Genomic DNA, 144,179 nt, shown 5'->3' with positions numbered 1-144,179 from the left:
CCTGACTCAGTGCCTCTCGATGAGGCAGGCTGCTCTGCCTCTGAACGTCGCATCCACCCACCTGCCTCGCCCCAGAGGTGGATGATGAGCGGCCGAATCGACCCAGTTCTGGAACACAAAAATAACAAGCAATGTTCATACACCTGTCTATAGCCACAAATCAATAATGGTTATTGTGCTGTTCATGTTGCCAGGGAGAACAGCTGTGCATATAGAAGGCAGTGCATTTTACATGTGTCTATGTACAACCACTGGTACATGTGGGGGAGGTATTGTGTGCATAAGTATGTGTATATGTGTGTATAAATAGCTCTGGTACTACACATGCTGCCACTGATGATCTTAACCCATAACACCATGATCATGTGACTGTGGATGGAAGAAATCCACCTAATGGGATCTTCAGAGGCATCTGCTGATGTTATCTCTTTTCTAAATAACTTTGTGTGCTAGTGAAATCCTTGACATACTTTAGAGCACTTTCCCTCAGAAAGATTCTGCTAGAAGGATTGTGTCTAGTGTCTAGGTGCTTACCTCCATTGCGATAGGCTGGGAAGGTTTGACAGGGGAGAGGGAGACCCCCTCTAGGCAGGGCTCGGAACCCCAAGAACCCCTCCTCCATCCCGGCCAGGGACTCACTGTGGCCCAGCCCCCTCCCTCCAGTGAAGCGTACTGGGATCCCAGAGTGGCCTCCTCCACCTCCTCTTCCTCGATGCCCTGGGACCAGTTCCTCCTTGTCCACCCTCAGGAGGGCATCGGCACTACCATTCCATGCACGTCCTTCATCCTCTGAGAGGGGAATGACAGAAGGGAATTGTTGAGTTAACATACAATGATTGTCGATTGACAGTATAGTAACAGATGACACTCAATTTACAGTCTAATAGTCTGACTATCCCTCAAAGGGATGAGAGGAACTTCTGATAAAATTAAATATTTAATTTTAACCCATGATGCTCCCCCAGCACATGTTAACTTACTTTCTCTTGCTGTCTCTCGGCTGCCATGGCTGAAGGAGAGTTTCCTCTGCACGGGCCAGTAGGACCCGTCGTCTCCAAAGCCACTGCTGTCCCAGGGCATGAACCCAGCCTTCCCCTGGACGGGCCCAGGCACCGTGCTGCTTTTAGAGGCCACATCACCGTGACCCTGGTGGTGCAAGGAGGGCAGATGAGACCCTCCTCGCAGGCTGTCGTACGCCGGGGGTCTCCGGAAGCCCACCGAGGGGTAGGTCCAGAGCAGGGGGCTGTCTGAGGAGGGGGGCTTGTAGGCAGGCAGGCCATGGGGGGTGTGGGAGCGTTGGAGGTGGGAACGAGAGTGAGGGCGAGAGTGGGAGGAGGTGGAGGAGGACTGGTTTGGGTTTGAACTGGTGCTGGTCTGGGATGAATGGCTGTTGGTGGTGGGAGTGCTCTCAGCCTGAGAGGAGGTAGAGTGGGACCCTGTTTCTCTGTCTCTGTCACGGTCTCGCTCTCTGTCTCTCTCCCTGTGTCTCTCTCTGTCACTGTCCCTGTCTCTGTCTCTGTGATTGTCCCTGTGACCGTCTCTTTCCCTCTCTCTGTCCCTCTCTCTGTCTCTGTCCCTGTCTCCTTTGTCTGACTTCAAGCAGAAGCTCACAGACTTGCTCTCCTTGCCAGAGCCCTGGGTCTGGGTCTGGGCAGTGGACTTGGAGGAGGTTTCTGAGCCATTCTTGTTGTTGGTGTTGGGGTTGGGCGAGTCTCCTCTATCTGGCTTGCGGTAGTGGTGGTAGTGTGAGGGGCGGTGGTGGGGGTGGTGGTGCTGGTGGGAGTAAGGGGAGGTGGACTTGGAGGAAGGGGGCAGCGGTGTGGAGTGGCTCCTGGCCCTTAGACCCGGTGCAGGGTCGAGCTGGCTGTCTCTGTCTCTGTCTCTGTCTCTGTCTTTGTCTTTGTCTCTGCTCTGCTTGTCTCTTTCCTTAGACTCCTTACAGCCTGACAGGAGCATGGGGAGATTGGAGGAGGGGGTGGTAGAGGCAGAGGAGGTGCTGGATGGCGTTGTCATACTGGAGGAGGTCTGGATGCTGATGGTTCCCAGTTTGGCAGCAACAGCTTTGTGTTGGACCCCTACCCCGCTGGAGGCAGCAGCTGGCTGGGGGAAGGCGAGCAGCGGAGGCCGGTGCTGCAGCAGGTTGGGGAAGGGGGCTGGGATCTTACTGGTGGACTCTGTCTCTGATTTGTTCCCCTGGAGGAGATAGGGAGTAGGGGCCCGTGGGGGTTGCGGGCTGGAGGAGAGTGGCTGGGGGACAGGGGTGGTGGAGGTGGAGGTGGGGAGGGGCGAGGAGTGGGAAATGGACACTGTGGCTTTAGGTTTGGAACATGAGGGGGAGGAGGAGGGGCGAGGTAGAGGGGCAGAGATGCCAGAGGAGTGGTGTTTGGAGGATTTGAGTCTCTCGTGTTTGAGAGGGATGCGTTTGTGTCCCTCTCTGTCCTCTGGCAACGGGTACTTCATCTCCTCATAGATGGCCTCGTTTTGGTCTGAGTCTGAGTCGGGTGTGGTGGCGACGGGAGTGACAGGGTGAGGGGTGGCAGTCTGGCTCTCCCTTGTGAACACCTGGCCCACCATCTCTATGTAGACAGGCTCATCATCCCCCTCCTCACCCTGGGGCTTACCCTCACCCCCCTGGAAAGGCAGGGGTGTGGCAGGAGGGGGCACGCGGGCCGGTGGGGGGTCAAACGAGAGCTGAGTGCTGGGACTTCGTTTGGGCTTCAGAGGCGGCATCTTCTTGGACATGTCCCCCGAGTCTGACTTCTTCATTGCTGGAGGGGAAAGAGACAGAGCAATGAACTAGTGATATTTCAATCATCACAACAGGGACAATAATAATAACCCACATTTCCTAATTTCCCCACTTCACTGCCCTCATTACTGTTGCAGTAGCCTACCATTCTTCTTCTCTGAGTGTTTGGCCTGCGAGTGAGTGGGTAGGGGCGGTGGAGGGGTGTCCGGGAGGACGTGAGGTGCTCTGGGGTCTGAGGAGCTGAGGCGGGTGCTGGGGTGTCGTTTGGGTTTGGTAGGGGGGCAGCGCCCGCCGTGCTGTGACTGGGTGTCAGAGTAATCCTCCCCATTCTCCAGACCTGTGTCTCTAGCGCCCACGGCATGGCAGGACTGGGAGCGGGGGGCCATGGCAGAGGCACAGGAGTGAGGGGACAGATCCTGGGAGGCAGGCATGGTCATGAAGCCCATGCGGAAGTGGCGTCGGAAGGACGCCAGGTCACGGACCTTGCCCACCGTGGCTGAGGAGGGGTCTTTCTGGCTGGAGCTGGAGAACACAGGAAGCACAGCATTCCATCATTCAGCAGTTAATCACGTCTCAGTCAAGGACCTTAATTTATTTCCCCATTGTGTTGCCCCTCCCCTTTTCTGCCTCGCTCCCTTTTTCTTTTTCTCTTCAGAAACGTTCTTTAAATAGCTTCAGTCCTTTACTCCTCTTCCTCTCCCCCTGTCTGTCACACACACACTGCTGCTCATACATGGATGGCACAGAGAGACTAGCTTCCCGTTGAAGAGTGAGTGATGAGAGATTGGGCGAGGCAGTGCAGCAGCTGTACATGCCAGTATTGTGTGTAGGGGGGACTCTTCCATCCTTCCATTTCCCTCCACATCTGCTCCCCAAGCTCACAAACACATTCAATTAGGAAATTACTTCCCCTAAAATCAAACTCCCCAAAATCTAGCAACTCCTCTCTGACTGTAATCTCCCTGTTATGTACATCACTGTGTCACTGGGTATCTCTAACTAATTCTTTATCTGTTTTATTACGTTGTCTCTTCACTACACTCATCATGACCTCTGCCAAGCATTTGATCTGTTTCCATGGCAACTGGCTTGCCTGTTTATTGGTTTAGTGGTTTGTCTTAAAACCCATGAAATTTCACATGGTATTGCTTGCCAATGTACAGTACTAAACATACTGCAAACAAGCACACAAAGGAACTGCATTTTTTGGGGGCCTGAAAAGAATGTGTGGCAGTGCAGCATAAAAATTAAAACTGGAGTTTTCTTCAATGAAAATATATTGGAGTTGAATGTATAAAGTACTGTGCTGTTCCTTTGATTAAACAGATCACTCAATTCTTATTCACTCTCTAAAGCCAATTTTACTTTCAAAAACTTCATATGGATAATCCCTGAAGGTCTTTTGAAGGTCATCATGACCACATCCAAACTACCATCATGCATGAACACCAAAGATTCAGAACATCTTTGGTTTCCTAACAGGTGAAACCAAAATCTATATCTCTACAATAAAGCTACGGGTTGATTAAATTGGAGCAGAATCCATACAACAGTGTATCTTGATGAGCAACAAAATGGGACAGGGAGTTGCAGCTGACATGGTCCAAATCTGGAGTTATTGCATATAAAATATACAGTATAGGTCTGTAAACGAACCTTTATGAAGGGGACTCAGCTGTAACAACAGTGGCTGAAGTCATTAGAAAAGAAACTGTGCACAACAACTACCGTGAAAAGAGCTGAAATGATACCGCTACAACCATATAGAAGGAAATGATTGGCTTTCTGGCACAGAACAGAAAGTCTCCACTGAGTGTCAGCTATGGCTTGTGTCCTTTTCAACCTGTTTCTCCGATTCTGTTCCACCGTGGCGACGAGAGGAGAGGTAGCCATTGTAAGGAAGGAAAGAGGGGATGAATGGGTGGGATTTGACTTCCCTAGCAGGACCAGAGGAATGGTGCTGGATGAATGGTGCTGGAGAAATGGTGCTGGAGGAATGGTGCTGGAGAAATGGTGCTGGAGGAATGCTGCCGGGGGCAACAACCGCTTTTTTGTTTCCCTGCTGGGAATGAGTGAGGGCTGAGTGCGTGGGTGCACACATCTGTGTATGTCTGGTATGTGTGTGTGTTGGTGAGAAAGAGAGAGAGAGAGAGAGAGAGAGAGAGAGAGAGAGAGAGAGAGAGAGAGAGAGAGAGAGAGAGAGAGAGAGAGAGAGAGAGAGAGAGAGAGAGAGAGAGAGAGAGAGAGAGAGAGAGAGAGAGAGAGAGAGAGAGAGAGAGAGAGAGAGAGAGAGAGAGAGAGAGAGAGAGAGAGAGAGAAAGAGCAAGTCTAGGTAACTGGGTCTTTACGTGTGTGAGAAGAGGAGGAGGAGATGTTGAGCTTCCGAGCATGCAATCAAAGACCTCATTTAGGAGGTTATCGCAGGTGAGTGAACCCTAAGTGCATGTTGCCGTGTTTGTTTGAGCTAGAGGAAGCAAGAGTGATCAAACATAACAAACTACACATCAAATGTAGGCCTCATTTTGAGGTCACAATGTGTCCTGTACTACTGATGAGCCTTAATTCTGCCATCATTCCTTATGAAGCGGTGAAGCAGCAGGGAGACAATGTGAGCTTTGCACCTTCCTTTTGAGAGGAGGGAAGCTGGCGCAGGGAGAGGAAACAGCACTGAGCATGTTCATCATGGAGAACTGAGATGTAACTGTTTTCTGTCTCATTGCATTATGTGAAGAAAAGCCAAGAGCAGAGCTCTCTCTCTGTGTGTGTGTGTGTGTGTGTCTTTAAGTGTGCCTGTGTGTATATGTGTGTGTGTGCGCCTGTGGGTGTGGAAGTGTGTGTGCGTGCCATAATCTAGATAGACACCAATGGGCCACATTGGCCCTGTAATGAAGGCCATAAAGCTCCTCTCTTCCCATTTTCTGTTCCTCTCATCTGGTTTCTTATCTTCCTTTCTACATGCCCCCACTCCCCCTAGGATGACAATTAAGAGGTTGCACATAAAATATGAACAACAAAACTCTTCCACTTCAGTTCAGAAATGTACAATTGAACTGAACTGAATAATCTTCATTCCATCTCTCCAGTGCAGCATGCAGCTGTGAGTTGAGATCAGTTCACCTCTCCTCACCTCTTCTTATTGCCTTCCTGGTCCTTGTGCCTCCAGTCCAGCCGGCTCTTACGATACAGCAGGTTCATGTCGCCGCGGGGACACTGCTCCTCCTCGCAGCCAATCACAGCGCAATGTAGCCGCTTGCCCCTCCTCTCTATGTCACGCAAGAAATGTTCCACCGCCACATCCTGGGCGGAGCCAGAGCTCATGGTATAGAAGACCAATAGGGTGAAGGGGATGAATGTCACTGCAGACCAAGCTTGAGTCACCTAGACATGGAGAAGATGGGGACATTGTCATTGTTAATAGTCATTTATTATATGTTGAGCTGACATGACAGAGCCCTGTCCAGTTGTCCTCTTATACAGCTCCCCTACACAGCTCTCATGTCGACATGCTGTATGTAGGACAGTAGCAATTACAACATGGTTATAGTACCTGGCTCCTTCTCTTCATTACAGGTGAACAGGGCAGGAGGGATTCCTCCAGACATAATGAGGTGCTCAGAGACAGGGTAGGACGTACCAGAAGTGAAAGTTAAAAACCAGTGAGGTCGCATTATAAACCATGTCTGACACAATATCTGACCAAAATATGTGAAAACATCCAAATAGATGGACAGGCAGGAAACGTAACTAATAAGGCTCCTTGTGTCATGGACATCCTTTCCTACAGGGTAAAACACACTGGGCATTGGACCAGGTAGCCAGGTAGCCAGGTAGCCAGGGAGCCAGGGAGCCAAGCAGCCAGGGAGCCAAGCAGCCAGGGAGCCAAGCAGCCAGGTAGTGAGGTAGCAAGGTATTGTATGTTTACCCAGTCCACTGTGTTGTTTACCCCAACGCCCAACCTACAGTGGATCACATGAAAACACTATTTATATTTTCATTATCCAATTATGACTATCTGAGTAAGCATGGTAACTCAGCTGCAGTGTTTCTCTCTGGCTGGGGGCCTTGGGGTGGCCTAACTAGGGCTGTTTGCTACCCAGGCAGTAATGTGGTTTGTCATATGTAGCGCACGCAGGGCTTCCTGCACACGCTATTCACCCCATGAAGAGTCAGGCTTGTTGTGGGGCAGATATTTGAGGGCCCAACAGTGTTGTGTGCATTGGAGTATGTATGCGAGCGCGGCGCTGCGATTGGCTAAGAAAAGCGCAGCTGTCAGCTGGTGTGCGAGGGTTCCCAGTATTTTTCCATCTTAAATGTAAAAAAAATGGAGTGTTCAAGTGCTTTTGGTGGTTAACTTATACTGCATGGGACACTCCTTGCAATTGGTTTTAGTTTGAACATAATCACGCAAACACTGGATGAAACGCACACCAACATACAATGTAGACTAATTCATTTAGAGGCCTACTGCTACTACACATTCAAGAATGCACTCAATGAACCCACCCATACATAGCCTTCTTAACCCTTTTCCAACAGCACGGGGAATTCTCTAAACTGATTCCATTAGGTTACACATCAATTATTATCTCTGTACTTTGTTGTTCTGTTGAACTATCTATTTTTACTGATTGGCATTCTATAAGTAAGAGACCAATTTAATATCTATAACCAATACAAACCTAAACCTGAATCTGATTCCAGTGGAAGAGTGCAGGCTGCAGAGTCATGGACGATATGGCTCTGAGAACACAGGGTTCTCTACAGTGAGAGATTACATCATACAGAGAGCAGTGTCATCCCATCATGATTCTGACATGGCCCTGTGTGTCACCCTGTGTACCATCGTAGCTCCCGCTAATTCCTATTGTCCAGTGCCCTGGCCTCCCTACACACAATGCCCTGCTGCATTGCTGTGGCCTGGCTGCCCTGCGTGGCGTGGCGTGGCGTGGCGTGGCGTGTTGTATGACTCCGTGTTAATTAGGTTAGGGAGTTGAGACGGTGTAGGTTGGGCTTCTGTTAACAGGGCCGCTGATTTGGGCTTCCAGGATCTGGCAGCTGAGTAGGCAGCCGTACAATTGTCGCATTACAGCTGTGGGGAAGTGTGCAATTACACAGGCTGCTGAGGAAAAGGCCACCGCTTGGGAGACGGTGCGTCAGGTTCACTAGTCCACTATACAGCACACTTCCTCTACTCCTAGAGCATGTCTTATCCATAGCCAAGGGCCATACAACATCTTTCCCCCAAAATGATATTACTCCTGTCTGAACAGACATAAATCAAATATTTCTAAATACTACACCAGAGAGCATCATTTAGCTACAGAGGATCAATAGCTTCAAAGAAGAGCTGTGGATTAAGTTTTATCACAAGTCACAATTTGGGCAGAATATGTGCCAAATATAGAACAGCTTGTAGCATTGTGGCCATAGATATCAGCGAGAAAGCGTAGGCCTACCATTTGGAAAGCAAATGCCTACTGCTGAAAATAGAAGACTAATCTGTCTGTAGAAGCGAACAATTGTTTTATCAACAACTGTTGAGGGTTTCTGAGTGAACAGCATTGTTTTTCAAAGTATCTTATCACTGGCGAGTAGCCTATGCTTCATCTTCATCATTGGGCAAGTCAGTGTCACTGGACACACATATATACAGTACCAGTCAAAAGTTTGGACTTACCTACTCATTCAAGTGTTTTGTTTTGTTTTTACTATTTTCTACATTGTAGAATAATAGTGAAGACATCAAAACTATGAAATAACACATATGGAATCACGTAGTAACCAAAAAAGTGTTAAACAAATCAAAATATATTTGAGATTTTAGATTCCTCAAAGTAGCCACCCTTTGCCTTGATGACAGATTTGCACATTCTTGGAATTTTCTCAACCAGCTACACGAGGAATGCTTTTCCAACAGTCTTGATGGAGTTCCCACATATGCTGAGCACTTGTTGGCTGCTTTTCCAACACTCTGTGGTCCAACTCATCCCAAACCATCTCAATTTGGTTGTGGTCGGGTGATTGTTGAGGCCAGGTCATCTGATGCAGCACGCCATCACTCTCTTTCCTGGTCAAATAGCCCTTACACAGCCTGGAGGTGTGATAGTCTAAATGATAGTCCCACTATGCGCAAACCAGATTGTGTATTGCTGCAGAATGCTGTGGTAGCCATGCTGGTTAAGTGTGCCTTGAATTTTAAATAATTCAGACAGTGTCACCAGCAAAGCACCCCGACACCATCACACCTCCTCCTCCATACTTCAAGGTGGGAACCACACATGTGAAGATCATCCATTCACAAAGACACGGCAGTTGGAACCAAAAATCTCTAATTTGGACTCTTCAGGCCAAAGGACAGACTTCCACTGGTCTAATATCCATTGCTCGTATTTCTTTCTTTGCGACAATTCGACCATGAAGGCCTGATTCACGCAGTCTCTGAACAGTTGATGTGGAGATGTGTCTATTACTTGAACTCTGTGAAGTCTTTATTTAGGCTGCAATTTCAGATGCTGGTAACTCTAATGATCTTATCCTCTGCAGCAGAGGTAACCCTGGGTCCTTATGAGAGCCAGTTTCATCATAGTGCTTGATGGTTTTTGCGACTTCAAGTGCAGTCGCACAAATTTTTCCATATTGACAGACCTTAATGTCTTAAAGTAATGGTGGACTGTCATTTCTCTTTTCTTACTTGAGCTGTTCTTGCCATAATATGGACTTGGTCTTTTACCAAAATAGGGCTATCTTCTATATACCACCCCTACCTTCTCACGACACAATTGACTGGCTCAAATGCATTAAGGAAATAAATTCCCCAAATTAACTTATTTTACAAGATACACCTTTTAATTGAAATGCATTCCAGACGACTACCTCGTGAAGCTGGTTGAGAGAATGCCAAGCGTGTGCAAAGCTGTTATCAAGGCAAATGGTGGATACTTTGAAGAATTTCAAAAATATTTTATTTGTTTAATACTTTCTTGGTTACTACACGATTCCATATGTGTTATTTCCTCGTCATGTCTTTACTAAATCCATCAGGGCATTGCATGCATTGTGACGGTCGTCATAACGAGGAGACCAAGGCGCAGCGTGATATGAATACATTCTTCTTTATTAAACGAAGAACACTAAGCAAACTAACAAAAACGACCGTGACGCTATAATACGAGTGCTGACGTGCAACTACACATAGACAATAACCCACAAAACCAAGATGGAAAATGGCAACCTAAATAGGATCCCCAATCAGAGACAACAATAAACAGCTGTCTCTGATTGGGAACCAATTCAGGCCACCATAGACCTACACATACCTAGACATACCAAAACCCCATATATATATAAAAACACCTAGACAATACAAAAACTAAACCAACCACACTTGTCACACCCTGACCTAACCAAAATAATAAAGAAAACAAAGATAACTAAGGTCAGGGTGTGACCCCCCCCAAAGGTGCGGACTCCCGGCCGCAAATCTAAACCTATATGGGATGGTCTGGGTGGGCATCTAACCTCGGTGGGGGCTCTGGTTCTGGACACCGCCCCCCTTCTTTACACTGAGTCCGCTCTTGTATCACTGACCCGTGGATCATCGTCTGAGGCTTTGGACTGCGGATCCTCGCCGATCCCCGCTGTGTGGATCGTTGCGGGATGTTCTGGACTGGGGACCCGTCGTTGGACCCGTTGACTGGCCCGTCGTTGGAGGCCCCGGACTGTGCCCGTTGTTGGAGGCCCCAGACTGTGGCCCGTCGTTGGAGGTTCCGGTCTGTGAACTGTCGCCGGACGCTCTGGACTGGGTACTGTCGCCAGACGCTCTGGACTGGGTACTGTCGCCGGATGCTCTGGAATGCCGAGGCGCACTGTATGCCTGGTGCGTGGTGCCGACACTGGTGGTACCAGGCTGGGGACACGCATCTCAGGGTGAGTGCGGGGAGGAGGAACAGGGCGTACTGGACCCTAGAGGCGCACTGGAGGCCTGGTGCCAGAACTGGTGGTACTGGGCTGGTGACACGCACCTCAGGGCGAGTACGGGGAGGAGGCACAGGATACACTGGATAGGGTCCTGCTCCACCTAATATCTCCTCCCAGGTCCATCTCCCCATTCAGCGCTGTTCCTCCTTTTCACGCTGCCTGGTCCTTGTTGGTGAATTATTCTGTCACGTTCGTAATAACAAGGAGACCAAGGCGCAGCGTGATATGAATACATTCTTCCTTATTAAACGAACAACACGAAACAAAATTAATGTGACACTATAACACGAGTGCTGACGTGCAACTACACATAGACAATAACCCACAAAACCAAAACCTGAATTGGCCTGAACCAATTCAGGCCACCATAGACCTACATATACCTAGACATACTAAAAACCCATAGATATACAAAAACCCTAGACAGGTAAAAAACACCTAGACAATACAAAACTAAACCAACCACCCTTGTCACACCCTGACCTAACCAAAATAATAACGAAAACAAAGATAACTGAGGTCAGGGTGTGACATGCATATAGGCTTATAGGCCTAGGCTTCCACTGTATGATATGAATAGAAGCCTATGATATGTATGATATGAAGAGAAGCCTCAGCCTCGACACAGAGAAAGAGAGAGTGAGAGATATGATTTATCGTTGTCGGATAGGCTACTGCTGTCTGCTATAAAGATATAGGCATACAGAAGAAGGCAAATGTTTTATTTTTTCGATCAGAATATTTTTTTATAAAGATAAGCATTATATTGTTAGATTATAGGAGTAACTCTGGTAGGCCTAAAACATTCATCCTCACCTCAAGTTCAACTGTCGGAGTCAGTTGGAGCGCCAAGTCAAGCCATTGTTTATAGGGAAAATACCAGCAGGATATTATATCATGGCAAACACAACATTACAGTTGGAAACTTAATTTGGCCAAAGAAAATAGCTAAACAGAATTAAACAAAACACTTGCTAAGTGGTTTAAACCTTCATAAAAGTTTTGAAAAGGCTATATTGCCGAAATTACCAAGAAAGGCTAGTGCCTGCTGTACCCAACAAATGACAGCAATAGGCTAATGATATTGAAAGGCTTACGGATAACCTATCTTAAACCAAATAAGGAACACACAACTAAAAAAACAGATCAAACTTCATTCAGCCAACAAAACTGTCTCAACAGAATGAAACAAAACATCATTTGCATATTTAAAGAACTGGTTTAGATGAATAAATAGGCCTACAAAAATAACAATGATTTAAAATAATAATAATGATAGAACAAAAAACAATAAAAAATAAAGTAAAAAAATTGCATCCTACCTGAATAGTGAGTTGCCTGCATTTGGCCATTTGTGTGGTATAAAAACATATTCTACTAATGTCTTCTAGCATATAAATGATGTAGAATTGCATGAAATGCGTTTATAAAAGGCAACTAAAAACAAGTCTGCTCAACTGTATGTGTTATAGATGCATGCAATGCTTTACTTTAAAGGTGTATGTTTTAACCCTCCACCCTCCAGCACCCACAAATCAAAACAAATTCTGCAGCTACTGTAGGTCCTTAACGGAGCCTAAATGAATATGGAGGCAACAGCATCGCTCACATAGACGTCCCAGTTTTAATCAGGTCTTACATGTGCTATAAGCATACACACGCACACACGCACACACACGCGCACGCACACACACACATGCGCACGCACGCACACGCGCACACGCACACACACACACGTGCACACGCACGCACACACACACACACGTGCACATACTACATAGGCTATACTGTATATGCAGCCCACAATGCAGATATGCAACCAAAGCCCCCACACTGACACATTAAATCAGCAATTCAGGGATTGTAAAAGAAGCTTAAGAGGCATTTACAGGGTCAGAAGTCATTTAAATCCACCTCGTTAGAGCTAGGAGGCAGATGGAGGCAGATGGAGGCGTGATTCACATTCCTGGATCTGCATGCAAGGCTGCAGAAAATGTAGCCATTCAGCACTTAAACAAACACAGACACACACACACAGACACACACACTGTGACACATGAACAAACAAAACACACAAACACAGACATACACACTGTGTCATATAAACAAACACAACACACACAGACACACACACAAACAAAACACACTGTGACACAAAGACACAAACACACACACTGTGACACATGGACACAAACAAACACATTGTGACACATGGACAACAAACACACACACACTGTGACACATGGACAACAAACACACACTGTGACACATGAACACAAACACACACATTGTGACACATTGACAACAAACACACACACTGTGACACATGGACACAAACACACACATTGTGACACAACAACAACAATTACACACATTGTGACACATGGACACAAACAAAACCCTTGGAGCTACAACCCCAAATGCTCCCAGAATTAGAATGTAGAGGCTTGAGACAGTATTAGAATGTAGAGGCTTGCCACAGAATTAGAATGTAGAGGCTTGCCACGGTATTCGAATGTAGAGGCTTGCCACGGTATTCGAATGTAGAGGCTTGCCACGGTATTAGAATGTAGACTTTCCACAGAATTAGAATGTAGAGCCTTGTCACGGTATTAGAATATAGAGGATTGCCACAGAATTAGAATGTAGAGGCTTGCCACAGAATTAGAATGTAGAAGCTTGCCACGGTATTAGAGTGTAGAGGCTTGCCACGGTATTAGAATGTAGAGGTTTGCCACGGTATTAGAATGTAGAGGTTTGCCACAGTATTAGAATGTAGAGGCTTGCCACAGTATTAGAATGTAGAGGCTTGCCACGGTATTAGAATGTAGAGGCTTGCCACAGAATTAGAATGTAGAGGCTTGCCACAGAATTAGAATGTAGAGGCGTGTCACGGTATTGGAATGTAGAGGCTTGTCACAGTATTAGAATGTAGAGGCTTGCTACGGTATTAGAATGTAGAGTCTTGCCACAGTATTAGAATGTAGAGTCTTGCCACAGTATTATAATGTAGAGTCTTGCCACAGTATTAGAATGTAGAGGCTTGCCACAGAATTAGAATGTAGAGGCTTGCCACGGTATTCGAATGTAGAGGCTTGCCACGGTATTCGAATGTAGAGGCTTGCCACGGTATTAGAATGTAGACTTTCCACAGAATGAGAATGTAGAGCCTTGTCACGGTATTAGAATATAGAGGATTGCCACAGAATTAGAATGTAGAGGCTTGCCACAGAATTAGAATGTAGAAGCTTGCCACGGTATTAGAGTGTAGAGGCTTGCCACGGTATTAGAATGTAGAGGTTTGCCACGGTATTAGAATGTAGAGGTTTGCCACAGTATTAGAATGTAGAGGCTTGCCACGGTATTAGAATGTAGAGGCTTGCCACGGTATTAGAATGTAGAGGTTTGCCACAGTATTAGAATGTAGAGGTTTACCACGGTTTAGCCTTGCCACGGTATTAGAATGTAGAGTCTTGCCACAGTATTAGAATGTAAAGCTTGCCACAGTATTAGAATGTAGAGGCTTGCCACAGAATTACGGTATTAGAATGTAGAGGCTTGAATGTAGAGGCTTGCCACAGAATTAGAATGTAGAGGCTTGCCACAGGTATTAAATGTAGAGTCTTGCCACAGTATTAGAATGTAGAGGCCACAGTATTAGAATGTAGAGTCTTGCCACAGTATTAGAATGTAGAGTCTTGCCACAGTATTAGAATGTAGAGTCTTGCCACGGTATAAGAATGTAGAGGCTTGCCACAGTATTAGAATGTAGAGTCTTGCCACAGTATTAGAATGTAGAGTCTTGCCACAGTATTAGAAAGTAGAGGCTCGCCACGGTATTAGAATGTAGAGGCTTGCCACGGTATTAGAATATAGAGGCTTGCCACGGTATTAGAATGTAGATGCTTGCCATAGTAAATTATGTGGGAAAAGATGTGAAAATGAGATATGCCCACAATTTAAACTAATCAAACAATAATTACTGTGAGAAGTATCTCTGGTTATAAAAAAAGGGAAGGGAGTGGCTAACCATTATAGGCCTACAGCATATTGAGGATCTGGGGTGTCAAAGGACTGTGGCTGTTTCTACATTTCCTATTTAAACTCAACCTTGGATGACTTCTGGATGCAGGCTTTGCATTCACAGCCATCTGGATTGTTTGTGGGAGACAGTGGTCCCGAGCCCAACATCAGCAACCCCTTCTCCCCCTTCTACTGTCTCCCTCATTTCTGTCTCCCCACCCGTCTCCCATGTCTCCCCCCGTCCCTTCCTCTCTCCCTGCCTCTCTGTCTGTCTCCCTCCTCCCTCCCTGCCTCCACCTGCATCTCCCTCCCTCCTCCCCCATCCTGCCTCCCAGTGGTGGCAGAGAGAGCACCTAGCTGTCAGGTCGTCTGCTCTATTGGGCTGTGGGGCAGCTGTCTGTCACTCCACATTGCTGGCCTGTTACAGGGCTCCACCACACCGCCACACCGTCACAGCATACAGCACAGATCCACATGGCGTGTTATTATGGCCTGACCCCTGTGGCCGTGTTGTGCCGCACGCATTCACAATGTCACTATCACCACACTCTGACACGCCCGGCTATACGCCGTGGCAGTCCAACACACTGCAGCCAATCAGTCAGGGAGAGAAGGACCGAGAGGAAGCGAGAGAGATAGCGATTGAAAGAGATACAGAGAGTGAGAAAGAGAGCGAAAAGGGTGAGGGAAAGGTAGAGAGGGGAGGATTGGGTGAGGGAGAGAGAGAGACAGGGAGGAGTGGGGAGGAGGGGAGAAATAAATGGTCCTCTAGAGTAGGATGGGTAGAGATGCATAGACAAGGAGAGAGAAAAGAAGAGGAAGGGAGAGGAAGGAAGACAGCTCAGGCAGGAGCTTGACGGAGAGAGGAGAGGAGGTATGGGGAAGAGAGGGAGGTAGAAGGAGGGAGGTATGGGGAAGAGGAGAGAGAGGGGAAGGTATGGGGGAGAGAGAGTAGAGGGGGAGTTATGGGGAAGAGAGGAGAGGAGGTATGGGGGAGAGAGGAGAGTGGGTATGGGGAAGAGAGGAGAGGAGGTATGGGGGAGAGAGGAGAGTAGGTATGGGGAAGAGAGGAGAGGAGGTGTGGGGGAGAGAGGAGAGAGAGTTATGGGGAAGAGAGGAGAGGAGGTATGGGGGAGAGATGGAGAGGGAGGTATGGGGGGGTATGGGGAAGAGAGGAGAGGAGGTGTGGGGGAGAGAGGAGAGGAGTTATGGGGAAGAGAGGAGAGGAGGTATGGGGAAGAGAGGAGAGGAGGTATGGGGGAGAGAGGAGAGGAGGTATGGGGAAGAGAGGAGAGGAGGTATGGGGAAGGATGAGGGAATCCGATAAATAGAGACAGAGAGAGAGATCAAGGTAGAGATAAACAAGAAAACGAAATGGGGACAGATTGATAGAGAGAAATAGAGATGGAGAAAGAGAGCAAGGGGGTGAGTAAATGGAGAAAAAAGGAGGCAATAGATAAACAGTGAAAGAGAAAAGGAGCTGGACTGTAAGAATGGGGAGGGCTGCATGTGAAACCAACAAGTCTTTCACACCAGTCAATGCGTGTGTGGTCTCCTAGCAACACTGTCTGCTACTTGTCTCTCTCCAACCGCTAAATATTCACAAAGGGGGATGTTAGCGCTGTCGTTCGTGATTATCTGAATGGGAACGTTAACATGCTAGGGATCCAATTCTACCCTGCTTAATTAGCCTTTCTGTGTACATCTACATTGTATCTTAATTTCCATAGTATATCTATAATATAGATACCATGCATTGTGTAGAGTGCCATTTTCACATGTTCTCCAAATGATACACAGTCATCTCTAAGGCTACCAGTCGATTCCACATATATGTATTACGAAAATCCATACAGGCCTACTATGAAATTAAATTGGACGCAACTTTTCCAATGGTGTGATGATGTTATCACGCTGTATTTGGTGTATATTGTTGTGGTAGTTAAGATAATACAGTGTGTTGAGTCACTGTGATGTAATGTATGGTCAGAAAGGAACCCCACTGGGACACTCCATGGGATCACTGCCAACCACTGGGCTCCTCACACTAAAACAAATGAATACAAAGACCTTCATTCTTACAATGCATGAGAAATAGAGCAGTATTGGGTGTCAAATGACTGCATGTGACCGGCAGCACTTCAGAATGAAGATAATTGAATAATGCAATGTATGGAATATAGATTGAGTACAAGACAAGTACAATACAATTCTGAAGGTCAGTGAAGGGCAAATTAGATGGGGTGGGGACCAGAAAAATCTCAACTCATCATTAGGGGTCGCATTGGCTCAAGAGTCTGCTTACCCACATCCATACCCACACATGGAGTCAGTCGGTCGGCCCTAGACTTTTGGGGACCCTAAGTGACATTTCGTTGCAGTTTTTAACCTGACATCCGAGTGATAGAGACTAACAAAATCCTTGGGGGCACCCCGTTCTGTAATTCGACCATGATTAATACAAGTTTAGATAGGTGGCTAGACTAATTTACCAATCTGCAAAATGTTAGCTGACATGAGCTAATTGAGTGACTGTCAAGTGTCTGACATAGCAAGAGAAAAACTGCTGATGCACAACCACATTTCGAAATTGCACCTTGTGTATTATACTATTCTAACTCTCAACAGTAAGTTGAGACCCCATTGAGTCCGTCCCCCCCCCCAAAAAAATAAAAATAAATGAATAGATTCTCTGGCATTCCACAGGTGTATTCCCGAGAATACTGGGGGAGGAGGAGCAATGAAAATCTACTGTTAAAATGCATGAGGACTTAAAAATACAATTGACTAAGCTGACTAAAACTGATATAGTAGGCAGTATAATCTTCAATTTCTGTGTGATACTTATGACAGACTCAATTTTACCAGATCAATAAAATTAGAATATAAAAGACAAAGACACTGAAACAAGTTAAACTGAGAGAGTATACTTTGAAATAAAAACATTGGATGCTGACCCAAACAAAGAGCACTGGGTATAGTCACCTAGTTCAACGAACATACAGACTCGTACACACACACGCGCATGCACGCACACCACATACACACACGCACAAACACACTGTATATAAACACACTACACCCTCAATGGTTGGCATACACTAAGCAAGGGGCACCACCAAGCAAGCAGCACCATGAAGACCAAGGAGCTCTCCAAACAAGTCAGGGACCCAGTTGTGGAGAAGTACAGATCAGGGTTGGGTTATAAAAAAAGATACAAAACTTTGAACATCCCATGGAGCACCGTTAAATCCATTATTAAAAACTGGAAATAATAACCACAACTGTCACGACTTCCGCTGAAGTCGGCTCCCCTCATTGTTCGGGCGGCGTTCGGCGGCCTGGCCTTCTAGCCATCGCCGTTCCATTTTTCATTGTTCCATTTATTTTGTCTTGTTCCCCGCACACCTGGTTTACATTCCCTAATCACACTGCATATATATATATATTCCTCTGTTCCCCCCATGTCTTTGTGTGGAATGGTTTTGTTTTGTGTTTGTTGTTTGTTGTATCGCGCCAGTCTGGTTTTTCACCATGGGCATTGCCTGTTCCCCATTTGAGGAATTATTGACAAACCTTATTGTTATACGGTATTTTGGGCTTGTCACTTTTGCCAGTTGGCTTGAGTTGTAGCTGTTTGCACCCGTCTGTTTGTTGCTCTTGGCTAATAAAGTCGCCTGATCACCTATTCGCTGCTGTCCTGCACTTGACTCGAATGACCAGCAGCGAAAACCCTGACAACAACAAAACTGCCAAGAGAGGGCCACCCACCAAAACTCACGGACCAGGCAAGGAGGGCATTCATCAGAGAGGCAATAAAGAAACCAAAGATAACCCTGAAGGAGCTGCAAAGCTCCATGGCAGAGATTAGAGTATCTGTCCATAGGACCACTTTAAGCCATACACCCCACAGAGTTAGGCTTTACGGAGGAGTGGGCAGAAAAAAGCCATTGCTTACAGAAAAAAATAAGCAAAAACGTTTGGTGTTCGCCAAAAGGCATGTGGGAGACTCCTCAAACATATGGAAGAATGTACTCTGGAAGCAGTGTTGCCTTGAAGAATGGGCAAAATACCAGTGGCTAGATGTGCCAAGCTTATAGAGACATACCCCAAGAGACTTGCAGCTGTATTTGCTGCAAAAGGTGGATCTTTAAAGTTTTGACTTTGGGCAGGTGAATAGTTATGCACGCTCAAGTTTTCCGTTTTTTTGTCTTATTTCTTGTTTGTTTCACCCAAAAATATATTTTGCATCTTCAAAGTGGTAGGCATGTTGTGTAAATTAAATGATACAAACCTCCCAAAAAATCTATTTTAATTCCAGGTTGTAAGGCAACAAAATAGGAAATTGCCAAGGGGGGTGAATACTTTCCCAATCCACCGTACACTTGTGTACATAGTGAATTAGTGTAACTTTTTTTGAGTATGTTTCTAAGGCCAAACCCATACTGTATATTACCTTATGATTCTTTCCTATTTTTGCAAGCAAATTAAAATTACAGTAAACTAGTCGTGCTCTCTCTTTCTCTCTCCCTCTCTCTCTCTCTCGCTCTCCCACCAACATACAAAGGCACTCAATGACCTCCCTCTCCCCCTCCCTCCCTCCTGCCCCCCATTCCCTACCCCAACCTGCCGTTGGCTTCATCATCTCTGGCTGGTATCTGCAGTAACCAAGGTGACTCAGTGCACTCAGATACACATGAACATTCACTGGCCACACGCACACGCACACGCACGCACGCACGCACACGCACACACACTGTGCTCAAGAAAATTACAAATGGAAGAGAAGCTAAAACAACCCCAGAGCTCCAGACACACACAACCACCTCTACTGTCTCAGACAATACCTTAGTGCTGCTCTGGGGGGACGGGGGGGGGAGGGGAGAGAAAGACAGAGAGTGAGAGATAGAGAGGGGGAGGAAGAGAGAGAGAGAAGGGGGGACGAAGAGAGTGGAAGTGAGAGAGAGAGAGAAAAAGAAAGTTGAGAGATAGAGGAGGCAGAGAAGAAGAGAGAGAGAAAGAGAATGAGAGAGAAGGGTGGAGAGGAAGAGAAAGAAAGAGAGAGAGGAAGAGACAGAGTATATACTGCCACTGAAAGCTCAGCATGTGTGGTACAGTATGTGCATAATGAGAGGCTTGGCACAACAGCACATCACACTCCTCAGTGACACCAATGGGTTGCTGCTGAGTCTCTCATACAACAGGATAGCTTGCCCTTGAGACACAGACACACTCTGCCTCAGCTGCCTCTGTGAGCCGAAATTTACACACTCTAAATGACCAGGCCAGCTTGACCTGCTGCTGGTGTCCTGCGTTGCCATGGGAAATTTGGTATCCACCATCATATCATACACACACAGACAGGAACACACACACACACAAACACTCACTTACTCATGCACACACAAAAAACCAGCACGTCATGCAAACAAACACACACTGATATCCCTCCCATCTCGAAATCTCTGGGGAGCATCTTGGATAGTTGAGGGTACTTCCTGTGACTACTTCCTGTCATGTGCTGTCTGTGCTACTGGGTTCATCCCTCCCCTCTGGGTAGCTAAGGTATAGAGAAGGCATGTGAGTGTGGAAAGAGGAAGGCGTGTGTGTGTGTGCGTGTGTGTGTGTGTGTGTGTGTGTGTGTGTGTGTGTGTGTGTGTGTGTGTGTGTGTGTGTGTGTGTGCATATGAAAGAGAGACAGAGAGAGAGAGAGAATGAAAGAGAGAGAGGAGTGAGAAAGAGAGAGAGAGGGTTGGTATCAGTAATGAAAATGGTAAAAATGCAGTTCCTCAGTTGAGTACGGGGCGCCCCGTCTGCTGAAGCCTAAAGACATACACTCCTGAACACTAAGCCAGCATTCTTTCCGAAACAGGATCTGACTATCCTATTGTCTGATGCCAATTTCCCTGCAACATTGCCCTGCGCCCCTCCTTGGTACTCTGAAATCTTTTGTATAATTCAGAGCATTTGTTTGTTTCTTGACCAATCAAAAAATTATGAAAATATATGAAACATTGAAAAACATGGATGCAAATTTGTTTTTAGGCAAACCTCTGACATCATTAAAAATGTAGTAGCATCATGAGGCAATGAATCAGGACTATGTGAAATACATACAACATGATCCACAGTCATGTACCAACCCCTTTCATTTCTACCATCTCCCAAAATTGTCATCATATTCTGTCTGAGAAGACACCAATGTCTAAGAGTGTGTCTGTCTGTCTACTGTAGTTGAGGTCTATTTCTGAGTTAAATATATTTGCATACTGTGTGGCAAACCCAGATGAGATGAGATCCATGACAATTAACACAGTATTTGGAGAAGATAGAGCCCTACCCCTGGGGGTGTGTACCCTTTGACCTCTTCTGAAGTGGAGCGAGCAGCAAGGAGCAATGTTTCTGTAATGTTTACCTGTTTCTGGGCCAGCCAGCGAAAGAGAGGAGAAAGGGATGCTACTGGAAGGAGGTCTGCTGCTCTGCACTGCCTTGCATGCCTGTTTCGCTCCCTCGCTGTTGTGTATGATTCATGTTCCAATAAACCACTTCTTTGAAACATTTATGTGGTTTATTTGTTTTTATACTATCGCTGCCCTCTTTTGTTCCTTTCAACTGCCTCTTTTCCCCCCAAATAATTCTGCACTGTTACTGAGCAGGAATCATATTCTAAATCTACCTCTCTCTCCCTCTCTCTCTTGTTCACTACAGTCTAAATAGTCTAACCCTTTCCCCTTTATTCATCTTCATTTATACTGTATGTCAGCTTTGTGCAGTTCAGTGGGTGAATGGCTTTTATTGCTGGCTCCAACAAAATGGACTTAATCAACACAACACTAACACTAATCACATTACGGTCATTTCAACCAGCATTCTACTGTAAGGCATATTGTACTGTGCCTCCAATTTGCAAGGTCAACTCGACCAGATCACAAATAGAGGTTGGACTAGTCTCGCTGCCAGACTCATGATACAGCGACTGATGTTGGAAGATACTAATGTTGGACTAATGTCTGTGCAGAAAAATATAGTGTTTAATAAATTCATATCTGGGTTTCGATCAGACGGAGAGGAGCTCATCCACACAAGCTGAGTTCTCAAAGAGGAGAGGAGAGAAGAGGAGAGGAGAGGTGAGGGCTGTTGTTATGAGAGACATACACATCACAATATCTCATTGAAACCCTCATCTCTGTCAAGTTTATTGCCATATAAAGACAGTTATGATTGATCTAGACTTCCATGTGACTCAGAACGTTACATCATTTGGGGATATTCTGTGTAGGGGAACTTTTATTTTATTATAATGTATATGTTTTTAGGGGTTAGATCAGCTTTAATATTGCAGATAGATTGTAGCTTCCATCAATGAAATGTTCTGCATAATTTCCAATCCCCCATATATATTGTATATATATATATACCCCATAATGACGAAGCGAAAACAGGTTTTTAGAAATTATAACAACTTTATTAAAAATAGAAATACTTTATTTAAATAAGTATTCAGACCCTTTGATATCCTGTTTCCATTGATCCTCCTTGAGAGGTTTCTACAACTTGATTGGAGTCCACCTGTGGTAAATTTAATTGATTGGACATGATTTGGAAAGGCACACACCTGTCTATATAAGGTCCCACGGTTGACAGTGCATATCAGTACAACCAAGAAATGAGGTCAAAGGGAATTGTCCATTGACCTCTGAGACAGGATTGTGTTTAGATAAAAATCTGGGGAAGGGTATGAAAAAATGTCTGCAGCATTGAAGGCATTCAATTCTTTCTTTGGCCGCCTCTCCTTCCAGTTCTCTGCTGCCAATGACTGGAACGAACTACAAAAATCTATGAAACTGGAAACACTTATCTCCCTCACTAGCTTTAAGCACCAACTGTCAGAGCAGCTCACAGATTACTGCACCTGTACATAGCCCACCTATAATTTAGCCAAAACAACTACCTCTTTCCCTACTGTATTTTATTTATTTAGCTCCTTTGCACCCCATTATTTTTATTTCTACTTTGCAGATTATTCCATTGCAAATCTACCATTCCAGTGTTTTACTTGCTATATTGTATTTACTTTGCCACCATGGCCTTTTGTCTTTACCTCCCTTATCTCACCTCACTTGCTCACATCGTATATAGACTTGTTTATACTGTATTATTGACTGTATGTTTGTTTTACTCCATGTGTAACTCTGTGTCATTGTATGTGTCGAACTGCTTTGCTTTATCTTGGCCAGGTCGCAATTGTAAATGTGAACATGTTGTCAACTTGCCTACCTGGTTAAATAAAGGTGAAATAAAATAAACTGAGGAAAGGATCTGAATAACTATGTAAAAGTGATATTTACATGTTTTTGCTTTGTCATTATATGTACTGTATATTGATGAGGGAAAACATTTTTTAATCAATTTTAGAATAACCTGTAACATAACAACATTTTGAAAATGTCAATGCTACCTGCCGTCCCACATATACAGTGCCTTGCGAAAGTATTCGGCCCCCTTGAACTTTGCGACCTTTTGCCACATTTCAGGCTTCAAACATAAAGATATAAAACTGTATTTTTTTGTGAAGAATCAACAACAAGTGGGACACAATCATGAAGTGGAACGACATTTATTGGATATTTCAAACTTTTTTAACAAATCAAAAACGGAAAAATTGGGCATGCAAAATTATTCAGCCCCCTTAAGTTAATACTTTGTAGCGCCACCTTTTGCTGCGATTACAGCTGTAAGTCGCTTGGGGTATGTCTCTATCAGTTTTGCACATCGAGAGACTGAAATTTTCTCTTTTCTTTTTTTCAAACTTTAAACGACACTTTTTATGGATATCTTTAAGAAATGGCTTTCTTGCCACTCTTCCATAAAGGCTAGATTTGTGCAATATACGACTGATTGTTGTCCTATGGACAGAGTCTCCCACCTCAGCTGTAGATCTCTGCAGTTCATCCAGAGTGATCATGGGCCTCTTGGCTGCATCTCTGATCAGTCTTCTCCTTGTATGAGCTGAAAGTTTAGAGGGACGGCCAGGTCTTGGTAGATTTGCAGTGGTCTGATACTCCTTCCATTTCAATATTATCGCTTGCACATTGCTCCTTGGGATGTTTAAAGCTTCGGAAATCTTTTTGTATCCAAATCCGGCTTTAAACTTCTTCACAGCAGTATCTCGGACCTGCCTGGTGTGTCCTTGTTCTTCATGATGCTCTCTGCGCTTTTAACGGACCTGTGAGACTATCACAGTGCAGGTGCATTTATACGGAGACTTGATTACACACAGGTGGATTGTATTTATCATCATTAGTCATTTAGGTCAACATTGGATCATTCAGAGATCCTCACTGAACTTCTGGAGAGAGTTTGCTGCACTGAAAGTAAAGGGGCTGAATAATTTTGCACGCCCAATTTTTCAGTTTTTGATTTGTTAAAAAAGTTTGAAATATCCAATAAATGTCGTTCCACTTCATGATTTTGTCCCACTTGTTGTTGATTCTTCACAAAAAAATACAGTTGTATATCTTTATGTTTGAAGCCTGAAATGTGGCAAAAGGTCGCAAAGTTCAAGGGGGCCGAATACTTTCGCAAGGCACTGTATATATATATATATATATATATATATATACAGTATCAGTCAAAAGTTTGGACATGGAATAATAGTGAAGACATCAAAATAGATTTTAGATTTTTCAAGGTAGCCACCCTTTGCCTTGATAACAACTCTGCACACTCTTGGAATTCTCTCAACCAGCTTCACCTGAAATGCTTTTCCAACAGTCTTGAAGGAGTTCCCACATATGCTGAACAGTTATTGGCTGCTTTTCCTTGCTCGTGTTTCTTGGCCCAAACAAGTCTCTTTTTCTTATTGGTGTCCTTTAGTAGTGGTTTCTTTGCAGCAATTAGACCACAAAGGCCTAATTCAAGCAGTCTCCTCTGAACAGTTGATGTTGTGATGTGTCTGTTACTTTAACTCTGTGAAGCATTTATTTGGGCTGCAATCTGAGGTGTAGTTAACTCTAATGAACTTAACCTCTGCAGCAGAGGTAACTCTGGTTCTTCCTTTCCTGTGGCGGTCCTCATGAGAGCCAGTTTCATCATAGCGCTTGATGGGTTTTGCGACTGCACTTGAAGAAACTTTCAAAGTTCTTAAAAATTTCCGAATTGACTGACCTTCATGTTTTAAAGTAATGATGGACTGATGGTTTCTCTTTGCTTATTTGAGCTGTTCTTGCCATAATATGAACTTGGTATTTTACCAAATAGAGCTATCTTCTGTATAGCACCCCTACCTTGTCATATATATACTGTACTCTATATGTCATGACGTTGGCCGGTAGGTAAGGTTTATGGCCCCCCATAAATACCTTTCTCCCTTCCCTCTCTCTTGACTCTACAGAGGGACTCTTGAATAGCCTTTGTTAAACATGGAGAGTCTGGGAATATCAAACAAGTGGAGGGAAAGGAACCATATTTCTGTAATAGAACCAGTTGAAAATATGCGTTGGTACTTAATGAATATGTTGTCAGTTCTGTTGTCATCTGAGACATTATGACTGATGACAGGACGACCTACACTGTATCTGGGAAAGTCTACACATTATAGTTATCAGATTCACATGGAATTGTTGTGCAATTCAAATGTTTAAATATAAAATTATTTGTGAAAATATTAAATGTAATTTTAGCTTCCAAATGAGAGATTTGGGTTTTCATAAGGTTAGGGCTCTGCTCAATCAGTGGCCCGCCCCTGTGAAGAGACATGGGTTATAAACTATGAAACACACCCTTCTCTCCCTCCACTATATAAGCCTGAGACGAAAATGTACCCTCCTGTTCTGAGGACGATAGGAAGACGGTCCATACGTTGAAAAGGACTAACATGTCAACTACAGAACTAAGCCAACCTCAGCGTGAGCTTTGGTTGTGAATGGTATGAACTTTGATCTCTTATTCACTAAAGAAGTGAGAAATCCTAGCCATTGAGTTAGCAACAGCAGCTGTAAATGTGGGCTAGGAAAGGACGGACAGAGTATCCCATCTACCACACAACGACGACACTACAGCGTAACCCGTTCACCACCAGAGACACTCTTCAAAGGACAAAGGACTCTGTTGGGCAACACGGCCTTCCATCTACCACCAACCTATTCAAGCGCAGCTCAGAGTAAATATTTATTGCATTTTCCTTTTCCAAATGGGCAGTAATTTAGAATGCATAAGATACTGTATTTACGATAGCATGGCTTCTACCTTTGTTCCTCAAGTCTTCCCGCTCTTTCACTCAAACCCAACCCCCGTTCTTTGTGTAACCAGCTGTCATATCTGTTCCGCCCACTCGGGACGTTTTCCTTTATGACATCATTTGTAATCAATGTATGATTCGTTCTGTGTATATGTAATTCTGTGTGATTAGTTAGGTATTTAAGTAAATAAATAATTAAACCCAATTTTGTATTGCTGATTCAACTTGTTAGCCAGGGTTCGTGAAGATAACCAAGAATTTACAGCTTTCAGACGAGACTGAAACAATGGTACGATTAATGTTGACTGCTATTGATGTCAAATATTACGAGGTCTTTAAGAGTTTATTTGGAAGATAACAGCTCCATAAATATTATTTTGTAATTACATTTACATGATTAGCTCAATCAGGTAATATTAATTACAGAGAAAGGATTTTATAGCATGTCATATCACTTCATCCGGCAAAGCCAAAGACACGACACATACTATCTATTGCATCTTAGCCTATGCCACTCTGACATTGCTCATCCATATATTTCTTTGTTCATATTCCATTCCTTTACTTCGATTTGTGCGTATTGGGTATCTGTTGTGGAATTGTTAGATATTACTTGTTAGATATTGCTGCACTGTCATAACTAGAAGCACAAGCATTTCACTACACTCACAATAACATCTGCTAATCACGTGTATGTGACCAATTACATTTGATTTGATTTGACAATACAACTGATTGGCTCAAACGCATTAAGAAGGAAAGAAATTATGCAAATGAAATTTTAACAAGGTACACCTGTTAATTGATATCCATTCCAGGTGACTACCTCATGAAGCTGGTTGAGAGAATGCCAAGAGTGTGCAAAGCTGTCATCAAGGCAAAGGGAGGCTACTTTGAAGAATCTCAAATATAAAATATGAGTATATTTAAATATAATATGAATATATGTATTGATTACTACATGATTCCATATGTGTTATTCTATAGTTTTGATGTCTTCACTATTATTCTACAATGTAGAAAATAGTAAAAAATAAAGAAAAGCCCCTTGATTGAATAGGTGTGTACAAACTTTTGACTGGTACTGTATATTTTCAAAGAAGAGTCGATCCTCATTATTTGGACCGTATAGGTGAATGAGCCATATATGTTATGGGCCAATAACATATTTAAAATCATCCATCTACCTTGAGGATCTGTTTTGAAAATTTGCACATTCGGATCAAAATTACTATTAATTAATATCATCACCACTTTTGAATTTCTTTGCCCATGGGAGAAGTATATTCCCCATTACAATTATAACTGGCTGTACTTATTTCACCATTTACCATAATGAGACACAAGTTTCAAATCTGTTTATCATAATATATGTTTGTAAACTCATCATTAAAAAGTACCATAGTGAAGCAGATCAACAGCCAAAAGCATTTCCATCGCCCTCACCTCAATTTGCATTATATTATATACAGTATAGCTAATAAAATATATATATAAAAATCCTGCTTATCTTAATTTCCATAATTAACAAATAATATTTGTAATAATGTAGGGGGATTGTTACCTCCCACCAGGATTGTTACCTCTAACCAGGATTGTTACCTCCCACCAGGATTGTTACCTCTAACCAGGATTGTTACCTCCCACCAGGATTGTTACCTCCCACCAGGATTGTTACCTCTAACCAGGATTGTTACCTCTTGTTACCTCCCACCAGGATTGTTACCTTACCTCCCATCAGGATTGTTACCTCACCAGGATTGTTACCTCCCACCAGGATTGTTACCTCTAACCAGGATTGTTACCTCTAACCAGGATTGTTACCTCCCACCAGGATTGTTACCTCCCACCAGGATTGTTACCTCCCACCAGGATTGTTACCTCTAACCAGGATTGTTACCTCCCACCAGGATTGTTACCTCTAACCAGGATTGTTACCTCTAACCAGGATTGTTACCTCTAACCAGGATTGTTACCTCCCACCAGGATTGTTACCTCCCACCAGGATTGTTACCTCCCACCAGGATTGTTACCTCTAACCAGGATTGTTACCTCCCACCAGGATTGTTACCTCTAACCAGGATTGTTACCTCCCACCAGGATTGTTACCTCTAACCAGGATTGTTACCTCCCACCCTCTAACCAGGATTGTTACCTCCCACCAGGATTGGATTACCTCTAACCAGGATTGTTACCTCCCACCAGGATTGTTACCTCTAACCAGGATTGTTACCTCCCACCAGGATTGTTACCTCTAACCAGGATTGTTACCTCTAACCAGGATTGTTACCTCCCACCAGGATTGTTACCTCTAACCAGGATTGTTACCTCTAACCAGGATTGTTACCTCTAACCAGGATTGTTACCTCTAACCAGGATTGTTACCTCTAACCAGGATTGTTACCTCCCACCAGGATTGTTACCTCCCACCAGGATTGTTACCTCTAAGCCAGGATTGTTACCTCCCACCAGGATTGTTACCTCCCACCAGGATTGTTACTCTCTAACCAGGATTGTTACCTCCCACCAGGATTGTTACCTCTAACCAGGATTGTTACCTCTAACCAGGATTGTTACCTCTAACCAGGATTGTTACCTCCCACCAGGATTGTTACCTCCCACCAGGATTGTTACCTCTAACCAGGATTGTTACCTCTAACCAGGATTGTTACCTCCCACCAGGATTGTTACCTCCCACCAGGATTGTTACCTCTAACCAGGATTGTTACCCTCCCACCAGGATTGTTACCTCCCACCAGGATTGTTACCTCTAACCAGGATTGTTACCTCTAACCAGGATTGTTACCTCTAACCAGGATTGTTACCTCCCACCAGGATTGTTACCTCCCACCAGGATTGTTACCTCCTACCAGGATTGTTACCTCCCACCAGGATTGTTACCTCCCACCAGGATTGTTACCTCCCACCAGGATTGTTACCTCCTACCAGGATTGTTACCTCTAACCAGGATTGTTACCTCCCACCAGGATTGTTACCTCCTACCAGGATTGTTACCTCCCACCAGGATTGTTACCTCCCACCAGGATTGTTACCTCCCACCAGGATTGTTACCTCCTACCAGGATTGTTACCTCTAACCAGGATTGTTACCTCTAACCAGGATTGTTACCTCCAACCAGGATTGTTACCTCTAACCAGGATTGTTACCTCCCACCAGGATTGTTACCTCTAACCAGGATTGTTACCTCTAACCAGGATTGTTACCTCCCACCAGGATTGTTACCTCTAACCAGGATTGTTACCTCTAACCAGGATTGTTACCTCTAACCAGGATTGTTACCTCCTACCAGGATTGTTACCTCCTACCAGGATTGTTACCTCTAACCAGGATTGTTACCTCTAACTAGGATTGTTACCTCCCACCAGGATTGTTACCTCTAACCTCTAACTAGGATTGTTGCCTCCCACCAGGATTGTTACCTCTAACTAGGATTGTTACCTCCCACCAGGATTGTTACCTCTAACCAGGATTGTTACCTCTAACCAGGATTGTTGCCTCTAACTAGCATTGTTACCTCTAACCAGGATTGTTGCTTCTAACTAGGATTGTTACCTCCCACCAGGATTGTTACCTCTAACTAGGATTGTTACCTCTAACTAGGATTGTTACCTCTAACCAGGATTGCAATTACAAAAATTACATTTTTAGCAAGCAATTATTATTTTAGCAAACAATTATTGTAATTCATCCTATATTGTCCTTAACATCTTTACTCCCTATCCCACAGTTGTGGGATACACACACACACACACACACACACATACACACACACACACACACACACACACACACACACACACACACACACACACACACACACACTCAACCCCTTTCCCCACAACCAACCACAGTCTAAGATTCTCAACAGTTGCACCATCCCAGAGCCCAACTCAAGAAACGTCTTGGTTTACAAATGCATATACAGTTGCAGCTGTTTGAGAAGGCAGGGAAAACTGAGCAAAAAAGGCAAAACATTTGTAGATTTGATTAACCATTGTCACGTCCTAGGTGATAGAGGTCAGATCCACCCTGTTCCCCTGAAACACCCACACATGGTCTCCCGTTGTGACCATATTCTCAAGCATCTCCGTGCAATCAGACCTTTGATTATTTTGTACCACCAGGGCCACAACAATATGCCCCCTCAACGAGTGTGACCCCTTCCCCATGGGTTACTGCAGCTAGTGTTGCCAGCACTACCTGGGTGGGGGCACCCTACCGGAATCACTACCGGCTAGGTCAAGGTTCTCTTTAGCAGTTTTGAGAATTTCCTTAAATTATGCTCTCCCATCAGGGAGTTTTGGCTTTGTAGGACCAGCCCTGCCAGGCAGGCTCAGAATCTTAAAACAAAAAAACAAGAATATAACCCCCTTTTTCTCCCCAATTTCATGGTATCCAATTGTTAGTAGTTACTGTCTTGTCTCATCGCTTCAACTCCCGTACGGCTCGGGAGAGACAAAGGTCGAGAGCCATGCGTCCTCCATAACACAACCCAACCAAGCCGCACTGCTTCTTAGCACAGCGCACATCCAAACTGGAAGCCAGCCGCACCAATGTGTCAGAGGAAACACTGTACACCTAGCGACCTAGTCAGCATGCACTGCGCCTGGCCCGCCACAGGAGTAGCTAGTGCCCGATGAGACAAGGAAATCCCTACCGGCCAAACCCTCCCTAACCCAGACGACGTTAGGCCAATTGTGTGTCGCCCCATGGACCTCCCGGTTGCGGCCGGCTGCAACAGAGCCTGGGCTCGAACCCAGAGACTCTGTTGGCACAGCTCGTGCTGCCATGCAGTGCCTCGGACCACTGTGCCACCCGGGAGGCCCCACAGGATCCGAATCTTGAGGGGGTGGTGCTGCTCTAGTAGGTCTCTGACCACATTCATCTTTCTGATTTGGCTGCATATAGGCTACTTACAGTAGGCCCATAAACAGATAAGGACTTCTCCTTAGTGTATGGGTCTCTCAGGTGGGTGTCTAGGGTATAGGGTTGGGGAGTGTTCCATCATGATAGGACAATAAATAAATCAACTATATTTCTCATTTATTTTCAAATGTATATCCCATATCTGCACAAAAAAGCTCTTGCTTACAAACCCTGCTCGCAAACACACACAGGCTCTGGGATTTGCAACCGTTATCCTTTTACACTCACTTAACTCCACACTTTTCCAAACACAAAAACACACACCCCACCCACCCCATCACAATACATCTGTACATACCCACATACTGAGCCTTCTATGTCCTCTGTGTTTTATCTCTACCATGTTGATTCAGTACTTTTGTGTTCCAGTTCCTTATATTTGAAAATGTATTATTTCGTTAATGATCTTTTCTTCTAATGCTGTCTTATCAATTCATGAAATAATATAAATGGAAAGTCTAATACTAATGATTTTACAACATTCCCCATCTAGAATGGTATAGTGTAGTTGTAGTTTCTTTCTTTAACAATTGTTTTTTTCATTACAATCCCTAACATGGCTCGTATTGGGTTTTCCATTATTCAACTCCTCCATGGGAACTTTGTAATATTTAGAATAGCCAATGAGTCATGTTTGTGTCTCAGAACATTTGTATCAATATAGAGTTTATTGACTATGAGAGCCTCACGCTTCCCTTTTATTATTAGGAACAAAACTTTGCGCCATTCTTCATTTTCCTTCGGGAACTGATCATTCATGCCTATTTTTGTGTTAGCAAGTATTTTACCCAGACTTTAACCATTATTTTATCTTTAAATAGCAAATTTGGCAACGATTGGGCGCTCATATCTCAGTCCTCTCTGTCCAAAACGGTGTACACATTCTATCTGGATGTTGTTGACAGCTTTGCGTGGGATCTGAAGCGCTGTAAGGAGGAACTTCCTCACTACACCCTCAGGAACATCTCCTTCTTTCTCTTGGATACCAGTAATACAGGATGTTCTCTCCTACGTCTGGTCTGCATGTCAATTAAGGCTTCTCTCAGAAAGATGTTTCCTTTTTAAGTTCATTAACGTCCGTTTCAATCTTATTGACTGTCCCTTTTAGCTTGTTTGTTTCTTGCTCCATTGTCACAGCTTTTTCATCACTCATCTCAAGGCTCGCTTTCAACTCCTTAATACCTTCACTAACTAATTCAAGTATGCCCAGTTTGTGATTTATCAATTTTAACAGATCGGTTATCCACCCTTACCATTCCTGGAGATCGGTTCTCCATCATGTTTGGGTGTTGCTTGTTTTTGTCATATTTGTCGATACATTTCTCTACCCTTATGATTTGTTTTGTGTTGTTATCCAGGTTATTACCTATCAGTATGTGAAGTGCTAATATTTAGACTAACTTACAAATATTGAATATTAAGTTTTTATATTGAGGTGAACTGCACTGCTGTGTTCAGTCCGCCACCTTGTTCCTCTTATTCCTTAACTTAATCGACTAACAAATCTGGGAATTATCCTGATCCCGTGAGCTCCCCACTCCTCCTCCCATCAGTCCTCAGCTTTAGAGAGGACTCCAGCTGGACTCCACAGTCACACTACAGTCTGTGCTACTCCTACACCTGCTCTGGTTCCTTTACCCACACTCACAGACTCTCTCTCTCTCTCTCTCTCTCTCTCCTCTCTCTCTCTCTCTCTCTCTCTCTCTCTCTCTCTCTCTCTCTCTACCCCTCTCTCCCGCTCTCTCTTTCTCTCCCCCCCTCCCCACAAACAGGGCTCTAAATCACACTGAATATAATCATACTGCTCACACTCTGGTCCAGTCAAATTAAATTTTGCGCTTCCAGGACATCTGCAGTAAAAGATTCATTGCAGATCAGCCAGATCAGGAGCCCAGCAGTGCGGAACTCTAGTGGAGAAATGAGCTTTAAATGTGAGCATCTGCCATGTCTGTCTGACACTCGTCAGTTCCTCCCTTCATCTCTCTCGCGCTGTCTTTCTCTCTCTCTCTCCCTCTCTCTCTCTGTCCTCTCTTTCTCTCTCTCTCTTCTCTCTCTCTGTGCTCTCTTTCTCTCTGTCCTCTCTCTCTCTTTGTCCTCTCTGTCCTCTCTCTCTCTCTCTCTCTCTCTCTCTCTCTGTGTGTCCTCTCTCTCTCTGTCCTCTCTCTCTCTCTGTGTGTGTCCTCTCTCTCTCTCTCTTCTCTTTCTCTCTCTATCTTTCTCTCTCTCTGTCCTCTCTCTCTCTCTCTCTCTCTCTCTGTCCTCTATTTCTGTCCTCTCTCTCTCTCTCTCTGTCCTCTCTCTCTCTCTCTCTCTGTGTCCTCTCTCTCTCTTCTCTTTCTCTCTCTCTCTCTTTGTCCTCTCTGTCCTCTCTCTCTCTCTCTCTCTCTCTCTCTCTGTCCTCTCTCTCTCTCTTTCTGTGTCCACCCTTCTCTCTCTCTCTCTCTCTCTCTCCCCTCCCACTCTCTCTCTCTCTCTCTCTGTGTGTCCACCCTCTCTCTCTCTGCTCTCTCTCTCTCTCTCTTGGTGCTCTCTCTCTGTGTCCTCTCTCTCTCTCTCTCTTTCTGTCCTCTCTCTCTTTGTCTCTCTTCCGTCTTTCCCTCTGTGAGCCTTTTCTTGCCCCCTGTCTGTCAGGCTCATTTGAGAATCCCTCCATCTTTCAATCACTCAACATCTCTGGAATCCCACTGCATGTCTGTGTCTGATGGAATGTCTAAGCCTCCTCAGGCAAATGGCCAGATAGTGGGCTCTCTCTCTTTCCCTCTCGTTCATTGCAGTGGACCCTTTCGTTTCCCCTCTTTTAGTCATCACCAGTTTTACACTGACAGTGCCTTCAGAAAGTATTCACATCCCTTGAGTTTTTCCACATTTTGTTGTGTTACAGCCTGAATTTAAAATGGATGAAATATTGTTTGTCACTGGCCTACACACAATACCCCATAATGTCAAAGTGGAATTATGTTTTTCGAAATGTTTAGAAATTAAGAAAACATTAAAAGCTCAAATGTCTTGAGTCAATAAGTATTCAGCCCCTTTGTTATGGCAAGCCTAAATAAGTTCAGGAGTAAACATTTGCTTAACAAGTCACATAATAAGTTGCATGGACTTACTCTGTGTGCAATTATAGTGTTTAACATAATTTTTGAATTACTACCTCCTCTCTGAACCCCACATATACAATGATCTGTCAGGTCCCTCAGTCGAGCAGGGAATTTCAAACACAGATTCAACCACAAAGACCAGAGAGGCTTTCCAATGCCTCGCAAAGAAGGGCACCTATTGGTAGATGGGGTTTAAAAAAGCAGACATTGAATATCCCTTTCAGAATGGTAAAGTTATTCATTACACTTTGGGATGTATGAATTTACCCAGTCACTACAAAGATATTAGCATCCATAAAACAGTTAAAGAGTTTAATGACTGTGATAGGAGAAAACTGAGGATGGATCAACAACATTGTAGCTGGTCCACAATACTAACCTAATTGACAGAGGGCAAAGAAGGAAGCCCGTACAGATTTTTATTTTTTTCAGAAACATGCATCCGGTTTGCAACAAGGCACTAAAATAATACTGTAACAAAGTGTTTCAAAGCAATTCACTTTTTGTGGTGAATACAAAGTGTTGTGTTTGGGGGAAATCCAATTCAACATATTACTGAGTACCACTTTCCGTATTTTAAAGTATAGTGGTAGTATATGTATATGGGTATGCTTGTAATCGTTAAGGACTGGGCAGTATTTCAGTATTTCAGTATTTTAGGATAAAAAATAAATGGAATGGTGCTAACCACAGGCAAAATCCTAGAGGGAAACCTGGTTCAGTCTGCTTTCCACCAGACACTGGTAAATGAATTTACCTTTCAGCAGGACAATAACCTAAAATACGAGGCGAAATCTACACTGGAGTTGCTTAACAAGAAGACAGTGAATGTTCCTGAGTGGCCGAGTTAAAGTTTTGACTTAAATCTACTTGAAAATGTATGACATGGACTTAAATTGGTTGTCTAACAATGGTCAACAACCAATTTGATAGGTCTTGAAGAATTTTGAAAAGAATAATGGGCACAATCCAAGTGTGGAAAGCCTTTAGAGAGTGTGAATACTTATGTAAATGAGATATTAATGCATTTAATTTTCAATACATTTGCAGAAGATTTTAAAAACATGTTTTCTCTTTGTCATGATGGGGTATTGTGTGTAAATAGGTGAGAAAAACATATATTTAATCCATTTTGAAATTAGACTGTGACACAACAAAATGAGGAATAAGTCAAGGAGTGGGAAAACTCTCTGAAGGCACAACACTTTCCACACCGGTGTCACTGTTTGCATCCTACTCACTGATATCTGGAAATGGATGTCTAAATGAATGAGAGGGTTCCTGCAGTGCTGCTGAAACATGTGTTTTTCATTCATGTACTTTCAGTCAGAAGCTGCTCAATATAGACAGGGTTCATTAGGTCCATCGACTCCACTGTAACTGTCCTTTCTCAGGTGGATGGTAGCATTGGCAAAGAGAAAAAAACAGAATTCTGTGACATTCAGGGAGAAAGGGTTAGGTGGCATTAACCATCTTAGTAGGAAGAGAAATATTTAGGCTGTGTGTTCTAATCCACAACCACTAGGAGGTGCTATAGATGATCTTGTTGCTATAATCACTGAACACTGGAGGAGTTTAGGGACTTTGGGTTAAAGGATGATGATACTTCTTCTTCCATTTCACCTTTATTTAACTAGGAAAGTCAGTTAAGAACAAATAATTCTTATTTACAATGACGGCCTCGGAACAGTGGGTTAACTGCCTTGTTCAGGGGCAGAAAAACAGATTTCTACACATTGTCAGGGCAGGGATATGATTTAGCAACCTTTCGGTTACTGGCCCAAAGCTCTAACCACTAGGCTACTTAATGCTTTTAAGTTTTGTTTTCAACAATATTTTAGGATACATTGGTACCTACAGCATCCTATAATAATATAGACATACACAGAGACACACGCACATAAATACCTATATGGAGATTGATTTTCATATATAAATATGATCAAATCCCGACATATGCATGCACATTTATAGTATAATACCAATATGTATGTAAACTTTCACGATAGCAGAAAATTGTCAAACAAACACACAAGCGAGTAAGAAGCAGTCTGCCATCTTGATGCCAGTCAATTCAGGTATTGCACTGGAAGTTGATGTTAAATTCAACTGAGCAGAAATTAAATGAAAATGACCACAAATCAGACACATATTACTGCACATGTACACTCATAGGAACATACAGTTGAAGTCGGAAGTCTACATACACCTTTGCCAAATGTATTTAAACTTAAGTTTTTCACAATTCTGTACATTTCATCTGAGTAAAAATTCCCTGTCTTAGGTCAGTTAGGATCACCACTTTATTTTAAGAATGTGAAATGTCAGAATAATAGTAGAGAGAATGATTTATTTCAGCTTTTATTTCTTTCATCACATTCCCAGTGGGTCAGAAGTTTACATACACTCAATTAGTATTTGGGAGCATTGCCTTTAACTTGGGTCAAACGTTTCAGGTAGCCTTCCACAAGCTTCCCACAATAAGTTGGGTGAATTTTGTCCCTTTCCTCCTAACAGAGCAGCTGTAACTGAATCAGGTTTGTAGGCCTCCTTGCTCGCACACACTTTTTCAGTTCTGACAACAAATTTTCTATCGGATTGAGGTAAGGGCTTTGTCATGACCACTCCAATACCTTGACTTTGTTGTCCTAAAGCCATTTTGCCACAACTTTGGAAGTATACTTGGGGTCATTTGGAAGAACAACTTCTGACCAAGCTTTAACTTCCTGACTGATGTCTTGAGATGTTGCTTCAATATATCCACATAATTTTCGTTTCTCATGATGCCATCTATTTTGTGAAGTGCACCAGTCCCTCCTGCAGCAAAGCACCCCCACAACATTATGCTGCCACCCCCGTGCTTCACAGTTGGGATGGTGTTCTTCAGCTTGCAAGCCTCCCCCTTTTTCCTCCAAACATAAAGATGTTATTGTGGCCAAACAGTTCTATTTTTGTTTCATCAGACCAGAGGATATTTCTCCAAAAAGTACGATCTTTATCCCCTTGTGCAGTTGCAAACCGTAGTCTGGCTTTTTTATGGCGGTTTTGGAGCAGTGGCTTCTCCTTGCTGAGCGGCCTTTCAGGTTATGTTGATATCGGACTCGTTTTACTGTGGATATAGATACTTTTGTACCTGCTTCCTCCAGCATCTTCACAAGGTCCTTTGCTGTTGTTCTGGGATTGATTTGCACTTTTTGCACCAAAGTACGTTCATCTCTAGGAGACAGATCGCTTCTCCTTCCTGAGCGGTATGATGGCTGCGTGGTCCCATGGTGTTTATAGTTGCGTACTATTGTTTATACAGATGAATGTAGTACCTTCAGGCGTTTGGAAACTTCTGACCCACTGCAATTGTGATACACTGAATGATAAGTGAAATAATCTGTCTGTAAACAATTGTTGGAAAAATGACTTGTGTCATGCACAAAGTAGACGTTCTAACCGACTTGCCAAAACTTTAGTTTGTTAACAAGAAAATTGTGGAGTGTTTGAAAAAACTAGTTTTAATGACTCCAACCTAAATGTTTGTAAACTTCCGACTTCAACTGTACATACAGTGGGAAACTGTGACAGGACATGGAATTGGATTCAGTCACATAAATTGTTAGCCTCCAGACATGTGTAGACAACATTGTACATGTGGAGTTTCTTATCATGTGGAGCTTCTTATCTTTTCATTTTTATCAAAGCTTCCTTCCCCAAGCTAAAACTCCTCACTACACCCTGGTATTCAAATAAAATTGATTATAAGTATTGGCATAGAATATGCTTGTATAGAAAAGCTCCACATGGAGCTTTTCTATACAAGGGTGGAGACAAATACAAGGGTGGAGACAAATGGCTGCAGTCACAGTCACACAAATAACTTACAGATAGTGTATATTGGAATCCCCCACCCCACCAAACTCCCTCCTGTAATTGAATAGGCCTGTATTGTGTGTTAATTTGTCAGTCTGCAATACAAATATTTTATCCTGAAAGGTGTATCTAAGTGAGTACTCCTCACGTCTCAGCGTATCCAGCACTGAAATGTTACACACGCCACGCCCCCACGCCTCTGTTTGTCCAATTTAACGACCAGCTTGATAGATGCATTCTGTACATGTGGCATATGCATTCTCACGCTGTCATTAAATGTGTTTAAGACGAAATGATATTAGCTAAAGCACTGATATCGAAATAGCTTCATGAACTCAAAACAAATGATCATCCCAGCCAGACGAGCACATCCCCAACCCCAACACCCCAAAGACGCGCGCATGATAAACCCATTCACCTGACTACGCGCACAGACGCGGTGCGTAGGCCTAATGTCTACACATTTATTCACATAAACAACAGAAACAATGTCATTATTATGAATTCCAACGACACTGTCGGTATGTTTACGCGATGACCACGTCTGATAAGAGGTTTTTTGACAAAGCCATCCGTTAAAATATGATTAGAAAGATACCGTGCATGGGATCCATCATCACAAGTCAGCAGCTGGACTTTTTTGTTTTTCTGTGAAATATTTACGAGCACTAGTCACGTCACGACTGAAGTTAAACGCACACTACTAAAACCTTGGATACGTTATCTTTATTCTATCGCCAATAAAGCAGACATACTGACTAGAGTTTCTGTGGGAAATGGCATAGCATACAAACACACGATATATCATCTACCATGCCTACTTGTGCTACAGCAGAAATTGCATACATGTAAATTATTGTGGAAAAACAACTTGCACCGACCTCTAGCTTCTATTTACATTGACTTCACATGCAATATTACAGTAAGGAAGGCTATATGCAAAAACCTATTTAAGGGATCTGATTTCATCTATGGTGTTTGGGGCAACATTTGCTGTTCCTATAACATGGTATGGGAAATGAAGGTAAAGGCATTACCTTGTAGAAATACTGATGTATGGCTTGGCGCAGGGGTAACTGCCGATATCCAGTAGTAAAATCAGACAACAACAAAACCACGCCGGGATGTTGATGATGACATTGCCGTCTTTGTGGAAGAACGGTAGAAAAAAGCACTTTTCCAAATGTGTCAAGAAATACTGAAAGATATAATAAATAAATGGGGCGGATCTGAGAGGATTCTCGGTTCTTGTTTACATGAATAGCGTTTCCCTCTTTCCACCGATTAAACCGGCACCATACCCTAAGAAATCTGATTGAAATCCATGATGCAGTTCATTGCGACGTTATAAAAATGTTCATCTCCAAAAAAACAGAGGGATAAACCCCATTCACAAATAAAATAATGTAATGCTATTAAATTATGCGCCTTTTCGGAACCATCAGATGAAACATGGATGGTTTTGGCTAAAAATAACAACAGCACAAATAAACACAGACATTTCGGTTCAAGCAGTGCGCTACCAGATATTTGCATTTATATTCATATGCATAGCTGTCCAGAAGAGGCCATTGGTTGATAAAAAAAACGGATACAACGAGGCAGGTTTATGAAGCTTATATAATTCGCGTCTCGTTCAACCCGATGTGACGTCGTTTTTTTCGATGGTCGAGTCGACATATCTGCCCGCCTGACCGAGTAGCCTACGAATTTTCTATACGTCGTTTTTTTTCTAAATTTATATGTCTGCCCTTTTCTCCACCTCTATCAACTGACTCGGCTCCAGGAGGCTATTTACAATTTCGTCTGCGGACTCGTTGCAGACGTAAGCAGACTGCCAGCGTGTGCATTCCTAAACGCACATCCCCAATAGCAGCCCATCTTCACCTTAGGAACTGACAGACATAGGCGACAACATTACATTCACACATGAAATAACACACTGCTTGCGAAAAGCACATTGTGCACCGGTTGACATGACACATATTCACACCAAACTCATTGAACCTCAACAGACAGGGTCAAAACAATTATTCAGAAATACATTCAACCATTTCAGGACTTTGCCGAGTAGCCAGTTATAGCCTACTTATGAACAGTTTATTACAGGCATTAACCCTGTCACTTCGTTAGGCTAGTCCCATTTCCCATCCTGAGGTCTGTATTTTCAATATTGTGAACTGCAAACTGATTTGGGATTGAGTTAAATTGGGATTTTGTCGGCGGTGGAAGTGTCCCAAAACTGTTTGACATTCCACTATGATCTTTTTTAAACAGATAGCCAGTATATTCAATTACCACTCTATAACAGTTGCCTATTTAGCCTAAAGTTCTCTAAGGCTTACTTTCATGTTGGTATTCCTTCAATCCCGCCTAGTTTCTCCTCTCCATCCCATCACTCTCCTCTTAATCTATAAATAGAAGCACATTTGAAAATGGCTGCACCATCATCACTGTCTTATGTGACAGGTTGGCATGTGAAGAAGGGAAACATGTATCAGATTTATTCTCAGAAGCTGAACACTGTCAGGGTGTAACGGGATACCAAAGAGTTTGAGAGCAGTTTTGCAGTTATGTTCTATTTATTTCCTACAAGTTCGCAATTCTAAAGTTCAGGGGGGACTAGAAAGGGGAATGGAAACAATAGCAAAGTATGTAATCTGTCATCAGGCTTTCCGCCTACAATTAGGGGTTTGGAATGTTCACTCAGGATATGAGCTGCCTGGGTGCGGCGCTGTTCAGAAGCTGTGGTGCTGAATCTAGATGGTCTTCTCTTTACTGAGCTTTTCGCCTTTGCGGTATTGTCCATGGTGCTGAACTACCGTGCTCATGAGCGCAGCGCAGTTCAGTGGCATGATGCTGAATCAGCTGTCAGTCTTCTGTTTAGGCTAGCCTACTTCATTCTGGTCGCGGGCCTGTCCACGGTGCTAAAAGGTGTGTGGGCCTGAGCGCATTGCTGTTCAGTTGAACAGTGGTGCTAAAGTTTCTGTTGACTTTGAGCTGAACTCTTAACTGCCATGTTGCTGAATGTTTGTGAGGCGGTGAGGCTTATCAATGGAGTCCTGCATGCTAGAGATATCTTCATGATACTTGCGGCTTCTACAATGTCAGTTACAACGCAGGGAGGGGTTCAATGCTTGGGGTCTCAGTCATGCAGTTAACAGTCCATTACATGCTTTGTTACAGGTAATATAAAAAGTTGTACATTCCTGGTCCCTCCTGAGAAATGTTTGTATAAGTGTATTCTTTGTCTGTATGTAGCCATAGGCTCTCCGTGATTATACAGTTAAAGTCGGAAGATTACATACACTTAGGTTGGAGTCATTAACACTCGGTTTTCAACCACTCCACAATTTTGTTGTTAACAAATTAACGTTTTGGCAAGTCGGTTAGAACGTCTACATTGTGCATGACACAAGTCATTTTTCCAACAGTTGTTTACAGACAGATTATTTCACTTATCATTCAGTGTATCACAATTGCAGTGGGTCAGAAGTTTACATACACTAAGTTGACTGTACCTTTAAACAGCTTGGAAAATTCCAGAAAATTATGTCATGGCTTTAGAAGCTTTTGATAGGCTAATTGACATATTTGAGTCAATTGGAGGTGTACCGTGGCTGTATTTCAAGGCCTACCTTCAAACTCAGTGCCTCTTTGTGGGAAAAATCAAAAGAATTCAGCCAAGACTTGAGAAAAAAATGGTAGACCACCATAAGTCTGGTTCATCCTTGGGAGCAATTTCCAAACGCCTGAAGGTACCACATTCATCTGTACAAACAATAGTACGCAAGTAAAAACACCATGGGACCACGTAGCCGACATACCGCTCAGGAAGGAACGTACTTTGGTGCGAATCAATCCCAGAACAACAGTAAAAGACCTTGTGAAGATGCTGGAGGAAACAGGTACAAAAGTACCTATATCCACAGTAAAACAAATCCTATATCGACATAACCTGAAGGACTGCTCAGCAAGGAAGAAGCCACTGCTCCAAAACCGCCATAAAAAGCCAGACTACGGTTTGCAACGGCACATGGAGACAAAAATCATACTTTTTGGAGAAATATCCTCTGGTTTGATGAAACAAAAATAGAACTGTTTGGCCATAATGACCATCGTTATGTTTGGAGGAACAAGGAGGAGCTTGCATGCCAAAGAACACCATCCCAACCTTGAAGCACAGGGGTGGTAGCATCATGTTGTGGGGGTGCTTTGCTGCAGGAGGGACTGGTGCACTTCATAAAATAGATGGCATCATGAGGGAGGAAAATTATGTGGATTTATTGAAACAACATATCAAGACATATCAAGTTACAGCTTGGTCGCAAATGGGTCTTCCAAATGGACAATGACCCCAAGCATACTTCCAAAGTTGTGGCAAAATGGCTTAAGGACAACAAAGTCAAGGTATTGGAGTGGCCATGACAAAGCCCTGACCTCAATCTGATAGAAAATGTGTTGTCAGAACTGAAAAAGCGTGTGCGAGCAAGGAGGCCTACAAACCTGATTCAGTTACACCATCTCTGTCAGGAGGAATGGGCCAAAATTCACCCAACTTATTGTGGGAAGCTTGTAGAAGGCTAACTGAAACATTTGACCCAAGTTAAACAATTTAAAGGCAATGCTACCAAATACTAATTGAGTGTATGTAAACTTCTGACCCACTGGGAATGTGATGAAATAAATAAAAGCTGAAATAAATCATTCTCTCTACTATTATTCTGACATTTCACATTCTTAAAATAAAGTGGTGATCCTAACTGACCTAAAATAGGGATTCTTTACTCAGATTAAATGTCAGGAATTGCAAAAAAAACTCAGTTTAAATGTATTTGGCTAAGGTGTAAGTAAACTTCTGACTTCAACTGTATGCAAATATCGCTATCGTAGAAAGAATCATATCCATTAGGCTACTGTGTCGGCCTAAGCTCCAAACCAGGGAGATGGAAGAAATGAGAGAAAAGAAAGAGAAAGGGGGATACCTAGTCAGTTGTACAACTGAATGCCTTCAACTGAAATGTGTCTTCTGCATTTAACCCAACCCCTCTGAATCAGAGAGATGCGGGGTGCTGCCTAAATCGAAAATAGCTGAGTGCGTATGTGTAATATCCTTTCTAGATAAATAACTAACATTTTTTATGTATTCTCTATTCGACTCATACTCTTAACTTAATTTTACCATTAGTTAAAGGCCAACCTTTAACTTGCTTTATACCCTTTCAAATAAAATCAAATGATATTCGTCACACGGGCTGAACACCTACAACACCTTACCGTGAAATACTTACTTTACAAGCGTTAACCAAAGATGCAGTTCAAGAAATAGAGTTAAGAAAATATTTACTCAATAAAGTTTAAATAAATAAATACAAATAAGTAACACAACAAAATTACATAACAATTTCGAGGCAATATACAGGGGGTACCAATACCAAGTCAATGTGCGTGGTACAGGTTAGTCGAGGTCATTTGTAAAGTGACTATTCATAGATAATAAACAGCCTGTAGCAGTAAAAACAAAGGGGGGTGGGGGGGTCAATGTAAATTGTCCCAGTGGCCATTTGATTAATTGTTCAACAGTCTTATGGCTTGGGGGTAGAAGCTGTTAAGGAGCCTTTTGGTCCTAGAATTGGTGCTCTGATACCACTTGTCATGCGGTAGCAGAGAGAACAGTCTATGAATTGGGTGACTGGAGTCTTTGACAATTTTGGGGCCTTCCTCTGACACCACCTAGTACATAAACTCAGCAAAAAAAGAAACGTCCTCTCACTGTCAACTGCGTTTATTTTCAGCAAACGGAACATGTGTAAATATTTGTACAGTGAGGGAAAAAAGTATTTGATCCCCTGCTGATTTTGTACATTTGCCCACTGTCAAAGAAATGATCAGTCTATAATTTTAATGGTAGATTTATTTGAACAATGAGAGACAGAATAACAACAAAAAAATCCAGAAAAACGCATGTCAAAAATGTTATACATTGATTAGCATTTTAATGAGGGAAATAAGTAGTTGACCCCCTCTCAATCAGAAAGATTTCTGGCTCCCAGGTGTCTCTTATACAGGTAACGAGCTGAGATTAGGAGCACACTCTTAAAGGGAGTGCCCCTAATTTCAGCTTGTTACCTGTATAAAAGACACCAGTCCACAGAAGCAATCAATCAGATTCCAAACTCTCCCCCATGGCCAAGACCAAAGAGCTCTCCAAGGATGTCAGGGACAAGATTGTAGACCTACACAAGGCTGGAATGGGCTACAAGACCATCGCCAAGCAGCTTGGTGAGAAGGTGACAACAGTTGGTGCGATTATTCGCAAATGGAAGAAACACAAAATAACTGTCCCTCGGCCTGGAGCTCCATGCAAGATCTCACCTTGTGGAGTTGCACTGATCATGAGAACGGTGAGGAATCAGCCCAGAACTACATGGGAGGATCTTGTCAATGATCTCAAGGCAGCTGGGAACATTGTCACCAAGAAAACAATAGGTAACACACTATGGCGTGAAGGACTGAAATCCTGCAGCGCCCGCAAGGTCCCCCAGCCCAAGAAAGCACATATACATCCCCTTCTGAAGTTTGCCAATGAACATCTGAATGATTCAGAAGACAACTGGGTGAAAGTGTTGTGGTCAGATGAGACCAAAATGGAGCTCTTTGGCATCAACTCAACTCGCCGTGTTTGGAGGATGACCTCAAGAATACCATCCCCACCGTCAAACATGGATTTGGAGAGCTTGGCCCCAGTGATGTGCTGGGCCTTATGCATGACCCTCTGTAGCGGCTTTACGGTCAAATGCCAAGCAGTTGCCATACCAGGTGGTGACGCAACCGGTCATGATGCTCTCGGTGGTGCAGCTGTAGAACTGTTTGAAGATCTTGGGACCCATGCCAAATCTTTTCAGTCTCCTGAGGGGAAAAGGTGTTGTCATGCCCTCTTCACAACTGTCTTGGAGTGTTTGGACCATGATAGTGTGTGGCCCTTTGAAGGGAAACAGGGGACGCTAGGCATATAGAGCACCAGTAGATCTACACTTTTAGAAAAACGTGTTCCAAAAGGGTTCTTTTTGGATTTGGAAACATTATGCTTTGGGGGTGTTTTTCTGCTAAGGGGACGGCACAACTTCACTGCATCAAAGGGATGATGGATGGGGCTATGTACCATCAAATCTTGGGTGAGAACCTCCTTCCCTCAGCCAGGGCATTAAAAATGGGTCGTGGATGGGTATTCCAGCATGACAATGACCCAAAACACACGGCCAATGCAACAAAGGAGTGGCTGAAGCAGAAGCACATTAAGGTCCTGGAGTGGCCGAGCCAGTCTCCAGACATTAATCCCATAGAAAATCTGTGGAGGGAGCTGAAGGTTCGAGTTGCCAAATGTCAGCCTCGAAACCTTAATGACTTGGAGAAGATCTGCAAAGAGGAGTGGGACAAAATCCCTCCTGAGATGTGTGCAAACCTGGTGGCCAACTACAAGAAACATCTGACCTCTGTGATTGCCAACAAGGGTTTTGCCACCAAGTACTAAGTCATGTTTTGCAGAGGGGTCAAATCTTATTTCCCTCATTAAAATGCTAATCAATTTATAACATTTTTGACATGCGTTATTCTGGATTTTTTTTTGTTATTCTGTCTCTCACTGTTCAAATAAACCTACCATTAAAATTATAGACTGATAATTTCTTTGTCAGTGGGCAAATGTACAAAATCAGCAGGGGATCAAATACTTTTTTCCCTCACTGTATGAACATAACAAGATTCAACAACTGAGAAATGTGACTAACATAAATTGAATAATGTGTCCCTGAACAAGGGTCAAAATCAAAAGTAACAGTCAGTATCTGGTGTGGCCACCAGCTGCATTAAGTATTGCAGTGCATCTCCTCCTCATGGACTGCACCAGATTTACCAGTTCTTGCTGTGAGATGTTACCCCTATCTTCCACCAAGGCACCTGCAAGTTCCTGGACATTTCTGGGGGGAATTGCCCTAGCCCTCATCCTCCGATCCAACAGGTCCCAGACATGTTCAATGGGATTGAGATCCAGGCTTTTCGCTGGCCATGGCAGAACACTGACATTCCTGTCTTGCAGGAAATCACGCACAGAACAAGCAGTATGGCTGGTGGCATTGTCATGCTGGAGGGTCATGTCAGGATGATTCTGCAGGAGGATGTCTTCCCTGTAACGCACAGCATTGAGATTGCCTGCAATGACAACAAGCTCAGTCTGATGATGCTGTGACACAATGCCCCAGACCATGATGGACTCTCCACCTCCAAATCGATCCCGCTCCAGAGTACAGGCCTCGGTGGAACGCTCATTTCTTCGACGATAAACGCGAATCCGACTATCACCCCTGGTGAGACAAAACCGCGACTTGTCAGTGAAGAGCACTGTTTGCCAGTCCTGTCTGGTCCAGTGTGTTTGTGCCCATAGGCAACGTTGTTACCGGTGATGTCTGGTGACGACCTGCCTTACAACAGGCCTACAAGCCCTCAGTCCAGCCTCTCTCAGCCTATTGGGGGCAGTCTGAGCACTGATGGAGGGATTATGATTTCCTGGTGTAACTCTGGCAGATGTTGTTGCCATCCTGTACCTGTCCCGCAGGTGTGATGTTCGGATGTACTGATCCTGTGCAGGTGGTGTTACATGTGGTCTGCCACTGCGAGGACGATCAGCTGTCTGTCCTGTTACCCTGTAGCGCTGTCTTCGGCATCTCACAGTACAGAAATTGCAATTTATTGCCCTGGCCACATCTGCAGTCCTCATGCCTCCTTGAAGCATGCCTAAGGCATCTTCACAAAGATGAGCAGGGACCCTGGGCATCTTTCTTTTGGTGTTTTTCAGAGTCAATAGAAAGGCCTCTTTAGTGTCCTAAGTTTTCATAACTGTGACCTTAATTGCCTTCCATCTGTAAGCTGTTAGTGTCTTAACGACCGTTCCACAGGTGCATGTTCATTAATTGTTTATGGTTCATTGAACAAGCATGGGAAAAACCCTTTACAATGAAGATCTGTGAAGTTATTTGGATTTTTACGAATTATCTTTGAAAGACAGGGTCCTGAAAAAAGGACGTTTCTTTTTTTCTGAGTTAAGGTTCTAGATTTCAGGAAGCTTGGCCCCAGTGATGTTCTGGGCCTTATGCATGACCCTCTGTAGCGGCTTTACGGTCAAATGCCAAGCAGTTGCCATACCAGGTGGTGACGCAACCGGTCATGATGCTCTCGGTGGTGCAGCTGTAGAACTGTTTGAAGATCTTGGGACCCATGCCAAATCTTTTCAGTCTCCTGAGGGGAAAAGGTGTTGTCATGCCCTCTTCACAACTGTCTTGGAGTGTTTGGACCATGATAGTGTGTGGCCCTTTGAAGGGAAACAGGGGACGCTAGGCATATAGAGCACCAGTAGATCTACACTTTTAGAAAAACGTGTTCCAAAAGGGTTCTTCGGTTGTCCCCATAGGATAAATATTTTTGCTTAGAGGTACAACACTTTTGGATTCCATGTAGCACACTATGTGGAAAGGGTTCTTCTTGGATCCCAAAATGGTTATACCTTGAACCAAAAGGGTTCTATCTAGAACCAAAACAGGTTCTTCAAAGGGTCCTCTTATGGGGAAAGTCCCATTTTAGGTTCTCGATAGCATCTTTTTTTCTAAGAGTGTAGCCTACTTAAGAAATGTGCCAGAGATATAATTAATAATCAACTTAATAAGAAACATATCCAAGATAATGTAGCTTATGGTGAGTCCCTTTTAATATTTATTCATATTTTGAGAGTCCACACCTTGCTTTTCATATTTCACAGCCCCTGAAAAGCCACATGTGGTAATCAACACACGCTTTCGGAAGGGCCCTTCCATCTCTATAGTATTAGACCTACAGGCCTCCTCCCATGGTCTCGAAAGTCAAAAGACAATGGGCTTGTTCGACATTGCAGCCAACGGTGCAGGCAACTACCAACTTACTGATCTACAAAGAACATGGCATCATAAATAACTACTCGTTATTATTTGTAGATCAATCAGTCACAATTTACTCATGATACATTACAGTTATGAACCTCTTCGAACACAGCCATAGTCAGAAGACATATAAGGAGCGTATCAGATGCACAAATTCTGGGCAGGCGTGTGTAGAACATCAGATCTTTTCAACACAGGAGGTTGGTGGTACCTTCGTTAGGGAGGATGGGCTCATGGTAATGGCTGGAGCGGAATCAGTGGAATGGTGTCAAATACATCATGCCATTCCGTTCGCGCCGTTCCAACCATTGTTATGAGCTGTCCTCTCAGCAGCCTCCACTGCTTTCCAATGCCTGGATAAGCTTTTACGTCTCATGAACCACATGAATATCATATAATTATCTTCTAATATGAGCAGGCTTGCGCAGAATGTATATCTGGAATGCATGCATTCATGTAAGATGGAAATGTGCGTCTAAGCTGGTACATTGCGATTGACATGATTTCCCGAAACTTGCCAAGCACTCCATGCATTGTCTCCCTGTTATAAGGTGTCACCAATGGCTGTCATCAGAGATGGAAGAGGAAGTGCCGCTCGCTGTTTTTTTGTTTTGTTTTCTGGTTCGATGAAAGTCAATGAAACAAGTAGACCAGGCTGACCTGCTATTGCATTGGTGTCTATGGGAGACACCCAGTTAAGTAGACTGGAACTTATCATTTTATCCAATGGTAAATGGCCTGAGTGAACTATCTTTAGTTACCCACCAACTTTTCTGTCACTTGACAGTCTAGACCAGGGGTGTCAAACTCATTCCATGGAGGACCTATTGTCTGCAGGTTTTTGGTTTTTCCTTTCAATTAAGCCCTAGACAGCCAGGTGTGGGGAGTTCCTTACTAATTATTGACCTTAATTCATTAATCAAGTACAAGGGGAGAGCAAAAACCCGCACTCGGCCCTCCATGGAATGAGTCTGACACCTGTGGTCTAGACTCTAGAGTTTAGACCGAGTATTATAGACACAGATAGAACAATGAGCCAGATGTTTCACCAGATGTTTCATCTGAGCCAAATATGATGATGAGAGGAAGCCCAGTGGCCGGCAGTGGGAGAAGATTGAGTGAGATGGATTTCGGACAACATTCTGCTAATTTTCTCATCGATGAAACCTTTGATCTCAATATATTTTTCTGTTCCTAAAACTAGAATCTATTACAAACAGAGTGGATTAAGTTTTGTAGATTTTACCATTTGCCAAAGTTTCTGAAAATTAGAAGGAGTGCAAGGGCGAATTGAGTTATTGCAAACGTGCACTTCATGAAGTAGGCATTCCCTAACGGAAATATGAAAATAAATGCTCAAACACACCAATAGGATCTCACTAGCTCATACATGGCTCTGCCCACCTCCTTGCTTGTTCTGCCCACTATGATTATTTTGTTGCATTGAAAATGACAGGCTGGGGTTTTGGGGTCGTCATTGACTGAAGTTGGTGGATGAAGGAGTTGTGACACTTCTTATGCTCTCAAAATGTTGGCACCCGGAGAATACACGTTTCAGAGGTGAGCAGGACCATCAAGAGATGGAGTTATGTCGGGATGCCACCAGGCCGCTAGCAAAGCCGGGAGAAGAGGAATATTGGGACAGGAACATGGAAAGGTGGATTTCGGAGGAGGAATGGAGGAGGGCAAAGAGAAAGGAGAGGTCAAAGGGAATGAGGAAAGCTGAGGTTAAATCTGAATTTGATGAAGATAGCGATTAAAAGGGAGATGGTCTGTCGAAGATGACTGGGGTCAAGTAAAAACAGAGTGAGATGTCTGAACAGAGTGAGATGTCTGAACAGAGTGAGATGTCTGAACAGAGTGAGATGTCTGAACAGAGTGAGATGTCTGCCTGACTGAGTTCTGGAGGTAAAATGGAAGTGAATGAGGGAGTTTTAAGTGAGATGAAAGGTGCGGTGAGTCTTGCATGGATGGACATGGTTATAATAAAGTTGAGTTTGGCCCAGTGGGAGTGAGATTCTGGCCTTTTGGCTGTTCCATATGTGGTATCAGGTTGGGTGGAAAAGATGTTGAGTACTGTTAAATCAGGGAAGGTAACTCAAAGTGGACTTGTAATGTTTGTCTGTGTTTCTTCCACCAAAAGGGAATGGCCACGCAACTTGGGTCAAGTACCGTTTCTTCATTTGCTCTTAGGAACAGGGCACCATTGAAATTATTGATTTCTGGGGTACCGTTTAGTGAGGAGGTGGAGCAACAGAAGTTGAACATCCCTGGTGTTTGTGACGCCCGTCGTTTGGTGTGACGCAGACCCGATAGGGAGTGTGGTGAAGCAGAGTTGTCACAGTCTGTCCTTTTGCGTGTTGAATCAGAGTCATGTTAGGATATATCAGTCATCCTGTTAGAGCTTTTGTGCCGAATCCACATCGGTGTTTCGGGTAAAATGCTTATGGTCATGTCACAGCAGTGTGTAGGAGAGAGATTCCAAGATGTGAGAAGTGTGCAGGAGTTCATGGGACAGAGGATTATGTTGTTTCAGTGGAAAGAGTTGTCTGTGTCAACTGTAGGGCTGCCTATGTTGCTGGGGATCAGAAGTGTCTGGTGAAAGAGAGGCAGGTTGAGGTGGCCAGAGTCAGAGTAGTGCAGGTGTGGTATGCTGAGGCAGTGAAGAAAGTAGAGGAGGATGGGTCAAGAGTGAGGAATCCTGAGAGGATCCCTGTGAGTAGTAGATCTGTGCAGCACAAAGGGATAAGCAAACAAGTGAAATATATATTTTTATTTTATTTATTTCACCTGTATTTAACCAGGTAGGCCAGTTGAGAACAAGTTCTCATTTATAACTGCGACCTGGCCAAGATAGAGCAAAGCAGTGCGACAAAAAACAACACAGTTACACATGGGAAAAACAAACGTACAGTCAATAACACAATAGAAAAGTCTATATACAGTGTGCGCAAATGTAGTAAGATTAAGTAAGTAAGGCAATAAATACAGTGAGGGAAAAAAGTATTTGATCCCCTGCTGATTTTGTACGTTTGCCCACTGACAAAGAAATTATCAGTCTATAATTTTAATGGTAGGTTTATTTGAACAGTGAGAATAACAACAAAAAAATCCAGAAAAACGCATGTCAAAAATGTTATAAATTGATTAGCATTTTAATGAGGGAAATAAGTATTTGACCCCCTCTCAATCAGAAAGATTTCTGGCTCCCAGGTGTCTTTTATACAGGTAACGAGCTGAGATTAGGAGCACACTCTTAAAGGGAGTGCTCCTAATCTCAGTTTGTTACCTGTATAAAAGACACCCGTCCACAGAAGCAGTCAATCAATCGTTGGGGATGGTGGGATTATAAATGGTTGGTGATCTGTTTGTTAACAAGACTTTAGAAAGGCAGGGTGGGATAGATATTGGTCTGTAACAGTTTGGGTCTAGAGTGTCACCCCCTTTGAAAAGGGGGATGACCGTGGCAGCTTTTCCAATCTTTAGAGATCTCAGATGATACGAGAGGTTGAACAGGCTAGTAATAGGGGTTGTAACAATTATGGCGGATAATTTTAGGAAGAGACGGTCCAGATTGTCTAGCCCAGCTGATTTGTAGGGGAACATATTTTGCAGCTCTTTCAGAACATCAGCTATCTGGATTTGGGTGAGGCTTGGGCAAGTTGCTGTGGGGGGTGCAGTGCTGTTAACCGTGGTACGGGTAGCCAGGTGGAAAACATGGCCAGCCTTAAAGAAATGCTTATTGAGATTCTCGATTATCGTAGATTATCGGTGACAGTGTTTCCTTGTCTCAGTGCAGTGGGCAGCTGGGAGGAGGTGTTCTTATTCTCCATGGACTTTACAGTGTCCCAGAACTTTTTGGAATTAGTGCTACAGGATGCAAATTTCTGTTTGAAAAAGCTAGCCTTTGCTTTCCTAACTGCCTGTGTATATTGGTTCCTAACTTCCCTGAAAAGTTGCATATCGCAGGGCTAATCAATGCTAATGCAGTAACGCCACAAGATGTTTTTGTGCTGGTCAAGTGCAGTTAGGTCTGGAGTGAACCAAGGGCTATATCTGTTCTTAGTTCTACATTTTTTTGAACGGGGCATGCTTATTTAAGATGGTGAGGAAAGCATTTTTAAAGAATAACCAGGCATCCTCTACTGATGGCATGAGGTCAATATCCTTCCAGGATACCCGGGGCAGATAGATTAAAAAGGCCTGCTCGCTGAAGTGTTTCAGGGAGCGTTTGACAGTGATGAGTGGTGGTCGTTTGACTGCTGACCCATTACGGATGCAGGCAATGAGGCAGTTATCACTGAGATCCTGGTTGAAGACTGTAGAGGTGTATATAAAGGGCAGGTTGGTCAGGATGATATCTATGAGGGTGCCCGTGTTTATGGATTTAGGGTTGGACCTGGTGGGTTCCATGATAATTTGTGTGAGATTGAGGGCATCTAGTTTAGCTTGTAGGACGGCCGGGGTGTTAAGCATTTCCCAGTTTAGGTCACCTAACAGTACAAACTCTGAAGATAAATGGGGGGCAATTAATTCACATATGGTGGCCAGGGCACAGCTGGGGGTTGAGGGGGTCTATAACAAGTGGCAACAGTGAGAGACTGATTTCTTGAAAGGTGGATTTTTAAAAGTAGAACCTTGAACTGTTTGTGCACAGACCTGGATAGCATGACAGAACTCTGCAGCTAACTCTGCAGTAGATTGCAACTCTACTCCCTTTGGCAGTTCTATCTTGGTGGAAAATGTTGTAGTTGGGGATGGAAATATTGGAATTTTTGGTCGCCTTCCTAAGCCAGGATTCAGACACGGCTAGGACATCAGGGTTGGCAGAGTGCTAAAGCATTGAGTAAAACAAACTTGGGGAGGAGGCTTCTGATGTATGAAACCAAGGCTTTTGCGGTTACAGAAGTCAACAAAGGATAGCACCTGGGGAATAGGAGTGGAACTAGGGGCTACAGGGCCTGGGTTAACCTCTACATCACCAGTGGAACAGAGGAGGAGTCGGATAAGGGTACAGCTAAAGGCTATAAGAACTGGTCGTCTAGTGTGTTGGGGACAGAGAATAAAAGGAGCAGATATATGCTTCAGTAAGGTTGGCTTATCGTTCATAGCAATGGTAATCAACCGTATCGCTGAAATGGAACGTAAAATCACAAATATAGATTGTGGTGGCAGCTGCAGAGACGTACTTGAGTTTATAAGATACAGGGTGTGTTGAGTGGTGGTGTTCTGTCCTCCCAGGTTGTTGGCATGGTGCAGGAGCAGATATGGTCAAAGTAGTGGAAAGGGGTAGGGTTAGTGTTGGGTATTTTCCTATTTTGTATCAAATTATACTATTCTCCAATTGGGGGCGGTAATGCAACATATTGAACGCCAACCGCAGTTAAACCACAAGGAAGAAGAAGCCAGTCTGCAGTGTGTCGTTTGACCAAATACTTTTTATATCTAAACCAAGATAGACCACAGCCCATCGTTTTCTATTGGGAACAAATTAGTCATAGTGGGCAGAACAAGTAAGGAGGTGGGCATAGCCAAGCACAAGCTGGCAGGTCCTATTGGTGCGTTCTAACAGACATTTGCATATTTCCGTTAGGGAACGTCTGCTCTGTGAAGTGTGCGGGTGCAAAAACCCAATTCGCCTTTGCACTCCTTCTAAACAATGCAATTTAAATCTTTGGGGAAAAGTCTAAAAAACGTTGTTGGCTCTGTTCGTAACAGTGTTTGGAAAAATTTTGCAGAATGTTGGACAAAATCAATCTAACGTCATCACCACCATATTTATTATTGAGTGGAAACGCCAAGCGGATGCTTCATATTTATACATCCAGTGAAATATCTGTCTCATTGTTCTATCTGCGGTTCGACTGTTGATCCGGAAACTCACTGAGGGACATACTCTTCCGCTCCGAGATTTGTTCTAGTAAATAGATGATATTTAGTTACTATTAAAGATAATAGTATTGTTAATATAGTAACTTGTTCTACTGTCAATGGTTCAACATATTAGACACACTAACAATAGCTCGTTAGTGTCAAAATGTTGGGGAAGTGGAAGTGATCGTTATTTTCCATATATGCAACTTGAACTGTGATCGAAGTAGCCTACGTCCATGCAGGGTATAACGTTAGGTCTACTAGGCTACTCCGGACAGTTGCTCTGTGAACAATTTAGGGGAAATGACAGGAAAGGTAACATGAATCAAATCCTTTTCCTATTAAATGTAATTTCATCAGTTTGCCAAAATGCATTGTTTGTATAGATTGTCAAGTAAACTTTTTGGTGGATTATCGATGTTACATTTAATGCATTGTCCTGATCTTTTGATTGATATTCCGTAGGCTAGACATAATGATATATTGATGCACAGACATTAGTGCTATCGCCAATGGTAAGGTCACAAGTAAAATTAAATTGAGATTAGTGATGTAGACAATACCACTGCATTTGATTTATCATCTCAAGTCTCCAAGTGTAGTAGCCTAAAGGCCTACACGTCCCCAAGACAATCATTTGAAACACACAAATTGCTGACAGAGATGGGAATGCCTGATCATATTGAACTGTATCTCTTTTTGCTCTTTAGGTTGAAGGGATGAAGCAGAAAAAGACTAAATTGAAGGATTTCCTCGAGAATATCAGTGTGCTACAATGGATACTGACCTTCCTCTTATTAGGTGAGACCCCATGTTTACATGTATCTGTGCTTGTACATTTGTGTGTGAGAGAGAAACATGCTTTTTAATTAAATGTTTTTAACCATTATTTAACTAGGCAAGTCCGTTAAGAACAACTTCTTATTTACAATGACTGCCTACACCGACCTAACCCAGACAATACTGGGCCAATTGTTCACCGCCCTATGGGACTTCCAATCACAGCCGGATGTGATACAGCCTGGAATCAACCTGGGTCTGTAGTGACGTCTCTAGCACTTAGATGCAGTGCCTTGCGCCACCCGGGAGCCCTTATGCTGACTGGCATTGAGCAAAATGTATGTGTCATATTTTGCATCCCTCTCTGTGGACCCACTCACCATTCCCTATTCCTCAGGTCTGGCTTGTATTGGGTTGATGGTGTACCTTATGTTTACCTCTCTGTGGCCACTGCCTACTCTCTACTTCATATGGCAGTTGAAGGACTGGCACACACCTGAAAGAGGTACTGGCATACTGAATGTTGCCCTGAATTCCTCAATGTTGTGCATTATTCAAATGGTACTAATCTCTTTTAATGTCTCTTAACTCTCAAGTAAACAAAAAAATGAATTCCTGAATGTGTGCAACTTAATTTGCTTGTGTGAAAGTTCTGCTCTGTCACCACCAGGGGGCAGGAGAACTGCATTTGTGAGAAACTGGAAAATGTGGAAACATGTAAGGGACTACTTCCCAATGAAGGTATGTTGATGATGACAAGTTTTGTAAATTGACCGGAATTATTGTTTTGTTTTTTGTCTTAATCATTTTAAACACCCTGCTTCTCTCTCCCTGCCTTTGTTCAGTTGGTGAAGACAGCGGAGTTGAATCCAAACAAGAACTACATCTTAGGGTGTCATCCTCATGGGGTCATGAGTATGGGAGCCTTTACCTCTTTCAGCACTGAGGCCTGTGGCTTTATGGACCTCTTCCCTGGGGTGCGCTCCTGCCTCTGCATACTAGGTGGCATCTTCAAGGTCCCCCTCTACAGGGAATATGCCATGGCCACAGGTATATATGGCTTCTAGGGAAGTTTAGCTCTCTGGAAGCTGTAGTAGTGGATATTGTAAGGAGATGTAAATGTTTTCTGTGAGGAAAAGGGATGTTGTGGTGGTGCCAATCAATCACCATGAATTCCCCCCTTAATGTAACACAATATCCTTCTACTCTCCTCTGTTCAATAAGTTACTCTGTCTGTCTCTGTCTGTTATTCCTCTCATCAGGTTGTTATCCAGTCAGCAAGCCCAGTCTAGAGCACCTTCTGTCTAAAAGTGGGAAAGGCAATGCGGTAGTGATTGTGATAGGGGGCGCTACTGAGTCTCTGCTGAGTCTGCCTGGGGTCAATACTGTGTATATGAAGCAGAGGAAAGGCTTCGTCCGGGTGGCTCTGGAGTTTGGGTGAGTTATCTATCTTATCACTCACACTGATGCAGACTAATCTAGTAAGGCCAACCTTACTTTGCTACCTGACACCTTTACAGTTTTTACTTTTTAATTACCATTTATATTTTTGGATTTTCCCTCACTCAACTTTTTCACTCCGGACGCTTTATCTGGACATGGTTCATCAGGACCTCCAACAGCCGAAGCTAAGTAGTAACATTAACATGATGCCTTCTAATTGCAGTCGCTGTACTCAAAATATACAGGAGACCGATAGCCTTACGGCGAGGATAGCTGTTACAAGTCAGCTTCAGACGCAATCGTTAGGCAAGGGTAATTTCAGTGTAGGAAAGGATGAAACAGCTTCTGTGCCACCAGTAAGTGCAAATAGTACCGTTAGTATAAATCCCCTCGCACGGTTCCCGCAGCCGGACAACATTCTCATGGTTTCTGGAGAGATGCTGTAGGAGTGCTCAACCGGTGTCGCTCATTCAGTCGACAAACTTTCAACCGTTTTTCGCCATTAACCTTTTATAACTAGGGGGCAGTATTTTCATTTTTGGATAAAAAATGTTCCCGTTTTAAACTGGATATTTTGTCACGACAAGATGCTCGACTATGCATATAATTGACAGCTTTGGATAGAATACACTGACGTTTCCAAAACTGCAAAGATATTGTCTGTGAGTGCAACAGAACTGATGTTACAGGCGAAACCCAGATAAAAATCTAACCAGGAAGTGCCCCATTTTTTTTGAAAGCCCTGCATGCCAATGACTCCTTATATGGCTGTGAATGAGCTACGAATGAGCTTACGCTTTCTACATATTCCCCAAGGTGTCTACAGCATTGTGATGCATTTTTATGCATTTATGTTGAAGAATAGCCGTAAGGGACCACATTTAGTAAGTGGTCACATGACGGCTCCCGCAGAAAATCTTGCGTAAAGTACACAAGGAGCCATTTTTCCCAATCGCTTATGAGAAACCAATTGTCCCGATGGATATTTTATCGAATAGATATGTGGGAAACACCTTGAGGATTGATTCTAAACAACGTTTGCCATGTTTCTGTCACTATTATGGAGCTAATTTGGAAAAAAGTTTGGCATTGTAGTGACTGCATCTTCCGGTCGATTTCTCAGCCAAACGTGAAGAACAAACGGAGCTATTTCGCCTACAAAAATCTTTTTGGAAAAAAGGAACATTTGCTATTTAACTGGGAGTCTCCTGAGTGAAAACATCTGAAGTTCTTCAAAGGTAAATGATTTAATTTGATTGCTTTTCTTATTTTCGTGAAAATGTTGCCTGCTGGTAGCAGAGCCTAGCCATAGCATTATGCCATGATAAACTTACACAAATGCTTGTCTAGCGTTGGCTGTAAAGCATATTTTGAAAATCTGAGATGAGTGTGATTAACAAAAGGCTAAGCTGTGTCTCAATATATTTCATTTGTGATTTTCATGAATAGGAATATTTTCTAGGAAGATTTATCTCCGCTGCGTTATGCTAATTAGTTTGAGGCTATGTTACACCCCCGCATGCGGGTTTGAGAGTCATGAGAAGTTTAAGCAGCGAGTCAGAGGCGGAGTCTTCTTGTCTCTACTCCTCCCGTTACGGGGTCTGAGACGCCGAAGCTTCCCACCATTAGCTCTGACAAATTGAAAACCCTAAAACCCTAGTCATTGGCGACTCCATTACCCGCAGTATTAGACTTAAAACGAATCATCCAGCGATCATACACTGTTTAGCAGGGGGCAGGGCTACTGTCATTAAAGCTAATCTGAAGATGGTGCTGGCTAAAGCTAAAACTGGCGAGTATTGTTATCCATGTCGGCACCAACAATGTTAGGATGAAACAGTCAGGGGTCACCAAGCGCAACATAGCTTCAGCGTGTAAATCAGCTTGAAAGATGTGTCGGCATTGAGTAATTGTCTCTGGCCCCCTCCCAGTCAGGGGGAGTGATGAGCTCTACAGCAGTCTCACAACTCAATCGCTTGTTGAAAACTGTTTTCTGCCCTCCCAAAAGATGGAAATGTAATAATTGGCCCTCTTTCTGGGACTCACCCACAAACAGGACCAAGCCTGGCCTGCTGAGGAGTGATGGACTCCATCCTAGCTGGAGGGGTGCTCATCTTATCAACCAACATAGACAGGGCACTAACTCCTAGCTCCACAATGAAATAGGGTGCAGGCCATGCAGCAGGTTGTTAGCCAGCCTGCCAGCTTAGTGGAGTCTGCCACTAGCACAGTCAGTGTAGTCAGCTCAGCTATCCCCATTGAGACCGTGTCTGTGCCTCGACTTTGGTTGGGCAAAACTAAACATGGCAGTGTTCGCCTTAGCAATCTCACTAGGATAAAGACCTCCTCCATTCCTATTATTATTGAAAGAGATCGTGATACCTCGCATCTCAAAATAGGGCTACTTAATGTTAAATCCCTTACTTCAAAGGCAGTTATAGTCAATGAATTAACCACTGATCATCTTGATGTGATTGGCCTGACTGAAACATGGCTTAAGCCTGATGAGCCATCATCGACTCAGTGGGTTTTGTCCAACATGTCTCTGGACCTACTCACTGTCACAGTCATACTCTGGACCTAGTTTTGTCCCATGGAATAAATGTTGTGGATCTTAATGTTTTTCCTCATAATCCTGGACTATCGGACCACCATTTTATTACGTTTGCAATTGCAACAAATAATCTGCTCAGACCCCAACCAAGGAGCATCAAAAGTTGTGCTTTAAATTCACAGGCAACACAAAGATTCCTTGATGCCCTTCAAGATTCCCTCTGCCTACCCAAGGACGTCAGAGGACAAAAATCAGTTAACCTCCTAACTGAGGAACTCAATTTAACCTTGCCCAATACCCTATTACAGTCACTGGCTTACTGGCGCTCTTTCATGCCGTCCGTAGGAGGGGTGCGTCACTTGAGTGGGTTGAGTCACTGATCTTCCTGTCTGGGTTGGCCCCCCCTTTGGGTTGTGCCGTGGCGGAGATCTTTGTGGGCTATACTCGGCCTTGTCTCAGGATGGTAAGTTGGTGGTTGAAGATATCCCTCTAGTGGTGTGGGGGCTGTGCCTTGGCAAAGTGGGTGGGGTTATATCCTTCCTGTTAGGCCCTGTCTGGGGGTATCATCGGATGGGGCCACAGTGTCTCCTGACCCCTCCTGTCTCAGCCTCCAGTATTTATTCTGCAGTAGTTTGTGTCTGGGGGGGCTAGGGTCAGTTTGTTTCATCTGGAGTACTTCTCCTGTCTTATCCGGTGTCCTGTGTAAATTTAAGTATGCCCTCTCTAATTCTCTCTTTCTCTCTCGGAGGACCTGAGCCCTAGGACTATGCCTCAGGACTACCTGGCATGATGACTCCTTGCTGTCCCCAGTCCACCTGGCCGTGCTGCTGCTCCAGTTTCAACTGTTCTGCCTGCGGTTATGGAGTGCTACCTGTCCCAGACCTATTATTTGACCATGCTGGTCATTTATGAACATTTGAACATCTTGGCCATGTTCTGTTATAATCTCCACCCGGGCACAGCCAGAATAGGACTGGCCACCCCTCATAGCCTGGTTCCTCTCTAGGTTTTGGCCTTTCTAGGGAGTTTTCCTAGCAAACGTGCTTCAACACCTGCATTGCTTGCTGTTTGGGGTTTTAGGTTGCGTTTCTGTACAGCACTTTGAGATATCAGCTGATGTACGAAGGGCTATATAAATAAATTTGATTTGATTTATGGATGGACCAGTAGTGAGGCCACGAATGCACAAGAAAGCAGTGTTGTAGTTATAAAGAAAATACAACCATACATCACATAGCTACATCATTGATCCACTGAACTGACTGGTTAACTGCTTTTGGCTGTGTTTTAAGAATGACTTTTTTTGTACATTTATTAGATAACAACCCAGTGGGTCAGTTCTCATCTCTCTCGTTGTTCCTCAGGGCTGACCTGGTGCCTGTCTACTCGTATGGGGAGAACAATATCTTCCGCCAGGTGATCTTCACAGAGGACAGTGTGGGCTGGAGGTTGCAGCAACTCTTTAAGAAGCTCATGGGCTTTGCCCCCTGTCTGTTCGTGGGTGAATGCTGGTTCTGGATGCCTTACCACTGCCCTGTTACCACTGTCGGTCAGTGACTGTCAATGAAATGCCTTGCTTAATTTACTGATTAACTTATCATTTTGAAAATGCACAGCGTTGTCTTATGATCTACAATTACTTCCAGAGTCGCCTGAGGTATAGCTGAGCTATACTGAGGTATAGCTTTTTTCTGTTACACAGTAGTTTGCAAAAGTAGTGGCTTCAGAAGTGTTTTAGTGAGTTTTAAAGTCACTTTAGTAATTCACTAGATTAGAAAACCGCTTCGAGTGACTGATTTATAGAATGCAGCTTGTGTAGCTTTGAACAAATGCTCTCTCTCTTTGTGATACGGTATGCACAGCAACAGTGTTAAGTATCTCACTCTGCTCCACCCATTTTTGTGTGTTCCTCTCCAGTGGGTAGTCCTATCCCAGTGCCAAAGCGGCCTTCCCCCACTCAGGAGGAAGTGGATCACTACCATGGTCTCTACATGGAGGCCCTGGCCAAGCTCTTCCATGGACACAAGGCCAGCTGTGGACTCTCAGACAGCCACGAGCTGCGCATCATATAGGCCAATCATTTCGACTGCTCCCACAAGGACTATGTGAATGACGATTTGTCATGGTGTCTTTGTCAGATACTGTAGCCAACCTCCCACAGTGAGACTACTTGAATGAACATACTCCAACTCAGGATCCAGCGATGTCCCAATCATTGATCCCTGGATCCACTAAGCTACCTGGCTAATAACTTTGGACTGTATTTACTGTAAGGGAACAGTGCATGTGCTTTAATGTACCAATAATTTAACCACTTTGGTAAGGGTTTTTTTCAGTTCAGGTACACATTTTTTTTCTTGAGGCCAGCAAAAGTCGGTAACCCCTTCGTCGGTATTCAACAGTAGGATTCTTCAGTAAAGTCTTTGTTGTCAAAAACGTCAACATTAATGACATAATTTTTCAGTTATGCCATTAATGTTGACGTTTTTGCCAGGGGGATCTTAGTAACACAATTGTACATCTGAAAAAGAATGCACCAAACATCTTAGTTAATGAAAAAATGTGCATGAAAATGAGTCGTCTCTCATTAAATGACACATAGACATTATTAAAGAATCCCTACTGTTGACCAATCACCGAGGAAGGGGCGTAGACTTCAGCTCCGAACTTCGGCTCGCCTCCAGAAAAACATTTGTGTTTCCGAACAGCAGAAAAACCCCTCACCGAAGTCCATAACGACGAAAAACGTCACAAAATGTCTTAATTAATGCACAAACTCTACTGAACAGTTTCGGCTGGGAAGCATGCTGACGCTTATACTCTCCATTCATAACCAACAGAGATTGATTGTGATTTAGGATTTATAAGGAAATACTGTGCATACACTTCTACATGAATGTGGATGCTACCATGATTACAGGTAGTCCTGAATGAATCGTGAATAATGATGAGGGAGAAAGTAAGAGACATAAATATCAGACACCTGTGAAAGGAGGGAGTCATTGCTAAATGATGAGTGGAGAAACTCACAAGTTCTACCCATCACAACACGAACAACATTCAACCAAAGGAGAAGAGACCAGGTACACCCTCTGCAGTGCCAGTGGTGTACCTGGTTTCATGTTGCGCACAGGCAGCGGACACAGTAGTAGTGCGCCCCACAGGAATTGCAGGTGTGGTGAGACCGGAAGCCACACATGGCACACAAAAGTGACGCTGGGGCAGTTTGGAGGGCTCGGCACAGGCTGTCGGGTCCCTCATTCCGAATCAGTTCCTATAGCGAGCAGCTGGAGATAAAAGGAAACAAGGATTGTGAAGAGAAGAAGCAAATGATCAAAGAGAGGGGAGGAACGCAGGGCCAGATTTATGGACTCACCTCTTCCAGTAGAGCTAGGATTTTTTTCTGAAATCTCAATTTGAAATAATCTCCTCGTGTCTTCTTCTTCTTGCCTGAGGACATAAGTGGAGTGAGCCAGGAATGGACAGATCAGTGATTGCAAAACTTGTGTATTATGTATCTCTGATCTGATTGTGTTTGCTTTAGACTCATGGCTGTCCTCAAACTGGGGGAGCGTCTTGGTCAGCTGGTTTAGGCTGGAATGAGGATCATCAATTGTCATTTTCGAAGTGTCTTAAGCTCTCTGGTTAAAAGCCAATTTATGCTTCATCCAAAAATGTGGTCGGAGGCTTCGTATGGAGGTTGTGACGCCATTGTGGAGCCTCCGGAAGCATGCAGAGACCAAATCAAGCTCCATGCATCTCTCAAATGTTGTAACAATGCAGCGGGCTCCGTATAGCTCCGCATTGACGTGATTGGTTGAAGCATGTTGTCTTCTTTTGACTCTATACTCCAAAAGTATGGATTTGAAATCAACTTTAATTATCTTCATCCATATTGGGTGAACCGTATAGAAATTACAGCACTTTTGGTACATAAATCCCCCATTTTAGGGGAGCAAAAGTATTGGGACAAATTCACTTACCGGTATGTGTATTAAAGTAGTAAGAAGTTAGGTATTTGGTCCCATGGGAGCGGTACTTCCTGTATAAACGCATACTCACTTATTTTTGAATATGATTTTAGTTATTTGCAACAAGGAAAACTAAGTGACAGACGACAATAGAGATTAAAACAAAAGAAACAATGTGCATGTCTGGTTGGAACCCCAAGGGGTTATATGAAAACGTCACATCAAAATAAACAATATACAATACATAAGTACAAAAATAAAAAAGGTTTGTTAAAACAAAACTTACTAATTATAAATGAATTGTCATCATGAAAAAAAATATATGTTTTTGTTTATTTGGGTGTGTACATGTGAGTGTATTGACACCATATGGAGAAGATGACAGAGTAGTTTGGTTCATCAGGCTGACCCCAAGTCTTTGCTTGAAGTTATTGTGGGATGATGATGTTTTGGCAATGTGAAGATAAGAATTCCAGGGTATGGTACCTCCATATCTGACAGCGACCTGGCAATGTGAGGTCTTGTGTTATTTCGGTGGATTTCAGAATTAACCTGGAAGAGTCCATTGAAGGTTTTAAGTAAACTGTCTGGGCGGTATACATATTTGTAGATAGAAGGTGCATAATTGGCGTACATTAATGTCATAAATAGACAACATATTGAATTTCTTAAACAAAGGTACAGATGGTGCCAGGTAATTACAGGTGGCCAGTCTTGAAAATGTATTTTCAATTGTCCTGGAATTTTTGTAATGTTTGTGCTTTTCTAATGACTGTTTTCTGTGTTCATGCAAGTGTGACTGACTGAACAAATCCTCACTGTCAGTAGCTGCATTTTGACAGTACGTCCAGACCTTTGTTTTGAGAATGAAAGATATCTGTTTCAAGATCTCAGCTTAGAGAGAAGAAGCCTCGTGAGGTATTAGTGTCACATGTTATGAGCCAGTATTGGTCAGTCACATGAATGAAACAAAATGGTAATGATGAATTAATTATGCTAAATCATCAATATATCCCTATTTAAGACAACTGCTGGGACTGCCCCTGCAGAGCTCCTGATTGACAAGTGTACTATGGGGCATTGAGTTGGTTGGAACCTCTCCAGCGTGCTGATAATAAAGGATGATTCATCTAAGATTGACTTTGAGAGTCTCTGGTGGTAATTTCCACAACATGGCAGTGAATTTCCACGACAATTTGGCATCACAAACTACATAATTGATTCTGCCTGCAGAGTTTTCCCAGTGGGGCTCTGCGAGGAAAACCGGTGGCCCATTTTATGAAGCGTGAGGGAAATTCCCATCTGACCGAAAGAGGACAAGAACCCGCCCAGATCAGACTCTTACTGTGAGCTGTGCAGGAGGAGACACATCATCTGAAAACAATTGAGGGATGTCAACTGATTTCAGTAAGTCAATTTAAAGGAATTTGTATAGAAATCATATTTAAAATATAAATAAATAGAGATGTAGAAGGATGGTACCACTAACCTACAAGATAACACAAGGTGTTTTTGAATACCAGGTGTTATTTACATGTATGGGAAGTGGCAAGACTATAGAACCTATAGAGACCATAGCAATCTATTACTATATCAACTATTGACACAATGGATGCTGAGGGACTCTAGATGCTGTAGCGAACATAGATGCTATAGCTATAGGGACTATGGATACTCAGGGACTATAGATGCTCAGGGACCATGGATACTGTAGAGACTATAGATGAACTGCAGAAGATACATATGATGTGGAAGAAGGCTAGACCTAGTCTTAGAGAGAAGACTAGAGCGAGGGCAAGTAACAGTAGCATGCTCTACTGACAGCTGTCTGTAGGCATTTATAAGAGAAATGCACACGTGGTCTGCAGCCACTGGTAGAGAATAGCATAAGGTGCACTCTGTGCTATTTTATATGTATAGTGAAGATATGATGCATAGGAGATAACGGCAGAGAATCGTTGAAGATGCTCATGGGGTAATAAGGGAGATTACAGAGTGTGTTTGGGAATTGTACTATGTGGATGTGAAAGTTGTGTATGGTTGTGTTAGTGGGGAAAAGACGTGTTAAGCTGATTAAAATTTGGATAATAAACTGATTGATTGAAATTTGGATGTTAAGCTGATTGAAATGTGGATAAAAAGCTCAGAGTGAATGAGAGCTGTCAGGGGACTAGCTCCAGTGGGAAAGAGGATTACTGATTCTGTGTGAGCTGAGTTTTCAGATCTATAACATTATCATGGGGTTCTGTCCACCACTGCCCATCGATCTACAGGTTGTGAGCACAGACAGGAGAATACCTATAACGTTATAAAGGGATGCTGTATGGAGATATGAAAGGAGAATATACTGAATATATTTCTGGACACCTAGCCATGGCCCGGGACTGGAAGATGCTTGTCGATATTGGCAACTCATTTTTCCACCTGAGATTGCTTCTACCAACCTGGTACTCTGGTCCCCTTCACGAAAGGCTGTGTACATCATAGAGCTCACAGTCCCGTGGGAAAACTCTGTTGAAGAGGCCTACGAGCGTAAGAAACTGCGTTACACAGAGTTGGCAGCAGACGCAACTCAGCGTGGCTGGAATGCAAAAGTCTGGCCAGTTGAAGTGGGATGCAGAGGATTCGTGGCTTCTTCCACCATCAGGTTGCTGAAAGAACTTGGAATCCATGGACAGGCTCTGCGGCAGACCGTCAGAGCAGTTTCTCAAGCAGCTGAAAGAGGCAGCCAGTGGATCTGGATCAAACGGAAGGACCCTTGCTGGGCTATAACTTCATGACCCCCCACCTGAGAACCCAATTCAGATCCCTCCAACTTAAGGAGGGCATATGAGGTATGCGGTCAGCTGTAGGGCTGGCTCAGGGAAGAGGACGCCCCTGCCTTGCATAGTCCCGTGGGACATCTTAATTGGGCATGGGACACAAGCTAAGTCTTGATCACCCTTTAGCTGGCCACCTTTGATGAGGGTGTTTAGTGATTAAAGGCCGAAACACCCACTGATTCGAAGGCACACTACTGAGGATGTGTCCCAAAATGTACATCTTAACCCAGTCTAAGAAATAAACCTCCCATGCCACTCTGTCAACATCACGGCAAATCTCATGTGAGTGCATTCCATCTATTGGCACAACGGACAGTTTTTAACAATTCGTCCCGTGTTTTATGATTCTGAATATGCTGTTAAATAGAACACTACCGTAGAGGAGGAATTTGTGATGTAGTACAAATGTATAATGGGTTACTAGAGATAAAGTAACATAATATTTGTATAATGGGTTACTAGAGATAAAGTAACATAATATTTGTAGAATGGGTTACTATAGATCTGATGAAGTAGCCGTATAAATAATAATAATAATATACAACTTGCACACCCTCACATAGACGTACGTAAGTGGTGTAAAAAGTATTCTGTTCAGAGTGGTCCCTTTATGGATCATATAATAAAGTTGAGGTTAAAGCATTGTACGGGACTTGACTTACCCCTAACCAATAAAACTATACACGCTTATGAGATTTCCTCCACCCTGGTAATACATTTTGAAATAAGCCCATTCCTTGTTAAATAGAAAATAGAACCAATGATTTTCTGTATGCCAGGTAGAGACTTATTATGGACAGAGAATGCCATCTACAGGGGACTGATAGACAGTGCAACCCAGTTATTACATGTTGATGCCTCCAAAGCATTACATATACATCTTAAAATAATAAACATTTAATAAATATTGAAGGAGAAAGTGAATATCCAACAGAAATGTAAAATAAATATAGAGGATATTTTGAAGGGATACTAAGATGAAAACAATGCCTTCCAATATGGAGAAAGTTATCATGTTTGTTTTGTTTTAAACCTTTCGATAAGGGGAAAAGCAGAATGTTGTTTGAGAGTGATCCGTGTGTTTAAGCAGTAGGGATTGATGTCCGGATGATCTCTGCATGTGTGGTTCCCACCATGAATCGTGGAGGAGGAGGTGTGATGGTGCTTTGCTGGTGACACTGTATGTGATTTATTTAGAATTTAATCCACACTTAACCAGCATGGCTACAACAGCATTCTGCAGCGATACGCCATCCCATCTGGTTTGTGCTTAGTGGGACTATCATTTGTTTTCCAACAGGACAATGACCCAAAACATACCTCCAGGCTGTGTAAGGGCTATTTGACCAAGAAGAAGAGTGATGGAGTGCTGCATCAGATCACCTGGCCTCCACAATCACCCGACCTCAACCCAATTGAGATGTTTGGGATGAGTTGGACCACAGAGTGAAGGAAAGGCCGCTAACAAGTGTTCAGCATGTGTGGCAACTTCTTCAAAACTGTTGGAAAAGCATTCGTCATGAAGCTGGTTGAGAAAATGCCAAGAGTGTGCAAAGTTGTCATCAAGGCAAAGGGAGGCAACTTTGAAGAACCTCAAATAAAAAATATTTTTGTTTTTTAACTTTGTTGGTTACTACATGATTCCATATGTGTTATTTCATAGTTTTGATGTCTTTGCTATTATTCTACAATGTAGAAAATAGTAAAAATAAAGAACAACCCTTGAATGAGTAACTGTGTCCAAACTTTTGACTGGTACTGTACGTTAGAAGCTCAGTAATCAATGAAGACACTGATTTCATCAGAGGCACCAATCTCACCTTGACCTGCTGCTGATATCTTGAAGTTACCAATTACTTCCATTACCTCCATTATTACATCAGAAGGATCAAACTGAAGCAGAGAAGGGAAATGTCCCTTAATGTAATCCAAGGGATTTCCATCAGTTTTCTCTATTTTCTTTGACATAGAGGAACCCATTCACAAAAAAAGTTATTAAATTCACATGAAATAACATGAAATAAATGTATTGGTCACCGACACATATTTAGCAGATGTTATTGCGGGTGTAACAAAATGCTTGTGTTCCTAGCTCCAACAGTGCAGTAGAAAAAACTTCTGGGTAATAATGTAAGAAATAACACACAAAAAAAACAAAACACTGCAAAATTGCTTAGGAGCTAGAAGCAGAGCTGCCGTTGTCTGTCGGCACCATCTTCGCAACTTATCATCAGGATCACTATAGGTGTTATTTTCAACAATAAATTGAGATGGGATAATTGTAAATGCCTTTTTCTTATTCAACAGTTGATTGATGATTTTCCAAGTTGATGTTATATTATTTAGGATTCTTGGAATTTGTTAGTAAATCTATATTTTTTGGGGATATCAATTTGTTCTTATACATTCTGTAATTTGCAGAAATCAGGGGAGAGGACATTTGTGAGAAACTTTTTATACAACTTTGTTTTTAACTGAGGATGTTTTTGCGACCGGTTGCAAACCAAGGTTAACAGAACCCAACTGCTGCTTTTTTACGTGATTTAACTTAGGGAGAGCAGTGGTGAAATACAGAGTTGAAAGATGTGAGAAGTCTGGTAAGCAGACTATATCAGCCTGATTATACACATTTTCCCATGAAATATCATCCATTAACATCTTGAAGCCCTCACAATTAGTTTTGGTCAGAAATGTCAGTATAAAGTTAGCCACATTATTAAAATAATTTGTAAAAATATCAATAAGGGTGGCAGATGAATTGATCACTCTTGTGGGTTTATAGATGAGGGGATACAGATATAAAGTATAAAGTATTTAAAAAGTCAGATGTCAGTGAGTCACTTTTAAATACATTTATGTTGTAATCACCCAATAGAAAACACATTTTATCTTCATTATTAATCAAATCCAAGGTTGATGCAAGGATATAAAAAAAAGCGACCAATGTCAGAATTGGGTGGTCGACAGATGCATCCGATTACCACTTTTTTACCACCCTAAAAAAACAGGAGGGAATTTCTATGAGAAGAGATTCAGCATCACTGTTGTCAGATGTAAGTGCGAGGTCCTCTCACAAATAATTGAAATGTTTATGAACAAAAATGGATATTCCTTCTCCATTGCTATTTTCTTGTCCACCCACCCCTAAAAATCCCACCCGTAATAATTTTTCAGGGTGGGAGGGACATTTTATTGGACCATAATAACACATTTTCGATTGCAATATTGCAATAAAACATTATGTTCAAGAAGAAAACAGTAGAAGTCTGATGTAGTTTCCGCATGCGCGAGGTAAGGTATTGCATGGCAGTCATGGCATAAACCAAGTTCAAGTGCAGCGCTGTCTCTCTAGTAGTTATATACTGTATATTAATAAGTCATACTATAACATTACCAAGGGCACCCAACAGTATATTACAAAATCCTATTATATATATATAGTCAGGTCCATAAGTATTTGGACAATGACACAATTTGCATAATGTTAGCTCTATACGCCGACACAATGGATTGGAAAGGAAACAATCAAGATTTGCTTTAAATATAGACTTTCATCTTTAATTTAAGGGTTTTGTCAAAATTATGGTATGAACCGTGTAGGAATTACAACCATATTTTAGAAGCTCAGGAGTAATTGCAAAAACAAACAATCACAAATTAAATTGTGAATTGTAATACTTGTTTGCAAATCCTTTGCAGTCAATGACTGCTTGAAGTCTGGAAACCATAGACATCGCCAGATGCTGGGTTTCTTCCCTGGTGAGATCATCTGTTCACCTACTCTGCATCTCACAAAAACATGGCATTTGGAACCAAAAATTTCAAATTTGGACTCGTCAGACCAAAGGACAGATTTCCACTGGTCTAATGTCCATTGCTCACGTTTCTTGGCCCAAGCAAATCTCTTCTTATTGGTGTCCTTTAGTAGTGGTTTCTTTACAGCAATTTGACCATCATGGCCTGATTCACAGTCTCCTCAATGAAGCATTTATTTGGGCTCCAATCTGAGGTGCCGTTAATGGCAGATTTCCGAGGCTCGTATCTCTAATTAACTTATCCTCTGCAGCAGAGGTAATTCTGGGTCTTCCTTTCCTGTTATGGTCCTCATGAGAGCCAGTTTCATCATAGCGCTTCATGGTTTTTGCAACTTCACTCATTTTTCGGTGGTTACTACATGATTCCTTGTGTTATTTCATAGTTTTGATGTCTTCACTATTATTCTACAATGTAGAAAACGAGTAAAAATTAAGATAAACGCTTCAATGAGTAGGTGTCTCCAAACTTGCTGGAGGATGTTGCAGGCAGCAGAACTTTCTCCATGGCGTCTCCAGACTCTGTCACGTGCTCAGTGTGAACCTGCTTTCATCTGTGAAGAGCACAGGGCACCAGTGGTGAATTTGCCAATCTTGGTGTTCTCTGGCAAATGCTAAACGTCCTGCACGGTGTTGGGCTGTAAGCACAACCCCCACCTGTGGACGTCGGGCCCTCATGGAGTCTGTTTCTGACCGTTTGAGTAGACACATGCACATTTGTGGCCTGCTGGAGGTCATTTTGCAGGGCTCTGGCAGTGCTCCTCCTTGCACAAAGGCGGAGGTAGCGGTCCTGCTGCTGGGTTGTTGCCCTCCTATGGCCTCCTCCACGTCTCCTGATGTACTGGCCTGTCTCCTGGTAGCACCTCCATGCTCTGGACACTACACTGACAGACACAGCAAACCTTCTCGCCACAGCTCGCATTGATATACCATCCTGGATGAGCTGCACTACCTGAGCCACTTGTGTGGGTTGTAGACCCCGTCTCATGCTACCACTAGAGTGAAAGCACAGCCAGCATTCAAAAGTGACCAAAACATCAGCCAGGAAGCATAGGAACTGAGAAGTGGTCATCACCTGCAGAACCACTCCTTTATTGGGGGTGTCTTGCTAATTGCCTATAATTTCCACCTGTTGTCTATTCCATTTGCACAACAGCATGTGAAATTTGTCAGTGTTGCTTCCTAAGTGGACAGTTTGATTTCACAAGTGTGATTGACTTGGGAGTTACATTGTGTTGTTTAAGTGTTTTCTTTATTTCTTAGAGTAATATATATATATATATATATATATATATATATAGTGTATATATATATATATATATATAGTGTATATATATATGTAGTATATATATATATAAACTCAGCAAAAAAATAATTGTCCCTTTTCAGGACCCTGTCTTTCAAAGATAATTCGTAAAATCCAAATAACTTCACAGATCTTCATTGTAAAGGGTTTAAACACAGTTTCCCATGCTTGTTCAATGAACCATAAACAGTTAATGAACAGGCACCTGTGAAATGGTCGTTAAGACACTAACAGCATAGACAGTAGGCAATTAAGGTCACAGTTATGAAAACTTAGGACACTAAAGAGGCCTTTCTACTGACTGAAAAACACCAGAAGAAAGATGCCCAGGGTCCCTGCTCATCTGCGTGAATGTGCCTTAGGCATGCTGCAAGGAGGCATGAGGACTGCAGATGTGGCCGGGGCAATAAATTGCAATGTCCGTACTGTGAGACGGGACAGACAGCCGATCGTCCTCGCAGTGACAGACCATGTAACACCTGCACAAGATCGGTACATCCGATCATCACACCTGCGGGACAGGTACAGGATGGCAACAACAGTGCTCAGACTGTCTGCATTAGGCTGAGAGAAGCTGGACTAAGGGCATGTAGGCCTGTTGTAAGGCAGGTCCTCACCAGACATCACCGGCAACCTATGGGCACAGACCCACAGTCGCTGGACCAGACTAGCAAAAAGTGCTCGTCATGGTTTTGTCTCACCAGGGTTGATGGTCAGATTTGCGTACATGGTCGAAGGAATGAGCATTACACCAAGACCTGTACTCTTGAGCGATTTGGAGGTGGAGGGTCCTTCATGGTCTGGGGCGGTGTGTCACAGCATCATCGGACTGAGCTTGTCACTGCAGTGTTGATATTGCCTGTGTTACAGGGAAGACATCCTCCTCCCTCATGTGGTACCCTTCCTGCAGGCTCATCCTGACATGACCCTCCAGCATGACAATGCCACCAGCCATACTGCTTGTTCTGTGCGTGTTTTCCTGCAAGACAGGAATGTCAGTGTTCTGCCATGGCCAGCGAAGAGCCCGGATCTCAATCCCATTGAGCATGTCTGGGACCTGTTGGATCGGAGGGTGAGGGCTAGGGCCATTCCCCCCAGAAATGTCCAGGTACTTGGTGGAAGAGTGGGGTAACATCTCACAGCAAGAACTAGCAAATCTGGTACAGTCCATGATACACTGCAGTATTAAATGCAGCTGGTGGCCACACCAGATACTGACTTACTTTAACCCCCCCTTTGTTCAGGGACAAAGTATTCCATTTCTGTTCGTCACATGTCTGTGGAACGTGTTCAGTTTATGTCTCAGTTGTTGAATCTTATGTTCATACAAATATTTACACATGTTAAGTTTGCTGAAAATAAACAAATTTGACAGTGAGAGGACGTTTCCTTTTTTGCTGAGAGATATATATATATACATATATATACACACACACACATTTTTAAATGCCATTGTCATCAAATGTTTTTTATTGAGGTTATACATTTTTTAAATTCAAGTTGGTTACAATTGTACTGAGACTTTGCGCTGCAGACACTGAACAAAAAAAATGGGAGGCTAATTCATCACTTAACATAAGGGGATAAGAAGGGGAAATTACAATGATTAGAAACAAAAGAGATTAAAATAAATGGATAGTCTAGAAGAAGTCCATGTCATCAGGTGCATCCAGGTCACGGTATTCAATGATGTTGCGTGGATCTCCCCGAGACATTCTGAAGGAAACAGCCAGGATGCAGTGTAAAGAGGCACAGCATAGAAATAGGAAAGATTGAGAGAAATTAAGAGGTTTCTAAACATAAGTCTGTCATAAGCAGAGGAAAGATTTTTTTTTTAAACTAATTTTACCATGCAACACATACTCATTTACAGCAACAACCTGGGGAATAGTTACAGGGGAGAGGAATGAGCCAATTGGAAGCAGGCAATGATTAGGTGGCCATGATGGTCAGATTGGGAATTTAGCCAGGACACCAGAGTTAACACCCCTACTCTTATGATAAGTGCCATGGGATATTGGTGACCAGAGTCAGGACACCCGTTTAACGTCTCATCAGAAAGACAGCACCCTACACAGGACAATTTTTTAGACCAGAGGAAGAAGTGCCTCCTACTGGCCCTCAAACACCACTTCAAGCAGCATCTGATCTCCCATCCTGGGACTGACCAAAACCAACCCTGCTTAGCTTCAGAGGTAAGCCAGCAGTGGGATGCAGGGTGGTATGCCACTGGCCGAAGAGAATGGTGCGGTATTCGTCCCTAACTGACAATGGTCTCACCTGTTGTTGCGGGGTTTATTAGGGTAGCCACCACCCTGTCCACGGAAGTTGTCATAGTTACCCCGACCGCCCCCATACTGGTTTGGTGGGTAAGGAGGTCCACCTTGGGAAGAGTAAGGTACAGTATGTGTGTCATGTCAGAACAGAACACATGAGAGCTGCAACCAAATTAATTACATAGTTGTGGTAAACTTAAATTTGTTAAATTCTCAGGATAAGTGGTGATGTAAAAAGGGCTTAATAAATCAATGTGATTGATAATAGGATAGGAGATGAGGCAGAGGCTCACCTCCGTAACCCATGACAGGAGGACGAGGCTGGCCGGGACCGAAGCCCATGAGGCCCTGGGGAGGGAAGGGCATGCCTGGAGAAAGAACTCCTACAGAGAGATGGAGAGAAACAGAGTCAGTGGAAAAATACACACCTAGATTCAATGATACAGCTACACCTAAACTCTTCTAGAAACATTTGCTCCCCGGGTGGCCTTTTCAGGAGGATGTCACATTACAGAACGTTTGAATACAAAATGTATGGTGTAGAACAAATATGATTGTCAGCGCTAGTCATTCTATTTCTATGTGCAACGTGTCCCTCACCCTGTCCTGGGCCAGGCGGAGGAGGTGGCTTCATCTCCGGGAGGGAAGGTCGCTTAGCATCCATGAGGAAATTGTTGAAAAACACCACCTCCTTTTTCACCTCGTCAATTTTGTCCCCGTGTTTGTTCAGGATGTGCTTGCGCACAAACTCTGGGCCCTGGCCAGCAGATGGAACAAATTAATTCACATTTTAATCTGCACCACACCACACATCAGACCAGTACATGCTTAATGCTCTTTGGATATGCAATATTTCTGTTTGACAATTAACTTCCATCCTAACAGACACACACCTTGAACTTCTTGCCACTGAGGGGGCAGAGCCACTTGTCCTTGCCCAGCTCCTGGGTGTTTGCCGACACAAACTTCTCCACCTCATGCTCCGGGTCCTTCCGGCCCATCTTGCCTGCCTCCTCCTCTGATAGCTTCTCCTTCACACTAAATAGGGGACTCAGCCTCTCCTCAAATGTCTTCTGCCACTCCAACACTGAGTGCATGATAGGGGGAGGAGAGTCAGTCAGTCAATAGTGTGTCAATGTATGATGCAGCTATCTCAAATGTGTGCCTAGCCAGTGTTGAATATTACAGTAGTGTCCTGCTCACCTTCCCCGTGTGTGATGCGGTTGGGAGGGATGGGCCCACGCACATGGATCATGCCACAGCGGTTGGGCATCTCATCCTCGCTGGGGTACTCGCAGTTGTTGTAGTAGTCAATGGAATGGACAATACGCAGGTACAAGAGAAGACGGTCCAACACCTGGGAAGAGATGAAGGAAATCAAGTCAAGATAATGTACTTTTTCCTTTTCATTTGACCACTTTAGTGTCAGACAAAACCCAAACATTTCACTGCATAAAAATAATGTAAAGCTGCTGTGTGCCAAGGCAGATGGATGGACCTTGACCAGCGTGTCATCCCTCTCCACAGTGATCTCGGCTGGGTTCCCCTCCTTGCTGCCCTCCTCTGCATCAGCTCCGCCCACACTGCCCAGTAGCTCCTCTTCCTCAGCGCTCACCTCCTCTATCAAGTAGTCAGTGATGTTCTTCAGGATGGGGTTCTGAGCCGCCATCTGATACAACCACACAATACAGGATTATACATCCAAGAAACTGATAAGTTCATGATACATACTGCAAAGATGACAAATTGCTTTCAGTGTCTTGTACCTCCACAGCAGACACATTATCTCCCCGGGCCTTTTGGCTCCACAGCCTGCCTCTGTCGTCCAGAGAGTGGATGAGTTTGGCTGACAGTTTGATGTCATTGCGCAGCACCTGTTTGTGCTGGGTGATGCCATTGATGTTGCGGACCCTCCGGGCTAGGTCTCTGTTCACCCCCGGGGCCAGCTCACAGTCACGCAGCTACACACAGTAAAGAGGACACATACAGGGTCAGAACACTTACTAACCAGCTGTGTGACTCAAGTGCCATATCTTGCTCATCATCAGGTTCCAGTACTGCCTAATGTTGTAGTCTTGAAAGGTTGTTAAACTCACTCTGATGTTCTGGAGGTTCCAGCAGGTCTCCTTGATGTTGACACTACGGTCAAACGTCACCCAGCAGCGTCGGAAGAACCTGAGGTGAATGACAGACATTACATTTTCAACCGTCCACTACAGTCCATTAGCAGCAGACAGGGTCCAGCTGTGGATGTGGTCACGTGGAAGGGGAACTAACCTGCGCTCCGGTTGGGGATCAGACAAGCACACTCTCATGAACCCAGGATATCTCCGACATAGCTGAGGGAGGCAAAAACAACAGGTTAGTTCTTCCTCCTGGATGCCTCCAGTCATTGTGTGTGTGGGTAACAGCTGTATCTGAGAGTCCCTTGTATCAATGTAACTTCAGAGTAGAATGTCATTCTGACAGTCCATACAAGTGTTAAGTGTGTTTGTACAGTCAAATTGCTTAAACTCACAGCTATGATCTCAGCCTTGGAGATTGTGGGGGCGATGCTCCTCATGAATAAAGAGCAGGTCCTGTGGAGAGGCCTGGGTCTCAGGGGCTGGTCCTCCTTGGGTTTCTTCTCCTCTGGTTTCTCCCTCTCTCTCGCCCTTTCCTTTGGTTTCTCCTCTTTGCTTTTCTTACCGTCAGCTACACAATGAGTGGAGCAGAGAAGTCATTACCTTACCAAAAATAAACTGCTCAAAAAAGGGAACACTAAAATAACATCCTAGATCTGAATGAATGAAATCTTCTTATTAAATACTGTTTTCTTTACATAGTTGAATGTGCTGACAACAAAATCACACAAAAATTATCAATGGAAATCAAATTTATCAACCCATGGAGGTCTGGATTTGGAGTCACATTCAAAATTAAAGTGGAAAACCACACTACAGGCGGATCCAACTTTGATGTAATATCCTTAAAACAAGTCAAAATGAGGCTCAGTAGTGTGTGGCCTCCACGTGCCTGTATGACCTCCCTACAACGCCTGGGCATGCTCCTGATGAGGTGGCGGATGGTCTCCTGAGGGATCTCCTCCCAGACCTGGACTAAAGCATCCGCCAACTCCTGGACAGTCTGTGGTGCCACGTGGCATTGGTGGATGGAGCGAGACGTGATGTCCCAGATGTGCTCAATTGGATTCAGGTCTGGGGAACGGGCGGGCCAGTCCATAGCATCAATGCCTTCCTCTTGCAGGAACTTCTGACACACTCCAGCCACATGAGGTCGAGCATTGTCTTGCATTAGGAGGAACCCAGGGCCAACCGCACCAGCATATGGTCTCATAAGGGGTCTGAGGATCTCATCTCGGTACCTAATGGCAGTCAGGCTACCTCTGGCGAGCACATGGAGGGCTGTGCGGCCCCCCAAAGAAATACCACCCCACACCATGACTGACCCACCGCCAAACCGGTCATGCTGGAGGATGTTGCAGGCAGCAGAACGTTCTCCACGGCGTCTCCAGACTCTGTCACGTTTGTCACATGTGCTCAGTGTGAACCTGCTTTCATCTGTGAAGAACACAAGGCGCCAGTGGCGAAATTGCCAATCTTGGTGTTCTCTGGCAAATGCCAAACGTCCTGCACGGTGTTGGGCTGTAAGCACAACCCCCCCCTATGGACGTCGGGCCCTCATACCACCCTCATGGAGTCGGTTTCTGACCGTTTGAGCAGACATGCACATTTGTGGCCTGCTGGAGGTCATTTTGCAGGGCTCTGGCAGTGCTCCTCCTTGCACAAAGGCGGAGGTAGCGGTCCTGCTGCTGGGTTGTTGCCCTCCTCCACGTCTCCTGATGTACTGGCCTGTCTCCTGGTAGCGCCTCCATGCTCTGGACACTACACTGACAGACACAGCAAACGTTCTCGCCATAGCTCGCATTGATATAGCATCCTGGATGAGCTGCACTACCTGAGCCACTTGTGTGGGTTGTAGACTACGTCTCATGCTACCACTAGAGTGAAAGCACAGCCAGGAAGCATAGGAACTGAGAAGTGGTTTGTGGTCACCACCTGCAGAACCACTCCTTTATTGGGGGTGTCTTGCTAATTGCCTATAATTTCCACCTGTTGTCTATTCCATTTGCACAACAGCATGTGAAATTTATTGTCAATCAGTGTTGCTTCCTAAGTGGACAGTTTGATTTCACAGAAGTGTGATTGACTTGGAGTTACATTGTGTTGTTTAAGTGTTCCCTTTATTTTTTCGAGCAATGTATATTTGAATACTAGAATTTGTGAAAACAGTGACCCCAATGCAGTGCCTTCATCGCTCACCTTCACCCTCTTCTTCCTCTTCATCCTTGTCCTCCCCCTCCTCCTTTTCCTCATCGTCCTTGTCCTCCCCTTCCTCCTTTTCCTCACCCTCATCCTCCTTCTCTGCATTTTTATCAGAGGAATGATGGGAGTTGGAGTCCGAATCGGAGTCACTCTCAGAGGCACTGGCCTCATCTTCACTGTCTCCACTGTGCTTCCGCTTCCTCTTCTTACTCAGCTAACACACACATGGGAAGGAAAATAGGTGGTGGTAAAGGTCAATAGATCCATCACTGATTCAAATCAATTAGCCCAAATTCTAACTTGAGTACTGTTTTAGTGCAAATTTCCCACCGTCATCGATGCAAGTTAGGATTTGGCCCATTAAGAGCAGCACATTCTAAAAGTCAGAAAGACAGACTAAGACACATGGACGCTAAACACTAACCTTCTTCGGCTCAGGCACAACTTCTTTGCTTTTCACCTCTTTTTCTCCTTTCTCTTCTCCCCCACTCCCTTCAGCTGCTGCTTCACCACCACCGTTTGCCCCCTTCTCCGTGCTGCAGGCATCACTCTCCCCCTGTGGCAGAATTTGCTACATCAATGACTAGTTGACAAGCATTTCACTACATCTGCAATAACATCTGCTAAATAGGAGTATGTGACCAATAGAATTTGATGACTCCCTGTCTCGAGGGTGAAGAATAGAGCAGGGCAAAGAAAAGGTGGTTACGACAAGACAGCATACATTCTCTTTGTCAGCTGGGGGTTTGCGGTCATTGTCCTGATTCTTATCCTTGGGCTCCTCTTTTTTGGGGGGTTCAGTTCCAGGACCAACAGCTGCCGCCCTGTCAGCTCTCTCCCTCTCCTCCTCTTCCTCAGATGGAAGCTCCAATATACGCAGGTCATGATCTGTCCCTCCCTCCATCTTTATCACCGCTGAATGACAGAGGGAGGACAGGGGTAAGGACACTGGTCACCAACCGGTCGATCGCGATAAAGCCTTGCATATCTATTTTTGTCTTATTCATTTCATGCTGTTGGCAGTAAGTGCACTAGCTGCCATAGTGCTGGCATAGTGAAGTGTTCCCAGTTTGAACCATTTCATGTGTCTGAAGGTAAAACTGTGCCTACCCGGCAGCCCCAGGGAGAAAAATCAAGATAACTGCAGACACTGGTCTGAGCTTCCTTATGTAAAGACTAAAAAGAAGCATCAAACGCACAGCAAAGTTGATACTGTGAGATTTAAACCATGACTAAAGAGAGTGTCAATGAATACAGCAAAGACCTGCTGTTTTTACAAGGAAGTTCACATTTAAGTTATTCAACACTTCACCGTCAAACACTTTGTTCAACACTCTTATAAGTCATTAAATGTGCTTCTCCCTACTTCCACTTACAACCAACACTGCAGTTGCAAAGCATAAGTAGCAAATTGTATAGATAAGCTTGCGTTATTTTTATCAGCTTGTCTTCAATATTAAGAAATATTAAACTTTCTCTGGTCATAAGAGTAACAACATGAATTGGTGCATGGGGCAGAAATAATGCAGTGCGACTCGAGTTGCCATTAGCTGGAATAATGTGTGTCTTTTTGGTCAGTCTCAGGGGAGGGACGGTGAGAGGAAGCCTTAGACGCAGGCCATCAGTACATTTTTAAAAAACAAATTATGCTCACTCAGCTGTGCCTCAAGTAATACAACAAATTATATATTACCAGTGTGATTTTTGCATTTTTAAATATAATTTCAAAATGGTCTGAGAAAAACATTGAACCACCCTCATTGCTACAGAACTGTTTTTAAATAGGTTCATGTTGCATAGGCGTACATTTTTTAAGCCAGTTTACAAAATTGTGAATGGTAGAACTTGGCTTGCATTTTGACTCAGAAAGTGATATTGAATCATAAAAGGTTTGGTGACCACTGGGTTAGGATATATAACCTGTTGAGGTAACTAAACCTACCAACAAATAACACCCATCCTGACACTGCTCGAAACTAAGGTTGACATCCAAGTACTCTGCAAGAGAGCCGAATGAAGCCATGAGAGAGGTCTCCCACTGCCACCCACCTCCAACCACACCCACTACTCTACCTGCATCCAAGACCTTCATGATGGCCTGGGCCTTCTCCATGTCCAGGGAGACGGTGTCGAACCAGCTGTTCTCCATCAGGAATATGTAGACATTCAGCCGGTTCTGCAAGCCACTGTGGGCCTCAGCCTTCCGCCGGCCCGCCTCATCCGGGTGGTATTTGGATCTGAACCTGAGTTCACAACAATGTCCCCAAAAGAGCACGGGAGAGAGACAGGGCAGGGATGGAGGGGAGCAGAATGTTAGAGAATGTCCTTGTATGTATGGCCAGGCCAAATAAACTGGCCTACAGCAATGAACTGTGACTAATATACTGCCATTCTATACCCAAACACTAAATCAAATTTAAAAAACAAAATTAAAATACTGGAGGACAACTTTTTTCTGAACGTTCCTGTAACCTACAATGTCTTATTTTGGGGGAACACAGCATCAATTAAATCCAACTACAATATATACTCAAAAGTAGGTGGACACCACTTCATATTAGTGGATTAGGCTATTTCAGCCACACCCGTGCAGACAGGTGTAGAAAATTGAGCACACAGGCATGCAATCTCCATAGAGATGACATTGGCAGTAGAAGAGCTCAGTGACTTTCTCCCCCCCCCCTTTTCTCCCCAATTTTGTGGTATCCAATTGTTTTTAGTATCCTATCTTGTCTCATCGCTACAACTCCCGTACGGGCTCGAGAGAGAGACGAAGGTTGAAAGTCATGCATCCTCCGATACACAACCCAACCAAGCCGAACTGCTTCTTAACATCAGTGCCCGACCTCACTAATGCTCGTGGCTAACTGGGAGCTAGTCCCCCGCAGCAATGTTCCAACATCTAGTGGAAACACTTCCGAGAAGAGTAGAGGCTGTTATAGCAGCAATGTGTGAAGCAACTCCATATTAATGCCCATGATTTTGGAATGAGATGTTCAACAAGCAAGTGTCCACATACTTTTGGTTATGTAGTGTATCTAGGTCCACTCAAGTGACTGGCATATGAAGAAACACTTTTGTTTTGCACCTGGAAATGCTCTGGTGTCCTACTGTGGATTCTTCACAAAGTTTGAATGGTGTTGTGTTTGTGTGTGAGTATAGCCGTTTGTGAAACATATCAGGATGCTTTAGGTCAACGCACCAAAAATAACTCAAAGGCAAAGGGGACACAGATATTCAAATAAAATAACATAACAGTTTAGAATTTTACAGTTCAGAAGAGCAAATTTGCCATGGAGTGGACAAAATTTACCTTTTTTTCTCCCAGTATAACAACACATATATACTGAGAGGGGTCTCTTCTGTAAAAATGGGCTCCACTTCACCCCCCTACTGTGTTTGTGTGCGCACACAATTTCATTTTCGGTTTTGGGATTCGATTTGATCCAAATATGAAAACAAAAATGGGGGAAAAAAGCATCACATACTAAAGAAAAGAAAATATTTCCATGCGCGCAAGTGGTTTATTTGTCTGTCTAGCTAGTATCCCTGGTACTGTACGTCTAAAAGCAACTGCATTGTGCGCAGTGCAAACCCTAGCTGTCTAACAACGATTCCTGCGAGGAGTTCCAGTTTTTCCTCATCTTCAAAAACCTTGTTGTGAAGGGCGGGGGAGGAGTGGGAGGGAAGAAGGTTTGGTTAAGTTAAAAAAAAAAATAACATTGACATTGTATCATAATCCCTGGACACACTTGTGTAAAGTGTGATAAGCAAAACCGACAAACTGTGTCAACTGATAATCCAAATCAGACTCACTTAAGAGCCAAATCTTTATCCTGTACTGTTTACTAGCTAGGCTATTTACTGACCTCTCTATTCATGATGGTAACCGCCCAGCATTAACCAACTATTCTTATCTAAAGGTGGCATGGTATGCACGATAAGCCTGCCCAAAATACCAAGTATTATCTTAACACTTTCAATAAGATCAAAATCGTTATATAAAAATAGCTTGAATTAAGCATGTTCAGGATGTTTTAAATACACCCATTGAACTATACCCTTTTATAATAATAACCAACTAAAAGTCTTGTATGCCTTGATAATGCAACCTGTCAAATATAGGCCTAACGTCTTCCACAAACTATACTGTCTTTACCAAGCTATTAACGAATAGCTCCGATAGCGCCAGATCCATTTGACTGACAATTTCTGTGAATAGAATGGTTGTCAGTGTTGCCAGCCTAATTCACAACAAACTGATCATGAATACTAATAATAGAGCAGCAAAGGCTATGATAATCGTACCACTCTTCATCTTTGTGCGCAAGGAAGAAGTCCTGCATCTGCTGCCGTCGGAAGTCTATCTTGTACTCATTATAACGTTTGACTGCCTCGGTCTCATCCACAGAGTCATCCAGGGACAGAAGGAACTCCTTAAAGCTCTTCATCACCGGAGGTGGCAGGCCCAGATCCATATCATGGATGTTTCCTAGCCTAGTAGACAAATGACAGGGTTAAAAATAGTGTGAGATAACCAGTTACTTAGAAATTTTGACTAACTAAGGGCAAGCTAATCTATTGGGTGGAACAGTCACAGCTCCAGTCAAGGACATGGTTTCATTTTATTGTCGTCTGCTTTCCACAGATGACAAAGTCTGCATGAACAGGTTGGTTGTGCCCAGTCTACCCTCCTCACCTTGCCTGGATGGGTATGCCATGGTGAGGCTGCATAAGATGAAGGTCAGGGTGGCCCCAAGGCTGTGGAGGGGCGTAGCTGGGGCCTCCGCCACCACCGTAGCCCAAGTCATACCCACCATGGTAGGGATCTCCTCCATGGTCATCCCTGATCAAAACAGAGGGAAGATTAACTCAAACATTGTGTACAGCAATGTAGGTAGTGTAGATAAATGTGATTCTCACCAATCTCTCCTCATGCGTTTCTGTTGGGGACTCATGTCGTGCCTGGGTGGGGAGAACCTCTCCCTGCGGCCTCTCTCGTAGTCCCGATACTCCCCCCGGCTACGCCGCTCCCTGCCCCTGTCCCACTCCCTTGCAGATGGGCGCCAGTAAACGGAAAGAACAAAAAGATACATGTGAAACACCATGCATGTATGACATGGATTGGAATTGTTCTCACTAATTTCAAAAGTTGCTTCCAATGTGTCATTATTTCTCTTTTGTTTTATACAAGTATATTCCCTCTTCCTCACCTGTCATTCCAGTCATCCCTACGCCTTTCCTCTCTCTCTCGGGAGCGGTCATAGTTGTCGCTCCTCTCACGACGGAACTTGTCTCTCCTTCTGCGATCATATTCATCATCACTGTCCGCCATCACCCTAAAAATGTAGGTCTGTAGACAAATAGCATAAACATTAAAACGTTAAGTAGCTAACGGCAGCAAACAAATGAAATCGAACGGGCCACAGTAATCAAGCTAATATAATCATCATAATTTGTTAAACACCAACATTACGTTGTCCTTAGCCAAATGTGTGTAGCAAAGCAAACCTCCTGATTGAGTTATGCTACTGTGAGTCACATGACCAGTTAGCTAACCAACATCTTACATGGCATTTCAAGTAGCTAGCTAGCCGTTTATGTAGCTAACGTTAACTAGCTAGCTTGAATATCTGTTTTTCGAAGTCGGTTTAGTGAAGCTAGCTACTTCTTTCTCCATTGTAGGCTAGTCGTAGTTTAATTAGGTACTTCCAATTTACTGCTAGCTTAGTTTACATGTTCATAGTAGCAAGCTAAAGTTAGCTTAGCTAGCGTCCCCAGCACTGTAATTTAGCTTTCTAACTAGCCGCGTTAGTTGGAAGCTAGCTAGTACCGGTAGACGCAAACAAAGCAAGGTCGGTACTTTTACTAGGCCGTTGTATTTTACGTGGTACAAAACATATGCTGTTACTTTCTTTACATAACATCAGCTTTAGCATACATCTCGTGACAGCATGAAATGAAACTTTATGGAGGGTAAATTACCTGTCAATAAATCACGTTATTTTAGCAATCCTGCGTGGTCTCTTAATGGCGACGCCGTTAGACAGGAAACACATTTCCCGGAAGTTGGAAGACACGTTCAAACTGCATATTTAGTGAAGCATATAGCCAAACACACAGGTTTAAGAACAAAAGAACAATAAAACATATAATAAAAATAACTTTTACAAACTTCAAAAAGGTCTTATATCCATTTAATTACACATATGTAGGTTGAATGCTTCAAAGCCAACATATGAATTTCAGGGGACGTTAATAATTGCACAAAAATATAAACCATAAAGGGTTAGTTTTCAAAAATATACAATGAACAAAAATAAAACACAACATGTAAAGTGTTGGCCACATGTTTCATGAGCTGAAGTAAAAGATCCCAGAAATTTTACATGAGCACAAATGCGTATTTCTCTCAAATTGTGTGCACAAATTTGTTTACATCCTTGTTAGTGAGCATTTATTATTTTCCAAGATAAACCATCCACCTGACAGGTGGTGTGCGTGTGACTCAGATCACAGGGCTGGGACCACCAGGCTACGTGATCCTGTCTGGTCCCATACTGTGTGCTGTAGCCAACTCCTCTATCATTGGCATGACACACATGGCATGACAACAACAATAGAAGAGTTGGCTAGAGCACATAGAGTCCAGTACTCACCTTTGTCATTCAATGGTATGACACATCCTTTAGCTCTTAGTCTTGCCCCTGAATTTATTATGCTGGTGATCCAGGAAGTCCCAGAGGATGTGCGACCAGACAGGAGTGGGTTCAACACCCTGATCCACATTAGACCATACATCCTTGTATGATGATAATATACGAACATCCCCTGACTCGTCATTGACATCTGTCTGCTTAAGAGACATGAAATTAATTTGTAGTACAAAATAGTAATTTGATGAAACCGATGAAGGACAGGAAAACACAATACAAACAGTCTGAAACCATAATTTGTATTATACATGAATTACAGTACAGGTGTTTATTTCAGCTTTAAATGGAACAAAGCGTCCCCTAAAACAGTGATGTTCCTGTAGCTAACATGTTTTTATTCAGCACAAAGGCAAATACATTTGGTCACGTTCCTCCCTGTCCAGTTTTTAAGGGAACTCTTTGGAAACAAGCAAAAAAGATGATATCAATTAGAATAATATGCAGGAGACATAGGAGAGGGGGAAGGTGATGATCCAGGCATCCTTTCCCACAACAGACAGTAAGAAATATCAGCTATGTTGTATCAGGTGTAATGAACATTGAAGGTTTTAGATCATTGGAGGTTATATACAGTGGGGCAAAAAAAGTATTTAGTCAGCCACCAATTGTGCAAGTTCTCCCACTTAAAAAGATGAGAGGCCTGTAATTTTCATCATATGTACACTTCAACTATGACAGACAAAATTAGGAAAATAAAAACTAAAAATCACATTGTAGGATTTTTAATGAATTTATTTGCAAATTATGGTGGAAAATAAGTATTTGGTCACCTACAAACAAGCAAGATTTATGGCTCTCACAGACCTGTAACTTCTTCTTTAAGAGGCTCCTCTGTCCTCCACTCGTTACCTGTATTAATGGCACCTGTTTGAACTTGTTATCAGTATAAAAGACACCTGTCCCAGCTTAGTTTGAAGATTGAAGAAATCAACTGTGGGAGCAATTATTAGGAAATGGAAGACATACAAGACCACTGATAATCTCCCTCGATCTGGGGCTCCACGCAAGATCTCACCCCGTGGGGTCAAAATGATCACAAGAACGGTGAGCAAAAATCCCAGAACCACACGGGGGGACCTAGTGAATTTAAAAATATATATTATTTAACCTTTATTTAACCAGGTAGGCAAGTTGAGAACAAGTTCTCATTTACAATTGCGACCTGCAGAGAGCTGGGACCAAAGTAACAAAGCCTACCATCAGTAACACACTACGCCGCCAGGGACTCAAATCCTGCAGTGCCAGACGTGTCCCCCCTGCTTAAGCCAGTACATGTCCAGGCCCGTCTGAAGTTTGCAAGAGAGCATTTGGATGATCCAGAAGAAGATTGGGAGAATGTCATATGGTCAGATGAAACCAAAATATAACTTTTTGGTAAAAACTCAACTTGTTGTGTTTGGAGGACAAAGAATGCTGAGTTGCATCCAAAGAACACCATACCTGCTGTTTATTTTACTAGGCAAGTCAGTTAAGAACAAATTCTTATTTTCAATGATGGCCGAGGAACAGTGGGTTAACTGCCTGTTCAGGGGCAGAAAGACAGATTTGTACCTTGTCAGCTTGTGGATTTGAACTTGCAACCTTCCGGTTACTAGTCCAACACTCTAACCACTAGGCTAACCTGCCACCCCATGTGAAGCATGGGGGTGGAAACATCATGCATTGGGGCTGTTTTTCTGCAAAGGGACCAGGACGACTGATCCGTGTAAAGGAAAGAATGAATGGGGCCATGTATCGTGAGATTTTGAGCGAAAACCTCCTTCCATCAGCAAGGGCATTGAAGATGAAACGTGGCTGGGTCTTTCAGCATGACAATGATCCTAAACACACCGCCCCGGCAACGAAGGAGTGGCTTCGTAAGAAGCATTTCAAGGGCCTGGAGTGGCCGAGCCAGTCTCCAGATCTCAACCCTGTAGAAAATCTTTGGAGGTAGTTGAAAGTCCGTGTTGCCCAGCAACAGCCCCAAAACATCACTGCTCTACAGGAGATCTGCATGGAGGAATGGGCCAAAATACCAGCAACAGTGTGTGAAAACCTTGTGAAGACTTACAGAAAACCTTTGTCCTCTGTCATTGCCAACAAAGGTTATATAAGGTTATATATAAAGTATTGAGATAAATTTTTGTTATTGACCAAATACTTATTTTCCACCATAATTTGCAAATAAATTCATTAAAAATCCTACAATGTGATTTTCTGGATTTTTTTTTCTAATTTTGTCTGTCTTAGTTGAAGTGTACCTATGATGAAAATTACAGGCCACTCATCTTTTTAAGTGGTAGAACTTGCACAATTGGTGGCTGACTAAATACTTTGTTGCCCCACTGTATATGTTTCACAGGGGTGATGTGTACTTGCCCTTTAGAAAGTGTTTGACAACTGATTTGTGTGATGACTGTTTACTAGCTGAATGTCTTTCATAAATAGGGTTTAAACAAAGAAAGTGTGTGGGGGAGAGCCTTATTGAAATGAAAACAGTCAGGGAACATATCATCGCCAGACTTGTTGAGCTATACTCAATGTTAATTAGCCTAGTGACTAGCCTAATGACTGTACTCTGAGGTATTTGCTTATAAATCCATTGACCATAACCATTCATGGCTCAGTTCAATTCAACAAATGGAACTGCAGGGCTGGTAAACTGCAGGGGGCTAGAAGCAAATTCATGCTGTCTTTCAGTTATGGTACAGTATGAGTCACTAGGTTTGTAGTTGGTAATGATTTAGAACATTTATCATCAAATTGCCTATTTATAGAATTATTCTGATTTCAACGACTGTTGTGAATCTTATGACAATTGTTCTTCACTTTCAAACACAGCCAGGAAAGACACCATTCTCTCTAATCATGGTACTTTGGTGGAGGGAGAGGGGATATTTAACCTAATTTACCGTATTCCAACTAATGTCGATAGGAAGTTGATTCCTGGCTGATAAAAACTCTAGACTTAAAACAGAAGCCCAAAATATGTCATTTATTTTTATGGGACCAACATAAAATGTCACAAGACTATATAAATCTTCAGCAGTGAGAAAGGAGGTTATGGAAATGTAGCAGTCAAGGACTAACCGAAAATGACATAATAAATGAAAGCAATACATAACACTTCAAACTTGGTCCCAATGGCATGAGCACCACAGAAGCTTATAGCCAGTTCCATTACTATTGTTACTAGCGTTTTGCTTGTGCTTAAAGGTACATTGACATAAGTCTTTCATTTGATTTCCAAAATGTTTAAAAAAATACATCTACAAATTAAATTGTGGTATATGAACATTGATCATTTATCAGCAATAAAGATACATTCTGACTGAAATTAGGCACATTCTACTCAAAAGCTAAATCATACATCATGTCATATGGGAGGAGATGTCAACATATAATTTGTCAAAAAATAATTGCCATCCTAGGAATACTAGAATACGCAATGTACACAGACAATCAAGAAATTGCATACAGAAAGCAATAGATTCATAGCCGAGGTGGAGACCAACGTGAATATGTAACAATGTGTAAGTACTGGCATCCCCCTTCTTCTGCTATTTTCAGGGGAAAAAAATATCTAAACAGAGTGAATTTTGATGCATGGACATATGATCATCTACATGGTTGCCTACCTTGTTCCTAAAGTGTGTACTGTGTATAAAAGGCTACACAGGAAGAAAGAAAAAAAACAGTTACATGAGTAATAGTCCCTTAAGATACACACTATTCTAACAATAAATCTGTACTTCTACAGGTAGACAAAGGCTGATGTGAGGAGACTGACAAAACTGGAAAGAATTGTGCCGATGGTTTGCTATATTCTATGGTGTAATATGTTCATTCTGTATGAAAATAAAACAAGAATATCCATGAAGAATTCTGAAATGTAATTTCCATACAGAGTGAATATGTTCCTATTCCTGAGTTTGTTCAACTTCTTCAGAGAGCAGATGGAATCTCTTTTAGACGGACCATATCACCAGTTATGTCAAAAACAAAAACAGAAAGAAAAACAAACAAACATTGCAACATCATGAAGAACTCTGAACGATCTATCACAGAAGAGGCTGAAATAAAATCAAACTGGACAAATTCTGAACTTTTAAAAGGAGTAAAAGAAGTTCAAAGAAACAATGCTGGATAATAAAAATGTATTACAGTGAAGTAAAAAATAAATAATCTCCTTCGGCATGCCCCGATTACTGGTCAATGATGCATAACAAATTAACAGTCCAAAAACTCCATAAACCCATCAGACAGAGAAACACCCCATAGAGTAAACTATACTCCCACTTAACCAATATAATGACAGAAACCAGTTACAGAGATGCATACAGGTATACTACTAGCATGGGGAAGAGATCTTATTAATGAGACTGCAGCACTGTAGTTTCCTTTCAACTCAAGTTTGAAGTTTTAATGTCACATGCACAAGTACAGTGACATGCCTTTCATTCAAACTCAAAACCCAACAATGCAATAATGTAATACTAGAAGAAAAATGTTGAAGAAATATGAAGAACAACTGGTGGATGACTTGAGTCTACTCAATAACTACAAAAATAATCTCAGGTGGGTTATCTCCTTGTACAATATGTTAATTGAAAATAAGAATTTGGGGTGTCAATTGTCAAGTAGTGCATTGAAAAAATGTATTCAACTAAATACTGCTAGTTAAGATTGAGACTACCTGTCAGTTGATTCATTTTGTGCAAATCTTAAGTTTTAGGGATGGATGGCGGGGTCATAGTTCACTGGCAAAGACTCAAAGCTAAATGTTTGAACTGATTTACTGTACTTATCAATGTGTGCCTCATGTTGAAGACAGAACTGCTAAAACATAACAGAATCTTGGCTAAATATTAACATCTTAGAGCTAGCAACATTGAGTCTAAATTGGAAAAAATATGTAAATCTGTTCAACGTAACCAAAGTGACAATAGTGTTCTAGAAAGTCTATGGCTGAGACAACTCCATAGCCACAACTCCATAAACCATTTAAAAACACCCTGCGGGGACAAGCCTGACCCTATTGAGCTAACAAAGTAATTTTATCTCAGCTCCCTCCAGGCTTTCAGACCCCCACTGCACCCCTAACAATGAGCTGGGCAGTGTCATCATCTGAGGGGTGGGAGTCCATCCCCTCTTCCTCGGTATCAGAGTCTGACTCCCCCTGAGGGGAGTAGTAGCCCTCGTACTCCAGGATTGGCGAGTCGCTGTGCCCAGGGGAGCCTAGGCACTGGGCGGTGGTTACTGTGGTGACAGTGGCAGAGTAGGCCCCTGGGTTGCCAGAAGGGGAGCCTGGGTTGGAGGGGCGGAGCAGAGGGGTGCGCTCGGTGTCAGCTTCACCCTCTGCCCCCTCTTCATCAGCACGAGATGCCCCATCATCCTCAGACTCGGACTCAGAATACTCTGGATTAGGTCGGGTTACGCGTTGTTTACACACGGGGCAAGTTTTCTTAGTCCCTGTAAGCCAGGGGTCCACACACTTGCTGTGGTACGCTGAAGAGATGACAGAAATAAAACAGTTACCATATGGCCTTGGACCTGTGAGAACAACTTCTGAGTGAGACAGGGCCAAATGTGATCACTTGCAATTACCGTGTGAGCAAGGCAAAACTCGCAGTCTGTCACCCTCTTCATACTCATCCAGACAAATAGCACAAACATCATATTCATCACCTAGAATACAAATAAGATTGACATGTGACAGGTGGAAATACAAAGCATTGTAATGCTACATGTAATGTAATAATGACAGGAGCAGACAATCAGATTATTCTTTTTGTTAATCAGGTTTCTCAACATTCCAGAGAAGAAATACTGTACTGCTGTTTCACAAAGTGTTTTGCAATGTCTTTGACTAGTTACACGGGTGACAGATTCTCATTTGAATGTGTGGAGAGTGTCCCTCGGTACCTTTAGTGAACTTGTGAATGGGGATCCTCTTCAGCTGTTCCTTAGTCAGCCTATATTTCCTCATCCTTTTCCTGTACTGCACACAGCGCACAATCTAAACCAAGATGAGACACAGACCACACCAAAATCTAAGGATTGAGAGTCACAGTGCTTTTAATATGCGAATACAATTATTGAATTCCATTAATTTAGGATGTATGAAATGAATATTTAACTATTCAATTGTGAAATCAACTCCCCATTCATAGCAAAATGAGTCTGTTTCCTAAAGGCACTTACCAGGATGACAACCATCACAAGGATGATCATGCCCACTATTCCAGTGAAGGGGATGAGATAGTATGAGAGTGGGAAGGCAAACTCCGGCTTGAGGATCACATAGGCCCTGCATACCAAATACAGCACCATCCGCATTAGTATGGGGGCATTGTTCAGAAAAGCGACCACCTCCGGATCACAGATCTGTACGACTAAGAGGGACAGCAGTGCCAGACTCAACACCACCTCCAACATAGTGATGACGTCCACATAGGACCAGCCAATCGCACTTTATTCCTAGTTATATGTACATATCTACCTCAATTACCTCGTACCCTTGCACATCGATTCGGCACTGGTACTCCTTGTATAATGTCAAGTTATCGTTACTCATTGTGTATCTACTATTACTTTTATTATTACGTGTTTTACTTTTCTATTATATCTCTATTTTATTTTTCTCTGTATTGTTGGGACGGGCCGTAAGTAAGCATTTCACTGTCAGTCCACACCTGTTGTTTAAGAAGCACGTGACAAATATCATTTGATTTGAGACCCTCAGCAGGGTTGACATGATGAGTGCAAAGATGTGAAGATTATGACTGAATCTCAGCGCAAATCTGATCAATAAAGGTCCGGTCTTCACTATGGTGCAAGACCATGAACAAATATCCCAAAAAATATTTGTTGAATGGTTACATTAGCAATCAACAGACAGTTAAGTCATACCTCCATCTAACATTGTGACTAGGGGTAGAAATGAACAAATAAATAAGCAATTAAAAGCTTGTCATGGAAGTTGAGCTTGACAAAAATAAAAAACATCACAATGGTACTCACCCATGTTCAGGAATGATGAAAGTCCTTAGAATTTGGGAGGCGTAGTAGCTGGTGAATACGGAGGGGATCTCAATCTCCTCTGCAATAGTTTCTACACTCAAACAAACAAAAAGGGGAGCACTGCCACTCAGCATTACTAATGTATTTAATTATTAGGATGATACTGGTTAATAAAGACTACTTGAGATTTTGAGGAGAGAGAGGCAACCTGGTTAAGTAAATGTTGTACTAACTGAACTGATTCTGTAAGAAATGGATATAGGCAGCTTAGAGAAGGTGATGATTGTAGGATCCTCACCATTGCTGTAGTTCATGTTGAGTAGAGTCTCTGAGTACATGTTGTGAACAATGGCTGCACTGAATCCAGCTTGCTGTGCATGCAGCACCTGCGTTGAAAACAAAACCATAATTTACATTGTAACAATTGAAAACACTAGGCACAGTGTGATTTTACACTGAATATGTTGCAATACATAATCTGTTGAATTCAAATGTAATTGCAACACCTTATATCCTAAGCAACCCAACAGCATAGCTACACACACCAACCTTGATATCAAAATTGCAGTCATAGCGTCGGATGAGGACTATGTACTTAGTAGTGGTCGTGTTGGGATCACTAGATGTGGGCAGTGGTGGTGGAGGTTCTATCGGAGTGCAGCCGTTGAGTGGTCGTGACTCCACTAACACACCCTTGAAGAGAGAGAAAGGATGTTTCAGCTGATGTTTGCAATGGATCAAAGGACATGTTGCTCCTGTATTCACTCTTCCATTACCCTTCTCTCACATTAGTGTTGCATGGTATACGGAAACCTCTGTACTTTTTCGATACTAGAAAATGAAAACGGTTCGGTACTACACCCCAACCCGAGCACTCCGTTCTGCCACCTTAGGTCTCTTGGGCTTCCCACCCCTACGGGAGGGAAGCTCCCGCTCAGCCCAGTCCAAGTTCTTCTCTGTCCTGGCATCCCAATGGTGGAACCAGCTTCCCCCTGAAGCTAGAACAGCAGAGTCCCTGCCCATCTTCCAAAAGAAATCTGAAACCCTATGTTAAACAATCCCACAGCACCCCCCTTCCCCCCGACCCTCACAAAAAAACAAGGGTAAAAAAGCCTTTTGTGAACTAACACTTCCACTTTAAATTGAGGAAAAATGTACTTACTATAACTGTGAGATGTGGTGGTCCCACATAGCTATCTTAAGATGAATGTACCAAGTCGCTCTGGATAAGAGCATCTGCTAAATGACTCAAATGTAAATACACTAGAATTTGTATTTACTTTCGGTACTTCTGTGAAATGTGTCTCACGGATCAAGTCTGTTGAGCGAAGCCGATGTCCCCCTTAAAAGAAAATCTTTTGGTATTTCTTTCATTAATGAATTGTTGACATAGTCCCAAAATATTTTGCATGTTAGCAATCATGTTTAAGATATATAACTTTAAAAATACAGAAATACAGCTGGTATGAAACCATAACAAAAAATGTGGACATTCTATCTTTAGCTGATATGGGAGCGAAGACATTGAAGAAGCATATCAAAGTAGGAATAATGTTTTAAGTCACACCGGAAAGTTTAAGAATAGTGGTTGGGGCATATTATTTCATTATATTATTTCACATGTTTAGCCAACTTGCTAGCAAGGGAAGAAAAGATGACAAGCCTCTTATTTTGCTTTCACAGCAAATGAGAAGACAACAAGAACACATCTGTCACCCCCTTGTGAATGATGCTATTTGGGAGTATGGACTGATGAGATATCATGGAACAAAGGATGCATGACTCCACCCAGTGTACGCACAACTCTACGCACATTAAGTGTGTAGAAACCTTTATACCGTGCCTGCTCCTGCACTGGGAAGGCTGCATCATGTTAGCTCCCCACTCATACTGCACAGATGTTAACACACTTGAATAATGCGACACGGTATGTAAAAACTGTTCATTACTGTTCGCAAAACAACATCCATAATGGTTAGAACACTTGACAATGCAAGAAGATACCAGTAGCTTCCAACGTTGTAAACTAACTTTCCTTGCTAGCTTCCAGCTGAAGTGAATATCAACTATCTACCCTAGTACTTAGTGATAATATGCTAACCATAATGCAAAATATGCTGATTTAAAAACTGATTGAATAAAGTTTGTGCCATTCACTTAAAATTGGTCTCTCCAAAGATTATCTATTGCCTCAACGAAACTGTGTATGAATCACTGAGGTATAATAAGAACTGGAGACGGACTCTTAAATGCCTGACCTCTGTTTAAGGTAATCCACTCATGTTTGTATACGCCGATTCATGGACCGGCTATATCCAGGTTACATTTGGTTTACATAGACCAACATCACATGCACACGAGCACTCAGGGTGCACAGGGAGACATTGGGATGAATATAAAACGTTAGCATCTGTCGCTGAGTGATGAAAAAAAACTGGCCTTATTTGAATAATTCAATGGCTGTTTTGTGAACAAAGGTGTTGACTAAAGTGTCTTATTAGGAAATGTCTAATCTGACTTCCCTATTTGGCCATATATGGAAATTATTTTTCTGGGCCAGGTGTCACTTAAACTGCAGTAAAATAAAATAAATCCCATATGGTTCCATGAAATAAGGCAAAACAAGCCCAATAACTAAATGCAGCCACACACGGCTATTGAATATGCATTCACTTGTATAGGTATATGCAGTTTCACTTGGTAAAATAAGAGTAAACAGAACGAAAATATGAATAAGCAATAGGCCTAGGCTACTTCTCAATTTTCCAAAGACATTTACCATTCAAATAAATTAATACCATTATGTTATGTAGTATGGTTAGTAAAAAAAAACTGAAATTGATTGTATGACTGTATAATTGATTCATTAATGCATACAGTGCATGCGGAAAGTATTCAGACCCTCTGATTTTTTCCACATTGTGTTACGTTACAGCCTAAAATTGATAAATTGTTTGCTCCCCCAAGCAATCTACATACAATACCCCATAATGACAAAGCAAAAACAGGTTTATATACATTTTCGAAAAAGTATTGCAAAAATGTACTGAAATATCACATTTACATACAGTTGAAGTCAGAAGTTTACATATGAGACATTAAAACCCGTATTTCAACCACTCCACAAATAACTTGTTAACAAACTATAGTTTTGGCAAGTCGGTAGGACATCTACTTTGAAATGACAAGTACTTTTCCCAACAATTGTTAGACATATTATTTCACTGTAAAACAATTCCAGTGGGTCAGAGGATTAAATACACTACGTTTACTGTGCCTTTAATAAACAGCTTGGAAAATTCCAGAAAATGATGTCATGGCTTTAGAAGCTGAAGCTTTAGTACCTGAAGATGTATTTCAAGGCCTACCTTCAAACTGTGCCTCTTTGCTTGACATCATGGGAAAATCAAAAGAAATCAGCCAAGACCTCAGAAAAAAATTGCAGACCTGCACAAGTCTGGTTCATCATTGGGAGCAATTTCCAAAGGCCTGAAGGTACCAGGTTCATCTGTACAAACAGTAGTACGCAAATATAAACCCCATTGGACCACGCAGCCGTCATACCGCTCAGGAAGGAGACGTGTTCTGTCTCATAGAGATTAATGTATTTTGCTGCGAAAAGTGCAAATCAATCCCAGAATAACAGCAAAGGACCTTGTGAAGATGCTGGAGGAAACAGGTACAAAAGTATCTACAGTTGAATTCAGAAGTTTACATACACTTTAGCCAAATACATTTAAACTCAGTTTTTCACAATTCCTGACATTTAATCCTAATAAAAATTCCCTGTCTTAGGTCAGTTAGGATCACCACTTTATTTTAAGAATGTGAAATGTCAGAATAATAGTGGAGAGAATAGTTTATTTCAGTTTTTATTGCTTTCATCACATTCCCAGTGGGTCAGAAGTTTACATACACTCAATTAGTATTTGGTAGCATTTCCTTTAAATTCTTTAACTTGGGTAAAACATTTCAGGTAGCCTTCCACAAGCGTAAAACAAGTCCTATATCGACATAACCTGAAAGGCCGCTCAGCAAGGAAGAAGCCACTGCTCCAAAACCGCTATAAAAAAGCCAGAGTACGGTTTGCAACAGCACATGGTGACAAAAGATCATACTTTTTGGAGAAATGTCCTCTGGTCTGATGAAACAAAAATAGAAATGTTTGGGCATTATGACCATCGTTATGTTCGGAGGAACAAGGAGGAGCTTGCAAGCCGAAGAACACCATCCAAACCGTGAAGCACGGGGGTGGCAGCATCATGTTGTGGGGGTGCTTTGCTGCAAGGGGGACTGGTGCCCTTCTCAAAATAGATGGCATCATGTGGAATGACAATTATGTGGATATATTGAAGCAACATCTCAAGACATCAGTCAGGAAGTTAAAGCTTGGTCGCAAATGGGTCTTCCAAATGGACAATGACCACAAGCATACTTCCAAAGTTGTGGCAAAATGGATTAAGGACAAAGTCAAGGTATTGGAGTGGCCATCACAAAGCCCTGACCTCAACCCTATAGAAAATTTGTGGGAGCAAGGAGGCCTACAAACCTGACTCAGTTACACCAGCTCTGTCAGGAGGAATGGGCCAAAATTCACCCAACTTATTGTGGGAAGCTTGTGGAAGGCTACCTGAAACATTTGACCCATGTTAAACCATTTAAAAGGGCAATGCTACCAAATACTAATTGAGTGTATGTAAACTTCTGACCCACTGGGAATGTGGTGAAATAAATAAAAGCTGAAATAAATCATTCTACTATTATTTGGACATATCACATTCTTAAAATAAAGTGGTGATCCAAACTGACAAGACTAAATGTCAGGAATTGTGGAAAAAATTAGTTTAAATGTATTTGGCTAAGGTGTATGTAAACATCCGACGTCAACTAAGTATTCAGACCCTTTACTCGTTAGTTTGTTGAAGCACCTTTGGCAGTGATTACAGCCTCGAGTCTTCCTGGTTATGACGCTACAAGCTTGATACACCTATACTTGTGGAGTTTCTCCCACTCTTTTCTGCAGATCCTCTGTAGCTCTGTCAGGTTGGATGGGGAGCGTCGCTGCACAGCTATTTTCAGTTCTCTCCAGAGATGTTAGATCGGGTTCAAGTCCGGGCTCTGGCTGGGTCCCTCAAGGATATTCAGGGACTTGTCCTGAAGCCACTACTGCATTGTCTTGGCTGTGTGCTTAGGGTCGTTGTCCTGTTGGAAGGTGAACCGTTGCCCCAGTCTGAGGTCCCTTTTTTTTAACCTTTATTTAAGGAGCGGCATCCGTCTGGCCACTCTACCATTAAGGCCTGCCAGGTGGAGTGCTGCAGAGATGGTTGTCCTTCTGGAAGGTTCTCCCATCTCCACAGAGGAACTCTGCCAGAGTGACCATTGGGTTGTTGGTTACCTCCCTGACCAAGCCCCCCCCCCCGCCGCCGATTGTTCAGTTTGGCCGGGCAGCCAGTTCTAGAAAGAGTCTTGGTGGTTCCAAACTCCTTCCATTTAAGAATATGGAAGAATAATGTTTTGGTACCCTTCTCAAGATCTGTGTCTTGACATCCTGTCTCGGAGCTCTACGGAAAATTCCTTCCACCTCATGACTTGGTTTTTGCTCTGACATGCAGTGTCAACTGTGGGACCTTATATAGACAAGTGTGTGCCTTTCCAAATCATGTCCAATCAATTAAATCTACCACAGGTGGACTACAATTCAAGTTGAAGAAACATCTCAAGGATGATCAATGAAAACAGGATGCACCTGAGCTCAATGAGTTTCATAGCAAAGGGTCTGAACACTTATGTAAATAAGGTACTTCTGTTTTTATTTTTTATACATTTGCAAAAAAAAAAAAAAACTTTTCACATTGTCATTATGGGGTAATGTGTAGATTGATGAGGATTTTTTGGTATTTAATCAATTTTAGAATAAGGCTGTAATGTAACAAAATGTGGAAAAAGTCAACGGGTCTGAATTAGAGGTCGACCGATTATGAATTTAACGCCGATACCGATTACTGGAGGGCCAAAAAAAAGCCAAAAAACGATTAATCGGCCAATTTATTTATATATATATATATATATTTGTAATAATGACAATTACAACAATACTGAATGAACACTTATTTTAACTTAATATAATACATCAATAAAATCAATTTAGTCTCAAATAAATAATGAAACATGTTCAATTTAGTTTAAATAATGCAAAAACAAAGTGTTGGAGAAGAAAGTAAAAGTGCAATATGTGCCATGTTAAAAAGCTAATTATTCCTTGCTCAGAACATGAGAACATATGCTGGTGGTTCCTCTTAACACGAGTCTTCAATATTCCCAGGTAAGACGTTTTAGGTTGTAGTTATTATAGGACTATTTATAATAGTTATAACTAATATAACTAATTATAACTAATTATAATATAATAACACACAGAAATACTCACCTTAGGTCATTAATATGGCCAAATCCGGAAACTATCATTTAGAAAACAAAACGTTTATTCTTTCAGTGAAATACAGAACCGTTCCGTATTTTATCTAACGGGTGGCATCCTTAAGTCTAAATATTGCTGTTACATTGCACAACCTTCAATGTTATGTCATAAAATTCTGGCAAATTAGTTCACAACAAGCCAGGCGGCCCAAACTGTTGCATATACCCTAACTCTGAGTGCAATGAACGCAAGAGAAATGACAATTTCCCTAGTTTAATATTGCCTGCTAACATGAATTTCTTTTAACTAAATATGCAGGTTTAAAAAATATACTTCTGTGTATTGATTTTAAGAAAAGCATTGATGTTTATGGTTAGGTACATTCGTGCAACGGTTGTGCTTTTTCACAAATGCGCTTTTGTTAAATCATCCCCCGTTTGGCGAAGTTGTCTGTCTTTGTTAGGAAGAAAAAGTCTTCACACAGTTCGCAAAGAGCCAGGCGGCCCAAACTGCTGCATATACCATGACTCTGTTGCACAGAAAGTAAGAAGTGACACAATTTCCCTAGTTAGAAGAAATTCATGTTAGCAGGCAATATTAACTAAATATGCAGGTTTAAAAATATATACTTGTGTATTGATTTTAAGAAAGGCGTTGATGTTTATGGTTAGGTACACATTGGTGCAACGACGGTGCTTTTCTTTGCGAATGCGCTTGTTAAATCACCAGTTTGGCGAAGTAGGCTGTGATTCAATGATTAACAGGCACCGCATTGATTATATGCAATGCAGGACAAGCTAGATAAACTAGTAATATCATCAACCATGTGTAGTTAACTAGTGATTATGTTTAGATTGATTGTTTTTTACAAGATACATTTAATGCTAGCTAGCGCCTTACCTTGGCTCCTTGCTGCACTCGCATAACAGGTGGTCAGCCCGCCACGCAGTCTCCTCATGGAGTGCAATGTAATCAGCCACGATCGGTGTCCAAAAATGCTGATTCCCGATTGTTATGAAAACTTTAAAATAAGCCCTAATTAATCGGCCATTCCGATTAATTCGGCGACATCTAGTCTGAATAATTTACGAACACGCTGTCTCTGAAAAAGTTGACCCAAAAATGTAAAGTGTAATGATATTGAACTCTAAAGATGCCTAACGATTGAATAGAGCAGTAGCGGAGTTTCTGTCTGGATCAAGTGCCATTCTGTTACTTTGGCTAATATGCCTTCTTTTTCCATAGTATCATTTTGGTATTGAGTATTTTGATATTAAACCTTACTCACTACTCACCATAAGTCCTTCTTTGGGTAGTGATGATCCAAAAAAGGCAGGCAGGTCCTCAAACAACATGTTGGTCATATTGCTGTAATGCTACCAGACAGAGACACAAGTGTTCAAATCAATGCCAGTACACTGAGATCACGTGTAAATCCACAACAAACTTGATCACACAGTTCAACAATCATGAGGACTCACAGCATAGATGTACGCGTGTGCAGGTAAGGGAGCCAGTGTACAGCACAGCGCCAGAGTGAGAACGCCAAGTCGAGCACCCATGCACCACAGACCCAACATCCTGCCTCACTGTCTGTCTGGAGAATGGGATGAGTAGAGCCAGGAAGCTGGGAAGTTCAGCCTGGGGAGTGGAAGAGGCAAATCTCATACATCGATTCATCAATTGCATAATAACAAATGATTCCAATACCAGACCAAATAAACAAGGGTGGAATTGCGGCCTGCATTTCGGCGTGTTCCTGCATTTGCAGGAACCTCTCTTTATACTTCTATTGGTACATTGTTTAACTAGCAGAGGCGCTCCAGTACAGTACGTGGCGTTAATGCACAATAACGTTGGATGTCAGTCGCCGATAAAGCCCATAGAAGGGCCGGGGCGACAATGGTATCTAGCTAGCCGTACACCGGCAGACAGTGTCATTCGTCCCCGCCTGTCGGGCACTGTTTTCCCGCAGGTAACGTGTGTTAATGTGTGCCAGCTAGTCCGGTACACAGCTGGCGGGAACGACACCGTGTGCTAGCTAGCATACACACCGTGTAGCCCCATCCTATCGCGCTAGCGGGAGCGACAGGAAGACAGTAAACCCCCCGACTGTACACAACAGGCGATAGCTAACGGTGTCACGAACGAGCCATCACCCCATGGCGGGGAAAGCCCACAATACAGGAACACCCAGCATTGCGGGATGCAGTTGCAAGCTGTTGAAATAAACGAACACACTTTCACGGTATAATAGTTTTACGATCAATGGTGCCTGTAAATACAACACAAATAGATATTTAGCGTTCCCTGCTAGCAAATAGCGAAAACACGTTAAACAATTGTCAATGGGGGGAAAACATTCGGTCTGGTGGACAAAACTATTATGTTTGGCAACAACTCAGCTAGCTAAAGTTAATTAGTTTACTTGGCCTGATAAGTTCACGTTAGCTCGCTAGCCGGGTGCGCTAAGACAACAACAAACACGAATTTGATCTACCACAGATTGATAGCTACGCTTACATTAGCTAGCTGTAATCTTAGCCAATATATTGTAACGTTAGCTAGCGATCTTAAAACTACGGTACTTTATGTCAGTTTGATCATCGCTGACTGTCCGATCTACTGATCAGAACAATATCAATAATCGGAAGTAAAACATATCTAATTAGCTATCTAGGGAGAAGTGATGTGATAATTGATTTATAAAATAAAGGGGTATGATCCTTCTTGTACCAGTCCAGTGCCTTGTTGTTTTGTCCTCTCCTTCCCGGTTCCAGAGGCTAGATTTAGCGAACTAATTTAACTAGTTAAAAGCTTAGAATTTTTAGAAGACTCAAGTAGCTAACGGTGTATGCCACAGCTATCAAACTAAAGTATATTTGGAAAGATAGCTAGATACGTTATAATAGTGTATAACTATATTGTTTGGTGCCTAAAGCCACTCTTATGAAAATACTATGCTAAAGACTTATGCATTTCCTGTATAATAATATCCTGCCGCTAGGTGAACGGTCACAGATAGAGAAAAATAAGCCAGAAGTTTCCCTGGATGTATAAATCTGAAGCATCCGGTTGGCGTTTTCGCTTCCCACCAAATATGGTGATGAGAGGAAGCCCATTGATGGAGTTTGGCCAACATTCTGCAATTTGTTTAAAATCGATGAAACGTTTGATCTCAATACCGTTTTCTGTTCCCAGAACTAGAATATGTTACGAACAGACTTTACCCTTTGCAAATTAATTGCGTTGTTTAGAAGGAGTGCACGGGCCAATTGAGTTATTACACACGCACACTTGACAGTAGGCGTTCTCTAACGGAAATATGCAACGACATGCTAGAACGCGCCAATAGGATCTCTCTACATCGTGCTTGGCTCTTGCTTGTTCCCATTCGAAACGCCAGTTGGTGGTCTATCTTGGGTTAGTTATACAAATCTTTGGAATGGTAATCTGTTCTTCTTCTTCTGTGTTTTTTAAAGGTGCATTATAAAGAAATCGTTCCGCCATTTCCTGGCGGGCATTAAACCGGTGTGAAATATATTTTCCATAACCAAAAATATTGTATTTTCAGCTGTTTGAAGCTGGTGTACAAAACCGAAAGTAAAAGCATAGAAATAATGCACATATAACAGATCTAGCACTTCTTCAAATCAAATCAAATTGTATTTGTCACATACACATGGTTAGCAGATGTTAATGCAAGTGTAGGGAAATGCTTGTGCTTCTAGTTTCGACAATGCAGTAATATCCAACGAGTAATCTAACCTAACAATTTCACAACAATTACCTTATACACACAAGTGTAAAGGAATTAATAAGAATATGTACATAAAAACATATATTAATGAGTGACGGTATAGAAAGGCATAGGCAAGATGCAGTAGATGGTATAGAGTACAGTATATACATATGAGATGAGTAATGTAGGGTATGTAAACATATAAAGACTTGCTTTCAATGAACATGACAGATCTATAACTTATTTCTATGTGAATTTGGTAGGGTCAACCAAGCAGTTACATATTGCAGCTTTAAATGGAGGTTGGCAACCTAAATGTGCATTACCGCCACCAACTGGAGATGAATGTAAATATATTTAACTTTGTAATACAAAAGGGAAAAGGGAAAGAAATTACCCTGCCAACTAATCCATCACTTATAAAATAAAAACCCACCACCCCATTCCACTACTTTCTGAATCTACCCCAGGCCAACAGCCTAGGAGGATGGGACACCACCATTCAACACTCCCTGTAATCCTCTGCAGTAAAATCTGAAGTGCTTCCCTGCAGCTTCCCCTACAACACCTATTGTCTGTGATTTGCGTTCCATTTCTGTGGTAGAGTTGATAACCATGGCAATGAACGCTAAAACGCACATTTAATTCATGGAACTATTACTCTGTACTGGCAAAGGACTACTATTCACCAGGAGCATTTGTAGAATCCCTCATCCTTGACCCATCTTCCTCTAATCTCTTCATAGCCCAATCAGTTGTGAGTCCACTCTCCACAGATTATAGAAAGTAGCAGGCCAGTCTGACTGCATGTTTACTTCTGATATGACCCTGAAACACGACGGGTCGGAGCCAACTGTAAGTATATCTTTCTCTCTAAGCATCCACTACCGATACCGAGTCATACACCTAGACACACCAAAACAAAAAGCTATTTTTTGTTACCATTTTCTGTAAACTGCATTGAAAATGTCATTTGAATAATAGCGTAAAAGCCTTGTTATTTGAATTTTCATTCCATTCACTCAAGCGTTTGGATCAGTTGTGGGTGTACTCTCAACAGATTATAGAAAGGCATAGTAGCAGGCCAGTCTGGCTTTATTTTTTACTTCTGATACTGATGCGCTGTCTGTTGCCAATCATCATTCTCCATAGTTGTCCTATGTGCCACATAGTCCTATGCACCAAGCAGGCAGTTATTCAGGAAAGTTTAACACGTGTTCTGCTTTCTTTCCGATCCTAGCGGCTATTCCTCGACCTAAAACCTAGCACTTCAATAAAGCCTAAATATTTGTCATTTCACTTTTAAAATGTATTACATTTTATGTGTGGCATCAACACAACTAGTCACAATGTTTTAATATGATTAGGCTATTTCAAAAATCACTTCCTGGGCTTTACATTGGACATTGAAATCATGCGTGCAACACTCTCTGGTATCTTTGGCAAATTGCCTTTCAACATTCAAACTGAGAAAACAGGTGACAGTGCTAGTCATAGGCTCCTTGGCATCCTAGCTGCTGCAGTCAATTTTGTACCATTGGGCTTGTTCCATATGCAGCCAATACAGCACTGATACAAGAGTCACAATCTGTGTCCCAGAAGGGACAAACCAAAAAATCTCACAATTTCAATGAGTTGATGGAGAGCAATAGAATCATGGAGCCTAGCACTTCGAACTCTCAGTGGAGCTCTCCTAGTCATAGTTCACAAATTGGTGATTTTGACCACAGAGGCCTCCCTTCAAGGATGCGGAGTTGGTCTTGACCAGTACGACCAGTACGACCAGGAATATGACTTTCGCGAAGCGGATTCTGTGTTCTGCCTTTCACCCAGGACAACGGAATGGATCCCAGCCGGCGACCCAAAAAAACGACTCCGTAAAAGAGGGAAACGAGGCGGTCCTCTAGTCAGACTCCGGAGACGGGCACATCGTGCACCACTCCCTAGCATTCTTCTCGCCAATGGCCAGTCTCTTGACAACAAGGTTGATGAAATCCGAGCAAGGGTAGCATTCCAGAGGGACATCAGAGACTGTAACGTTCTTTGCTTCACGGAAACATGGCTCACTGGAGAGACGCTATCATAGTCGGTGCAGCCAGCGGGTTTCTCCCCGCATCGCGCCGACAGAAACAAGCATCTTTCTGGTAAGAAGAGGGGCGGGGGCGTATGCCTTATGGCTAACGAGACGTGGTGTGATCACAGGAACTCAAATCCTTCTGTTCACCTGATTTAGAATTCCTCACAATCAAATGTCAACCGCATTATCTACCAAGAGAATTCTCTTCGATTATAATCACAGCCGTATATATTCCCCCCCAAGCAGACACATCGATGGCTCTGAAAAACTTTATTTGACTCTTTGCAAACTGGAATCCATACATCCTGAGGCTGCATTCATTGTAGCTGGGGATTTTAACAAGGCTAATCTGAAAACAAGACTCCCTAAATTGTATCAGCATATCGATTGCGCAACCAGGGCTGGCAAAACCTTGGATCATTGTTATTCTAACTTCCGCGACGCATATAAGGCCCTGCCCCGCCCTCCTTTCGGAAAAGCTGACCACAACTCCATTTTGCTGATCCCTGCCTACAGACAGAAACTAAAACAAGAAGCTCCCACGCTGAGGTCTGTCCAACGCTGGTCCGACCAAGCTGATTCCACACTCCAAGACTGCTTCCATCACATGGACTGGGATATGTTTCGTATTGCGTCAGACAACAACATTGACGAATACGCTGATTCGGTGTGCGAGTTCATTAGAACGTGTGTTTAAGATGTCGTTCCCATAGTCCCTGGTAAGTTGGTGGTTGAAGATATCAGTGCCCCATAGTGATATCCTTCCTGTTTGGCCCTGTCCGGCGTTGCTCGTCCCACACGATTAAAACATTCCCAAACCAGAAACCGTGGATTGATGGCAGCATTCGCGTGAAACTGAAAGCGCGAACCACTGCTTTTAATCAGGGCAAGGTGACTGGTAACATGACCGAATACAAACAGTGCAGCTATTCCCTCCGCAAGGCTATCAAACAAGCTAAGCGTCAGTATAGAGACAAAGTAGAATCTCAATTCAACTGCTCAGACACAAGAGGTATGTGGCAGGGTCTACAGTCAATCACGGACTACAAAAAGAAAACCAGCCCAGTCACGGACCAGGATGTCTTGCTCCCAGGCAGACTAAATAACTTTTTTGCCCGCTTTGAGGACAATACAGTGCTACTGACATGGCCTGCAACGAAAACATGCGGACTCTCCTTCACTGCAGCCGAGGTGAGTAAAACATTTAAACGTGTTAACCCTCGCAAGGCTGCAGGCCCAGACGGCATCCCCAGCCGCGCCCTCAGAGCATGCGCAGACCAGCTGGCTGGTGTGTTTACGGACATATTCAATCAATCCCTATACCAGTCTGCTGTTCCCACATGCTTCAAGAGGGCCACCATTGTTCCTGTTCCCAAGAAAGCTAAGGTAACTGAGCTAAACGACTACCGCCCCGTAGCACTCACTTCCGTCATCATGAAGTGCTTTGAGAGACTAGTCAAGGACCATATCACCTCCTCCCTACCTGACACCCTAGACCCACTCCAATTTGCTTACCGCCCAAATAGGTCCACAGACGATGCAATCTCAACCACACTGCACACTGCCCTAACCCATCTGGACAAGAGGAATACCTATGTGAGAATGCTGTTCATCGACTACAGCTCGGCATTTAACACCATAGTACCCTCCAAGCTCGTCATCAAGCTCGAGACCCTGGGTCTCGACCCCGCCCTGTGCCACTGGGTACTGGACTTCCTGACGGGCCGCCCCCAGGTGGTGAGGGTAGGCAACAACATCTCCACCCCGCTGATCCTCAACACTGGGGCCCCACAAGGGTGCGTTCTGAGCCCTCTCCTGTACTCCCTGTTCACCCAATACTGCGTGGCCACGCACGCCTCCAACTCAATCATCAAGTTTGCGGACGACACAACAGTGGTAGGCTTGATTACCAACAACGACGAGACGGCCTACAGGGAGGAAGTGAGGGCCCTCGGAGTGCGGTGTCAGGAAAATAACCTCACACTCAACGTCAACAAAACTAAGGAGATGATTGTGGACTTCAGGAAACAGCAGAGGGAACACCCCCCTATCCACATCGATGGAACAGTAGTGGAGAGGGTAGTAAGTTTTAAGTTCCTCGGCATACACACCACAGACAAACTGAATTGGTCCACTCACACAGACAGCATTGTGAAGAAGGCGCAGCAGCGCCTCTTCAACCTCAGGAGGCTGAAGAAATTTGGCTTGTCACCAAAAGCACTCACAAACGTCTACAGATGCACAATCGAGAGCATCCTGGCGGGCTGTATCACCGCCTGGTACGGCAACTGCTCCGCCCACAACCGCAAGGCTCTCCAGAGGGTAGTGAGGTCTGCACAACGCATCACTGGGGGCAAACTACCTGCCCTCCAGGACACCTACACCACCCGATGTTACAGGAAGGCCATAAAGATCATCAAGGACAACAACCACCTGAGCCACTGCCTGTTCACCCCGCTATCATCCAGAAGGCGAGGTCAGTACAGGTGCATCAAAGCTGGGACCGAGAGACTGAAAAACAGCTTCTATCTCAAGGCCATCAGACTGTTAAACAGTGGCTGCTGCCAACACACTGACTCAACTCCAGCCACTTTAATAATGGGAATTGATGGGAAATGATGTAAAATATATCACCAGCCACTTTAAACAATGCTACCTAATATAATGTTTACATACCCTACATTATTCATCTCATATGTATACGTATATACTGTACTCTATATCATCTACTGCATCTTTATGTAATACATGTATCACTAGCCACTTTAACTATGCCACTTTGTTTACATACTCATCTCATATGTATATACTGTACTCGATACCATCTACTGTATCTTGCCTATGCTGCTCTGTACCATCACTCATTCATTTATCTTTATGTACATATTCTTTATCCCCTGACACTTGTGTGTATAAGACAGTAGTTTTGGAATTATTAGTTAGACTACTTGTTGGTTATTACTGCATTGTCGGAACTAGAAGCACAAGCATTTCGCTACACTCACATTAACATCTGCTAACCATGTGTATGTGACAAATAAAATTTGATTTGATTTGAACCGGTCAGGGGTCCATGGTGTATGATCAGCACCATGGAAAATGGTTCACATCAACATACTGAAGTTCGATTCGGAAGTGCCATCGTCGTTCTGTTTGCATCGCAAGACTCAACCCATTGTCCTAAGTGGTTCTCCATAAAGGGTCCAGCAGGCCCGCTCAGGGTCGATGCCCTATCACACAGATGGCCAAAGGGGATGCTGTATGAGTTTACAGGAAGTGGTGTGTCGACCATGCAGAATCGCCATCTTCCTGCCCAATTTCTGTCATTTTGACTTTCCTCCAGGAGCTTATAGCTGTAGGGAAGTTCCCATATACATTGAAAGTGTATATGGCAGCCATCTGTATGGGACATGACCAGATTACGGGTGCATCACCAGGGGCACACACTCTAGTATCACAATTCATGGAAGGCTCCCAAGGCTCCCACAGGCTACGGCTCCCAAGGCTCCTTCAGTACACTCATGGGAGTTAGATGTTGTCTTATGATCACTTGAGCCAGGGTCTTCACTTAAACTATGTGAGCTCTCAGTCAAGACTGCCTTTCTATTGGCCATTGTTTCAGCCAAGCGTATTGGAGAATAACATGTGTTTTCTACACATCCTTCATGCCTCAATTTAGCAGAAGATGGATCTATGGCAGTGCTTGGGAAAAATACAGCATTCTTACCTAAAGTGCTTTCATCATCGTATGCCATCCAGCCCTTAATCATAGCGGCATTTCACCCGCCTCCCCACTTGTCACAGGAGAGTCGTGAGTTGCATACACTTTGACCAATTAGGGCATTGAGTGCCTATCTTGCTGCAACAAGAAATGTTCATCAAATAGAACAGCTATTTGTGTGTTATGGGGAGAACACCAAAGGGCGTGCTGTCTCAAAGCAGAGACTGGCATTTTGGATTACCAATGCAGTGTCAAAATCATACGCTGCAGCAGGTAGACCAACTCCAGACAGTGTGGTAGCACACTTTACAAGGGCTGTGGTCACTTTATGGTCCATGTTCAAAGGAACCTCCCTGGGCTCTATCTGTGCTGCTGCAAATTGGGCAACACCCATGACTTTCATGAGGTACTACAGGCTCAATGTTATGTCCACACCATCAGTGGGGTCTGTGGTTCTGGACACGGAACACTCTCTCAACCTAGATAAGTGAATGTACCGAGAGCATTGAGATACTTATCAACCATCAGTGAGATGGATGTTCTATACAGAGGCCTTCCACTCTTGGTGCTGTTGCACCCAATTTTTTGCCTCATGTTGTAAGTTCTAGCTTTCAGCTTGCATGTGTATACAATTGTATACCACAGCTGAATTCTGTGTTATCCTGTTATACTGTTGAATCCTGTGGTGGATACAAGGACATCCCAGGGACTCATCTGGACTAAGTTAAAAGGTGCGTTATCCTGACTGTGTTGTGACCTGTTGTGAAAACGAAATAAAATGTTGGGTTACGGATGTCACGCCACACCACCTTTTATAGTGACAGGTCACATGGATACAATAAGGGTGTGGCGTGACTGTAAACATCTTTGATATTAAGCATCTCAATCACATCTCGTGATTTGGTGTTTGGCGACCTGTTACGAAAACTAAAGAGAACCAAGGTTACATCCGTATCCCAACGATATGTGTTGCATATTGGATGTGTGTGGTGCATGTTTTAACAGTACAGGGTCATGTGAAAATATTTGTATTTAAAAATAGCCGCATTAAGATTTTTGGTGTGGGGTTGCTGCGGTTTAAAAATATATATTTGTTTTATTTCAGATTTTTCTCTTACACCTACTTCTTACCTTCCGCTGCTATGCCCCCCACCCCATCCCTTTAGTTTCAAATTCATATGAACAAGTACAAGGTTGTTGTAGTTCGACAGGTCATTTATCCTCCTTAGGGTCTCAAGTTGGAAAAACTCATAGCCCACTGTGAATGTTTTACAAAGTTTTACAATGTTATCTAAATGTTCTTTCACTATTTACAGGAGTTAATTGATCTAGAATCAGAAACAGAATCATGCTACTATGAGGCTGAGCAAGAATTGTTCCACTGCACCAGGGTACAGAGAGGGATGAAAGGCACCTTCCCTCGCAATCTTCACTGAGTCTACATTTTCACAAGTCATTCCATGTTTGCTTCATGCATTATATCATCCTGTAAAATAAAACACATTTTGTACATGCTCTCTGTTTTCTTTATCCTTACATTAGTAAATATTGCATTAGATATACACTACCGTTCAAAAGTTTGGGGTCACTTAGAAACGTCCTTGTTTTTGAAAGAAAATAAAAAACGTTGTCCATTACAATAACATAAAATTGATCAGAAATACAGTGTAGACATTGTTAATGTTATAAATAACTATTGTAGCTGGAAACAGCAGATCATTTTTTTCAGCCTTCATTCCTCAAAACAAAAATAGACTGATGAGTTTCAGAAGAAAGTTCTTTGTTTCTGGCTATTTTTAGCACATAATCGAACCCACACATGCTGATGCTCCAGATACTCAACTATTCTAAAGAAAGACAGTTTTATTGCTTCTTTAATCAGGACAACAGTTTTCAGCTGTGCTAACATATTTTCAAAATGGTTTTCTAATGATCAATTAGCCTTTTAAAATGATAAACTTGGATTGGCTAACACAACGTGCCATTAGAACACAGGAGGTATGGTTGCTGATAATTGGCCTCTATACGCTATGTAGATATTCCATAAAAAATCAGCAGTTTCCAGCTACAATTGTCATTTACAACATTAACAATGTCCACACATGTATTTCTGATTAATTTGATGTTATTTTAATGGACAAAAAATGTGCTATTCTTGCAAAAACAAGGACATTTGTAAGTGACCCTAAACATTGCAACGGTAGTGTACATTTTTGGTTAACTTGATGAAAGATGATTCATGTCTCTTTTGTTTTTTTTGGTCATACTTGCTGTCGTCTGATATTTTGGGCCAGACTATGAACTATGTTTAGGGTACTTCATGTTCATGCATTGCCAAAATCAGGGGGTAGGCAGAAAACTTGCCAGAAGTGAACATGGGTAGCGCAGTAGTAGCTAGCTAGCTAGCTAGAACATCCAAGAAGGAACATTTATAACTCCCGTGGGGTACGGAAATGTTCAGCCTATGTAGTTAATGTATAACTACAAGATACATTTGTTAAGCCATCCATTTTCGAGTTGATAGCAAGCAAGCCAAAGTTATTAGCGGGCTGACTTTCTATGGGCTGAACAATGCTAGCTAGAGTTAGATATGCTAGCTAACGTTAGTTGCAGTTAGATATGTTAGATATGCTAGCTAACGTTAATGTTTAACAGGTTGCAGTTGTCTAATATGTCACTTGTTTTAGTGTAGAAGGGTTGTTATAACATGATTTATGCATCCTATTCATGATGGGTGGGGTCCAGTGGCAACTCCAAATGTGCAGGGATCAATTATACCAGGCACACAGGCAGGTTTGGCACCCTCAGCCAGAGATTTTGGGGTCTGTGGCTCTTGGCATCTGATAGGTCCAATCTCGGGAATAGAGGTTTACCTCCGAACGTGATTTCTACTATTCGTCCATAATGACGCTGTATAAGTGGCGGGCATTGGAGCTGACATATAGCAGCAAGGGGCAAGTGTTACCTATTGATGTACATGCCCACTCCACCAGGGTCTGGCAGCGTCTTGGATGTTATTTTAAGGGTTGACTGTAGGAGATATTTGAGATGCGGCGAGTTGGGAATCACCACGCACTTTTGTGAGGTTTTATTGCTTTGATGTCACTGCTTCCAGTGTGCTCATAGCTGGGACAGGGGAAAGTGACTAGGTACCATGACTTGTGCACAATACCCACACTGTCTCATCTTGCGGGGTCAGGTCTGGGTGGTCTGCGATTCTCTGTTTCATTTTAGTATCTGGTGCGTGATTCTTTTTACCCATAGTATGTTGTACTGAAGTTGACTGAAAGGGAACATAACACATAACGTTATGACTTTAACTACTGTTACTTGAAGGAGGGAAACAAGGTACAAAACATGTTTGGCACCACACTGCCCGTTCCTGTGCTTGGTGAAGAGAGGTATTGAATTGAAGGAATTAATCTGAGCCTCACGCTTATCACCTGTGAAAGGCGGAGCTTCCAGCAAGGTGTGGATTTTATTTTAGATTTTCAATCCTTCAACTAAAGTCGCGAGAGTGCAACTCCCCATAGTATGTTGTACCTCGTCTCCCTCCTTCGGGAACAGTAGTTATAGTCCTAACATTATGATTTCAGTCTTGGGCGTGTGGTTTGATGTGGCAGTTACCGATGTTTGTCCCCCATGAGACACCGTAGGATCAAAGCCAGTATCACTTACTCAAAATAGTCCGAATGAATCTAAAATAATTTAAGAAATATGTGTGATGGAAAATGTTATGTTTGTGCTTTTCTAATCACCAATTTCTTTATTCTGTGTTTGTGAATTTCCGTGTTCAAGGAAGTGAGTGTTTGAACTTGCCAGGGAGGAAGCCTCACTATCAGTATCTACAATTTGGCAGTATGCCAAGAACCTTGTTTTGAGAACGAAAGGGATATCTCAGTTTCAAGGTCTCAGCTTGGAGAGAAGAAGCCTGGAGAGGTATTGGTCTGTCACATGCATGAACCAGTTTTGGTCGCTCACATGAATGATAATAAATGTTAATGATTAATTGATTATGAATGAGGAATAAGCTAAATCATGCAAATGTAGCTTGTCTTTGTAAGCAGTATATAAGAGATCTAGTGGGACTGACCCAACGAAGCTCACTTCAGACCGGTACTTTATGCATCTAAATTTGACTGTGACCTCTCCAACTTACTGTTAATAAACAATGATTAATGACTTTGAGTGTCTCTGTGTAGAATTGCCACGACATATGTAAAACATTTTTACATTTTTGTTGAGGTTTTAGTCGCACATTTTAACATCTACCTAAGGTGTTTGGTGCAGTATTTCACAAGAAAAAAATATGACAGTGTCTAATAATTGTTTATATTTGAAGTGTTTCTATTACCCATTTCGGCAAGTTGTGCATTAATAAATTGGCGATAGCCTGTATACCCTTCCTCTATATGTTTCAAGTCTCAGGTCGCCTGCGAAAGCCATTATGGATAGAATGCAATATTTGACTAATATTTGCCATATTCAAATAATTCTGATGTGCTATTGTAGCACATGGGGATGTGTGAAACTTACTCCTCAGCCTGAAGTGGTACTTGCTAAGCAAGCAGTGTGACATCCATAACACCAACGTATCACCACGGTCTGTGCCATTATGAAACTAGCACTCCTGTATATCTGAAATAATTGGATGGGGAAACTTTTCAGTCAACCAGAAAAGCAAAGCAAATCAGGCATTCTTTAAAGTCAGGACAATCCTTGTCCTGCAAAGCAACAAAAATGTTTATAGTTGAAAAATATATTTAAATCTAACATGGTGGCTGGATTAACAAGAAGTAAAGCTTTAATTTGGTGTATTGCACTTGTGATTGTATGAAAGTAAAATATTTCTAATAATTTAATTTGAATTTGGCGCTCTGCCATTTCACCAGATGTTGTCAAATCAATCCCGTTAACGGGATTTGATCCCTAACATTAAGGTGTAGGCATTTCAAACAAAATTATTTTTTCATTTATTTATAATATTTTTTTAAATTCATAATACAGATCAACAATTTCCATTGTTGCATCATACAAAACAAAAAAATGCAGGTATTAATAAGAAAATACTAAAACATACAAAAAATATCAATGAAATAATGAAATAATAAACAATTCTAGTGCAATTGTAATCACTTGTTGTTATTCACTAGGGTTAATGTTTTGATAAGATAGTTGAATTCAATCAAAAATATGTGTAATTTTGGTAAAGAATTTTGTTTGTGTATAAAGTATTTTGCAACAAGAATTTAAAAAATCACAATCATTTCAATGGTCTTGTTATCTTTGCAATAGTAGCATACTATATCCTTCATGTCAAAAACATGGGTAGTGTTCATAATGGTAAATATGTATTTTGCAAGGTTTTCCCAAAATTCTGACACAAATTTATATTCAAAGAACAAGTGAGACATATTCTCACCCTCTTTTTCACAGAAAACGCAGATATCATCAATAGCCACACATTTGGATAACATAGAATTACATGGATATTTCTTAAGTACAATTTTAAAGTGCACTTCCTTAACTTTATTTGGTATACAATATTTGTAAGGCCTTAACTATGCATTTTTCCAGACAATGTCAGGAATAAGCATGTTCCTCTCGGTGTAAATTGGTTTTGTGAATGGAGAATTTGTCTTATATATTTATTACAACCAGATTTCTCAAGTAAGCCCACACCTTACACACAGGTCCTGGATAAGTTTTGTGATCATTACCAAAGCTAAAATTAATTTTCATTAGTGTAGTTAGATCACTGGGAACGGCTTTGATCACAGAAATAAACTCTCTGAAAGGGATTGGAAACTCTTTCAATGTTAGAAATTGTTATAAATTGTTCATATGTGAGAATATTACCCTTGTTGTCGAAAACATCAAGAACAAAGTCAATATTCCTCTCATGCCAGCTGGGGTAGAAAAATGACTTATTACTTACAGTTATGTCTGAATTATTCCACAAAAGTGCTTAATGTGGGGAGAAATTGTGCAGGAAACATATTTTCCAGGCCATTAAATCTTGTTGGTGAAACCTAGCCAATTTACCGGGTAATCTTTCAGGAATATAATTACATTTTAGTACAAATTGAAGATCTCCCAACTTATTAAACACATTATTTGGAATGAAATACCATATTGAATCAGTATTGATCAAACATCTTTTCAACCAGTTGATCTTGAAAGTGTTATTTATGTCAACAAAATCCAACACTTCCAGACCGCTTTCTGCTCTTTTATTAGAAAGGACTGACTTTGTTAGTTTGTGAGACTTACTGTTCTTACTTATTGATCTCTTTACAAGTAGAAGGATTTACAAATAAAGATAATGAGGGGTACACAAAATGAGACATTCCCTCTGTCTTGGACAGAACTACTCTCCCAAGTATAGAAAGATATCTTTGTAGCCAATTATTAAATATATTTTTGGTTTTCTTAATTTTAGGAGAGAAATTCATATGTTGTCTGACTGTTTTTTTTGACAGATGTATTCCTAAATATTTAACACAGTCCTTTACAGGAATATTTTCCATTTCTTTATCATCAGAGTGAAATAAACAAAAGATTTCACATTTAGAAACATTCAGTTTGAATCCTGATGCAATAGAAAATGCAGTTATAGCATTAAGGGCATGTGTGACCTGGTCTTTGTCTCTTAAGAAAAGAGTAGTATCATCAGCCAGTTGGGTAATTTTAATTTCTTTGTTAAAAATGGTTAAGCCGTACAAATTGACATTATTCAGAATATCTAGAAATAGAAGTTCCATAACCAAAATGAATAAAAATGCCGAATTTGGGCATCCCTGTTGTACACTTCTGTTGATAATGAATCTTTTGGAAGTATTAAGGTTTAGTAACAAAGAACTATTTATATCTTTGTAAAACATGTGAATGACTTTGATAACATTTTCACCAAATCCAAACAGTTTCAGAGACCTAAACAGAAATTCATGTTCAATTGTGTCAAAGGCTTTAGAGAAGTCCAAAAATAAGACAACCACATCTGAGTCAATTGCATCTGAGTAATCTATAAGGTCCAAGACTAAACGAATGTTAGAGCTTATGTGACGGCCCTTCATAAATCCTCTTTGAGTCTCATTTATAATGGTATCTATTCCTTTCTTTAATCTGTTGGCATAAACCAGAGCAATCCATTTGTAATCAATATAATTGGTCAAGTAATTGGTCTCCAATTGTCAATGAGAGAAGGGTCTTTATCGGGCTTCGGAATGTAATTAAATAAGGCCCTGTTTCATAGTGGAGACCATTTCCCCACTTTTAATGCAATCTTGAAACATATTAAAAATAGGGTCTTCTATAGTAACTCCCAAAACTGTCTATAGAATTCAACTGATAGGCCTTCAGGGCCAGGTGAATTCCTTTTTTTCATTGAATTCGAGCCTCTCTAATTTCTTCAATTGCATTTAGAACTAAATGTGGAGCTTTATAGTTACGTGATGACATCACGTGCCCCGCGTAGGCATTCTTTCAAAATGATTCAGCAATTCGAAAAACACAGTTTCCATCATTATTTGTTGCAGTAAAGGAAGTCAGACAAATACAAAATAAAATTCAATCTATAGAGCATTTCTCCTGTATCTGCCATTTCCATTACACATTGCAATTATTTTGCTTTTGTCGAATATACCTGGGTCAATGGATACCTGCCTATTGTCTGTGTTCTGCGGTAGGATTGGGTAGAGCACAATCTTTGCAGCTGTGTATCCTGTTTTAGTGGTTTGTCGAAATTAAAACCCAACTCTCAAGTCATGAACTCACTTACACAACTCAGTTATCCTTTATTATCCTATTTACACTTTGTTGTCAATTCTGACAATAAAATAAATGTTTATGACTAATATCGATGCCACTTAGGCCGTTTTCTATCAGAGAAATTGTTTATTGCCTTCAGCTGCATGTTTTTTTATTTTCTTGTAGTGCTCCAAAGAGCAAAAGTCCAAAACTTTGCACTAAATACCTGAGTGACCAGAGAGTGACCAGAGAGTGACCAGAGAATGGCCAGAGAGTGACCAGAGAGTGAGCATAAACCTGGCCTGTGGGCTGGACGTAGCCACACTTCCCTTGAAACTCCTGTCCTTGAAATTCTAGGACAGGGGTTCTATCACGTTTGAAGGTAAGACCCAGGTGCAGATAATGTCGAAGTAACAAAAGTTTATTAATTCGAACATGGGCAGGCAAAGGTACAGGACGGCAGGCAGGCTCAAGTCAGGCAGAGGTCTGTAATCCAAAATAGTGGGGCAAAGGTACCGGACGGCAGGCAGGCTCATGAAAGGGCAGGCAGAGGTTGGTAGTCCAGATTAGAGGGCAAAGGTACAGGATGGTATAGGCAGGCTCAGGGTCAGGGCAGGCAGAAAGGACAAAACCGGGAAAACTAGACAACAGGAACATAGACAAGGCAGGCGCAAGGGGAAAACCACTGGTAGGTTTGAGGAACAAAATGAACAGGCAACAGACAAACAGAGAACACAGGTATAAATACACATGGGATAATTGGGAAGATGGGTGACACCTGGAGAGGGGTTGAGACAAGCACAAAGACAGATGAAACAGATCAGGGTGAGACAGGTTCACAAACTTTTTTGGCTCATGACCCTATTTTGATATCTGAAAATTCACTGACCCCAGCCATTTGAAAATTATGTAATTAACCTCAATTTTTACTTTTTGAATTGGGGTTATTGCAGTCAATTTCAAAACATTCAAACAGTATTTCTGATTGTATTCTAAACTCACCATCATATACTTTTAATGTGGGGCAATTACAGTCAATTTCAAATTAGTCTAACAATTTCTCTTATCTCACCATCACTAATAAGATAGTTGTCCTTGATGCATGTTGCTTCAGCGCTTCTCTAAATCAGGGGGTGTGGTCGACAGTGCGCACCTCATCTCTCCTGTCACATCAAAACTGGATTGATTTGTTTTTAATGCAGGCGAGAGTAGTGAATCAGTGCATTGAATAAATGCTTGGAGGGAGATGGCATAGTATTCCCTTTTAGTCAAGAACCAAAATTCCTTTATCGTGACCAGTGAATGTGTTGTCTGCAGTATTCGGTCACATGACAGCTTGATCAGCTGTTCAATGTAATTTACTCATCTATATAATTATTTTGTATTTCCCATGCATCCTTGCGTTCTGTTCGTTCAGTTTTCCAAATATGTCTGTTACATAGGCAAGGAGACACATTTTATTTTCATTACACAGAAAGTCATCATCCATTGAGAGTTTCTCTCTTAATTCAAAAAATATCTCCAACACTCCCCCTCGATAACCACCAAGCCTCAGTGTGAAATAGAACATTATCATGCTCTGATCCCATATCTCAACATACAGTAGTTTTGCGAACAGGCGTGTGCAATGTAGTTTACAATCGAAGTTACCTGCTGCATATCTCTGAGTTCTGCGCTCAGCTTTTTTGCCGCCAGTTGCTCTCGGTGTATCCATTATAGCTCAGTGGGTGTATCATATAATGTGTCCATATGGCAGAGGGAGACATATTCATAACTAGAGTGCAGAGGGCTGCCCGCCGTTCCCGTGATAGATTAAGCCCCATCTGTGCAAAAGCCCACCATTCGATCCCGTGGAATCTGTTTTTCACCAATATAGCCACGCAGCACACTGAACATACCCTGTGCTGTTTTGATGCTCGGGAATCGCGAGACAGAAAATGATGTCCTCGTGAAAAACATCCCCCAACATGTAACAAACAAAAGTCAATGCATCTCAGCCCTCACGGCTAACGTCCATTTTGGAGTTGTTCATTCAGATTTTCTGACAAGGGTATTGATGTGAGTTTCGGTGCCTCCCCACACATTGTTTCCACCATATCAATTGCGGCTGGTAACATCAAAGTCTCTGCAATAGTGTTCTGTCATAGCGTAGCGGGCTTAGACATTCATCATGGGAATGATTCAAGTTCAACGGTCAAGTGCTGCCTTTTCCCACGATTTAAGGTTTGAAATATTTCCATTTAGATTAACCACATTACAATGATTCTGAGAGACAAAGACAATATTATAATATGATTATTATTACATATTTTTTTTTTACCAGGATTTTGACAATTGTCCTGCAATCCAAACCAGTTCTTGGAGAGCTCCATAAACTTCTTCTTCTTTGGTGGGGTTTTAGGGTGGACTACATCATGAAAAGTTGTATTGCCTGTGAGGCCTGTGAGGGCGGAACATTCGTTGCCAGGATAGTGGGCGTTAGATCTGCACTATCGTTTAGGATTGATGTGCCTAGCCAGTAATACACCAGTGTCCCCCGTGGACCTGCTCATAAATAAAGTATCCTCCATTCAGGCTGCAAAGGCATTCTTTTCCTCTTTAACTAGCTTTAATGGCGTCCCATCTGAAAATAAAATGTCCATCACCATTTTCTGATAACTTAGTATGTTACACACCACGTTCAGCTAAGGGTAAGTTGTCCGAAATCCCGAAAATGGTGTTTTATTAAGACAGTACACATTTTTTTCCCAGACGGCCTGCAATTTTAAACGAGTTAAATGCCTTTGCTGCCTGAATGGAAGATGCTTCATGTACAAGCTGGTCCACAGGGGACAGGAGAGTATTACCGGCTGTGCACATCAATCATAAACAATAGTACAGATCTAGCACCCACTATCAGCTGCCTAGGCTAAATGCCTTTGCTGTAATTTCCCTGAGCCCCAAAAAAACACCTGGCCGCACTAGTGTTGATTCCCATTTTCTCTGATTTCCTCTGTTTATGCTGTGCAGTTTGTAATCACCGCCATAAACAATACAAAGTCCACCTTCTTAACATGCAACATGTCAGGGTCCCTCTGTTGGCATGGAACATTCACTAATGTCTCTAATCCAGGGGTCTCCAACAGGTCGATTGCGAACTACCAGTAGTTTAAATTAAATTGGAATTACACTCAAAAATCTATTTGTTCGTTTTTTTCAGACAATTATAATTTTGAGAGTGACATTTTTTTTCTTCTCAAAACAGGAGAACCTAATTTGGGAAAATATTAAAAAGAATCTGCAAAAAAAATCCCTGATTTTGTAGGGGCCCCTTAGTTGTTTATTCACCATTATTTGACCAGGTATATTAACAGAAAACATAGTGCACTGCTTTCTCTTGTACACCAAGGACCAGGGGAAGAGTTGCAGGGCAGAAGAGCTAGAAAACAATGAGTAGCTTGTGACATGTACATTTTTTTAAAGCAGCTCTCATGCTAGAAACGTTTGGAGACCCCTGCTCTAACCCTGCTACCTATGCCTCTTCAACGTCACTCCCTTCTTTCACTCTTGTCATTTCCTCCGGATAGGAGACATGCTGGACAGCCCTTATTCTTGCCACCTTTGCTTCCTTCATCCTAACAGGACAATCTCCAGAAGCCTGCCAGATAGCGGCTTAAATACTTTTCTAGCCCCAATGCATTTTTTATTCTATTTATAATGTCAGTCTTAATTTTAAATTATTTATTCATTAGGCTTATAAAAATACTGAGCATAATAGTTGCGTTACTGGTAAATTCAAAGCAGAAAGATACCACCCTCTCCATGAACAGATGAGTGGCTGCGCAGTTAAAACACCCTCAATCAGGCGTGCACATCCCATTAGGCCTACCTGCTACTCCACCACTCTGTCCCGAGAGAGAATCTCAGACAAAGATGAGATGCAAGATAATGTTCATGTTAAACAACGCAAACAAATGTTTGAAACAGTACTAAATATAGAGGATTCTACATTTCTTTGTACTGTCAGGTCCATAATTATTGCACCCTTGATAAATATGAGCAAACAATACTGTATCAAATAAATAATACAAATACTGAGCTATATTACATGCTCAACATTGTTCTAAAATTATATTTTTTTATACTAATACAATTGCTCAAAGAGATTTTGTTTAACAAGTAATAAAATAAATCTGATACGATATGGGGTCATAATTATTGGCACCTGTTTCAGTACTCCAGCACCCTCCCTTTGAGAGGATGACGACACTGAGCCTTTTTGTGGGGAACACATTGAGAGGGCTCTTAGACCATTCTTCCATACAGAATCTTTCCAGATCTTTGTCTATCCTTTGTGTGTGCTTATGGACTACCCTCTTCAATTCAAGCCACAGGTTTTCAAAGGGTTTCAAGTCTGGAGACTTTGCAACATTTTGATTTTGTGGTCAATAAAAAAAAATAGTTTATGTTTTTGTGTACTGGTGGTTATTGTCTTACTGAAAGATCCACTTGCGGCCATGCAACCAGGTGTTTGGCTAAAATGTCCTGGTACTTGGTAAAGTTCATGATGCCATTGACCTTAACAAGGGCCACAGCACCAGTGTGGAAGCAAAATAGCCCCATAACATCAAAGATGCACCTCCATTTTTAACGTAGGTATAAGGTACTTTTCTGCATATGCTTCCGTTTTTGACGCCAAAGCCACCAATGGTGTGTGTGGCCGAAGAGCTCTATTTTCACGTCATCTGACGATAGCACCAGCTGGAGTTTTATAAACGGCAATGGCACACGGCTTGGAACCGCTGCTATGGTCAGATGACATGAAAATAGAGCTCTTCGGCCACGCACACCAGTGGTGGGTTTTTACTTATCTTCATCAAGGGTGCCAATAATTATGGACCTGACTGTAACTGCTTTTCTCCACAAAACCCTAGGCTTAGTTTTATCACATGCCTTATTACCGGTAAATGTGTATTATCACAGAGAAGATACTTTTAAGGAGACATAACGTGACTTCTGAATTCATCCTAAATGTGTATATTTTCTTTGCTAAAACCCCTCCAGAAAACTCAGGATTAAAGGGAAAATATGCAAAACAAAGAATAACAAAGCTGACACCCTGCCACTTAATTATTAAATAGCTGAGGGATGGGGCTTTGCTGGAGAAATGTAACCATTCTCAAATTCACAGAGAGATAGTTAACCATGTTTTTATACAGTGTTTGTTTACAATGGAATTGTTTATACAGTGTTTGTTTACAATGGCATTGTTTACAAACAATGTGGTAAAACAAGCTTATATTTGGGGTTCTGATGGGGTAAGACAGTTGAACTAAGCTCATGAGGCATTTATAAGTTATATTCAAGAGTGAGTGGATATTAACAATGCCTAGCGGAAGTCTACAAAGCCCTTGCACAGTTTTCCCATTTTGCTGCCCCTAAAAAGGGATTCAATTGGATTTGTTTCCTACTTACAGTATTTACACAACCTACATTATAGACATGTTTCTTTATTAATAAAAACAAAGTTTGAATATGGCTGTCCATCAATGATTCCCAACCAAATGTCCTGAGCTTGTGCATTTTGACAAAAACAATGGATGTAGCAATCACAGATTGCCCCTTTATGCTTTATAAGCTCTTCTATAAACAATAGTGGTGAATACCATTATCGCACCACAATATAACAGAACCGCTTTTTTAACCATCCACTCCTCACAGGAGAGCTGTATCACTAATACATGCATTTATTACATTGTTTCCCAATGTATTTATCATCCCACTCCGCCACCACCATCATCTAAGCTGTGATGATGGCGGTGATACTATTAGATACAAAGTAGGATATGTTATTTCTTGGGGGGTGTTACAAACAGAAAACTGCAACAAATAAATACCAAGGTAGTCAGACACACAGTTAAGTCATGGAAGGAAGTTCACAGAATCCAAGGTCAAGTGGAGGGACATAAGAAGAAAGACCATACATGGGGATGTGATGTCTTCATGAGTGATTGATCAGAAACAATCTAGGAATTATTCAGTTGTCATTAGAAATGAGAAACACAGCACCTGAAAATAATATAATAGATTAGTAAGTGCACATATTCAAAAATGAAAGTGTGTCCCACTGTTTAATACATTTACTTGATGTGGAACTGTTGAAATATAGACTTACAAGAATCCCTTTCCACAGCCCAGTGGTCCAAAGAACATCTCTGTTGGCAGGCAAAGTTTTCGACAGACTCCACTCAGGGTGGGGCAAGAGAAGGGAAATGATGCAGCCTCATCCTCCACAACTTAAGATCGAACCAAAATGAGTACAAATTGGAATCAATAAAACAATAGAAACCTAAGAAAAACATATGGCATATACTGTATATACCAATGCAGAGATATAACCATTTAATTTAGCAGTGCTATTTTCATAAGACATTTAAACACAAATTGAATCCAAACTTACTATTAAGCAATAGGAAAACCAGGAGCACCAAGGTGACCATACGTTGACAAGACATTCTGGTGGCTGAAGAAGATGATGTTGCTACTCCAATGACTTTGACACGGAATTAAACATTTTAGTCATGGCCTGTTTTGTATGTTGGACTTGAGGGAGGAGTGACTTTAATAGGGAACACTATGGTCACAGTGAGAACCTCAGGATGGAATTATGTGGATGTCTGAATAGACATACTGTTCCTAATCACATTAGTAAAACTGCTTCACTGCAAAGGGTAGGCTGCTCGTGATGCAGTAGTGTCACGGTATCCGAGAGCAACATTTTTTTTCACCTAATCTCAAACTCGTGCTTTAGTCCTTATGTTAATAATTTTCAGGGAATGTTTTTCTCCCTGTGAGAGACAGCCATGTTACCCAGACTACTGTATAGGATGTGTTGTTTGTAAAAAATTGACTTTGCTCATTCTATATTGTCATGACGTTGTCCTCTTTGGGTACAGCAAGCCCATCCCCCTCTCCCTGCCTCCCCCTGCCTCCTTCAACTAGGCTGCTGTGGTCAGAGAGAGGTCGTACATTCCTGAAAAGACCCTGCCTCATGGCCACACAGTATAGAGAGAGAGTGAAGTTTCATAGAGAACAAAGACATTTCTTCCACCTCACAGAACTGGAGGTGTGACATTTTTTTAATGTTCCGGATAAAGTATAAAAGATCGGTGAAGAATCCAGCTACGAACTGGTCCGTTTGTTACATTTTGGGGAAGCTCATGGGAGACGGTGTGGCCACATTGCCATAAAGCTGTTTATATAATAGCCTCAGATATGAGGTTTACATCTAATTGTTGTATAATATGAATGAGTGAGTATGATACTGTTTGTAAAATTGTGTAATATGATTTTGGACTGTTTCATGAAGGAAATTCCAATTCCAATTGCTTTTAACTAAATCAGAGGACCGCCCCTGAGCCCAGTTAGGGTCAGGCATCCTGGGACAGTCCCTTTTCTGCAATTCCGAATAAAACACAACTTTGAGAAATTCTCAACCAGACCATGTTTCTCTCAATCACGGGAGTACAAAGGTTGCAGACCATTGCTGAATCTTTTAACCATACCACATGGTTAAACTCTTAGACTATCGATACCGACAGAATAAGAACAAGTCTTTGATATTAATTACTAGTCTGCAGCTAGGAATTCGGTATCATTGAACGCGAAGAACGACAACTGCCGAAATATCTATTCTATAACAAAACAAATGAATGTCACTCTGAACTATACACTCTAACCACAACAGAGAGAGAGCGGGAGAGAGACAGACAATTCTACAAAAGAAACAACTTTTCAACAGCGATCAAGACGACACACTGAGCGTAAATATATATATTGATTGCAAATGCTCCCGAATGAGTGAGCGTTAATGTGCAAATGATTAGCATTTCAATTGTTATAATTATCACTCTGTAGTGACTTCTCAGCTGACTCCCCCTTTTGTCCACCAAGCCGCGATGCCGGTTTAGCCCACTAGGGCACATTCCCCTATCATTTCTTGTAACCATATTTACCTTGTTTGTTTGATTATGCATTTCTGTGAATTACTTAGTTAGTAATAAATAAATTATTTAAAACAATTGATGTATAGATGACATAGTGAAAGACTGGGTTTGTGCAGATAACCAACAATTTACGATGATTGGAATGAGACTATAGTGAGGTAAAATAAATAATTAATTAATCAGAAGACTATTTGATCAGAAGACTATTTGATCAGATATAAAATATCTGAAAAGTTATTTTAGGAGATTATAACTTTGTAATCTGAATATTTTCCTTGGTGCCCTGACTTCCTAGTTAATTAGGGTTATTGATGAATCAGTTTGATTGCGTAATACTAATTACAGAGAATCTTTGATAAAACTATTAAGTCTTACATTTAATGATAGTAAAGACACAACAATATTGACAAGTTGGAGTTTGTGAGTTCTCCTCAGAAGACAAGTTACAAGTTGCACCATGTTTTAGCTGTATTTATGCGTGCATAATATGAAACCACACTATCTACAATTATTACTGGGTTGAAATTTAGGACCAAGCCTTATCAGTGTGTGTGTGGATCTTCAATTAACAACCTTAATCTGGAAATACTGCCTCTTCATTGTTGTAACCGGACGTTCTGTAGTGGTTACAACCGGCCTAATACCAGCACCTAACTTGTCCCCTATTTTAATGGTCCCTCAAATCTATAACTTAGCCATATTTTGCATGGTCCTTTCGAGGCGGATTAAGTACTGTAACTGTTACAGCCCAAGGATGCCAGTACACAGAGAAGATCCTCCACAAGATGTGGTTTGTCCCCGCCATCAGACTCGCCACCCACATCATCCGAATGACTATGGGGTATGGCACAGATCACCACACACAGCAGCACCCACCTCACCCCAGTCTTCTCTCCCTGAACGAAGACGAACAGACAAGCCTCAGAACACGGCATGCCACTTCCCTCCTACTGGTTGGGGTGACCACTGGGTAGAAGATCAGTTGAATGCTATCAGGCCTCTGCCTACAACCGAGGTCCTCCGCCACAGCCCAGCTCACCTCTGACCTGATGCTACTTGGATCTAAAGCAGATGGAGCATAAGATGGAGCAGCTCATGGCTACACTAACTACACTATGGTGCCCACAGCCAGCTGAACCTCTTGTGCCATAGGCTCGTACCAGCACACCATGGAGGGCCAGTGAGAAGACGCAGGGAAGGAATGGCTCAGTATCTACGATGAGGAGAAGATCACCACCACTGGTTACCAGAAGAGATGCCCATCCTGACCAAGACCAGTCTTCACATCTCCTTTCTCATGCACCTTCTCTCTCACTGTCAGCTGCTGTAGCACAGCATCAAGGCGGTGCTGCAGATTTACACCCTGCAGCCCCACTACACTCTCACCAGCCTTAAGCTGCTCATCAGCGCCTCCGTCAGCATGAGCCCTCACCATCAGCATCAGAGTAGCCATCAGCCCCGGTCTCGGGTCCAACTCTAGCTGTGGGCTGCCTAGTGGTTAAGAGTGTTGGGCCAGTAACCGAAAGGTCACTGGTTTAAATCCTGGGGCCAACTAGTTGAAAAATCTGTCAATGTGCCCTTGAGCAAGGAACAACTCTAATTGCTCCTGTAAGTTGCTCTGGCATCTCTGGTTTCTGTCTGGTGGGTTATGCCTAGTCCAGCCTCCTGTCGGAGGTATTCCGTTTTCTGATGTAGAAGACACCTCACCTTCTTCCCTACTAGGTCCTAAATCTATAACCCCAGTAGGTCCAGACCACCATAGCCCTGTGTTCCCTGATCACCTAGTGGCTTCACAGTCTCCTGCTAAACTAGGTCCCCAGTTTTCTATTCCAGTAGGTCCGGAGCTTTCTGTCCTAATAGTTCTAACACCCCCTAGTTCACTGTCTGTAGCCCAGTCAGGCCCCAAGTCACAAGCTCTGTCAAGCCCCAAGTCAACAGCTCTGGGCACTCAGTCAGTTTCACCTGGACCAGGGGTCCAGCTCTCTCCCGCTTTTTTCTTCCTCTTGTTCAGGTGTGCAGCTGTCTCATGTCCTGAGATCTCCACCTGTCACTGCTGTGGGGATCCAGCTGATCTCAGCTCCTGACCAGCAGCCCTTTCCTGTCACTGATGTGGGGTTCTGGCTGTCTGCTGTTCTAAGATCTCCTGCCAACGCTGCTTTGGAGATCCATCCAATCTCAACTCCTGTCCCGGGGGCCTCTCCTGTCGCTGATGGGGCGACCTTCCTATCTGCAGTCCGGACACCCTCAAAAAGCTCTGCTGTTGCGGACCTGCAGTCTCTAATTGATCCGGGGCCCTCATTTGGTCACTCTGTCTGGGCCCGGCCTGTCCTGTGACCACCGCCCGTTGGTGCTTCCTGTCTGCCCTGCAGTCCTGCGGTCTCCATTCCTGAGACCATTGTAAAGCTCTACCGCTGCGTCCCTGATGTCTCCAGTCCTGGTGTCCTCAGCTGACATGCCGGGGGTCTAGATGGCTCCTGTTCCTTCCCTGGAGGTCTTACAAGCCCTCACTGCTGAGGTCCATATTGCATGTTGCATGTTTCTGGGCAGAGAAGGCGGCAGAGACATTCTCTATCAGCTGCTTGTTGTAAGTCCCACCTCTAGCCAGTGAGTTGTGGAGAAGCCAAGTGGACTGTTTGAGTTCTCCTCAGAAGACAAGTTAGCTGTACTTGTGCGTGCATAATATGAAACCATACTACTATATCTACAGATATTACTGGGTTAGAACTTAGAACCAAGAGTAGTCAGTGTGTGTGTGTGTGTGTGTGTGTGTGGGGATCTTCAATAAATACCCATTATCTGGAAACACTGCCTCTTCGTTGTTCTTACCGGACATTCTGTAGTGGTTACAACCGTCCTAATAACAGCAATCTAGGTTTTCCACTATCTTAATGGTCCTTCAAATCTACAACTTAGTCATATTTTCAAAATACTTTGTAGAATCACATTTGTTGGCGATTGCAGCTTTGAGTCATCTTGGTGAACAACAATCTTCGAATCTTTCAAATCTTCAAACCATTTCAGCTTTGGTTTGGCTGTATTCTTGGGGTCATTGTCCTGTTGAAATGTACATATTCTCCCCAGTCTAAGATTGTTTGCACTCTGAAGCAGGTTTTCATCAGGAATTTGCCTGTGTTTGGCTCCATTCATTGTTCCCTCTATCCTTACCAGTCTCCCAGTTCCTGCTGCTGAAAAGCATCCACATAGCATGATGCTGCTTCCACCATGCTTCATGGTAGGGATGGTGTTATATGGGTGATGAGCTGTGTCTGGTTTTCTCCATTTCCCTTTTTGTCTTATCAAACCACATAATCTTTTGGCTCATGATCTTAGTCTTTCATGTGCCTTTTTGCTGGGCAGTCTCAGGGTCAGGGCAGGCAGGGGTCAATAATCCAGAACTGTGAGGTAAAGTACAAAACGGCAGGCAGTCTCAGGGTCAGGGCAGGCAGAATGGTCAAAACGGGAAGGACTAGAAAACAGGAGCAGAAAAACAGGCAGGAGCAGGAAAACAAACGCTGGTAGGTTTGATGAACCAAACAAACTGGCAACAGACAAACACAGAACACAGGTATAAATACACAGGGGATAATGGGGAAGAAGGGTGACACCTGGTAGGGGGTGGAGACAATCACAAAAACAGGTGAAACAGATCAGTGTGTGACACTATGATGAAACTGGCTCTCGTGAGAACCGCCACAGGAAAGGAAGACCCAAAGTTACTTCTGCTGCAGAGGACAAATTCATTAGAGTTACCAACCTCAGATTGCAGCCCAAATAAATATTTCACAGAGTTCAAGTAATAGACACATCTCAACATCAATTGTTCAGAGGAGACTGCATGAATCAGGCCTTCATGGTCGAATTGAAACCACTACTAAAGGACACCAATAAGAAGAAGAGACTTGCTTGGGCCAAGAAATACAAGCAATGGACATTAGACTGGTGGAAATTTGTCCTTTGGTCTGTTGAATCCAAATTTGCGATTTTTGGTTCCCACTGCCATGTTTTTGTGAGACGCAGAGTAGGTGAACGGATGATCTCTGCATGTGTGGTTCCCACCGTGAAGCATGGAGGGGAGGTGTGATGGTGTGGGGGTGCTTTGCTTGTTACACTGTTGGAGATTTATTTCAAATTCAAGGCACACTGAACCAGCATGGCTACCACAGATTTCTGCAGCGATACGCCATCCCATCTGGTTTGCACTTAGTGGGACTATCATTTTCAACAGGACAATGACCCAACACACCTCCAGGCTGTGTAAGGGCTATTTGACCAAGAAGGAGAGTGATGGAGTGCTGCATTAGATGACCTGGCCTCCACAATCACCCGACCTCAACCCAATTGAGATTGTTTGGATGAGTTGCACCGCAGAGTGAAAGAAAAACAGCCAACAAGTGCTCAGCATATGTGAGAAGTCCTTCAAGAATGTTAGAAAAGCATTCCAGGTGAATCTGGTTGAGAGAATGCCAAGAGTGTGCAAAGTTATCAAGACAAAGGGTGGCTACTTTGAAGAATATAAAATATATTTTGAATTGTTTAACTCTTTTTTGGTTACTACCAGATTCCATATATGTTATTTCATAGTTTTGATGTCTTCACTATTATTCTACAATGTAGAAAATAGTACAAATAAAGAAAAACCCTTGAATGAGTAAGTGTGTCTAAACTTTTGACTGGTACTGTATTTATATATTATATAAATAGTATATGCTATGACGGTGCCACATTGAAAATCACTGAACTCTTCACTAAGGCCATTCTACTGCCAATATTTGACTATGGAGATTGCATGGCTGTGTGGCCGATTTCATCCACCTGTCAGAGAACATCCCTGGTCATCTCTACTGCCTCTGACTCACTAACACCAAATTCATTGTTAGTAAAGTATGTCTAAGTGTTGAAGTGTGCCCCTGTCTATTCGTAAATTTAAAAAACAACAAGATCGTGCTGTCTGGTTTGCTTAATATAAGGATTTTTTTATTATTTATACTTGTACTTTTGATACTTATGTATATTTTAGCAATTGCATTTACTTTTGATACTTAAGTAAATTTTAAACCAAATCCTTTTAGACTTCTACTCAAGTAATATTTTACTGGGTGACTTTCACTTTTACTTGAGTCATTTTCTATTACGGTATCTTTACTTTTACTCAAGTATGACTTTATCACTGAGCTAACAGCTAGAGCTGCCGCTTTCAAGGAGCAGTACACTAATCCGGACACTCATAAGAAATCCCGCTACGACTTCCATCATACAGGCAAAGCGTGAATACAGGATTAAAATGGAATCCTCCTGCCCTGGCTCTGACGCTCAACGGATGGCTTGTGTTTACAATCTGTTTATCGCAGATTACTAATGGAAGCCCAGCTGTGAGCTGCTCAGCGACGCGAGCCTACCGAGTTACTGTAAATGAAAGCACTAGCTGTTCCGGAGTGCTTTGTGATTTCACTCTCCATAGCCGATGTGAGTAAGACCGAGGTTAACATTCGCAAGGCCGCAGGGCCAGACGGAATACCAGGACGTGTACTCAGAGCATGCTCTGACCAGCTGGCAAGTGTCTTAAATGACATTTTCAACCTATTCCTGATCTGGTCTTTTTCAAGACCGCCATATTCCCAGTGCCCAAGAACACCAAGGTAAACTGCCTAAATGACAGTCACCCAGTAGCACTCATCTCTGGGGGCGTGAGGGTAGGCAACAACATATCCGCCATGCTAATCATCAACACGGGGGCCCAGTGTGGTGCCAGGACAACAACCTCTCTCTCAGCATCAGCAAGACAAATGAGCTGTTTGTGGGCTACAGGAAATAGAGGGGAGAGTACGCCCCCATCCACATCAATGGGGCTGTAGTGGAGAAAGTTGAGAGCTGTAAGCTCCTCAGTGTCCACATCACTAAGAAATTAACATGGTCCACACACACAGTTGTGAAGAGGGCACGACATCCCCTCTTCCTCCTCAGGAGGCTGAAAAGATATGGCATGGGCCCTCAGATCCTCATAAAGTTCTATAGCTACACGACTGACAGCATCTTGACTAGCTGCATCACTATTGGTACAGCAACTGCAAGGTACCCGACCGTAAGGCGCTACAGAGGCTGAGCCGCCAGCCAACCAGGACCTCTATACTAAGCAGTGTCCAAAAAATTGTCAAGGACTCCAGCCACCCAAGCCAAGGAATGTTCTCTCTGCTACCACATGGCAAGCAGGTACCAGTGTACCACGTCTGGAACAAACACTACCCTGAACAGCTTCTAACACTATGTCAGAAGACTGCTAAACAAGACCGCAAAATATCTAATCACATGGCCACCCAGATTACCTGCATTGACCCTTTTTTGTACAAACTCTTGCACTGACTCTATGCACACACACTGGACTCTACCCACACACTCACACATACATACACTGGCACCACAACACACATATACACACACACACACACACACTACATACGTCCACACACACATAACATGGGCACATATGCATACTGATGCCACAAACACCACATACAATGCTGCTACTGTCTATTATCTATCATGTTGCCTAGTCACATTATCCCTACCTACATGTACATAGCTACTGTACCTTAATGACCTGCTACCCCTGCACATTGACTTGGTACTTGTATTCCCTGTATATAGCCATGTTATTTTTACTCATGATTGTTAATCTTTATTCCCTGTGTATTTATTCCTTGTTTATTTTTTTGATCTTTATCTTTAACTCTGCATTTATGGAAAAGGGCCTGTAAGTAAGCATTTTACTGTTAGTCTACACCTGTTGTTTACAAAGCATATGACAAATAACATTTGATTTGGATTTGATGTTCCTAGTAATTGACAGATGACCAATGGACAGTGTCATTATGAAGAGAATGTAACTTTAGAGTTACAGCAAATTAACTTTCAACTATAGATGTTGCTATCCAATTTTGGATATTCTGACGTTGTGCACATTCTGGAGGGTTCTCAGTACCTTCTGGGATATCGCTGATGAACTGCAAAGTGGATAAACATGTTTATCAGAGGTCATTATCCACTTGATACTTTCATCCCCTGGAAAGCAATTAAAAACCACACACTGATGAGACCTAAAGGACACTCCGACCAAATGGAACACTCTGTGGCCAGTGTCTAGAGGATAGGGTGAAGCAGATGAGGACAGCGCAGTAATTACCTCCCGTCAGACAACACTGATGTAACTCTGATGGAACTGGATGGAGGGAGAAGGGAGCCATGTACCCAATGTGGCCATGCGAACAATGGCAACCCACGTTTGAGGGGGTTAAAATTACTGTAGGCCTATATCGCTTTGTGACCTCTGCATATAGCATTACCTTCCTGGCTAGGGCCTTATTGTAGATGAGAGCTTAGGTCAAATCAAATCAAATTTTATTTGTCAAATGCGCTGAATACAGCAGGTGTAGATCTTACAGTGAAATGCTTACTTACAAGCCCTTAACAATGCAGTTTTGAGAAAATACCTAAAAAAGTAAGGGATAAGAAAAACAAATAATTAAAGAGCAGCAGTAAATCACAATAGTGGGGCTATATACAGGGGTTACCGGTACAGAGTCAATGTGTCAATGTGCGGGGGCACTGGTGTCGAGGTAATTGAGATAGTTATTGTGGGAGCAAATATAACACATAGACAAATGCATAAGATGTACAGAATAGCTGAACATTAAAACCAGACTACATGAAGAGAAGGACACATCGAAGCCTAGTCCAGCTGGACATACAAAGGTCAGAGGTTGTATAAGGAGGGGGTCAGCCAAAGGACCAACTGATGGATTACAGATATCAATCACATCACAGGGGAGATACAAGTCTGTTTGATCTTAGACAACCCTATGAAGTGAAGGCGACCAGAACAGCTGGGCACCCTAAAGCTAAAGGAGATGAAGACACACACACACAAGGGACACAGAGTTAATTACAGAGCCAAAGCATAGGGCTGTAAAATAGAGGAATGTAAACTATTTTTAGTATAGCTGGACACGCTAGAAACTGAGGAGACACATAGTCTGCTGATCCTGGATAGTCCACAAACAAAAGAATGCTTTTAGCTAAATACAAGAACAAGACAAGGGTCTTATCATTATAATCTGACGGAAAGCAGGTATGGGCGTTATTGAGCTGAACAAGCGGGATGCACGGATTGGAATGTAACTTTATTTGCATTTGGGATGGGCTCATATGCAATATGTGGATAAATACTGGAGCCGGGGCTCTGGAAAGTGGAGTGTGTTCCATGGACCTTCCCGGCTTGCTATATTCTTGTATTAAAAAGCCGAATTGACTTCACAAGTTCTGTAATGCGTTGTATTTGATCCGATTTTCTACTACATTATGTACATGCAGGTAGGGTTATTAAGGTGGCTAAGCTTAGATAATAATAGTCTGGGTAGCCATTTGATTAGCTGTTCAGGAGTCTTATGGCTTGGGGGTAGTAGCTGTTTAGAAGCCTCTTGGACCTAGACTTGGCGCTTCGGTACCACTTGCTGTGCAGTAGCAGAGAGAACAGTCTATGACTAGTGTGGCTGGAGTCTTTGACCATTTTCAGGGCCTTCCTCTGACACTGGTATAGAGGTTCTGGATGGCAGGAAGATAGACCCTGGTGATGTACTGAGCCGTCAACATTGTTTTTTTTAAATTTACAACATACAGACTGTTGTACATAGAGTGACTGAGGAAGAAATGTTTTTCAATGACTGAGGAAAATATATTCAAAGTATACTAAATTCAGACTGAAATTTAATTGCAATAAAGCCAGATTCAAAAGCACAAAAATAAAAGTAGCTGGTTGGTCCATGTTATCACTATCCGTGTGTTAGGGCAGTATATATCATAGCAAAAATGCTTTGGTTTCAAAGCTATTTTTTTACTTTTCCAGTTAAAAAAACAATATTCCAAGTATAAATACAGTAAAGTACACACACTCAATGGTTACTTTTTTTTCAGAAAAATTTAGTTTAGACACAACTGTGAAAATTTGGGGCAGCAGGGTAGCCTAGTGGTTAGAGCGTTGAACTAGTAACCAAGAGGTTGCAAGTTCACATCCCCTAGCTGACAAGGTACAAATCTGTCGTTCTGCCCTGAACAGGCAGTTAACCCACTTCCTAGGCCGTCATTGAAAATAAGAATTTGTTCTTAACTGACTTGCCAAGAGGTAAAATATAGTCAAATAAATAAAAACAATTCAAGGAGTTGGTCTGATCGTGTACTGTGATGTCATCAGCCTCCCCCTTGCTTGCGGGAGCAATTGAGGACAAAAGAGAAAAGACCCACCCCCACTTGTGCCATGTCAGAGGACACCTGGACTACCTATTGAGCCTTTTGTTAAGTAAATGAGGTAATAAATTAGTTTCTACAGAGGCTGGAGGGGATAAGTGTTTTATATGGTGTGTGTGCGCGCTGTTTTTTATAGTTCTTCGGAAGAACGCTTGCAATACTTGGCTCCCATAAGAATATATGAATTGTTGTTTTTTTTCATCCAAACTGAATACATTTCATTGAATCTGTCACGGCTTTCGTTGTGGGAAGGAGGAGAGGACCAAAATGCAGCGTGTGATTCATTTTATTTAATACGGAAACTATACACGACAAACTAACAAAATAACAAGCGTACGAAAACCGAAACAGCCCTATCTAGTGCAAATGCAAAACACAGAGACAGGAACAATGACCCACAAACACACAGTGAAACCCAGGCTACCTAAATATGGTTCCCAATCAGAGACAATGACTAACACCTGCCCCTGAATGAGAACCATATCAGGCCAAACACAGAAATAGACAAACAAGACATCCAACATAGAATGCCCACTCAGATCACACCCTGACCAATCAAAACATAGAAACATACAAAGTAAACTATGGCCAGGGCGTGACAGTACCCCCCCCCCCCCAAGGTGCGGACTCCGGCCGCAAAACCTGAACCTATCGGGGAGGGTCTGGGTGGGCATCTGTCCGCGGTGGCGGCTCTGGTGCTGGACGTGGCCCCCACTTCACCGCAGTCTTCCCCCACCTTGTCCGCTTCCGTGACCTCCCAGCCACGGCAACCCTACTTAACATCACGGGACAAAGGGGCAGCTCGGGGCAGAGGGGCTCTTCAGTCTCCGGCAGCAGCGCCGCACAGGCGGGAGACTCCGGTAGCAGCGCCGGACAGGCGGGAGACCCCGGCAGCACAGGAGAAGAGGGAGGCTCTGGCAGATCCTGGCTGACTGGCGGATCTGGAAGAATCTGGCTGACTGGCGGATCTGGAAGAGTCTGGAAGAGTCTGGCGGATCTGGAAGAGTCTGGCTGACTGGCGGATCTGGAAGAGTCTGGCTGACTGGCGGATCTGGAAGAGTCTGGTGGATCTGGAAGGCGGATCTGGAAGAGTCTGGCTGACTGGCGGATCTGGAAGAGTCTGGCTGACTGGCGGATCTGGAAGAGTCTGGCTGACTCGCGGATCTGGAAGAGTCTGGCGGATCTGGAAGAGTCTGGTGGATCTGGAAGAGTCTGGCGGATCTGGAAGAGTCTGGTTGACTGGCGGATCTGGAAGAGTCTGGCTGACTGGCGGATCTGGAAGAGTCTGGCTGACTGGCGGATCTGGAAGAGTCTGGTTGACTGGCGGATCTGGAAGAGTCTGGCTGACTGGCGGATCTGGAAGAGTCTGGCGGATCTGGAAGAGTCTGGCTGACTGGCGGATCTGGAAGAGTCTGGCTGACTGGCGGATCTGGAAGAGTCTGGCAGATCTGGAAGAGTCTGGCTGACTGGCGGATCTGGAAGCGTCTGGCAGATCTGGAAGGGTCTGGCTGACTGGCGGATCTGGAAGAGTCTGGCTGACTGGCGGATCTGGAAGAGTCTGGCGGATCTGGAAGAGTCTGGCTGACTGGCGGATCTGGAAGAGTCTGGCAGATCTGGAAGAGTCTGGCTGACTGGCGGATCTGGAAGCGTCTGGCAGACTGGCGGATCTGGAAGAGTCTGGCTGACTGGAAAGAGTCTGGCTGACTGGCGGATCTGGAAGAGTCTGGCTGACTGGCGGATCTGGAAGAGTCTGGCTGACTGGCGGATCTGGAAAAGTCTGGCGGATCTGGAAAAGTCTGGCTGACTGGCAGATCTGGAAGAGTCTGGCTGACTGGCAGATCTGGAAGAGTCTGGCTGTCTGGCGGATTCTGGCAGACTGGCGGCTCTGGCTGCTCCATGCTGACTGGCGGCTCTGGCTGCTCCATGCTGACTGGCGGCTCTGGCTGCTCCTGGATGGCAGACTGGCGGCTCTGGCTGCTCCATGCAGACTGGCGGCTCTGGCTGCTCCATGCAGACTGGCGGCTCTGGCTGCTCCATGCAGACTGGCGGCTCTGGCTGCTCCATGCAGACTGGCGGCTCTGGCAGCTCCATGCAGACTGGCGGCTCTGGCAGCTCCATGCAGACTGGCGGCTCTGGCAGCTCCTTGCAGACTGGCAGCTCCTTGCAGACTGGCAGCTCCATGCAGACTGGCAGCTCCATGCAGACTGACAGCTCTGGCTGTTGCATGAAGACTGACAGCTCCGGCTGCTCCATGCAGGCTGACAGCTCCGGCAGCTCCATGCAGGCCGACAGCTCCAACTGCTCCATGCAGGCCGACAGCTCCGGCTGCTCCATGCAGGCCGGCAGCTCCGGCTGCTCCATGCAGGCCGGCAGCTCCGGCTGCTCCATGCAGGCCGGCAGCTCCGGCTGCTCCATGCAGGCCGGCAGCTCTGGCTGCGCTAAACAGGCAGGAGACTCCGGCAAAGCTGTAGAGGCGGAATACTCTGGCAGCGCTAAACAGGCGGGAGACTCCAGCAGCGATGTCGAGGAGGAAGGCTCTGACTGCGCTGAACAGGCGGGAGACTCCAGCAGCGCAGGAGAGGAGGAAGGCTCCAGCAGCGCTGGAGAGGCGAGGCGCACTGTAGGCCTGATGAGTGGTGCTGGCACTGGTGGTACTGGGCCGAGGACACGCACAGGAAGCCTGGTGTGGGGAGCTGCCATCGGAGGGCTGGTGTGTGGAGGTGGCACAGGATGGGCTAGACCGTGAAGGCGTACTGGAGATCTTGAAAGCAGTGCTGGCACAGGACATGCAAGGCTAGGGAGGTGCACAGGAGGCCTGGTGTGTGACGAATCGGGCGAATTCCATATTTAAAGCACCAACACAGCAACTCCCTCATTACTCTCTCCTCCAATTTCCCCATTAACTCCTTCACAGTCTCTGTTTCGCTCACCTCAAACACCGGCTCTGGTTCTGGTCTCCTCCTTTGCTCCTCACGATAAACAGGGAGAGTGGGCTCAGGTCTGACTCCTGAAACTGCCACACTCTCCCTGAGCCCCCCCACCCCAAGAAATTTTTGGGGCTGACTCTCGGGCTTCCATCCGCTTCGCCGTGCTGCCTCCTCATACCGGCGCCTCTCCGCTTTCACCGCCTCCAGTTCTTCCTTGGGGCGGCGATATTCTCCAGGCTGAGCACAGGGTCCTTCGCCGTCTAATTCGTCCTCCCATGTCCATTCCTTCTTTTGTTGCTCCTGCTGTTTCTTTTGCCTGTTACCACGCCGCTTGGTCCTGTTGTGGTGGGTGATTCTGTCACAGCTTTCGTTGTGGGAAGGAGGAGCGGACCAAAATGCAGCGTAGTTGTGATTCATTTTATTTAATACTGAAACTATACATGACAAAATTACAAACGTACGAAAACCGAAACAGCCCTATCTGGTGCAAAACACAGAGACAGGAACAATCACCCACAAACACACAGTGAAACCCAGGCTACCTAAATATGGTTCCCAATCAGAGACAATGACTAACACCTGCCCCTGATTGAGAACCATATCAGGCCAAACACAGAAATAGACAAACAAGACATCCAACATAGAATGCCTACTCAGATCACACCCTGACCAATCAAAACATAGAAACATACAAAGTAAACTATGGCCAGGGCGTGACAGAATCTCCCCCAAAAATTGACCTGTTATGTTTGTTAGCCAATTATTTAAATCTTTGAGCTGCATTCTGTGTATTAAATGTGCTATGCAAATTAATTAATTGTTGTAATCATTATTATTATAAAATCCTGGACATTTCTAAATAACCAGCAACCAAACCTATAAACAGTTTGGATCAAACGACAACACCCTTGTTAAGTCAAACATAAGATACAACTTTTTTTTAACTAACTATCCCTTTAATGTCAGCCAACAAAATGTCAACCAACAAAAGTATTGCTCACTGTGTGTGATCCTGTACCAAGATGTTTTTCTCATTAAATAAATAAGTTGATCAATTAAAATGCAATTCATTTGTGCAGTTAAGCATATTTTTCATGTCACTACTATATTTGACATTGTTTCAGAAAGTGTTATTGACACGGTGTGTCTAGGAACACACATATTACAGCTAGTGTCCTGTGGGATTGGAATACTCAACATCAGTCAAATATGTTGCACAAATAACTGACGTCATGTTTTTACATGTCTTAACAAAAAGACACTTGATGCAACATTTTCATTCACTTCTGCCAACCTGGGGAGGTGTAACACTGGCAGTGTTGGATTGAGAGGGACATTTCATTGCATTTTTATTTAACCTTTATTTAACTCTCAGACTCTCAGAAACAGGTAAATCATGCACACTGCATTTTCGTTTTCTGAATAACTCTTAATTTATGGTTTCTCCTTTAATTATTTTCTTTAAAATGTGTTTATCGTATACATTTGTTTCCTTGTTTTGAATTATTTCCTGTTGAGTTATTATTGTTTAATTCAATAACTAGGGATCTAAGTTGTCTGAAGGTACAATGATATTTAGCAATAGTGTATTTATAAAGGCTAGTTAAAGCCATTTCATTAGTTCATTATCAAATCATTTCTGTGTAACATTTAAGTACCTTACTGTGATTGTTTTCAACACTGAAACCGAAAACAAGCTGTTATTGGAAGAGCGGTTTGGAATTCTCTTTCTTATTGGTATACATGGGGCGGCAGGTATCCTAGTGGATAGAGCGTTGGACTAGTAACTGAAAGGTTGCAACATCAAATCCCCGAGCTGACAAGGTAAAAATCTGTTGTTCTACCCCTGAACAAAGCAGTTAACCCAATGTTCAGAGGCCATCATTGAAAAGAAACACTTGCCTTGTTAAATAAAGATTAAAAATAACTAATTTGACCAAAACTCCATCCCACCAAAACAGGTAGAAATTTCAGGTGGTCTTTTCAAACAGTTCGTACACTAAAAGGGTATTAACATAATTTTCACAATTTCATAGAATTATTCCGACCTCATAGTGTGGAAATATATGTAAAACACAGGAAATGACATTTTTGACCGCAACAGGCCTTTAACAATTCTCTATCCAGTTTGAATAATAACATGCACTTCTTTCTCAGAGGTAATTGTTCCCTGATGTCCCTGCTAGTCGGAACATGGGAGAACCTTAATGCTTTTAATTAAACAAATCAAATTACCACATTCATACAATGGATAAGAGATTAATGTAGATCATATTTACTAAATGTTTGCACTAGGTGGAATTTAAAGGTTGTTGAGAATAATAAGTCATTTCGATGGAGAATAAATGAAGACAATTTTATGTTTTATCTTATTTATGTGTGTTTTACCTCTTGAAAAACCAGGTAGTACCCACAAAACACCAGTCTCAACGTCAACAGTGAAGAGGCGACTCCGGGATGCTGGCCTTCTAGGCAGAGTTCCTCTGTCCGTGTCTGTGTTATTTTGCCCATCTTAATATTTTATTTTTATTGGCCAGCCTGAGATATGGCTTTTTCTTTGCGACTCTGCCTAGAAGGCAGTCGCCTCTTCACTGTTGACATTGAGACTGGTGTTTTGCAGGTACTAATTAATGAAGCTGCCAGTTGAAGACTTGTGAAGTGTATGTTTCTCAAACTAGATACTCGAATGTACTTGTTCACTTGCTCAGTTATGCACAGGGCCTCTCACTCCTCTTTCTATTCTGGTTAGGGCCAGTTTGCTCTGTTCTGTGAAGGGAGTAGTACACAGCATTATACAAAATCTTCAGTTTCTTGGCAATTTCTCACATGGAATAGCCTTCATTTCTCAGAACAAGAATAGAATGACGAGTTTCAGAAGAAAGTTCTTTGTTTATGGCCATTTTGAGCCTGTAATTGAACCCACAAATGCTGATGCTCCAGATACTCAACTGGTCTAAAGAAGGCCAGTTTTATTGCTTCTTTAATTGGGACAACAGTTTTCAGCTGTGCCAACATAATTGCAAAAGGGTTTTCTAATGATCAATTAACCTTTTAAAATGATCAACTTTGATTAGCTAACACAATGTGCCATTGGAACACAGGAGTGATGGTTGCTGATAATGAGCCTCTGTACGCCTATGTAGATATTTCCTAAAAAATCAGCAGTTTCCAGCTACAATAGTCATTTACAACATTAACAATATATACACTGTATTTCTGATCAATCTGATGTTATTTTAAAGGACAAAAAAATGTGCTTTTCTTTCAAAAACAAGGACATTTCTTAGTGACCCCAAACTTTTGAACGGTAGCTTATGTAAATTAGATATTTCTAATTTCATTTTCTATACATTTCTTTTTCTATACATTTGCAAAACAATGTATATATTTTTTTCACTTTGTCATAATTGGGTGGAATTTAGGATGTAACAAAATGTGTAATAGACAAGTGGTATAAATACTTTCTGAAGGCAGAGTTGTATAAAGGCAATGTTTCTTGTCTTTTCAGAATTCAGGACAAACATGGACAACACATCTGTAACAGTATTTACCATGACTGCGTATGCTGTCATGGAAAATAACAAGTACCTGCAGTTTTCAATGTTTTTGTTGTTGTATATTTTGATAATCTCTTTCAATTTTCTGCTGATTGCTGTGATATGCTGTCAGAGAGCTCTGCATCAACCTATGTACGTGTTCATATGTAACTTAGCTGCTAACGGACTATACGGCAGCACTGGATTTCTTCCCTCGACTCTGATTCTACTTTTGTCTGAGACATATGAGATATCGTTGCCATGGTGTCTAATACAAATCTATTGGGTGCATACATATGCAGCGGTTGAATTTCATATTTTGGCTGTCATGGGATATGACCGGTATGTTGCCATCTGTTATCCACTACATTATCACAGCATCATGTCTATTCCCAAGATGTGTAAACTTATTGCATTGGCATGGCTATATCCCTTTTCTCTCTTTCTGATGTACTTCTGCTTTACTTTGAGATTGAGGTTTTGTGGGAGGTTCATACATTTTAAATTGTTTTGTGTCAATTTTGAATTGGTGAAAAATGCGTGTTCTACTACATCTTACCATAGTATTGTAGGACTTGTGCTAATAGCTTTCATTATGATCCCACAGCTCTTCATGATTATATTCTCATATGCACACATTTTCAGGGTCTGTCTGAAATCCCCAAAAGAATCTCAGGTAAAAGCACTGAAAACGTGCATCCCTCATTTACTTTCAGTAATAAACTACTCTATTGGAGGGCTTTTTGAAATAGCTCAAAGTAGATTTAACATGAGTGGGACATCTTTTATGGTTCGGATCATCATGTCACTATACTATACATTGCTTACACCATTGATAAACCCTGCAATTTACGGAATGGCCAATCAAGCCATCAGAATGCATGTCTTAAAAATATGCCGTGTGTCTAACAGGTTGGCCTCCTGTTGAAAATGGGTTAAACACAGTTCTAGTCCTGTAGACAAAGTTTTCATAATGAATAATGAATACATTGTTAAAGCAAAAGCAATGTCACCGAAAAACTGCAACGTGCAATTATGGCAAGATGTACATGAAACAGATACTGTATGTAAATGTCTCATCAAGATGTGGGTGGAGCCTGTCGAGCTTTACATGAACCCTATTATAACAGAATTGAATGGGATATTTACACTTCACATTTGTGAATATACTTTTCAAAACCACCATGTAGACCTACAATTATGCTGTAAACCTTATTTTAGTTCTAAAGTCACTATAAATAAAGTGTATGAAAACAATGAAAAGCATCTGTAATCCACAATAGTGTATACTATTAGTATGATTAGAACTATTTCTGCCACAGTCTGCCCTGTCTCAGAGAGCTGCCTTTCACCTCTGTTGATTTTTTGTTTAGCTATAATCATTTATGTATGTATCTAAATACACAATGGGTCAAAAAATGGCTCCATGTTGGCTTTTTTAGTCAAGTCTAGGTTTTATATTTAATATCTTATACAGCATACAGCCGCATCAGTCACCAGACTACATTTTAGTCTGAGGCCTACTGTACATAGAGAATGAGACAGAATAAGTTCACATTTGTTAAGTGATGAACAATAATTGTAACTTATATATATTTCATGAATTTCTCTGTCAATTTAATAATAAAAATGAAAAGTACAAGATTAAACCACTGTGTTTTTTGTGTGCGATTTCCTTTATTTTGGAAATATCAATCATCAACCTGAATCATGGGTTATCTACAGTATGTATAAACGAATACAAGAGTTTGTAATGATCAAAATGGAAAATATAGACTGGCTGTAATCCATCATTTCTGAAAGTTTTACTTTGCTTGACAAATGGCTGATGTTAGTAATGATGATTGGGAGCCCTTGCATTGATGTGCTATTCACATTGGCCCCGATTCCAACCCAGGGTAAGCACACGCAAATGGAAAGTAATTCCTTTTTATGTACTTTTATCTCTATGCATAATCTGACCTTGAATTTAAGCATAAGAATAGCATGCTATTCACCCGTTGGCTCAGGGTGGAGATTTAAGAAATGAAGGTGTGGCAGAGGTGTCTACAGATGAACCCTATTCTGACCTTGACTTCATTCCCTCATAATCCCACCACCTTTATGCGCCAAGAAACCTTGAATAAGGTCGAGCAAACCTGCCGGTTTCTCAGTAGAGAAAGCATCTACTTTCTTTTTTTCTGACAGAAATAATAGCATTCTCCATGAACTGTAATTTATACAGTGGGGCAAAAAGTATTTAGTCAGCCACCAATTGTGCAAGTTCTCCCACTTAAAAAGATGAGAGAGGCCTGTAATTTTCATCATAGTTACACTTAAACTATGAAAACAATCCAGAAAATCACATTGTAGGATTGTTAATGAATTTATTTGCAAATTATGGTGGAAAATAAGTATTGGTCAATAACAAAAGTTTATCTCAATACTTTGTTATATACCCTTTGTTGGCAATGACAGAGGTCAAACGTTTTCTGTGAGTCTTCACAAGGTTTTCACACACTGTTGCTGGTATTTTGGCCCATTCCTCAATGCAGATCTCCTCTAGAGCAGTGATGTTTTGGGGCTGTTGCTGGGCAACACGGACTTTCATCTCCCTCCAAAGATTTTCTATGGGGTTGAGATCTGGAGACTGGCTAGGCTACTCCAGGACCATGAAATGCTTCTTACGAAGCCACTCCTTCATTGCCTGGGCGGTGTGTTTGGGATCATTGTCATGCTGAAAGACCCAGCCACGTTCCATCTTCAATGCCCTTGCTGATGGAAGGATGTTTTCACTCAAAATCTCATGACTCATGTCCCCATTCATTCTTTCCTTTTCACGGATCAGTCGTCCTGGTCCCTTTGCAGAAAAACAGCCCCAAAGCATGATGTTTCCACCCCCATGCTTCACAGTAGGTATGGTGTTATTTGGATGCAACTCAGCATTCTTTTTCCTCCAAACACGACGAGTTGAGTTTTTACCAAAAAAGTTATATTTTGGTTTCATCTGACCATATGACATTCTCCCAATCTTCTTCTGGATCATCCAAATGCTCTCTAGCAAACTTCAGACGGGCCTGGACATGTACTGGCTTAAGCAGGGGGACACGTCTGGCACTGCAGGATTTGAGTCCATGGCGGTGTAGTGTGTTACTGATGGTAGGCTTTGTTACTTTGTTCCCAGCTCTCTGCAGGTCATTCACTAGGTCCCCCCGGGTGGTTCTAGGATTTTTGCTCACCATTCTTGTGATCATTTTGACCCCACGGGGTGAGATCTTGCATGGAGCCCCAGATCGAGGGAGAATATCAGTGGTCTTGTATGTCTTCCATTTCCTAATAATTGCTCCCACAGTTGATTTCTTCAAACCAAGCTGCTTACCTATTGCAGGTTCAGTCTTCCCAGCCTGGTGCAGGTCTACAATGTTGTTTCTGATATCCTTTGACAGCTCTTTGGTCTTGGTCATAGTGGAGTTTGGAGTGTGACTGTTTGAGGTTGTGGACAGGTGTCTTTTATATTGATAACAAGTTCAAACAGGTGCCAGTAATACAGGTAATGAATGGAGGACAGAGGAGCCTCTTAAAGATGAAGTTACAGGTCTGTGAGAGCCAGAAATCTTGCTTGATTCTAGGTGACCAAATACTTATTTTCCACCATAATTTGCAAATAAATTCATTAAAAATCCTACAATGTGATTTTCTGGATTTATTTTCTGATTTTGTCTGTCATAGTTGAAGTGTACCTATGATGAAAATTACAGGCCTCTCTCATCTTTTTAAGTGGGATAACTTGCACAATTGGTGGCTGACTAAATACTTTTTTGCCCCACTGTTAATGGATAAGAGCAATATAAAAGAGCTAGGAAAATAAGTAGTCCGTTAGGAGAAGGGGATTGTGAATACACATAGCAATTGTTTTAGATTGTTTTTCCTTAGGAACCATGTAGACAAATGTGAAACTAGCCATATGGAAGCAAACTGAAAATCATATAAATATGACGTGTGGAGTACCCTTTTCCACAGTGAAATAGGCTAGAATAAACAGCTGTGCCGTTATTCAACATTTGAATTGTGTGCACTCACAATTTGCATGAATGAAATTTGGACACCCAAGTTAGAGGCTTCTGTAGGGCTGAACCTGCCGAGTTGATGTATGTTTTAATTATAGCCTATGCTTGGGCTTTTCTCCGTTTTATATTACATTGTGTATCATGTCATATATTAGCCACTATCGGGAGCCACCATCAGTAATACACATACATTTATAACTGTTACTTTAGTGTTAGTTTTCTTCAATTTGTAGCGTACATTTTTCATCATTCCATTCTGTTTACCTTTCTTTCCTCTATCACGTGGATCACATTAGTGGATCATATTAGGCTAATGTTGTGCAGTAATTTGGGACATGTAGTCTATTTGAATCATTATGGAACTCAGACCAGGTAGCAGTTTAAACCTGGAGCCTGGCTCACGGTTCACCACGACTGGACTGTTGTCATACAGTTCCATGAATAGTGAGGATTAAGGGTATATTTATAGGACTATTGTTCAACCCCTATTGTTCACTTTTTTCCACCATCCAATATTTCATGTGTTTCAGGATGAATCAAACCCATGTATTTTTGATTCATAAATATATTTTTTGCGTAAAGGCTCTCCAAACACGTTTATTTAATGATTCATACATGCTTTCCTAACCCTAAAATGTGCCTAAAGAATCTACAAGATCAGGCTATTTTTAAATCTACAAGTTGCTGCTGAAACGGAGACGAAGATGCATCGATGGCATTCTTTCATTAATCCATCTATTCTGAATCTGTTCTCTCCATGTATTGGAGAGAGTCTGTCCACAACATTATAATTAAATGTACACCGCATTGAAAGGGATAGCTTAAGATAAATGTACTGAAAACCCGATTGAATGGAAACTACAGAGAAAATCTGTTGGCCAGCAAGTGGGAGGGTTTTCAGTAGTTGAATTAAAATTAATTCAGAGAGTGCAGTGGCGACCTGTCATTCAGCACAGGTGGGGCAGAGCCCTAACCCTAACCCACATTTTTTGCCCCCCCAAAAACAAACAGGCTTGCCTGTTTTGCATGTTATATTGGCAATAATATGTGTCACATATCAAAATATCTTACAGGCATAACCTGTGTCTATGTACCTGTGCTTTGCTACAGCTTTGATTGTGAATACAATTTGACCCACGACAGTTGAGTCTGATGTTTACATACACCTTAGCCAAATACATTTAAACTCAGTTTTTCACAATTCCTGACATTTAATACAAGTAAAAATTCCCTGTCTTAGGTCAGTTAGGATCCCCACTTTATTTTAAGAATGTGAAATATCAGAATAATAGTAGAGAGGATGATTTATTTCAGCTTTTATTTCGTTCATCACATTCTCAGTGGGTCAGAAGTTTACATACACTCAATCCATATTTGGTAACATTGCCTTCAAATTGTTTAACTTGGGTCAAACATTTTGGGTAGCCTTCCACAAGCTTCCCACAATAAGTTTGGTGATTTTTGGTCCATTCCTCCTGACAGAGTTGGTGTCACTGAGTCAGGTTTGTAGGCCTCCTTGCTCGCACATGCTTTTTCAGTTCTGACCACACATTTTCTATCGGATTGAGGTCAAGGCTTTGTGATGGCACTCCAATACCTTGACTTTGTTGTCCTTAAGCCATTTTGCTATAAATTTGGAAGTATGCTTGGGGTCATTGTCCATTTGGTAGACCCATTTGCGACCAAGCTTTAACTTCCTGACTGATGTCTTGAGATGTTGCTTCAATATATCCACATACTTTTCATTCCTCATGACGCCATCTATTTTGTGAAGTGCACCAGTCCCTCCTGCAGCAAAGCACCCCCACAACATGATGTTGCCACCCCCATGCTTCAAGGTTGGGATGGTGTTCTTCGGCTTGCAAGCTCCTCCTTGTTCCTCCGAACATAACGATGGTTATTATAGCCAAACAGTTCTATTTTTGTTTCATCAGACCAGAGGATATT

The 144,179-nt window shown here is 42.6% G+C and overlaps 5 protein-coding genes across 5 annotated transcripts in view; 2 read left to right on the top strand and 3 right to left on the bottom strand.

Moving 5' to 3' along the window:
• LOC135549187 (neuronal tyrosine-phosphorylated phosphoinositide-3-kinase adapter 1-like) overlaps nt 1-39,721 on the bottom strand; it is a 43,126-nt gene extending 3,405 nt beyond the window's left edge. Inside the window, exons 1-6 of the mRNA XM_064979223.1 lie at nt 38,929-39,721; nt 5,877-6,127; nt 2,895-3,271; nt 981-2,768; nt 535-789; nt 2-108 (exon numbers count right to left, since the gene is read on the bottom strand). Of these exons, the coding sequence (XP_064835295.1) occupies nt 2-108; nt 535-789; nt 981-2,768; nt 2,895-3,271; nt 5,877-6,067 (2,718 nt within the window). The 5' untranslated portion in view covers nt 6,068-6,127; nt 38,929-39,721. The remainder of the gene's footprint in view (nt 1; nt 109-534; nt 790-980; nt 2,769-2,894; nt 3,272-5,876; nt 6,128-38,928) is intronic.
• Nucleotides 39,722-53,696: 13,975 nt separating this feature from the next.
• On the top strand, nt 53,697-63,203 carry LOC135550614 (diacylglycerol O-acyltransferase 2-like). The gene is made up of 8 exons (XM_064981595.1): nt 53,697-54,045; nt 54,441-54,531; nt 54,908-55,015; nt 55,181-55,251; nt 55,356-55,560; nt 55,773-55,947; nt 59,872-60,056; nt 60,425-63,203. The coding sequence occupies exons 1-8, from the start codon at nt 54,034-54,036 to the stop codon at nt 60,577-60,579; spliced, it is 1,002 nt and encodes a 333-aa protein (XP_064837667.1). The 5' UTR covers nt 53,697-54,033; the 3' UTR covers nt 60,580-63,203.
• Nucleotides 63,204-71,865: 8,662 nt separating this feature from the next.
• On the bottom strand, nt 71,866-83,103 carry LOC135550613 (serrate RNA effector molecule homolog). The gene is made up of 20 exons (XM_064981594.1): nt 83,005-83,103; nt 82,234-82,372; nt 81,943-82,087; nt 81,719-81,865; nt 81,328-81,516; nt 79,093-79,262; nt 77,744-77,934; nt 77,444-77,575; nt 77,017-77,233; nt 75,213-75,388; nt 74,972-75,033; nt 74,791-74,869; nt 74,461-74,655; nt 74,193-74,363; nt 73,898-74,051; nt 73,588-73,781; nt 73,295-73,451; nt 72,988-73,077; nt 72,699-72,801; nt 71,866-72,134 (listed from the first exon to the last, which is right to left on the bottom strand). The coding sequence occupies exons 2-20, from the start codon at nt 82,352-82,354 to the stop codon at nt 72,059-72,061; spliced, it is 2,769 nt and encodes a 922-aa protein (XP_064837666.1). The 5' UTR covers nt 82,355-82,372; nt 83,005-83,103; the 3' UTR covers nt 71,866-72,058.
• A 3,591-nt stretch (nt 83,104-86,694) lies between these two features.
• On the bottom strand, nt 86,695-100,163 carry LOC135550612 (E3 ubiquitin-protein ligase RNF167-like). Its single transcript, XM_064981592.1, has 10 exons — nt 99,892-100,163; nt 98,637-98,796; nt 98,451-98,531; nt 91,287-91,430; nt 91,036-91,123; nt 90,738-90,828; nt 89,919-90,024; nt 89,640-89,733; nt 89,322-89,402; nt 86,695-89,222 (listed from the first exon to the last, which is right to left on the bottom strand). Exons 2-10 carry the CDS (start codon nt 98,733-98,735, stop codon nt 88,795-88,797), a joined length of 1,212 nt encoding a protein of 403 aa, XP_064837664.1. The 5' UTR covers nt 98,736-98,796; nt 99,892-100,163; the 3' UTR covers nt 86,695-88,794.
• Nucleotides 100,164-138,172: 38,009 nt separating this feature from the next.
• On the top strand, nt 138,173-139,114 carry LOC135549378 (olfactory receptor 1496-like). Its single transcript, XM_064979364.1, has one exon. It carries the CDS (start codon nt 138,173-138,175, stop codon nt 139,112-139,114), a length of 942 nt encoding a protein of 313 aa, XP_064835436.1.
• Nucleotides 139,115-144,179: the final 5,065 nt, after the last annotated feature.

Source organism: Oncorhynchus masou, chromosome 12 (assembly GCF_036934945.1).
Source record: "Oncorhynchus masou masou isolate Uvic2021 chromosome 12, UVic_Omas_1.1, whole genome shotgun sequence".
In the NCBI taxonomy this organism is placed as follows: Eukaryota; Metazoa; Chordata; class Actinopteri; order Salmoniformes; family Salmonidae; genus Oncorhynchus; species Oncorhynchus masou.
Note: the sequence above shows the minus strand (reverse complement) of the source record. Positions and strands in the feature narration are given on the sequence as shown.

Bases quoted from the DNA above. Each gene is read 5' to 3' on its own strand.
- LOC135550613 (XM_064981594.1), bottom strand. From the start codon at position 82,354: ATGGCGGACAGTGATGATGAATATGATCGCAGAAGGAGAGACAAGTTC. The intron at 81,866-81,942 runs GTGAGAATCACA...TGTTTTGATCAG, and splicing joins AAACGCATGAGGAGAGATTG to GGATGACCATGGAGGAGATC. The intron at 72,135-72,698 runs GTGAGACCATTG...TGTTTCCTTCAG, and splicing joins AATAAACCCCGCAACAACAG to AATGTCTCGGGGAGATCCAC.
- LOC135549378 (XM_064979364.1), top strand. From the start codon at position 138,173: ATGGACAACACATCTGTAACAGTATTTACCATGACTGCGTATGCTGTC.
- LOC135550614 (XM_064981595.1), top strand. The intron at 55,252-55,355 runs GTATGTTGATGA...GCCTTTGTTCAG, and splicing joins GGGACTACTTCCCAATGAAG to TTGGTGAAGACAGCGGAGTT. The intron at 55,561-55,772 runs GTATATATGGCT...TCCTCTCATCAG, and splicing joins GGAATATGCCATGGCCACAG to GTTGTTATCCAGTCAGCAAG.
- LOC135550612 (XM_064981592.1), bottom strand. From the start codon at position 98,735: ATGTTGGGTCTGTGGTGCATGGGTGCTCGACTTGGCGTTCTCACTCTG. The intron at 90,829-91,035 runs GTGAGGATCCTA...GTTTGAGTGTAG, and splicing joins CAACATGAACTACAGCAATG to AAACTATTGCAGAGGAGATT. The intron at 89,734-89,918 runs GTAAGTGCCTTT...ATCTTGGTTTAG, and splicing joins TTGTGATGGTTGTCATCCTG to ATTGTGCGCTGTGTGCAGTA.